At 47.1% G+C, this 144,179-nt stretch overlaps 1 long non-coding RNA gene across 1 annotated transcript; it reads right to left on the bottom strand.

Moving 5' to 3' along the window:
• Positions 1 to 38,371: 38,371 nt before the first annotated feature.
• Positions 38,372 to 110,613, bottom strand: LOC142589061 (uncharacterized). Its single transcript, XR_012829807.1, has 5 exons — positions 110,411 to 110,613; positions 85,321 to 85,475; positions 76,222 to 76,304; positions 41,922 to 41,999; positions 38,372 to 38,579 (listed from the first exon to the last, which is right to left on the bottom strand). It is a non-coding gene; the product is annotated as an uncharacterized LOC142589061 (long non-coding RNA).
• Positions 110,614 to 144,179: the final 33,566 nt, after the last annotated feature.

Here is a 144,179-nt window from a genome sequence, read left to right as displayed (position 1 = left end):
ATGGATCACATGCTTGTCATCAATGAGGAAATCGACAAATCTGCAAACTACCATCAACCTCTTTTCAAGGATTTCATAGATTATGAAAATGTATTTGATCCACTAGAGATACCTGCAATAATAGAGACGTTACGTAATCAAGGAGCACAGGATGCTTTTGTGAATATCTGGGAAAATATCTACCAAGATACTTTAACTACCTTGATTCTCCACAAGTAGAAGGAAAAGCATAACGAAAGAGGTCCTGCAAGGAGACAGTCTGTCCAGTGCCAATGACTGCATGCTTGGAAAAAGTATTCAAGCTATTAAACTGGAAGGCTTAGGAGTCAGGATAAATGGCGAATATATCACCAGCCTTCGGTTTGCAGAGGACATTGTCATATTCAGCAACACAGGGGACCTGTTACAACAAATGATTGAGGACCTTGACAGAGAAAATGTAGGAGTGGGCTTGAGTATTAATGTGCAGAAGACAAAGATAATGATCAGTAGCCTAGCAAGGGCACAGGAGTTCAGGATCGCCTGTGAGCCTTTAGAGTCTGTGAAGGGGTAAGTTTTCTTTAGTCAATTACTCACAGTAGACTCTGATCGCGAGAAAAATCTTACAGAACAATAAAACGCAGTTGGAGTGCATACGGCTGACATCAGATACTGACTGGAAGTTAAACACAATCAATGAAAAGATAGGTGTTCAATCAATGCATTCTACCGTTGCTAGCATATGGGGCGGAAACTTGGAGGTTGATAATGAAACTCGAAAGCAATCTAATGACCGCGGAAAGAGTGACGGAACAAAGAAGGTTAGGCGTAATGTTAAGAGACAGGAATAGATCAATGTGGATCAGAGACTGAACGGGGACAGCCGATGTTCTAGTAATGTGGAAAGTTGGGCTAGTTGGGGATTAATCATCATACCTTGCTCGTGGAGCAGCGCACTGACACGGAAACAGTGAAGACACACAAGAAAAGACGACACACGCTGCACTCGCAACTATTTATAGTTGCGAGTGCTGCGAGTGTGCTGCGAGTACTGTGGCGATGCTGAATTACCCGCAGTCTGTTGTCGCGCACGCTACACTCTATGTTTAATTGCTCTGAAAGGAAACAGGCTTCACAATGTGCTCAAAATTTGCAAGTTTGTAACTGTAATTTGTAATAGATTTCACCATCACGTGTACAATGAAACAGAAAACTAATATTACCGATAAACTGCAGAAAAAGTACATGTCGAAGCGGCTAAGCTCGTTCACGGAATCTGAATGCGCCACTTCTGATTATTGCGGCATTTGCAGAGATGAATACCGCAGGGAGCCTTGAAAGAGGCGAAGAGGTGGCAACACAGTTTTCGAATTGCATGGATGTCAAGTTTACGCAATCACCGTAGTAATACGAGCGAAGGCATTTCACTGAATTCTTCTCTTACGAGGGCCAACCAGTAGATACAAACTGCACTTGTAACCTGGACTAAGTGCCTTGTATTCTAAGACTATTAGGTTGGCTCTCCTAAACTGTGGTAAATTTGTAACGTTATTGACTGAGACCGAACTCAAGATTTCCCTAGCTGATTGAGCCTACAGGACAATCAATATCGTCAGCACCCCACTTACTGCTTATTCCTCGCCTGTACGGACAATACAGAAGCAGAACGGTTCGGTATGTGCGTTACATCATGATAGCTTATTCTATATTGCTCCCACATAGTGTAATGTCGGTCGCCAGTGTCAGTAACTATTTGAGTACCGTTGACGCTAAATTTAGCGAAGGTTAAGTCATTTTTCATTTCTACTTGGCCAGACTCTATAAAAGATGTTGCCAATACTTCCTCTAGCAGCCACCGTCATATTCGTGGCCGCCTTTAATATGTGGCGCGCTCGGGCACGTGCGCTTCATGCTTCGTACTACGAGCAACGAAGTTAGAATAAAAAGGGTGCAGTAAAAAAAAGCCTTGTGCTCCTGCCATCGGTCCGAACGGTTCTCAGGTCTCTCGCTTGGCGACTGACGGATTGTTGTCGTGGACTTAACTTCGATGCCTATGCTGCAGAATGAATGCCGATTTCATAAAAACCATTTCAACGCACAATACAACTACAGAGTTTTAAAATGCCATTATTGCGGTTCACTCACATTTAGGGAAACTAGAGCGCAAAAACTTGGTAAGAATAGAGCGCGGAATTTAGGATGCTTACATTCCTCAGGTCTTGAATAGTAGCAGCTTTACCTTGGGTAGCCATAGTGGTAATTAAGATGAGCTGAGCAAAACGCATTCCTCTCAATAAATATTGGCGAACTTGCGTTACAACGTGTACTCCTTCCCCAAGTATAACGTGCTGTACAATAGGAACAAGGGCTAAAATGTTGTTTCTAAAGGGTCAGCACTTGCCTCGAAATGCAAATTGGAAATCACGTCTCTGCGCGTATTCGCTAACAATGGTGAAAAGCACCGCGTCTTTCTTGCAGATAAAAAAATATTCTTTAGCGACGTGTCCAGGTGTTTTTCTTTCTTTTCACTTAAATTATTTCGCACTAGCTGCATTGTGATAGCATTGAGTATCTCATGCTCGCAAGTGTTTATAAAAATAGGTACAGCGCGATCAAGTTGATTAAAACATGTGTATTTAACTTCTGTGCAGCCATTGTCGCCTTGCGCAGGCTCGAGTGGTTTGTCGTGCCAATGTTCGTTTTCAAAGATGAAGACAAGAAGTGAAGAACAAAAGTCCACTTGTCGAAACGTTGGCTCCTGCATTCACCTTGTTCACGTTTTGCTTCATCGTCTTGAATTTCCATCTCCTGCATTCCCCGCGTTTTCAATGTTCGTTTTGTTACACAAGGAGCTCTTTTTCGCGAGTGTTTGGACGCTTCACCAAATGTTTTTCGGAACAAGATATGATATGTTCCCGCAATAAAAATAAGCCTTAAAACGAGAACTAAAGTGTCAGTCTCTGCCAAAAATCAATAAAAAACGAAAATGCACTACAAGGTCACGGGCCTACCCGTACCAGCGCGTACCCGAGCTGGGCCTATCAAAGCAATATATTGCGGGCATGGTAAAGGCCCGGTCCTGATTGTGTCGGGCCTGCGCTAGAAGCTTCTATAATTTGCCGGCACAGACCAGGCGCGGGCCAGTTCATCTAAATCACGCCTTCGAGTAAACACTGCCGCTCTGGAAAGGCACGACATATTCCTTGGGAAGCGCACCTGAAAAGATCCAAAACTGGCACCAGATTACCTTAGCAAAAAATAGAAATAAAAACATTCAATTTCTTTTCCTGCCTAATCCATTTGGTAAAAGTACTTCTTTCTTCTACAAAACTATGGAAGAACACATTTCCCGATTACGGTCAAGTGGAATGAGTTTATCATTAAATAAATACAACACAACGTAGTGCTACCCGTTGAAACAAGTTATATATTAAGCGTCCGTACTGCAGGCAAAACTTTTGCTTCATGCTTCACAATGAACAATCGTTAACACCTATTGGCGCCGCCGTCAAGCTTGCGCGTGGCCTCGGCAATGCCTCCCACCAGGCTGCATGCGAAAGCTGCGACATGAGTCAGGCGGGCTCCGCTCTGTGTAGCGCTAGGACGGATGGATGTTATGAGCGTTATGAGTGTGAAAAAGCGTGCTAGATTACGGACACAGTGCGCCATCTAGCGGCGCTGCCGAGAACACCGCCCGTGGCATTCGAGACGACGAGCGTAGCTCGCCGGTGTCTGCGAATGATGAGAATTCTCCCGTCGCTTGCCGAACACCCAGTGGAACATACTGGCGACAAGTGTATGGAAGACAGGTAGATCATGGCGCAGCTCGCTAAAGCGCTTCAGTGAAAGAATTTTATTCAAGAGAGGCGCATACCTGGTGAATTTGTGGCCTAGTGTGAAAAAGCGTGGAGTAGCTGTGGTTCCTGAACTCGTGTGAAATGGGTTTGGTTCTGCGCAGCAGGAACTCATGTGAAAGGTTTTCTAACGGTCATTTGGCTGGTCGGAATGCGACCTGGCTCCTCTGCCGCTGCAGTACTGGTACTGCACGCCTGCTCTTCAATGCACACGCTGCGTCGTCTACAGGCGTCGCCATTGAGACAGTCCACATCATCATTGCGAAGTTCACATTGCCGCATACTCAATGACCCAAGTTGGTGAACGGCAGATGACGACCGCGGCCTATTTGACATTTACAATTTGCGGATAAAGAAGCGGGTATGGCGATAGCGACACCAGGCAGATGGCATGATGGCGATGGTATGACAACGCCGGCATGATAGCGTGTTTGTGATGACGATAGCACGACGACGATGTCATGACAACGACGGAATGTTGTGATTTAATGACGACTACATGGATACAGTAAAATGATGGAGAAGGAATGACGTTGATAGTTCACAGTAATTGGTATGACAACAATGAGATGGTTATACTGAAGTATTGATGCTGCTGAATCGAAAGCGTGATGACGATGATATGAAGACGATGGTATGACAATGAAGGCAGGACCAGAGCCGGATGTTGAAGTTACAACGGCAACGATGTAATCACTACGACAGTATCACAATGACGGTATATGACAAAAAATCACAGCGACGACATTATGACGATGACGCAATGACAATGATGGCGTGAAAACGGCATGAGGACAATGAAATAATCACGAGTGCATGATTACAACGGCGTAGCGATGACTATATTGTGAAACTTGTATGACAACGCTCGCGTTATGATGGAGGCATGAGGAGAGTCGGATGGTGAGCCAGATGCGACGTTGATGGCACGACCGCAACGGAATATCGTAAATGGTCTCAACGGATATCTGATAGCGACTGTTCCACGATGATAGCACAAGGGCGACGACTGTAGGATTACCACACAATGAAAAAGAGATTGATGTCGAGAGAATGACGAAGGCGGTAGGGGGACTGTTGCGTGACAGGAAGTTATTTACGCTACTGAAGGAAGTAAAATATTGTAACCAACAGTTACGACGGCCGTTTCTATGAAAACTAATTTACACTGGGCGAACCTGTGCCCGTCAACACAAACGTCCCTTGAACTTCGCTTCTTCTAACGTCGTTCACTTCTTTTTCGCCTCCTGTCGCGTGCCAGTCCATTTCTCGCGCACGAGCCGACGGTCTGCCAGCACCGGCCCAGCGTTGCCTTGCGGTGCTTTTCTTGACGCTTGCGGCGTGGCGGCTCTTTGAAACGCAGTTGGGATGTGGCGGTCGTCTTGTGTTCTCGCAATGCTGGCGGCATTAGCCCCCTCCGAAGAAGCATCGTCCCGATACGTAGAAAAGGCCTATAGAGAAGCCAACTGCTTTAAAACGACAGTGGTCAGAGGATGGCTGGTGCTAGGCTTGATCGTACGTGCAAATTCTGGTTGTCAATGCCTTTCATGGTAAGGCTTCATTCGTGCTACGTGTAGGACCTTTGGGCGAGTCCTGCGTCGTGTGGAGCAGACTTGGCCTTCAGGAGTTACGTCGTAATTTAAGGGACAGCCGGCGAAGTACTCTGTAGAGGCCAAAGTAACGGCGCAGTAGCTTCTCCTAAAGACCGGGCGTACGTATAGGCGTCCATACCCACACTTTGTCTCCGGGGTTGTACTGTACCTCTCTTCGCCCTAGGTTGTAGCGGTTTGCGTCGACGTTTTGCTGTTGTACGATACGGTACCTTGCCAATTGCCGTGCTTCTTCTGCCCTTTCTGTGCACTCACTAACGTTAGGGTCTTCTTCACTGCTGTTGTTTACAGGTAACATCGCGTCTAGTGTCGTTGTTACTGTCCGACCGTAAACAAGTTCAAATGGCGTGAAATGTGTCGTCTCTTCTACGGCAGTATTATACGCAAAAGTAGCATATGGTAGAATACTGTCCCATGTCCGATGCTCGATGTCCACATACATTGTGATCATGTCAGCGAGCGTTCTATTGAGCCGTTCAGTCAGGCCGTTGGTTTGCGGATGGTACGCTGTGGTTTTTCTATGAGCAGTATGTGTTAGTTTCATAATAGACTGTATAAAACGCGCAAAAAAAGCTGTTCCTTTGTCTGTTATGAGTACTTTAGGTGCGCCATGTCGTAACACTATGTGTGTGACAAAAAACAGAGCCACTTCAATGGCGGTTCCTTTTGTAAGAGAAGATGTCTAAACATACCGAGTCAGATAATCGGTTGCTACCACAATCCACCGCTTTCCTGAGGTTGATACGGGAAATGGTCAAAGTAAATCCACTCCCATTTGTTCGAAGGGTGCTGCTGGTGGCTGTATCGGTTGCAGAAAACCTGCTGGTTTGAGTGCCGGTGTTTTGCGTCTTTGACAATCTAGGCATGATTTTACATAGTGCTGCACTGAATTCGTCAACTTCGGCCTGTAATATTTCTGGCGGATTCTCGCCAGAGTCCTACTAACGCCTAAGTGGCCAGCTGCAGGATCATCATGGCAAGCTTCTAAGATCTCAGCTCGTAGCGATTATGGTACGAGAAGCAGAAACGTCTCACCAGTGTGCTCGAAGTTTCGTTTGTAGGGGACGTTGTTCCGGATGACATACGAACACAATCCGCGGAAGAAAACTCGAGGCACTTTCACTTGTCGACCCTCCAGGTACTCGATGAGCAGGAGTAATTCCGGATCTGTACGCTGGTGATGAGCCATTTCCGTCACATTTACAGCCCAAGAAATGGGAAATCTTGCTCGTATTCAGGTGACGTAGATTCGATTGGTGCACGTGATAAGCAATCAGCATCATTGTGTTTGAAACCGTACTTGTAAACGACCGTCATGTCATACTCCTGCAGACGCAAACTCCATCTAGCGAGTCTTCCAGAAGGGTCCCTGAGGTTCGCCAGCCAGCACAATGAATGATGGTCGCTGATGGCTCGAAACGGTCTGCCATATCAGTATGGCCGGATCGTACTGATGGCCCATATAACCGCCAGGCATTCCTTTTCTGTAGCTGAGTAATTTGTCTCGGCTTTTGATAAGGTACGGCTCGCATAGGCAATAACTTTTTCTTCTCCATTCTGCCACTGAATAAGCATGGCGCCGAGACCAACGTTACTCGCGTCGGTGTGGTTGTCCGTTTCGGCATTTTCATCAAAATGAGCAAGTATAGGAGGACTCTGCAAGCGCCTTCGTAGCTCGGAGAAGGCGTCTTCTTATCTTTTCTCCCACACAAAAGGGACATCTTCTTTTGTCAGTCGCGTGAGTGGTACGGCAATTTTAGAAAAATTTTCTACGAAACGCCTGTAGTAGGTACACAGTCCCAGGAAACGTCTAACAGTTTTTTTTGTCTCTTGGCTTCGGAAACATTTCTACTGCAGTGATCTTCTCAGGATCGGCGCGGACGCCTTCAGCACTGACAATGTGCCCGAGAAAGCGGAGCTCGCGAAAGCCGAAGTGGCATTTTTCGGGTTTTATGATCAATCCCGCCGTGCGAATGGCATCCAGAACTGCTCTCAGTCACTGCATGTGCTGCTCGAATGTAGTGGAGAAGACCACCACATAATCCAGGTACACGAGGCACGACTGCCATTTAAGTCAGGAGAGAACAGTGTCCATCATCCGCTGGAAGGTGGGGGGCGCAGAACACAGACCAAATGGAAGCACCTTAAACTCGTATGGACCATCCGGTGTCACAAATGCCGTTTTTTCGCGATCTCGCTCGTCCACTTCTATCTGCCAGTATCCGCTTTTGAGATCCAGAGAAGAGAAGAAGTAAGCATTGCGTAATTTGTCCAAGGTGTCGTCGATGCGTGGTAGTGGATAAAATCTCGCTTCGTGACGAGGTTGAGTTTCCTGTAATCAACACAAAATCGTAGGGTGTTATCCTTATTTTTGACCAGGACTACCGGAGATGCCCACGGGCTATTGGATGGCTGTATCACATCGCCTCTGAGCATTTCCTGTACTTGACTTCTTATCGCTTCTCTTTCTTTTGGAGCCACTCGGTACGAGTGTTGGCGCACTGGTCTTGCAGGTTCTTCGACCACAATGCGGTGTTTTGCGACGGGAGTACGACGGACTTTCGATGAAGTCGAAAAGCATTCAGCAAACTCTGTGACCAAGCTCACAATCTTATCTCTTTGTGGTGATGACAGCTCTCGGTCAATGTCGATGGAGGTAAGGACACTGTCTAAAGTGACAGAAGCTGGTGATGCTGCATGGAGGGTTGACACATCCGCAAGTTCTACACAGTCATGAAGAGACGCTATGACTGTTCCCTTCTCCACGTGTTGTGCCTCATTGCCGAAGTTAGTCAGGAGGACGTCCGCGCACCCGTTACGCAGATGAACTAGGCCTCTTGCCACGTATATTTGCTTTTCCAGTAGCAGCCCGATATTTCCGCCTGGAAGTCCCTCATAGTCACGGAATACGTCGCTCCTTACAACGACAGTCACACTGCACCGTGCCGGCACCGTCACGTGTTCGTTCACAATACGTAGAGAGGAAATATGTGGCTGTTCTGTATCAGAAATGGTAACAGCATTTTCTGTGGAAAACAACATGCGTGATTCTTGCAAGTCGATAATTGCGCCATTCGTTTGCAAAAAGTGCATCCCCAGTATAAGCTCACGGGAACACTCAGGGAGAACAATAAAGCTGCTGACGTATGTAAAGCCTATAATGCCGATTCTTGCTGTGCACATTCCAACGGGGTGGACTAAGTTTCCCCCCGCGTACGTATTGGAGGTCCGGTTTAATGTGTCAATACCTTTTTCAATTTTCTGGTGAGCACACTGCTAATAACTGAATAGTGCGCACCACTGTCTATCAACGCAGTCACTTCGAAGTCGTCGATGATGACGCGCAACTCAGAAGTAACGGCGTCATCACTGCACTGGTTCCTCGTTTCGTCACTGCCGTCGTCTTGTCGGATTGGCGATGGAGGGCATTCGGTGTTCCGGGCGTCAGCGGCCTTGCCTCCAGAGGTCGCTGGCTCTCGTTTTCCCGTGGCGGGCTTTGTGAGCGACGCCTCGGTGAAATGGAAGAGGGACGCCGACTGGGCGACCTATAACGCATAGGCGCTGCCGATCGAGGTTCATGTTGCTGGGGGTTTCGAATAGTTTGGCGCGTGGACAAAAATGCTTCAATTTCATCAGGGTGCTCACCGTTTCGAGGGCAAGGTGCATTCACAGAGAAACCACGCAGTCCTACTCGGCGTTAGTGGCATTCTCTGTATAGGTGACCAGCGTCTCCACAGGGGTAGAAAAGGGGACGCCGGTCTGCAGTGCGCCATACATCGCTTTTACGTGGCCTTCCTTCTGCCATGGGCGGCACATTGCGAGGAAGTACCTGGGGTATTGTGGCCGTTCATCCAAAGTCGGTGCGTCCTAGGTCCTGGCGTAAAGCTTGGGCGTACGATATCCGCGGCTGACGCTCTGGCTGTGCGCGGGGCCGTACCTGAGGCTCTGGCTCACAAATTACTTGCCGGACTTCGCGTATGACATCGGCAAGTGAGGACACTGAAGGAGGGCTTTGAGCCAGCTGCAGTTTCTGCATCTCTTCCCTTACGACGGATCTCACCATTTCGCGTAGGATGTCCATGTTGTTGGAGAGGGCTCCTGACCCAACGTCAAATGATGCGAGGCTTACATCTCTGTTGTACTGCCTCGCACGCTGCTGCAGCGTCTTCTCCATTGTCGTCGCCTCTGATCGAAATTCGGCGACAATGCGGGGCGGATTACGAACCAGGCCGGCAAAAAGCTTCTGTTTCACACCGCGCATTAGGTGCCACAATTTCGTGTCCTCAGCCATGTTTGGATCGGCTCGGCGGAAGAGGTGGGTCATATCCTCAATGTACATGGTCACACTTTCGTTGTTCCACTGGTTCTTCGCCTGAAGAGCGGCTTCTGCCCTCTCTCTGCGGGCCGTGCTCGAATACGTTGCATGCAGCTCTCGTCGGAAGTCGTTCCACGATGATAACGACGCTTCATGGTTTTGAAACCACGTGCGCGCAGATTCCTCCAGCGCGAAGTACACATACCAGAGTTTCTTTGTTTCGTCCCAGCCGCTACATCTGGCGACACGCTCGAAGTTTTCGAGCCAATCCTCGGCATCCTCGAATGTGTCTCCGTGAAAGGATTCTGGCGTCCGGGGTAAATCAACGGCGACGTGAGGAGGCATTATTTGAGTAGCCATCGCACTGGTACCTAGGCTGACTGCTGGCGCTGCCCTTGGTGAATCGGCGAGAGGGCCAAACTAGGGGGCCTCACCTCGTATGCGGTGGCTCGTGCGCTGGTGGACAGGCGTTAATTCCGTTGGCTCCAAACTTCGGGGATCCGGGCTACCTTCCCTGGCGCGTGTGGGGCTTGAAGGCATACCCCGCACCTCCACCAGATATGTAACCAACAGTTACGACGGCCGTTTCTATGAAAACTAATTTATTCTGGGTGAACTTGTGCCCGTCAACAAAAACGTCCCTTGAGCTTCGCTTCTTCTAACGTCGTTCACTTCTTTTTCGCCTCCTGTCGCGGGCCAGACCGATTCTCGCGCACGAGTCGCCGGTCTGTCAGCACCGGCCAAGCGTTGCCTTGCGGTGCTTTTCTTGACGCTTGCGGTGTGGCGGCTCTTTGAAACGCAGTTGGGATGTGGCGGTCGTCTTGTGTTCTCGCAATGCTGGCGGCAATATAAAAGTACCGCCTGACAATGATGAAATGACGAGAGCCGGATGTGAATACTGGAATGACCATGTGTCAATAACCACGATACCATGACGACCACCTACACATACAAGGTGGCAAAAATTAATTACCATCTTGGATCCCTGGTTTGTTGTAGCTGAAACCATGATGCCATGACCAGAGTCATATTGCGAATCTGGAATGACGAAGAATGAACCACCTTGCTTTTGTCTGCTTAGCGGTGTGACTAGAAATGTATGCGGACTGTATGTCGAGGATGGCGGGATGGCCATGGCGTGGCGTTAATCGGAATACAAAGCTGAAAGGACGATGCAATGGCAGAAAGAAAGAGTGTCTTATAGAAAAGGGCCCACGAGCTTAGGTAGCTCTTTCCCTGTGTAGTGGGTGGTCCCTTCAGTCCAGGTGTCCGGCGGTCATAGCTGTCCCTCGCACTCGGTTGACCAGGCATAGCTGGTCCGTCGAGTCGGAGCTGGACAGCGCTGCCTCCCATCGCATTGTGTCGGGGTTTGTTATGGGTGTGAGCTGTGGTGTGCTTGCGCAAGGCCACATCATGTGGTAAAGTGTAGCGCATTGATCGCAGTGTCGGCATTTATAGGAATACAGTGTGGTGTGTATGGCGGGGTAAAGACCCAAATGTGGATATGAGGTGGTTTGTAGTTTTCGCCATATTTCGCATTCCTCTCACACCAGAGCATTATGAAGCTTCGGTAATGGTCTTAACAGGCGATAGTGCTGTAAAATATGCGTGTAGCCTAATGTTACGGGCTCGGGCGTAGGCGTGTGCCTGCTGATTGCCGGGCAAGGAGTCATGCCCCGGAGTCCACACGATCTGTACGTATGGCAGGATCTGGTGCCCTCCAATCACAATTTAATGTGAAACATTTGAAACATTGGCGCTGAAAATTTTCTGCATGCCGTCCGAGAGTTCGTCAGAAATATAACCCACTACCAGTGCGGTCTCGTCGCGGTAGGTAATGCTATCAGTAGTTCCTTTGTCTGTGCGCCGCTCGCCCTGGAAAGTGACGACGCATTTATTTTGGTCCCGTGTTTGTCAAATACGCTGGTGTCAAATGCGCTGCTTCTTGCGGTGTCCTCACGTCTAGATACAACACGTTGTGGTGGTTTTCATACTCCTTCGCGAGCACTTTCTCTCATTCATGCAACTTTCCGATGTGGACGTTCGGGTGCATGACAAGTGCATATTTTCCTGTTCTCGTGTTGGGATTTTGCCAAAGCACTGGTCATCCGGTTTCAATACCCAACACGGTTCAAGACCCCGTCAAGACGTCACGTTCTCGTGATGCCTGTGGCAGAAAGAATGTTGCACATGCGCTGCCAAGCTTTGTGAGTCGTGGCGCCGGCTAACACTCCCAGGGTTCTCCTAGGAAGTATAAATACTCAAGAAAATGGATGGAGAAACGGCGCCACGGTAGCTCAATTGGTAGAGCATCACACGCGAAATGCGCAGGTTGTGAGATCTTTCCCTTCCTGCGGCAATTGCTTTTTCATTCACTCTAACTTCCATACATTTATCGTTTCTTTATTTCATTTATTAAGCACAAGTAATTCCCACTATGTCGTCCTTGGTGTTGGTGTTGGCTTCTTATGATATGACTAATAAAAATGGGGTCCCTCGCTTAACCCCCTTTCCTATCGTTTGACCCACTCTTGTGCTCTGTAGCCTTTCCTTCTGGTTTGAGCAGCTTCAGCTTCGAGCTCTCTGCATTTTCTATTTTATTTTCTGTGATCTCTGCAATCAGTGACAAGAAAACTGGGGGACGTCGTCCTCTGCAATGGGGGACCCAAACCCCGCCCAGCAGTTTCGTCCTGAACGGCCAGTTCATTATGCCGGTGACGTGAGTGACCGCTTCGACCCCAGCATGGTCCCGATTGAGTCATCTGATGGCTCCTCTACTGATGAGATGGGCTCGGACAGCGATTTTACCGTGGTGTCAAGCCGACGTCTGAAGAGAAAGATACGAAGAACATCACCGACCAGTCGCCAGGCGACGAAAAAGGCAAGTGGCAAGCAATCATACACCATTGCATATGTACCAACAACGACAACAGACAACCTCAACTCACTGAACAGGCAGAACCTGTCGGAATATTTTGAACGAACTGCCCATAGTCAAGTAGAAGAAATACGTATAAACGCTCGAAAGAACATCCTCTCGGTGGAAGTCAATACGCCGACCATACTGGGGACACTGAAAAACATCACTCAGTTGGGAAGCATCCCTGTTCGCGCATTCCCCACATACGGCAAGGAAGCGACGACAGGCGTCATCTACGATGTGGACATTGACATTACAGACACTGACCTGGCCAAACTACTATCATCGTCAGCTCCTGTGCTCAGCTTTCACCGTTTTGGACGTTCCCGATGTGTGAAATTAGTGTTCCAATCGGAAACTTTGCCAACACACGTCAAGGTTGGATATGTGAGGCATCCGGTACGTCCTTACGTGCCGAGGCTTTTACAGTGTCACAGGTGCATGAAACTTGGGCATGTCAGTGCAGTTTGCAAGGGTGCAATAACATGCAAACGATGTGGTGGACCTCACGGAGACAGCAATTGCAACGTTGCTGCGAAATGTCCAAATTGTTCTGGTGCTCATGACGCAACGTCAAAAGAGTGCCCAAAGATCAGGAAGGAAATGGGTATTCTGAAGAAGATGGGTAGAGATCGTTCCACGCACAGGGAAGCGGCAAGGGCTATCCGCCACCGCAGACGTCGTTCACGAAACCGACATCAACGGGATCGCAGCCCTCCTCGCGTTGGAGGGACGACAGCTCAAGTGCAACATCCACCCCCTCTTCGTCTCAGGAATGAAGAAGCACGTGCCTCAAAGCCTTTGTATGCCGCGAAAGTACAAGGCGACCCATCATCGGCACTAGCCACATCGGAGACTCAGTGGCCCTCGTTACCATCAAGGCCTGTGGGAAATCCCTTATGCACCGCTCCTACACATACTGAAGAAAATGAAAAGATGGATGACATTGACGTCACGAGTATGGTGAAAAATTTGATGGGCTCCATGCGCAGGATTCTTTCCGGCCTAAATACCCCGGCTGCCAAGGCTGCCGTGCAGCTACTTGAAGTCTTGGAACCACTGCTAGTGGTTCTTCACTAAGCAAGTATGGCGATAATGTTTGAAGAACGGATGCGTCAATCGTTTGTTATGCAATGGAATGCTCGCGGTCTGCGTGGTCGTTTGTCGGATTTCCGACAGCGGGTATTTAAATACCAATTTCCAGTTATTGTTATCTGTGAACCTAATATGGATTCTTCTTTCCGTATTTCTGGTTATGTCCAGATGTGGTCTCGTAACGACCAACCCTCGAGCAAAGTATTAGTTTGTATACGTCACGACCTGGTGTATTTCAGACATGACGTCCCATCGCATACTACTAATGATTACGTATGCCTCACCATAAAATACAGATGTCGCACGGTTACAGTGATTGGAGGATATATCCACCCATGAGCGAGGATCGATTGCTCGCACCTGATGTCTCTGCTGCAAGCATCGCAAGGCCCTCATATTGTGATTGGTGACTTTAACGCGCACCATCCCCTGTGGGGTAGCACTTCGATGAATTCTCGTGGCAAATACTTGGCTGACTTTATGTGTAGTCGGGGACTAAATGTGCTCAATGACGGGTCTCCTACATTTATTCGTGGCACGTCCTACAGCAGTTGTCTTGACCTAACGTTTGTATCAAGGAGCCTTCTGTCTTCAGCATCCTGGTCGACGGATCTAGAGACTCATGGTAGCGACCACCTCCCCACTTACGTTCACTTTAGCTGGTTTCGCCGTTCAGCCTCACGTTGCATTCGTCAAACAGACTGGATTGCATTTAAGACCTCTGTCGACACCACCTGTCAGAGTATGACATCTCCATCCGAAATAGAGGACATCATTGCCTCTACCCTGCGGGACAAAACTAGAGAAGTCAGCATAACGAGGCACAGGTCATCGGTCGACATACAATATGAGGCCCTTCGTGCGATCCGTCGCCGCGCGGAACGGCGATACAGAAGAACAAAGTCACCGTCCGATCTTTCGAGCAGTCGCCGAGCTCAACGACATGTTCTTCGACATCTGGAGAAGCTTGACAGACAGCGTTGGAGGGCTTTCTGTGGATCCCTAGATCCAAGACAGCCTCTATCTAAGATATGGCGGGTCATACGAAGTCTCCAGGCAACTCCACAACAAAGACACCCATTCCATGCGGTGGCTCTACATCAACGCCGGACCGAATTGGAGGTAGCAGAGGACTACTGTAAACTGATTGTGGACGCATCTAATGCAGTGACTTCATCCCTTGTCACCATCGCACCCCCGTCACCTGATGAGCGGCTCGAAGTACCGTTTACGATGCAAGAGCTTGACGCTGCGCTTTCAGTTTCTCGACGCTCCTCGGCACCAGGACCAGACGGAATCACGTACGCTGCACTCTGCCATCTTGGCACCGAATCACGACGTCTTCTCCTATCTTTTTATAATGCGACGTGGGAGAAAGGAAATGTTCCAGATGGTTGGAAATGCAGTCGCGTTGTAGCGCTGCTTAAACCGGGTAAGTGCCCCAACGAGCTTTCCTCCTACAGACCGATCGCCTTAGCCAGTTGCGTCGGCAAAGTAATGGAAAGAATGGTTTTGTCAAGACTGGAATGGTATCTAGAGAGAAATAATTGCTTTCCTGATTTTATGCACGGATTTAGAAGAGGCCGTTCTTCGATTGACGGAGTTATCGACTTGGTCTCCACTGTTGAACAGGAAAGAAGTCGACGTCGGTTAGTTGGAGCTGTCTTTCTGGATATTAAGGGTGCATACGACAATGTACTCCATTATGCAATCCTTGATGCACTGGAAGATTTAGACATCGGTGGCCGACTATATACATGGGTTGTTAGCTACCTCAGTGGCCGCACGGTGTATATGTCGACAAGTGATGGCGACACCGGACAGTACCATATACATCGAGGTGTTCCACAAGGGGGAGTTCTCAGTCCAACTCTTTTCAATGTTGCATTGATTGGCCTTGCATCCGAACTTCCTAGCACGGTAAAGATTAGCACATATGCCGACGACATATGCATATGGGCATCTGGAGCCACCCGTCCCCAAATGCGTGCTAGGCTTCAACGTGCAGTGACAATCGCAGCTAAGTATCTTCGGCGTCAAGGCCTCCGACTCTCAACTGAAAAATGTTCTGTGATTACGTTCACGCGAAAACGAATGAGCATGTATCCGATCATTGTTGACGGCGTAGCGATACCTACGGTTACACACCACAGATTCCTTGGCTTAGTCATAGACCGGGGATTATCTTGGTCAAGACACGTCGCCGCACTGAAGTCAAAGCTGAAGAGTTTTGTTCACGTCCTTCGCGTCGTGGCAGCAACAAGATGGGGCCCCTCGGAGTCGTCATTACTCCAATTGTACCGAGCACTATTCGTAGGGTATATACGGTACAGCATGCCGGCGCTCTCAAGCATGGGACTTAGTTGTGTGCGCGCGCTGGAGAGCATTCAAGCTCAAACATTGCGCACATGTTTGGGCCTCCCACGATGCACGTCAACCAATGGAACAATAGCGGAAGCTCGTGCTTGTCCTATTCGGGTGTACTTGCTCTGCGAGCCTCTTCGAATGTACCTCCGCGTGTTGACCCGACACAGGCACCATCCTCTCTCATCGCTCCCTACCACACACCCAGATTCCAGCTTTTCAACGACTATAACGCGGCATCAGAGTGTTTTGCCGACAAGATTCTCTCCCGACTGTATTCCGAGAACACCCCCGTGGGTTCTGCCTAAACCTGTCGTTACATTGCAGATCCCTGGAATTACTAAAAAGTCTTTCGTTCCATCTATTGGCCTCAGGCAACTCACCCTGTTGCACATTTCTACAGAGTACGGAGATACTGTACATGTGTATACCGATGGCTCTGTCACACCATATGCCTCCACTGCGGCCTTCGTCATTCCACATATGATCATCGCTCGCCGGTTTAAACTAGACCATAGCTCAACATCAACTGCCGCAGAACTTGTTGCTATCCGGGAAGCACTTCGATTTCTCTCCGAGGAGCGTCCTCGCGCATGGACGATATTCTGCGATTGCAAGCCAGCTCTGCAAACGATTGACTGTGTCCTCAGACGGGGCCCGTATTATTCTATGGCTATAGAAATTACAGAGTATCTCGACCACGCAACAAGAAATGGCCACAATGTCACCTTTCAGTGGATACCATCACACTGTGGCCTGATAGGGAACGAACAGGCAGACGCTGAAGCAAAAACTGCTTTAGATAATGCTTGTGAAGTACGCATTCCGTTCTCACGAACAGACACAAACGCCCTACTTCGTCGCGTAAACCGCAACTCTACGTTGAAACACTGGGCCCAACCAGATCGACGACACAAGCGATTACACAAATGGGACCAAGAAATGAGATTTCGTATGCCTCACAAGTTCAATAGAAACCACACGAGCATGGTGCACCGGATTCGCCTTGGTGTCGCATTCACCAACCGTTATAGAAATATGATAGGTGCCAGTGATACTAGCCCAAACTGTGAATGCTGTGAGGTGCCAGAAACACTTGAACATATATTTTGCGTGTGTCCCGCGTACGCGCAAGAACGACAGCAACTTGTCTCTTCCATAGCAAACATCCATGAGAGACCGCTATCGGACGAGTTTCTTTTAGGTCCTTGGCCTAATGCAACCAGCGCAGCCCTGGTAACAAGAGCCGCTGTAGCTTTTCTCCAAGCCACCGGGCTGGACGCACGCCTTTAGAGATACCACAACTCTGTGAATTTGTATATACGCATCTCTTCCTTATACCATCATCATTCATCAGCCCTTTCCCTCCCCGTCCCTTTTCCCCAGAGTAGAGTAGCAGGCCAGAGCAAGTTATAGCTCAGGCCGACCTCTCTGCCTTTCTGTAAATAAATTTCTCTCTCTATATATATATATTTTCCGTGCGTTGTTGTACGCCCCTGCCTCATTCGAGGCGAAAAGTAGCCGTTCCAAGAAACAGTCCGATTGCTTGTTTACACGCCTTGGCATATCAGCCGGTCGAGTACCTCTACTTACCCACTACCCGATGCGGCTCACAATCAGAGCCTGCACTAGGTTTATCAGGTCCTCCTCCGTGAGTCCCCTCATCCTGCTTGTAATTCTTTGCATCATGCGCAAGATCTGCATGGCATCTTCTGTATGGCGTATCCTCCGTCCCCGTTTTTTTTTGTAAGTGTAAACCGAGGATACGAAGTCTGTCCTCTTGGGCATTTCTCTAGGACCTATTCAATGACAGATGGTTGGTGCCCCGGGTTGTTGATTGTCCTCCTCAACGCTTCCTGATTATGAGGATTTCCGACATCTCAGGTGCGCATTGCAGCCTGCAAGTCTCCGCGTATCTTGCTACCACGTCCACTGCCCACTACATCGGCTCTTCTTGTTCTCCTATGAACTCTTCTATCGTACTGTATTGTGATATCGTCTGCTTGCAAGGCATGTCTGATCCCCAGTATTTTGTCGAGTTGGGCTGGGAGTTTCATCATGGTCACGTTGAATACTGCCGGAATATTTCTCCTTGGGGCGTTTCTCTATTAGGTATGTCTACTCTCTGTAACGAAAATCACTCACGTAGTTGTATGTTTTGTCGGCTGCTAAGGGTGTCACTGAGATTTGCTAGTATGAGTTCGTGCCCCCCGTTGTCAAAGGCCGCCTTTAGTTCTAGAGCAAGAATTGCTTTTGGGCAGCACGGCGTTAATGCATTCAGCACTTCCTCTTTGCAGTGTGGAAGCCTGTCTTGCAATGACAAGCTGGGACAAAAACCAAATATCGTGTTCCGCATCATTTGATGTCCGTCCATATGCGTCTTTAGCCTATCTAAGACCACGCATTTCATCAGTTTACAGAGGCAAGACGTGACCAGAATGGTTCTTAGGTTCTCCAGGCAGGGCATTTTTCTCGGCTTTAGTATCAGCGCAATCTGCATACCGTAATAAATAGTTATAAAAATATTAAATTATGAATAATAACAATAACTCTTAAAATCTTGATCAAATTATCGAAGCGCCCAGGACGGCATCACGACCAGGAGTACATATCTAGTGGCCCAAACACGTAGGCAACTTGCTCCACTAGGTCGGCGTAAAATAACAGATAAATAGATAGATAGACAGACAGACAGACAGACAGACAGACAGAAAGACAGATGGACGGATGGACGGACGGACGGACGGACGGACCGACAGAAAGACAGATGGACGGATGGACGGACGGACGGACGGACGGACGGACGGACCGACAGACAGACAGACAGACAGACAGACAGACAGACAGACAGACAGACAGACAGACAGACAGACAGACAGACAGACAGACAGACAGACAGACAGACAGACAGACGGACAGACGGACAGACGGACAGACAGACAGACAGACAGACAGACAGACAGACAGACAGACAGACAGACAGACAGACAGACAGACAGACAGACAGACAGACAGACAGACAGACGGACGGACGGACGGACGGACGGACGGACGGACGGACGGACGGACGGACGGACGGACGGACGGATAGATAGATAGATAGATAGATAGATAGATAGATAGATAGATAGATAGATAGATAGATAGATAGATAGATAGATAGATAGATAGATCCCTAAATGTGCGTAATGTACTCAAAGAATACTGGCGCCTAAGAATTTCGGTAGAACCCATCTCGCGATGAGTGGCAATGGTAATGCCTTTAGCATTGAATCGATGGAGAGCTTTAGCTTTTCCGGTGTTCTGGTAAAGGAAACAGACTGGACGCATCACCGCATGAGCGAAGGCGCAAGTCTAAACGGTCAGTGGGGTGCAGCCACCCCGTCGCGTGGAGCATTACCAGACAAAGAGCTAATATTCAACTAACAAAATCTACTTCGCTGCTCGTGCAAATGTTTGGCTGCAATTTATTTTTGTTATATAGCGGAACATACCCAGTGTATTAAATGTCCGGCACGCTAATGCATTGGCGGGAAATGTGTTCAACGAAACGCAGAACATATTCATCGCCTTTGTGGCGTGGCCTGTTAATGTGTCTGGTTGCGGTCTTTGAGGAATCCTTGCAACGCGGGCTCGATTCCACGCAACATCGGAGATATTGAAGAGATATTTGTTGTCATTTCAGAGTGAAACCTTACCAGTGGAAAGAAGCTTTTTAAGCAAGTTGATATCAAAGAGGTTCTTTGAGGACCAGCAAAGGCCGTGCTGCACTTATCCAATGCCCCAAGTTAGTGTCAGAAACTCTCTTCGAGCAGCATACCTAACCCAGTCCATCTGCAGTGAATCATGTCGGCGTGAAAAAGGTTCTTGAAAAGCCGCACTTAAGCACACATTGCACCAAACGTTAATCCAAGTTGTTGATGCTTTATCCCTATAACGAAAAAATATTCCGATCTGTTTTATTCCAATCTCCTGAGATCCAATTTACGTGACCGCCGACTGACGCATCGGGCGGTGACCCACAGCGTTGTCTGAACAGCCCGCTCAAACGCTCTTGCCGTCTTATAGGTGGTCACTTTTGTTTGCTCTCAAAAGGAATAACATGCCTACATTGAGAGCGTTTTCTTACCTAATCGGCTCTCAGGAGGGGAGGACCACGCTCAAGTGTAGAAGGAATCGATGGGGACGAGCCAGCGCTGTGAGAATTAGAAAGCTGATAAATTAGGTATACGTATACAAATAAAACCATACTCTCCGGGAGGTGCCAGTAGTGAGTGCCTAAGCGATAGGCGGGCCGCCATATTCTGTTCCTTTCTGAACGGGGCAGTCTCAGGCAATGCAAAGAAAAATTCAGCCATTTTTCGGCACAATAATGATGGTTTAATTACTGCATGTGTTTTTTACGCGGTTAGTTTTCGCGGCCTTGGGACGTCACCTGACAGACAGGCGAAGTGGGTGCAGCCCAAACACGTTTAACCAATAGCAGAGCGCTAACGATGCAAAGGCATTAAGTCAGAACTAATTATTTTTCTTTTTTTCGGTTTATTCATGCGTAATTAGTGTCTGCACGTCATATCACATGGGGAGCTATCGCAGTTTTGGTGACTTTGTGTCACACACAGGCGAAGTGGGGGCGTCCCCACAATTTTTTGAATGAACGTGGAGGGCTAATTGCAGAGTGCGAATAGAAAAGTTTAACATCTTCAGGTTAGGGCGCCCTCAGCATAGCAGCCCGATGCGCTACCCCTTTAACCTCGTACTACACAGTGACCCAGGTACACGGGAGAACCGCTATATACAAACACACATGGATGCAAACATGCAACCATAGAACCCTGAAAGGGCGTAAAGTGCGGTAAGAACGCTAATGCCGCAAAAACTTGGAGAATCAACAGTTACAAATACATCTGTGGAAAGCACAGCGCTCAGGGAGAGAAACGATGTAAACACTCTGCATAGTGTCGGCGCTTTTTTGAGCGACCAGTAAGCGTTGGGTGAACGCTAAGGGGAAGTACAGTCACAGGACGTTCTCTTCATTGGCTACATTTACGTGAACACGACGCGAGTGGGTCGATCCAGAAGTCGGGGTAGCCAAGCCCGACGTAAAGAAGTTTACAGGAATCCGCTTCTGGATATTCTGGATGACCACAGCACACTGAGGCGAGCCATCATCCAATCAACCACATCATAGCATTAGAACAGCGCTTTCGGTTCCTGCAACCGTCTACAGCAGGGGCTGTATAACGTAAAATAATTGCAATCTCTTGACATCAAATTTATGTAACCACCGAACCAAGCATTGGCCGGTTGCCCGTAGCGTTGTTTGAAAAGCCCAATCAAAGGCGCTCTCGTTCTTAGCATGTCACTTTCTTTTGCTTTAAATGCGAATATGATTGCCTAGATTTAGCAGTGTTGCTTAACTAAACGGCAGAGAAGAGGCGAGCAGCACGCTCAAATGGAGGTAATTTTGTCAGGCAGAACCAGCCCAAAGAAAGTACATAACCGGATGAGGAGTTTGGTGCGAACAAATTGTATACCGCTGCAGAAGCAGTACCAGCCGGTATGCGCGGAGCCGAGCGCGATCAAGTTGTGTTGCAAGAAGCGCAGCAGCCCGCGCGAGCACGACCTAACTTCCCTACACCTGGCAACAACTTTCTGTAGCAGGTCGGAAAAGCCTTTGGAGCCGGAACATACTTGTTTTTCTACGCCCCAACATTCAGTCCCCCAATGAAAACATACGTAGACTATTCAGGGTAAATGAAAATTTACTAGTCACGCTTTGTTTCTTGATGCATTTTATTTGCTAATTAATCATTTTTATTGTTGTGATTCACAAGCAGCAGTAACTAATCAACAAGGCAGGACACTTTAATAGCAGGCAAACTAGAAAACTATTGTGCAGGGACCTCGTATTCTCACCTGTAATGCGCGAGATCTCCGTCTTTCTCTACTTGCCGAACATTGGATGTGGAAGTTGCGTCCCTCCAGAGAGAGAATCGTACCGATGCTCACCTACCGGCCGGAATACGTGTTAGACGAGGTGTGAGCACTTCATTCCGAACAGTTGCGCACAATGTGCACGACTTCTGGTGGACGCTGCCTCGCCCTGGAGGAAGCAGGACTGTCAGGAATAGCATCATAGTTCAGGTAGCTGAGGCGCCGTACAAACTTGTGCGGACCGAAGCACCGCCTGAGGAGCTTTTCTGAAAGCCCTCGCCGACGGATGGGACTCCAAACCCAGACTTTGCCCTCTGGCTGATATGTGATGTATCGTTGCCGTAGATTGTAGCCTCGAGGGCCGTAGTCCTGTTGTCGGGTGATCTTGACGCGGGCCTGTTGTCTCGCTTCTTCGGACTGCTGAGCGAAAGCTTGAGCGTCCGCGCCTGTATGACCTCAATCATCTGGCAACATTGCATCCAGCGTTGCCGTTACTTTACGGCCACGAAGAAGGCTGAATGGTGTCTTTCGCGTTGTTTCCTGTTGAGCAGCGTTGTAAGCGAATGTGACGTACCAGAATGTCATCCAAATTTTTTTGTTTCACATCTGCGTACATACTCACCATGTCGCCGTTTGTCTTATTCAAGCGTTTTGTTAGGGCATTCCTTTGCATGTGATGGGCTGTGGTCTTTCCGTGAGCCTTGCCGTTGAGGCTAAGCGCTGTCTTTAGAAGTGTAGCCGTAAAGACGTCCTTCTGTTCTTATCACCATTGGCGCTCCGTGCCTCAGAACCATGTCTTCAATTAAGAATCGCGCTGCTTCGTTTGCGGTGCCGCTTAGCAGGGCCTTCGTTTCTGCATACCATGTCAGGTAATTGATGAGAGCTATTGCGGACATATTGCCAGTATTTGAAGTCGGGAATGGTCTGAGAAGGTCCAGTCTGATTTGTTCGAATGGAGTCTTGGGCACTTGGATTGGTTGAAGTAGCCCAGCGGGTTTCATATGTGGTGCTTTGCGTCGTTCACAGTCGAGGAACGTGCGCACGTAACGTTTCACAAAGGTGGCACTCTACGGCCAGAAATATTTCTGTGGCTTGGGCCAGTATTCTAGCGTACCTGAGGTGGCGATATGTTTGTTGTTTCATCGTGGCAGGCTTGCAAGACCTCATGACGCAGAGACGTTGGGACGAAAAGTTTGCTTTAAAAACTGCGACGGTCGTGAGCTTGTCGGGGTCAAGGCGGACGCCTTGATTACTCAGAACATGACCTAAGAACTTCAGTCCCTCGAAACCAAACAGACACTTTTCTGCTTTCAGAGTAAAGCCGGCGGACCGTATCGTTTGCAGAACCACCAGCAGCCGTCTCAGGTGTTCCTCAAACGTTCTCGAAAAAGCAATGACGTCGTCGAGGTATACTACGCATATCTGCCACTTCAGGCCTCATAGTACCATATCCATGAATCGCTGAAAAGTTGCTGGAGCTGAGCATAAAGCGAAAGGCAGAACCTTTAATTTGTAAAGCGCATCAGGCGTTACGAAAGGAGTCTTTTCTCTGTCTCTCTCGTCAACCTCGATTTGCCAATAGCCACTTTGAGGTCCATTGACCAGACGTAGCGGGCATGCATTAGCCTGTCGAGAGAATCGTCGATACGCGGTAATGGATATTCATCTTTCTCACGGTAGTCGACACAACAACGTAGACTGCCTTCTTTCTCTTTCACAATCGCTACAGGCGATGCTTACAGGCGTTTTGACGGTTGCATAACGTCGTTGTCGAGCATGTTCTTCACATGCTCTTGAAACGCTTCGCGTTCTTTTGGGGCTACATGGTGCGGGTTTTGTCGGATTAGTCTCCCTGTCTGCTCTGTGATAATCCGGCGTTTCTTCAGTGGCGTCTGACCAACTCTGGATCTCGACGAGAATCAATCGCGAAACTGGTGAAGCAGGTCCATAAGGCGGTGCTTTTCAGCTGGTGAGAAGCTCACGCTCACGTCCAGAACAGCTAAGGGTGCCGAAGTGCCTTGAATGAATGAATCAGGTTTTTATTAATAATAGATAGAGATACAGTACAAGCGAATATTATACAGGAGGAGGTCCCGAGGTCAAAGACTGTAATTGGACTTCCTGTACAGCATATAAGTAAAACTATAAACACTTGCAATAGATAATGTAAAATATTAAAATATAGCAAAAGTAGTTTTGCTTTAGGTTTGGCATGTTTTCCATGTTTTCTGAGTTTGAAACCCATGTTTTCGAACTCCTGGCGGATACCTGCCTGGATCAGTGAGACCGTGACTGCAGATGTGTTGGTGGGACTGGAGTCGAAGGCAGCCGGATAGGCGGCCTCGATCTCACGCCGGACGATGCTGGTAACATCAGCAGTGTTGTTGGGACGAGGAGCGTCGGCACAGGAAGATGTCGCGGGGGTGTTGGGCAGACGGGCAAACTTCTGGTCAATACGTCGGCTTTTGGCGAGTTCCAGGCGGCGGCACTCTTTTATAACAGCATCCACCGTCGCTACGTTGTTGCACACGAGCAAGTTGAAGGCGTCATCGGCAATGCCTTTGAGGATGTGGGAAACCTTGTCTGACTCAGTCATGTGGGTGTCAACTTTGCGGCACAGAGCCAAGACGTCCTGAATGTACGTGACATAGGGCTCTGTTGACGTCTGCACACGGCCGGAAAGCGCCTTCTGCGCGGCAAGTTGGTGACCGCAGGGGTTGCCGAACAAGTCTCGAAGCTGTGTCTTAAGTGAATCCCAACTGGTGAGCTCATCTTCGTGCGTGCGATACCAAACTCTAGGTGTGCCACCGAGGTAAAAGACTACGTTGGCGAGCATAATACTAGGGTACCACCGGTTATTGCGGCTGACGTGTTCCTACAGGCTGATCCAGTCATGGACGTCTTCCCCATCTTTGCCTGAGAATACGCCAGGATCACGGGGAGCGGGGAGAGCGATGTAGGTCGTCGAAGGGGCAGCAGGTGTCGGAGCCGGCGGAGTCGGGTTGTCGTCGCCGGGAGCCATGAAGGAAGGCTCGACGTACCGTCCACTGCGAAGCTCCGTGACGAGGTACAGGGAACGTCCACCTCCACCAGATATGTTACGTAGGAAGACACCGACGAAAAGCTGTTTACAAGTATATTTACAAGGCAATACGCTGCGCTTGGCCAAGAGGCAACAGCCCGCGCTAGCTTCTAATCGTCGTCGTCGTCTTCACACTGCTCGCCTTTCGTGATCGCACATATTGTGCCGTAGCAATATGAAGAGACAGTTGGCATTTTCAAATATACTCATAGTCCAAAAGTTTATCCAGTAATGTCAATAGTGGTATGCTCCACGCTGCCTCCGCAGAGATTTCAGAAATTTGATTTTCTCTGTACATTTCCACTAGTGCGATAGGGACTTCTAGGCGCCTGTGAATACTGTTAGCTACTCCGTAAACTACTAGGCATTGTCGCTACAACGTTGCGGTTATCATTGACCTTGACAATGCTGTGTGGATATCTGAGTACCCTCATTTGCGGCTACGTGCCATGTTCGAGGCTTAGCGTCATCATCATCAAGTATAGCTCATTTGTGCCGACAACGCTGCTGTTGCCAATATGACCACGAATAATTGCACGCAAACACACCACGATCATGTCATAAACAATGTCTATGAGATTACTCGCATCTGCTTTTATCGAGTCCCACTTGTGAGCCAACAGCATGGGTCACTGCGGACTATTATTACATTTTCCGTGGTACCAGTACTCCATCATTAGTACTTAGTCCGAATGTTTTGCATTGGTCATTTTGCCGGTAGTTGTGCATGACTCTTCAGGACGCGTTATAAATTTTGTTACAATTTCTTGTGCTGATGGTCTGGCCTGATAGCAATAATATAGTTAAGTACCCTCCAGAAGAGCAGCCGGTAAACAAAATGAGGCAAATATTTTGCTCGGGCGCGTGCCGCAGTGACCGATTTACCATGGTATGAGACTGCCGTTAAGGGGCCCGTTCGGTCACATGAGAAGATACCTGGGACATGCATTATATTCTCGGATCTGCACCGCTATAAATTGTTTATATGAGTTGCTTTGTGTATTTTCTTAGAATATCAAGAAATTTGAATTTCTTTATTTCCATTCAACTTTTATTTAAAAAAATAAATATGAAACGTTTGCAGCAGCGGGATTCAAACCTCGGGCCCCCAACGAAGTCACGCGTTGCTCTAACCGCTATGCTACAACTCCGCGTACACTCTCCGCGTGCCTACACCACTAGCTCTATTCGATGATCGCAGCGTGTGGATTACGATTCCGAATTATGGCATATACCCACACAGGTGTATCGTCCCAGAAGCCGGTCCGCGTGCTATGATTCCCATGTTGTGGCACATACTCACAAAGGGTAATCGGCAAAGAAGCCGGTGAGCGTGTTGATGATGATGATTTCCCTACATTAGCACATGCCCACAACGCGGGGTTGGTAAGAAGTGGGCGGTACAATGGCACATGCACGCAAAGGGAGTATGGCTAAGAAGCGGCAGGTATATATCTTACCAACGCGAACTAGGCCTTTCATGTGATCGCCCCCTGTTGATGATGAATATGGTTTTCATACTATGACAGATACCAACAACGGGGATAAGAAGTGCCAGCTACATTAAATATAAGAATGAATAAATGATGAAAGACAAGCCTAAAAAAGATGTTTCACATTGTGCTGGACGTGCGCCCGAGATCACAGGCAAGCCAATATAGCAACTCTCGAGGGCCAAATTGACATGCAGCTCAGGAAAATTGCGCTCCTGGAATCGCAATCAAAACATCCTACCACCCCCCCCGCCTCCGCCTCCGCCCCCGCAACCGAGGCTATGGAGAGTCAGCCCGCGGCACCGAAGACAGCACTGAGCGTGGAAGCTGCACTTGAGGCCCGTCTAGAGGCCCCCACGAACGCCTAGAAATCCTGGGAAACAGGAAAACTTCGTAATCGATAGTAAGAAGTGACCATCATCTTAACACGTAAACCGGAGAAAGCAAGAAAATTTTGAATCCCACTCCAGTATCTCTAGCCTCCTGCTTAGGCAAACTTTTCGAAAGGTTCGTCATATCAGGCCTACAAAATACATCGAAGGGCTCGAACTTCTCTCGCACATGTATAGCTTCAGACATCTCTCTACACAAGACACATTCGTAATACTACGAGATCACGTGCTGCAAGATATCCCTGCAAGGGGAGCGAACATCATAGCAGCGCTTCACTTGAAAAAGTACTTTTGACATAATTCGTCATACCCTCATAATTAAAGAGCTCGAAAGAATGGGCTGTGAAATTAACTACAGAAACTAACCGGACATCCATCTAACAATGAGGGACCAGCCGTTACCTGAATGGTTTATATTCAGATTACTAGGTCTATGGCTACAATGCAACAATATAGGCACTCACACCATTGCGACTCTCAAGTCAAGCACAAGGAGCATCGCAAAACTAATAAGCAAAATTACAAAGAAAGGCAAATGGCTCCCCGAAGATGAAACAATAACACCAATCCAGGCTTTCTTTTATTAGCAAAATAACATACGCGCTTCCGTATAAAGAGCTAACCCCTTAGGAAAATAAAGAAATCGAGCTACTAATACGTGGCGCGTATAATGCAGCACTTGGGTTTCCTACGAGTGTGGTAAACGAGAGGGTGCAAGCTCTTGGCATGTGCAACACATTTGAAGAGTTAAGAGCAGCCGTTCCTATGACACAAAGAGAACGACTATGCCTCACAATCACAGATAGAAACGTTCTGTCGCGTTTAGGCTACCCATTGCGACCGCAATATACCCAGGAACAAACAACCACGATGCCGGAGCCAATACACGAGCGTATAATGGTCTCCCCAATTCTACACACGAACAAAAGTTATCACACAGCGAGAAGACAAGCCAGAGCTAAACAGCTTCAGAAAACATTCGGCAGTATTCAAGACGAAATATATACACATGCAGCTAGATTTAGCAATGTGCACGTAATCGTGGCAGTTCAAATCACGCTCCACACAACACTTTACACACCAGCCTCCATCGTACTAGGTGCACTGCTACAGTGGAAGCAGCGGCAATCGCACTCGCTATCGCATACAAGGAAAAGCAAAACATCTCAGCTTTATTAATGTCCGATTCACAAGTAGCACGCGGAATGTATGTACAAGGGAACATACTTGAAGTCGCCCTTAAAGTCATAGGCGACACATAGAAAAGATCATGCAGTTTTATGGTGTCCTGGCCACGAGCGTATCTCGGGTAGCGAACAGGCGCACACACCCTAACTCGAGGGCTTACTAACCGAGCTGGAGATACGAACAACGATGAAACAGACGATCCCCTACCGGTCTGCGATATACTGGAGCACCAGCAAAGAGACAAACAACAGTGCATCCCACCACGGAAACTACTCAATGTCGAGGAGGCGCAGAGATATAGAATACAAACACATACCTATCCACCTTTAGGTAGATACTATAAGCTAAACCCAGCCTTGGACAGCAACTCGTGTCCCTGGGGCGAGTCCTGGCCTTCGTTGCCTCGCTTAGCATGGGAGGGTGCTAAAAGACCTCATACTAATAATTCACCTTTGGTACTCACCTTACCAAGGGAGCCCTGGGATGACATTCGTGCTCTTGCTGACCTCCAGGCCCAGACGGGCCTCCTGGATCAAACTAGGCGGGTGGCGGTGGCCAATGAAGTCTTGGAATAGGAACCGACCCTGCACCGCTCTCTTCCCCCATTCCTTTTCCTCAACAATAAACGTTTATTCCTCCTCTTCGCGGTTCCTGTACAGAAACTCGGGATCCTCGACCCGGTGTCGCGTCTCCTCAGCCGCAGCTTCTGCATAGTATTGCGGTTCAGGTCGGCGGTGAAGCATCGCTTCTCGCTTGTCAGTACTGCACACTTCCGGTAAGCCGCTTCTGCTTCGGGCGCTCGGACTTTCTTCGGTCTTCCCATGGCAGCAGCACGTAGAGGTGTGTCGCCGCGCCGGCTATTCCAGGTTTTTACTCGCCTGTGACGTGGGGACTCTGCTATATGCTCCTGGAGTGTGAGGAGGTCACGTGGGCGGGCACTCTCGCAGGTGGTTGCAAGTCAACAGGAGGTGGAACACAGCTGGACTGAGTTTTCTGGTAACGCTCGAAGGTGGAACCAAGAGCTTAACCGGCTCAGCTGTTAACAGGGCTATCACAGTAAACTTTACCAGAATATATAAAAAATCGCCTTTTGCAATAAAAATACTTGCAAGGACGCTTAAGCTTCACCTTTCATAGTGCAACGCGATAACATTTGAATAATCTTGACTGCTTGTTACTCCCCTAGGCATGTGCAGCTTATGCAACCGCAATGTTTACCGAGAAACGCTAACGGCGAACTCTATGCATGAAGGCAAGTTTTCGGTGGAGACGCGGATTGTTGCGCGGGCCAATGCCGGAGGTGGTGCACAATCACGCCAAAACGATACATCATTTTCGAGTTTTTTATTATCTCACAGATTTAATATTTCAGTCAGAAGATTCACACAAAAGTCATGCACTCCCGCTGTTTTGTTTCTTGACCTCTGTTTGTGGGCTGTCACTCAAGATTGCGCGGAATAACTTTGTAGAAAATGTAACAATAGGTATCAGCAACTCTTGCGATAGAATTGTGTGGCGATATAACATGCATATTGCGCTTCTCATGTAGCAAGTCGGGGCATATACATGTACCCGAACATAGAGAGGAATTTTCGCTCATGGGGATGCCGACGCCGGATTTGCTGCGACACAGACTCCCTAACGCTATGGTGTTAGGGAGCATTAGGAGAGGCGGCTATTAGTTTTTAATAGAGGCGGACATTAGTGGCACGAGAAATCAAAACACATATTTAAGTAATTAATGAAAAATTGTGAATATATTCCTAACTGTTTAATTTGCTGCACATCTTAGGAACTCTAGCCGGTGAGTTTGCAAGAAGTATCCATTTTAAGTGAACCTTGAGGATGGCACAAGTTTCGGGACATCATATTGCAAAACGTGTCGCAAAATGCATGGGCGGTGAAGTTATCTTGCGGCTTATATGCCTAATAAAGCGTTTTGTAAAAATTTGGATTTTTACTTTGGGTTTGATGACGTATATCTTCGAACAGGAGTCATTCTGGAAAGTCATTACAAGTGGAGATGCCTTGCAAACTGTCCAGCTTCAATTCGTAATATACAATATGTAACGTAATGTAAATTAAAAGGGAATTATTGATATTTTATTGAATAAAAGTGTGTCCGTTTCCATTGCTAGTAGTGGGTGCTTTTCTGTATAATATAGCTCCAGGACTACAGTTATATTAACTGCAAAAGGCGATTATTTTTAAAGATTGGAATAACGAAAAGTGATCGCTCCTCAAATTACAACATGCCAACATTTGGGTGAGGAATGCAATGGATGCACCGATAGGTACCTCAAGGAAATGCTGTATTTAAGGACTAACTGCCATTCCTCAATTTAAACACATGAGAAAGGAGGACATCCTTTCATTAGATTACCGATGGACTGATTACAATGTACCCGGTGGCATTTACGAGAAAGCTTTAGTTCACTCCTAACGTACGCCGATGTCGCCTAATCAAATACATGTAAAATTCACAAATGCTTTTCTGAGATAACCCCTGGGCCAATTTCAATGAAATTTGGTGGCTTTGAGAAGAAACAACATCGGAGGCAATATTATGCTAATTTTGATTTAAGGCTCGAAAATAATTCAAAATTTCAAGAAATGGGTAAGACCGAATAGAAATTGGAAACACGGAGTATAGAAATTCATAACTCTGCACCAAGAATGAACATCAAAATTATGTTGCTTCCATTCCGCATTATATGCCAAGCGGACAAGTTTAGTATATATTGTATACGTTATCTAAATTGGTCATTATATTATGAAGAGTTTCGTGGTATTGCTTCTCGTGGTGCACTTAAACGTCATCTATAATAAATCAAATTTGCCCGCTTCATACACATCGTTAGGTGTAAGTTACAGAATCTTACTATCATATTTCATTCCTTAGTTATGGAGTTCTAAACTTTACAGTTGGGGTTTCTGAAAATCTGTGGTTTTTCGTAATTTTTAGAAACTCAGCAAATGCCAGGACCTAAACTTCGTTGAAGCGGTCACTAAGTTGTAACTTTATTTAATGCAACAAACATCCTCAAATTTGCTGAAGTGGTCGCCGCGATAAACAGTTTTTACTTTTCCACGTATTTAGATGTGAGCCCTCAAGCTAAGCTTGTAGAGATCAAATTCTTTATTTATAACCCCACAGTCTTAAAAACTTATCTAAACATGGAAAGGTTGAAATTCAAGAACAAAGTTTAGAAATTCATACCTGTGCACTAAATAAACGGAGATGCGTTTAAATGCCTCAAGCAGAATCACGGGATTTTACTATCCCGGTGTCCGTTTCTCGCAGGTCAGGCTAATCTCAAGCACATTGGGCAAGGCAGCTACATAGTGCAATACAGATGTTTTGTCAATCCCACTTAAGTGGAAACACTCACCGTATTATTGACCATCGACCCATAGAAAACATTCAATTGTGCCGTTTTATACTAAACTTATAGAAATGGCTAAAAAATAAAGTCTTTTGTTGACCAGTATTAGGAATGTGTGATGATGATATCTATTTCCAGCAATATGATGAGTAAACAGCGCAATGAAATTTGCTCTTATTTCTTAGATCTTAAAGTGTAACGTTGTTAGCTGCGACAGTCAGGCCTACTAATACAGTTAAGTGTAGAAGTTGCATGATCTCGATGAGTAATCTAGTGTATGGCTCCGAAAGCGCTACAATACTGGCATTAGACACGGAACGACGGTATCGGCTGTTCTTTTGCAGTGCAGCAGCTTCCTGGCTTATAATATCATGGCTTCCTGGCTTATAATAACGCCACATGGTAAGCTTTTGTCAACAAGTGCGTCGAAATGGAGGTTCCGAACAGCACAAATGAAAAATACAGCGCTGTTATGTAAAAAACGTTTCTCCTTTTCTGTTCGAATTCGTTTCCTGTGCTATAAATACTTATGTTTCCTTTGGCAGAGCTCCTTTGTTCAATTGGAGCAGAAGCAGGAAAAACGGTCAAGTTTATGTCCTTCAGCGGTAGCGGTCCCTACATTGTTACCTTTTCTTAAAGTGACCTGGTCGTGCTATTATAGTTCAGCATACAGCAGCCGGTGTCGTGTCCTGTAATACGTGTTTTCACATAAGCTGCTTGAGCTGCACTTGTTTTCTGTCGCGCCACATACCCATTCGATTGTGTGTCCGAGATGGCAAATGTGGCACGTATGTGCGAGTGGTAAAACCGGTGCGGGCGTATTGTAGCGAGTGGCGATTACCCAGTTATGTAGGACGTGAGAATGGCTGTTTTGCTTTCGAACCGTCCGTTCGTCAAAGCAGAGGTAATTCGTTTTTTAGACGAAAATGCTTACAACTGCAAAGAGAGGCCATTTATTCTCTGTCACTGTAATGTTTAGCGCCACGGACTTGAAGTCTTTTAGGTGCGAGAGCTTCAGTAACTACCATATATTCAAGAACTAAGGAGCATCTTAAATACTGTTGGTGATATGAGCAGAGTTCATTCTTTCACAATTAAAAATTTTTACTGTTCTTTTCTAAAGCGCTTTCTTTTTGTCTTACTGAATTCTACCTCAAGTAAAAGGATGAAAATGCACGTGAACTGTTTTACAATAAATAAGTATCACGCCTTTGTGGTTATTAAACGAAGAAAATGGTTGCTGTGTATACCTTCATGCGGAAGCAAATACGAAAGCAGTTGTTAAATTGAAAGTATAAGCTCTCATAGTATCAAATTGTTCAACATTATAAGAATATTGTGACTTCGAATGCCATTCAACAAGCATCAACCGTCCCCTAAATTATTGTTGTTAGTGAACTGTCTCCACGTTGGCATCGAAATACGCGGCAAACTGGTCCCCCGCTGAATGCCATCTTGCTTCAGGGTGCCGGAAATGTAGTGACAGCGCAGCTTGCGTCAAATTAGGCGACGATCTCTATCGTTCGCGAAGACCCAACAAATGGCTGGCTGCTTTCGGAGATTCCCAGCCGCCACCATGAATTGGTTCCGCTAAGTTCCCATTACAATATGACAGCCGTTCGTGCCCCCAGCTGATTCCCATTAGTTTCGCAAAGCAATCAACGAGCCACCATTGGAGGCTGCTTAGCTGTCACCTCTCCCGTCTAGAAATTGAGGTGTTCCCATTAAATGACGGGTCTCGTCACATTCGATACAGTAAGCTTCGGCGATGACGCTGTCACTGGGGGTGAACATTTGTGGACTGGATTTAAAATCGAACGAAGCACACTGCTAGTGGAAGCTCACAACGACGGTACCGAAGATGCGGTTTGAATAATGGTAGCGGCTCTAACGGTTCTGTGCCTAACTGCCATGCCGGTGCAGATTGTAGCGGCACGGGTGACTGTGCGCAGACATTTCACTGATGCTCATGTAGACATCAGAATGACACTCGTCGTTTAGCGGCATTCGATAACCGTGGTGATATAGTCTGCTCGACCTAGTGGCTCATCTCGCCATGGGTTTGGCACCAGGCACCATGGCCTCGTCCAAAATGTCGGTACATCAAGGCAGGGCGCCAGGTTCTGCTGAGTACCTATGTAGGGAGGCGTCAATCACATCGTCCAGATATGCAGGCCTTGGCCTATAGCATTTTTTGCTTTTCCAAAGCCACTGCTCATAACTTTCACTTGGTGTTCCTAAAACGTTTTTCCAGGCAGCACTTGCAACACAAGAACTATTATGAACATTTAAAGTCGAGTAGATTAGCCAGAAAGGGGGCTTTGTAGGTTAGCTTCTATACGTGTAGCGCACCCAGAACAACACCAATATAGAATGTACATGCAGTGCCTGAAAGACGAAGTGGTGCAGCTGTGGCTCGTGAAAGGTAGGGTGGTATGTCTCGTGTACAAGAAACAGCGAAGTAGCTGACGAGTTGTATACTGAATCGACCGCGTGCTCATGTGACGTTGACCAGCTAACACAGGCGCACTCGTGACAAAAAATGCTGGTATGTCATGACTGGCACCTTTTTAAGGAAGACACGATACTAGAGGCGCGCTGGCGCTAGAGGTGACGGCAGTATAACCAAAGCGGGTAACCATCCACGGAGATTTGACACGAGCGAGGTTTCTCGGTTTCCCGACAGCCAGTAAACTACGCATACAACCAGTCACCGCAAGCAGGAGCGAAGTGACTTGGTATTTGAGCAGTACCAGGTATCTGCTCGTTGTATGGAAGAAAACAGGATGAATGGCTGCTGAACGCCGGATTCAGACTGGTATGGATGCTTGGGCGACCTGCCATACAGCCGTTCCCTGTGGCTCAGTGCGTAGCATTAGCCGGTCTTTGTCACCCACGCCTCCTAACGCCCTCCCAGACTCCACAAGCCAACCGCAACAGCGCCGACTTCGCCTTGCTTGCGATCCGAAGCCGTCAGGGACAAATAGCAGCGCCTGACTCGACGTGTCAGCTCTGCAATAGGCCGACTCCACCGCCTCGAACCGTGTAAACAGACTCTTCCTCACGCGCCTTTCCCCAGGCTGAACCGCGGCACCTACAAGCCAGCAAGAGCGACTCAACTGCAGCAGCGATCTCCCTCCTTTCCCTACGCTGTTCGTCCCCTCCTTCAGCCGACTTGCCATGGAGCTATGGCGACAGCTCTGAAAAGTCAGATATTCGAGGCTGTGACGCAAATAATGAAGATGTTGGTGTCGTCTCGCCCCCTTGTCGCCATCTTGACACTTTCGAAATTAACCGTCGCAGTGGTGTTGCGCTACTCAAGTCATTATTTCTAGTGATGTCCTTAGGTTTTTTTTTTATTACTCGCGCACTGACCTCCTGACCGCCTGACCGGCTTCTGAAGCCAGAAAAGCAAGCCGCCAACGACACCCCAGGATGCTCCCCAACCTGTCGCTAACCCAAACCCCTCCCCCCCTGTCCCTTTTGTTGCCTTGTTCATTATTTCGCTGATGGTGTCTTTTTTTCCCCGTTTTCTTTCTCTTCTTTTCTCCCCGCCTTCCCACTCTTCCGCTCTTGTCCCCTCGACTTAGGAACCACGCTTACAGACGTCAGGCTGCAGCGCTCATTCTCTTTGAAGTCTCGCCCTTTACAACCAGCCGCCACCGACAACCACCGCACGTGACGTCACTCAAATAATCCTTTAAAACTATCATGCCGAACATGATGAGGCTGCCTTTGACGAATTCAGATACTCCTATCGAAACGTTGGCTAGCCTTTCTGAGGCACCTTATCCATGTTTATAACCTTTATACCTCAGTGTGCTATTCCATATGTCAGCCCCTTTTTTTATTCTGGATTTACACGTGCTTTGTTATTTGCTTAAGATTTGCGATTAAGTAAACGGAGGCATTTTCCAGTATGCAGCGTAAGCAGTCGCTCCTACAGCTATCCTGCGCAGTTGCTTTGTACAGACTCAGAGTTGGTGAGTCGCGCCTCAATTGTCCATGATGGCACATATCGGCCGGGTAACTCGAGATGTTTATTTTTTGATATGATTCACACTATATGCGCATGCTCGGTTTCCGCTAAAATTTTGAATACATCGTAATATTGATCCAAGGAAAGCGCTGTATGATTTGTACGTTTTTTCTGATAGTCCTAAATCCGCCACCAAGCCCAAACTCTAATTTTTGCGTACGCAGCTTTAGCTCACAAAGAATAACATCATTGTCACTAATGCCTGGGAGTACTACAGGACACTTCGCACCCATGGGAGCGTTCGCGAATTGCGAATAATAATTATTAGTTACGTGTGTAGGCTGTGGAACCAAACACGCGAGACCGTATGAGCAGCATTTTTTCAAAATTGCGCTGGTTAAGGCACTCTGCACGCGCGAAATAGGCCCCTGGTGTACCCAATAGACCTCTGGAAAACTAAAATCGCTACCTGTTCCCATATAGTTCGTTTGCACAGTCTCAGTGCAGCACTCAGCTCATGCAAAACGTTAGCTGGACTGCTCGACGCATAGTAAAACGAAGACAAAGAAAAATTTTGCCGTTTTGAAGCGTAATGGAAGCCCATACTGCTTCGCTGTGACGAACATCTATTTCAAGTACCCTGGAGTTAATCACCTAGTCGATTAATATAAGGACGCCTGCTCCACGACAGTTTCGGCCCTACCGGTAAGAAATATAGTTTTCGGGGAAAATTTTCGTATCCCTAACAGTTCCATCAAGCCAAGATTCCTATTCAAATCACAGAAGGCCAAATCATGTCAAGGATGGCAGCAAATTCATGTGTTTTATTCCAAATGGTAATGCAGTTAACAATCAAGACAGCACGGAGAGACTGATTCGTCGACTTCTGTCATCATCGCACTTTACCTGGCCAAGTTATTCATCAAAAATATACTTGACACCGTTTAGGTACCGGGAATCATATATCAGATGCGTATTGCTAGTTTTATTTTTATTTTTCACACGGTATTCTCACAAACTCTTCTATTTCATTTAAACAGTTGGCGAACAATCATCCGATATGCTTATTTCGGACTGTTCGCATTCCTTCGCATTTGACAAAACAGCTTGTGTATCTCTGAATGAAGCAAACTTGGCAATTATTGGTCGAGGTTGGTTTTCTGTTCACTTCCCCACATGGTGTGCCCCTTCCATCGCATTATCTTCGTACTTCAGAATAGAGCATCATAGTTTTAACACTTTCTTTTCTACTGCACCGTACGAATTTTTCATTAATCCTTATCACCAGTGCAAGAAAAAGAAGACTATTATTGCCCTGTCTCCTACGGTTCTCAATGCCATCCACTTTTTGTGCAATTGTAGCCTTGTGTCCTGAGTTTCACAATTTTTCTTCTACTGTAACACTCTGCTTTGAATTTCGTATATATTAACTATTCTCGATTCTAGTTTTGTTATGCGTGCAGTCAGGCTGGCCATACAAGATTTGTTTTGTTTGATATGGGTTAACGGCAGTTAGTTTGTTCTTTATCTACTGCTGACCCCTTTCAGTTCTCGTAGGACTGCCTAAACAGGGCCTACGTTTAGCTCAATGCGAATACGAAACGAGAAATTGATTTATTTCAGTCGCCGCCTATGATGGTGAAAGAAGTACACCGTCTTTGGGTAGCCTCAGTGGGGATGGCAAAAATGGCCTGGAGTATTTAACTTCCAGAACCTTCCGCCACTTTTATTAAGCGTTATTTTATTGTTAAAAGCGTTATCCTCAGTCACTTCGATTTCAGTTCTGCATGGATTAGATTGGTCTCAGTAGCGCTCCCAATTACCATCAAACGACGATCGCTTCGCCTTTGCGTAATGTTATTTCTTTATTGATGAAACGTTTGACATGCGAGTTACACCATGCGCTTTGGCTTAACGAATTTATTTCAATTCCATCGATATACTTTCAGTTCAGTGAGCTGTTGCTGTACAAGAGCCACTTTTTATTAGTGCTGCGAAACGAGAAGGTGTGCGAAAATTCCAACAAATGATATGACTGAATACTTAAAATAATACCAACATCAAGCACCGCTAAAGTGATGGTGATGCTGGCCGTCTTCGCAAGGCAGATGATTCGGACATTGCCATGAGCCATTAGCACGTGCGCACTGGTCACTCCGAAATCTAGTGGACGTGCCAGTGTCAACAGGACGCTGATCTTTCCTCAACGATGTTTGTTGCTAAAAAAATCAAACGCATTTCGCAACGATCAATTGCGCTCCCGCAAATCCGACTGTGTGGTAGTGAATGTGGCTCCTTATAGGTGCCTCGTTTAAAGGTACTGCAGTAGGCAATAGAAGCACCGCTGATGTCATGGCGATGAGCGGCGCTGACCGTCCACGTAGGAAAGGGGGCCGGAATCTAGCCCCGGGCCAGGAGCACATGTAGGCTCGTCACTCCATAGCCGTTTAGACGAGTCGTTATCAGTGTGCCGCTGATGCTTGCTGAAGGGTGTTGTTGCCCAAAAATAGTCAGCAGACTTCGTAGGCACCAAGCACGTGGTGGCAAATCGCCGCAAATTGCGCGGCTACAGGACACAGACGTAAAACTGCGTGTCCGCCACTTGAAAGACAGCTGTAAGTAGGACACGTTATTCGGAACGGCCGCACGCCAAGGAAGCCTACGTTGGCGATGATGATGATGACGTAGATCCGAGGAAGTTGAATAGTGAGTATAATACAGTAATAACGAGAGAAAACGCAACTAACGAACATTCTGTCACCATATTTATACCATATTGCAATTATTGCAAATCTTTATTCAATACACAAGTAACTCATATCGCCCTCAACACAAACCAAATGTTCCGAATAAATCAAGGATGTCCGCACTGGTCGGTGTAAATAGGCCATTGTTTATGACACATTCTTTTATATGCCATTTGGCACCTAGGGACGTGTGCTCGAGCGTGGTCACCCCACACGTGCATTTCGCAATCAGTGAAAGCTGAAAAAAAGAAATAAATGTCTCTCTTGCAATTTGCTTGTTTATTGTAACCCAGAATTTCTTTTATCATGGGGCTACAAGTAGCCTCAGGTGTGGTTTACACCTAATATTAGGGACTTTTCACACCTCATAATGACCTATATGCTACTATTTATTGACCCTAATAGTTAAATCGAAAGGTTATGAGCTAAAGTTATTACCTTGAGAGGCAAATTATATTTGACTTCCTTTGAATGTCACTTTCTAGCTAGTGGACAAGTGAGATTTCTTGAGATAATATTTCGTGGTACGTACTGATACGAACTGCAACTTTCTCTCAATGAAAAACAGTGGGAATCTATTATGAGTTAAAAAGGTCGTGTGAGAAAAAAAAGTATTTCGTCTGCTTCATAATTTGAGGATAAATATGTAAAAAAGTTATAAACATTGTTTGAGTTTACCTAAGACTGACAACATGAAAGCCTTAGGCGTCTACCTTTCCACTCCTCTGGCTGATTCAAACCGTAAGCTATTTGGAGCGCTGTGGGAGCGCTGTGCAACACGCTCCAGTGAAAACCTCGGCGTACATTATTAACTCACGAATCTTGCGATATTAAGCACCTCGTTATTTGTAACGTTTATATTGGCGATAGTATGACTTTAAATTTATTTTGAAGTAAATAGCCCCTTTATTGTCCTGACATAGTGTAAGATCGATGTACCGTTGTTCGTTTAAGAACAATATGTATGGTGCAATACTTAGCAAATGAACTGAAGTGGATCGCCTAACTACACCACAGTCCACATTACGTGGTTATGGTCTGATTATGCCCGCTGGCTCAGTTAATTATTATTAACATTTTTTAAACAGTCCAAGTCCCGCCACCAGCCGGGACGCTAGTTGAATTGTAACTTCGGCGGCAAATTGCTTTCAGAAGTGTAGGATATGTGGCATCTCTGGAAATTGGAGAGTATTCCACTTGTGGGCTTTGCGCTGATTACACATAACGAAGCCTGGGTCACTGAGTAGGTAGTACGTGCAACGTGGTGGAAGCGACGTGGGTGTTCCTGCTTGAGAGTGAATCAACCTGGGAGGCTTCGAAATGTAGGCATTTTTTTTTGTGGCGTTGTCGTGTTTATAAATACACTGGGATTTATAATACCACTTTCGGCTTTGTAATGTAGTGGCACGAACACCACCTCCAAAGCCGGTGAAGAAGAACATGGGTCAAGTACATGTGGCGCGTTAATAGAAAACGCTGAGGCGCTCAACCTGGGCGGCCGGAGAATCGGCCACTCCAGAAATCCCGCGGCACCATGGCTCTCTGGCCTTAATAAGCTGGGCACACCGCGACTTCGTCTTCAGGCTGCCTCTGACATAGTGATAACCGGGGCTGTCATCTTGCGTACGCTATCAAAAACCCAACGTTCGGTTTCGCCTCACGCGATTGTCCAACCCAGTTTAGGCCGATCGCCTGAGCCGAAACCCAAAATCGGCTTTTTGAACGTGTACATGCTCTCGGCCAAGGACAACCGAGCCCAGCCATGTCACCGTGCAGCGAATCTACCAAGGCGAGAATGACGTGACCTGCCGCGGTCCGGCAGGCGTCTCGCGGTTGTAGGGTGTTTGCGAATTCCACATCGACTTTCTGTCAATGTTGCTCATCCCGCTGGACAGCCACTTCCATATCAACAAGCTTCCAGGCTCCGGCTGCATGACAGGCCCCGGCTGCCGCCCCTCTCCCCGGGCCCCATCTTCTACTAAGACTTGCGGGTAGCTGTCCTTCTCATTGCGCCACTTCGAGCGCTAAGTCACAACAGCTATCGCCATTGGAACCGTCGCGTAATTACGCGACATGTCGTCTCACATCGCCAGCGTCCACCCGTATTCATGGCCAAGACGCGCCGGTCCCAGCGTCAAACCTCTGCTCGGTCCTTGAGCCTCCTCCCCATTTTGAAGGCAGCGACGCCACCACTCTCTGCAAGGAATTCACAACGCCAAAAAGCAAGCACTTTCAGCTAGCCTATGGCCTGCCACTCTCCTTTCTTTGACGTTCCCGCAAGCGATCTGCTTTCCGTTCAGGAGCACCTGACTCATCACTGATTCAGAGACTCTTCCACAGGATCCACTAGGCAAAAATTTCTCCCATCGAAGCCACGGCGACGCCACAAGCACAACCTTCACGATGCCTTCAGCAACAACCACAACCCTGATGTTATTTCATGTAGATTTCGCCGGGAGCAGCAGCAGCTGAGTGTTCCAGTCTTCAATGCTTGCACCTTTCAAAGATGTATGGCCTACCAAAATTTTGCAGAAGAGGCAGTGCCTTCCGATTTCTTCAGCCCGAGATTCGCTTCTACGACAACAACGGGAGTGACCAACACTTGCGCAGTCTCCATGCACGTCGCCAGCTGCTAGATGGTCTTCTTTCTGAGCTCCCTCCGTCTTCCATCAGACCCATGAATCTAGGAGAACATCAACGGCCTGAAATCTTGGCACGCGTCAAGAACCGGTCAATACGCCTCAAGTCTGCCTACCGGGTTGCACCGCAACGGGCGAGCTGACGTCTACAATGCAAGACGAGGTCCTCAACCCACAAAAATGTTAGCGGTGTTCCTGCGGCACTGTCTGCACACAGGCGCACACTTGATGCGCGCACGTGTGCGCTATTTCGGCATCCACTGTAAAATCGCGCTACATCCCTCTGTCGTGCAACATTACAAATCTAACCTGTGTTAGAGGCGGATGTGTCCTTTCCAAACGTATTGAAACTTTCTCATACAACATCTTCCCCTGCGACAACCTTAGCCACGATCACGAGAGAGCTTTCCGTACGCTTCACCGCAGCATGGACTTTACGTGAACTTCTTAATGGACGCTACGAACTGCCAATCATGTATATAGGCTAGCAGTCTCTCTTATTTCTATACGCGCTCCTTTTGCGCAAAGTTCAAACGCCCTCCGCACTAGGACTCCGCCATTGAAGCCAGCAGTCAAAGAAACGGAGAAATGTGACTGGTGAGTGCTAGCAGTGGTTCTGGGTTCGGCTGGGCGCTCTTGGGTGTGGCCTTCCAGTACTGGGGCCTGCTGGCGAGGACGTAGGTACCGCAACGTTCCAACAACCTACAGAGGCCGGGAAGAAGAAGTCGGGTCACATGCATGTAGCGCGAGTGTAAAGCACGCTGATGCAAGGGACATTGGTTACGGCGGTATCGGCTGCTCCCGAGATACCGCGGTACCTTGGATGGCCGGCCTAAGTGTTTGCCATAGCGGCTACCTCCTTATGCCGCCTCCCAATATCAAATAGTCCCCCTGACATTGTTTCTACCCGGTAATATATATATACATTTCAAATTTCTTACCATTCTGTGGCAGCAAAAATACGGCGCAATGCTCTTCCGCATCCCAAAAATATAGGGTATAGTCTGTTCCGTGTTTTCCTAAAGCAAAACAGAAAACATCACGGTGTAGTCAGGAATGCTATCATTCACGTGTAACAGGGGCCCTATAACTTAATACTATACAAATATGTTTTTATTACAATCTTCTGACCTCAAACTTATGTACCCGCTGACGAGAGCATCGGGCGGTGACCTGCAGGGTTGTCTGAACAGACCAATAAAACGGTCTCCTCGTTCATAGCAGGTGACTTTTGTTTGCTTGAAAAACGAACAACATTGCCTGCACTGAGCGGCTTGTGTTATCTAATTGGCTGACAAGAGGCGAGAAGCACGCTCAAGTGGAGAAGGATTCGATGAGGCCGAGCCAGTGCACCGAAAATTGATAACCGGATGAAGAGGGTAAAACTAGCGTCTGTGACTCATCCTGCGGTGGCTTGTCGAAAATCGCGGCGGAATGTAACGGAAGCTTAAGAATGACGCTAAAACGGATCCTCAGCAAAGAGGAGTTGGCAGAACAAGGTTGTAAACCTGCCGAATGTTCTCGAAAACGTTACAAGGCCACGCAAAAAGCTTTATTACATGCAAATAAGCCGATGCTCTCCGGCAGAGGCGAGTAGCCAGTGCCGAGAGCCATCTTTTATTCCTTTCGAAAGGGGGCAGCCTGCCGCTATTCAGAAGAAAGTTCAGTTTTGTTGGGCATAATAATGCATCTTTAACCCGTACGCGTCAATTTGACGCGGTTAGTCTTTGCGGTTTAGTGACGTCGCGTGAGAGGCAGGTGAAGTGGGTGCAGGCCGAAAACTTGACCAATGGCCGAGGGCTAATAGCAGAAAGGCGTCGAATCAGAAATAACTATTTTTCTTCTATTCGGTACAGTGATCTATAATCAGAGTGTACACGTCATATCAGATGGGGAAGCTATCGCTGTTTCGATGACGTCACGTAATGGACAAGGGAAGCGTGGATATCCAAAAAGAAATGTTTTTGACCAATCGCGCAGGGCTCATTGGAGAATTGGAATAGAAAACACTGGAATAGTTATAAGTTAGAGCCCCCCATAACTACATATTCCTGCAGATTATAACAGTGCCCTGAGCGGCGCCTTCCAATCAGTGAGCTAGAAAAGATGGCGCAGATCTTCGAGAGCGCCCGTCCCAGTGAATAATAAATTGACATTTGCAGGTATCTCCAAATATCTTGTATTGTGCAGTAGTAGCACTGTGTCATCCGCACATATCCGCTTCTACACAGTTTTGCCTTGTTTGCTGATTGGGGATGTAACAAAAAACAAACCTCCTTGACAATTTTTCAACCTTCCTTCTATTCGCTTGACATAAACAGTTAACAACAGTGCAGGCAGTGGGTATCCTTGCTTCAGTCCTCAGTGAATCTGATCAGCATCATCACATTTCGTGCCTTCCCATACGCCTTCTACTCAGTTGTTACTATATCTCTCACACAGCAGCTCCACGAAATCATCATGTATGCCCTCGTGCTTAAGAATGCCACATAACACTCCCTCGTCTAGGTTGTCGCAAGTTCCCTTTATATGTATAAATGGTATATATAAAGGTTATATGCTAAGCTGTCGGACTTTTTGTGTACTTAGGGCAAAAAATACATTCCTGTAAGCGTCTTTCTGGTATGGACTCAATTTGTAGGTTCCTCGGCGTAGCATACTTTTTATTTGTTCTGAAAGCATTTGTATGGACGAGTCAACAAATTTTCGGTGTGAGCAGCGACACGCAATGTGCCGCGTACATATATATGCATATGTGTTCTGTATGTTTGCCTATACTGCACGTGCAATATAGGTGACACTATTCAGCCAACAAATTTGCTCAGACCAGGTTTGATTTTCTTGACTAAGTTCTTCAGAATTTAAACAAATGATTGCGCGAACAGAAACCATGAAGAGCTTCCTGAACTGGGCGACCCTTCTCGTTAGGCTAAGTGGTCTTAGACAATCTGACCGCGATGTAATTTCATCAGTGCAGCACTTTACAAGTAGCACACTGACGCCAGTGCATAATCACTACATGCCTTCGATTGCTTCTTATCACCTTTAAAAGTGCCAGAGATTTGGGCGCACCGGCGTATAGTTGTGCATTCCGTTGACTGAACGGGAACACTCAAAGCGTCCCAAAAGTTCCCTTTCAAGGGTAACTGCGTTACAATGGGGGAACAGGAGCAGGAGCGCTGCGATGCAATAGCAGAACAGGAACATTGTAGAAACGTCCAGAGCGTTCGACGGTAAAGCCGAATTACAAAGAAGTGACTTAAGCCATATCCTTTCAGTTACGTTGCGTTCCCACCGTTTTGTTTGAGTGTGTAGGAGTAATGGGCGGCTGAGAAGCGAAGGCTGCGCGACAATCACCGCAGGAACGTACACAAGCTTGTCACGTGGCACACATTTGCCCCCTCGCCTGCTCTCTGTGAGCATTGAGCTTTTGAATGGGGTAGCAAGGAGTTGCACCCTCTCTGCGCTACTGACCTGCTCCTCTCTGGCTGTCGCCTCCGCTCGCGTTCTGCCTATGGAATGCGCAATATGAATACCGTCCGAAGTGTTAAAAGGAAGCTTTAGCTCTGGCCCAACACCGGCGCGGCCGATTCAAATACATGTAAAACGCAAAAACGTTTTTCTGAGATAACCCCTGGACCAATTTTAATGCAATCTGTTGCATGTAAGAGAGAAAGTTGACTTGTAGTGATTGTTGGAAGCGGAATTTTGATTTACGTCCTGAATTTTGTTACAAGAATTTTCAAATATTCGAAAGTTGGAAAAAGCATGAAGTTTACAAATTCCTAGCTCTGCATCAAAAACAGATATCGTGGTTCGGTAAACGACATCCATTAGACCATTGAAAGCGGACAAATTCGGTATGCAATTTGATATCTTACATGAATATGCTACGTTGTTTACAAGGGTTCTGCAAAAGATGCATTTATATATTACTAAATATTTCTAGGTTCATGTGTAAAATACCAATTTTGTCCGCTGAGCTAAAGCTTCCTCTTAAGAGGAAGCTTTAACTCAGGTGTTCCTATCTAAATACATGTAAACGAGAATTCCTTTTTCTCGGCAACCACTGCACCAAATTTGATGCAGTTTGTTGAATTTAAAAGAAAGCTTAAAATGTAGTGACTGCTGGTTTCGAGCGTTTGAGTTAGGTCGCCAATATTTTAATAAAGTGGCACAAATAGAAAATTTGCAGTAAACGACGCTATCAAGTTTACAACTCCGTAACTCAGCAACGAAAAAGGATAATACCATTGTGTGAATTGCATCTAATAACACATCTAAAGCGAACAAAATTGATATGGTACACATGAATCACAAACAATTTAATAACACGGAAATACAGCTTTTGCAGAACCCTTGTAAACAACGTAACAAATTCACGAAGGATGTAAAATTACAAATCGAATTGGTCCGCTTTCAAATATCTAATCGATGCCGTTCATAGAACCACGATATCTGTTCTTGATTCAGAACTATGAATTTATGAACTTTGTGCTTATATTTTTTTCAAACTATGGGATTTTTAAAAATCTTTAAGAACATCTCAGGCCTTAAATCGAAATTTCGCTTCCAACAGTCACTACAATTTCACTTGCTCTCTCAAGTTCAACACATTCCACTAAGATAAGTCTGGGATTATTTCAGAAAAATGTTTTTGCGTTTTACATATATGTGAATAGGCCGCGTAAGAATTGGGCCCGAGCTAAAGCTTCCTATTAAGGCGTAACGCTAAGCCATGATGGCGGTGGTGGTGGTAGTCAAGTTGCAACTCATTGGAATAGCCAGAAATTGTTCCGCCTGAGCTTCCTATGAATTGAGATCAGTGGTGTGTCACCCCTTATCTCAACTAATAGGGCCGCTCTGGCTATCATTATCAGTATCTCGCCCTTAGAGTAACCGTACATTTTGTTCCATCCACATTGAGAACGCTGATTTTCTTACTTGCAAAGAAATTCTTATAACACTGATGCAACTGTTGTTTGTGTGCTTGAGCTAACCTTATCCTTATCACATTTGCGTTTGAAGATCAAGTCCATCTTGCGTTCACGCAATCGAATAGGGAATTCATTGATTTAAATCGCTTGCTCTATGGCGACAGTTAGCTGTCCTTGTTCTGTAGACTTAGCTGTTTTTATCTGTTCTAGGATATCATGTGTTCCGGCTGCAATGTTATTAAGGACAATTTATCCGGCCCCTTTTTTCGTAAAATATTTCTACGTGTTTTTTGATCTCTCGGCCTTGTTGCTGGATCGGGCTGAATCTCGACTAAGCTTTTTTTGCTGTCAAATCTTTCCCTAACACCTTCTCCAGGGTACTGCAGCACATCCTCTTTGTCAAAGATATTGCGGTGGAAGCCCTTTCTTGCCGTTTGCAAACATTTAGTCGGAGTGGCTATTGCTTTTATGTGGTTTTATTATATTTTTTGTGTACCTTTGCTTCTTTTGCGAGTGTCATGTACTCCCCATTAATTTCCACACTTATTTTTCTAACACACTTCTAATAATAATAATAATAATATTTCGGGTTTTACGTGCCAAAACCACTTTCTGATTATGAGGCACGCCGTAGTGGAGGACTCCGGAAATTTTGACCACCTGGGGTTCTTTAACGTGCACCTAAATCTAAGCACACGGATGTTTTCGCATTTCGCCCCCATCGAAATGCGGCCGCCGTGGCCGGGATTCGATCCCGCGACCTCGTGCTAACACACTTCTACTGCACTATTTTCAATCCTTGGTACTTGTTTTGTCGGGTAATTCTTCTTCATGTGAATGCAAGCTTCTCTATTCTACCTAGATGCCTGCTTACGCTCTTTTATAGCTTGCATATTTTCTCTTTCTACCAATCACGCGCTGTAACCATTACACTCCTATAAATGTTAGCTTCTCTGTTCTCCCTAAATGGCTGCCTACGCTCTTTTATAGCTTGCTTATTTTTTATTTGTACCATTCACGCGCTGTAACCTTTACACTCCTGTAAATGTTTGCTGTGTTTGTCTCATCCCCACTGCGTTAGTTCTACAGTTCCATATACGCACAGAGATTGACAGTAGAAAGCTCCTATATTTTCTTTTAGTGCTTTTTGAGATGTCTGCTATTTCCTTTTTATATATATTTAAACATCCTGTTACGACTGGCTGCAGTATCGGTTTGCTACTACTCTGCTGCTATTGATAATATAATCTCAGGTACTTCTACGCTTATCATCTCTACTAAGGCTATCTCTTTAATGTTGAAGGTTGTAATTTGGTCTGGTTGTTTCTGCATCGTTTCTAATGCTATAGCAAAGTCGATGCATTCCATCATTGCTACAGTATCTCCATATGAATCTTATGCGACCTGTAAACTACGATAATTTTCAGTTCATCACAGAGATCCAGTATTAGGCACAATTGAGATCCCCATGTTTGTGTAAATCCTACATGCGGGCATTCATGTCTCCAGCTAATACCACCTGGCTATATTTCCTTAACTCGTCACTCAACTAACGCAATCAATACATTCTCTATATTTATCTCTGCTATCACTGCCTGGTCATTAGTAAGCTATTCCCAGCCACGTCTTCTATTGCGATAGCAATTATATGGCCACTCCAAGCGTACTTCTTCCGTTGACGATACCGTGAGCTTCCGTATAAAGCCAAGGGCGATAACACCGTCGCTGCGCGCCCTACGCTGCCCGTGAGAGTGAAAGCGTGCGAGGGAAGCTGATGATCGCGGCTCAATTTCGCCCGCGCTGAAGAGACGAAAGTGGGCAGAAAGCCGCCGTCTTCCGTTGCGCGTGAGGCACCCATTGGTTCGAGGCGCCGGCCGGAGGAGAGGGAGCAGGGAGGCGTTCTAATCCGGCTGCAACTGTGCATGCGACGGCTATTCGCCATCACATGGGGCTGGCTAGGTGCGTCGGTGGCTCGTAACTATGTGCAGGCTCTGTTTGGCTGAAGCCATATACAGCACGAAGGTCACTTCGTTCGCTGCTGCTGCCGCGTTTCCTCACGCGAGCGTGTTGACAGCAAGTGTTCTTGGTAAGCGAGTGTGATGCGTTCGTGTTTGCTTGTGCGCGCGTGACACTATACTTGTTAATTTAGTTGATATATCCATGTTTACAAGATTATATTGCCGATAAAAATACTATCCTTGATTTTCTTCCTAATGGCCGCAAATTCTTAAAAGATCCTTACATGTCTCTTTTACCCTTTGATACTTCATGTGTTGCCTAAGAACATGGGTATGACTCCCCGTTTCCAGGACCCACTCGTTCTTTTACACTTTTCCCATACCAAAAAGTGCACAACACGTGGCTGCTCGAGCACTCATAGAGGCGTTTGCGTAAAGGCTTATACTAATAGCTTGATCATTCAGCTCGTTTTGTATTTCTAGCCATTTATGCAGTTTGCGATGACAACGCAGCATGTTTTTATAAAAAATCTTAGGCTCTTTAATAAAGCGAAGCTTTCCTTTCAGAATACGTCTACTTTCCGACTGCTGCTGCTGCTACTGCTGTATGGCACCCCTCGTCGGGGTGTGTGTCGGAGCGTTTGTATACATGTCAGGAGCGCGGCGGAGAGTAAAGCTCCGCGAGAAACTCGTTTGTACTCTTGCGCCGCGTTGAATGTGCACAGTGCCCTCTGGAGCTCCTGGGCATTGCCAATTAGCTTCTTCACAGCTGTAATTAACCATGACCCCGCAAAAGCATGCCTGAAATTTCAGCGCTTACCTTTCAGTTAACGTGCAAGTCACGAGCGAAGGTAAATAGAATGGCAGAGAGGACGCTGGAGAGGAGGCACAGAACTGATAAAACATATGAAGTCGCGAAACGAGTAAGAGCCATGGGACTCTTCGTAGCTGTTCCTATGCAAGGGGGCGCGGAGATGGGAGATTAGTATAAGGTGACGTGAGAACGTAAGGAAAGGCGGCTACTATTGACATGACAGGGTTTACGGGTAAACGGTATAAGTTTAAGCTTAAGGTACCGTATGGTACGTTTCTGCTATTTATGAGAATTAAATACTATGCCAATACGTCAAGTGGACAACGTAAGAAAAGCGTGCGGAAGCAGACCCACATTAAAGCGTCCCGTAAGGCCACGGCGACAGTACGGAGTTAGTCCCAAGTGAAATCAACACTTTTTTGCCCTTTCTGCGGTAGCTTTGCGGCTATGCCATTGTTGTAGGTTGTGAGTTGGATCCTCACCGCGCCAGCTGAATTTCGACATGGGTGAAATAAAAGAAACGCTCGTACACTTAGTATTAGAGGATACGTTAGAGAGCACTACGGTGCCAGAATTAATCAGAAGTCCGCCACCACTGCATCGCTCATAATCCGATGGTGGATTTCGCACGTACAGCCCCATAATGCAGTAGAGTTTATTACATCTGCCTGAATTCAATTGAAGTATAATACTTATGCCCCGATGCGATCTTCCCTGTGAGGCAATGACAATACCAAACAGCCTGAGAGGTTATGAAGTATGGCGCACAGCAATGCCTGAAGCAGACACATCTCTCTTTGTGTTCTGTGTACTATGCAAATAGCACTGGTACATGCAAGGTTGGGGTTAACAGCAACTCAGTACTTTCGTGTTGGAACAAAAGCTGCAGAAGGTAAATAAGCGCGGTCAACATCACCACTAATTATCGACCATTAACGCGAAGAGCACTGAAAGCTTGGCTGATATCGAGTCGCACAGTGTGTGGGATCCGAATATTGTGATTTCTCTTTTCTAGACTTCTGGTGTTTTCATTTCGCTCTCTGCCTGTGTGCTGCAGCACTGAAAGCATATTCTTGCTTACTTATTGTCCGAGGCACACCTGACTGTCTGTGCAGCACACTTATGTTCTACCGGTGTTGCTAGACACTCGCTGAAATGGATCCCGTTATATACGAAGCGCCGTCGTGACCTGTATAATGCACTTTCAGATTATTGTCAGTGACTATAATTATGATTCCCTCACCTAAATTCCAAATTTATCTGTTTCTTGCAGGCACAGACCTTTCAATTTTCTATCCTTCCCTTTCTACAGGATGTCATCACGAGCACTGCAATTTGCGCTGCCTCCAATTTACAACCACTTAAGCAGCTTCATTCTCGGTTTACTCCTCGCATTTTAACCACGAGGGTTCGTTCCATTTAGATGTTCTACAAGTATTGCTTGTCCTTCGCTATCATTCTCCAAACCTCTTTCCCAAAAAACTCACTTGTCTAGAGTTGCTCGTGTTCACATGCTCCCTCTTACCGGAGGTTCTACATTATGCATGTTGGCGCTCCCAAAAAATAAAAATTTACGCGGCTTTTCCTCGTCTCTGGAAGCTCTACCTGAAGCCGTGATTGCCTCCTCCATATTCTAAGCTCATCTTTCGCATTGTTTTCGACTTCTGCTGCCGATGCTTCAGGGGTAGTCTCTTCATGACCATCACGGACGTGTCTGCTGCTGCTTAACGGCATGCCAGTTTCAGCTTCTTAGTGTTGTCCTGTGGGAGCAAGCCATCTTCGTGGTGTTCGCTTCGTGGCGTCCTTCATTGCTCAGCGCAATGACGCCCCTTGCCTTCATTCCTTCTTTAGCTAGCTTATCTACCACCGTCATCTGTGTCTGCTCGCTCCAGAGTTCACGTTGTAGTTTCCCAACCAGCTTCACTAGCTTATCGTTCTCCTGCTCTAAATGGTGTCGTCCTAGACATCTTACAGACACACATCCTACATCAAAATCAACCCTATCAGCCTCACCTACCGACTTAAACCGAGTTTCTTTAGCGCGACGCTCGCTTTCCGTACAAGGGAAGTTTGAGTTTCTCTTACCTGCCATTATTGTGTACAACAAAGCATTCGTATAAAAATAATCCTACTTTCGAAAACCGAAAAAAAATGTTTTACCGTTTTCTTTCTCGGCGTAACCTTGTCTAACCTAGTAGAAATAATTATCCGCCCCCCAAAAAAGTGATGGATGATTACAGTACGCCTTATGCGAAATTTCAGCACAGCTCGACCAGTGCTTTCATTTCGCCATATGTTGAGGCAAGCAACTTTAGAGTGAAGTCACCACAGCGACTGGCAGTGAGCCAGTGCCGTCGGCGCCTCCGCCGAGGGAAGGCAGGATGGGAATGCTGTCATGATAGTGGCACTGAAGCCAGCGGCCAAAGAACAAATTGTCGAATGCGCCTGCAGTCACACAAGTGCATTCACGCGGTTATGCCTAGGGAAGATGACGAGCAGGCGGCGGTAGAAGACGATGGCGTGATGACGTTCGCGTGGTTGAGTCGAGGGATGCTGACACTGAAGACCACAAAGGGGCGCCTAAAACCTGCGCTTCAAGAATTGCGGCCGACCTTATCTCACAATTAGTGTCAATGATAATGAGATTAGTGTTCGAGCAATCTAGCGAAATGCCGTATTTCTAAAGCCGCGTTTTAGAGGGTGAACTCCACCAAATTTTAGGACATTTAATCAACACCAAAGGCTGTAATGCAGAAGCTCTAAACAAGATAGGTGCAAAGGCGAAAAATATACTAAGAGCCACCACTATAATCACAAGCAAACGGGGAGGACTCAAGGAGGACAACCTACTCAGGGTCTTCCAAGCTTTGTTATCGGTCATATTGCTTCCACGGCACCGTTCCTCAAATGGGGAAAATTGAAAAGAACAAACTCGACATCAGGTCCAGCGTCAAAAGAATACTCGGTATTTCAGAGTCCGCTAGCACGGTAAAACTACGCGAACTCGGAATCCACAACATCACAGCCGAATTAATCGAAGCACAACTTATTGCACAGATCTCCAGGTTTTCCTCAACTAAGCCGGGCATTAAGATTCTTGATGAAGATGGTATATTCCCTATACATGGACGGCTCAACAGATACCTCCTGTCTAAATTAGCCCAAGAAGGTATAAAGGTAGAGTCCGTACCGAGGAACATCCACTCGATATATAACGAAAGTCGCAGAAAAGCGCGGGCTGTAACCACGCTTCGACGAATCGATCTTTATGGGGCAGATACATTCTTCATCGACGCCGCGAAATATGGCAGTGAAGACACCTTTGCAATCTTGGTCGCTGAGGCACTTATCTCCGCCGCGTCAATCTACACCATACACGCGGCTGAGGCGGAGGAAACCACGAAAGTTTTGACTCTTCAAGGTGCAAAAGGCCCGACGACCATTTTCTCCGACTCGCGCACGGCGGTCAGGGCTTTCTCGTTCACTCTAGTTTCAAAAAACGCAGCCAGCATCGTCAACAGGTCTTTTCGTAATACTACAGGCGAAGAAAGTGGAGGTCATAGCGTAGCGTGGTTCCCGGCCCACGTGAACGATATAGAAAACCAAGCGGGTTGCAACTCTAACAAATGGGCCAACTGCCTGGTGCGTGAAGTCACTAACCGCGCCCGAACTAAGGCTCCCACAGGATTGCCCCTTCAAAGGTCATCGTATGACCTATCACGAAATTTAATCGCATTGCAGACACAGCAGAAGGAAATTCCGTCCCCCCAGCCAGAAACAGAACAGGGCTCCGGCCGTTATTTTCAGACTCTTGCAGACGAGATGCTACCTCACTCCCAGAGCGCATAGTTGGATAGGACCCAACTTCCCGCAGTCGCGCTCCAAATGCCGTCACGGATGCTGCTTCTTCGACCACCTGCTCTGGCTGTGCCCGTACAACGCGGGCTCCGACCTTCAATACAAGACCAAGTGTGGCGCCTTGCTGAAGAGCTCGGAATGCGCGCATCAAGTACAGGCCGTCCAGGGGGCCCGAAACGTCGCAGATTCACCACCTCCCTGTCCCGTCATGGGCGGAGCCACCAACTTCATTGAGGAGCCTTCGGGTTCCCCTAATCAAGTTGCTCAGGACACTCCACCAAAATTCTTGTCACTGTCACTGTCACATTGCCGCACATAACCTCCGACGCATGCGCATCTTCAACTCCACCCAAGACATTTGCATCGATAACACCTCGAAAATACATTGCCGCATGAAAACAACGGACGCTTGCGCAGCTTGTACTCCTCCTAAGACCCGTGCATCAATGTCAGCTTTATTAATCACCTTTTACCTACCTGATAGGCAAGCACGTTCCTTGTTGGTTATACACAAGTACGTATCAGTCATACAATTTTTTTCCTGATTTACAATGTGGAAGGCTTTTAAGATTTTGTCTTACCCCTCCCGAGTATTGTCACATGATCAAACAGTGGCTCACATTTTGCACTTCTTGCAGCGGCGGTAATGAACTGCCGAATTGATTCCCTGGACCACGCTTAAGAATGTGTCATATTGTTTCAGGCGCTTATTAACACACCTACCTGTATGGGCTATATATACTTTACCACAAGCCAACGGAATGCGATAAACAACCCCAGACTTACCCTCAATAAAGGGTGTCATGTGTTTCATTTTACAGGCCCCTCTCTTTCTCCCCTCGTTTCCACTCCTCGCGCCCAAGCTAGCCAGTTTTCAGGGTGCGTAAATTCAACGCTTACACCTTGCCTTTCCACCACCTTCTTAAAGCTGCGGGAGATTTTATGAATGTATTGCATTACTTCTATTTGCTTTCTTCGCTCTGATGTCGGCGACTTCTGGCCTGCGAGCCCCTTCACTTTTCGTAACCCAGCTTCAGCAATAGCACTAGTGACCGAAAGAGGGAAACCTGTTGCCAACAACCTCTGAACCTTCCGTTTCAGCCGACATGCCATGGGCTGGCAGCTGCTCTTCTGCACTCAGCCCAGAAAGCGTGCAACCGCTACACCCCTCTTGAACAGTTTAGACGGATTATAATGATCCGGCATTACTGCTTTTTTAGTCCGGGCTGAAAACATCCTGCAGATACGGCCATTGTTGTGGACGGTTTGTTCTAAGTCTAGGAAACTAATGCGTTTGTTATCCGGCAGTTCATAGGTGAAAATTTAACCGCAAGAGCATTCCTTAAAAGCAGGTGAAACACCCTGTGCTATACTATCTGCAAGGTTCCCTGGTGAAAGCCTTAAAAAGATAAAAGATATCGTTAACATTTCTAAACACACGGACCACATGATCCTTGTTCAAGGACGTGACAATCAGGTTGTCACTTTTTGCCAGGAAAATACTGCATAGCACTGGGGCCACGCTAGACCCAATACAAATATCGCACGCCTAATGCAAAGCTGTGGGATCGTTTCCAACCTGCGGCAAGTTGTTTTTTCAACCACTTTCATTGCCATTAATTTGTTAATTCCTTTATTTCATTTTTTAACTAAAAGTAATTTTCCTTCGTTGTCCTTCGTGTCTTTCTTAGTTCGCTTCTCATGGCATTTTACGGAGGGGTAAAACTAGATGCCAACGGGAAACGTTAGAAGCTTTTCACATTGGAAATGAGAAATAAAATCGTATGCGTGATACGCCTTTGTGCTTAATAAATGAGCAACGTGATTTCGTATAAGGTAGGTAACAGGTGATTAAATAATTCACATTGATGAGCGGCTCTTGGGAGGAATACAAGCTGCACAAGCGTTGGCTGTTTTCTTGCGGCACTGTTTTCTCCATATGTTAATGATGGACATCTCCTGAGAGGAGCTGTATACGCGCATGCGTTGGAGGCTATGTGCGGCAATGTGAAATACAATGGAGTACAGTTGAAAATCCAGGGTCCGTCCGTGTCTAACCCATTTTCTTTGCATTCGCGTCCCTTGTGTTTCGCTGTTACCCCCTTTTTGAACTTCATCATGCACCAACTGGCCCAAAAGCTTGCGCTAATGCACGTTACTGAAGTAATCATAGTGGTAAAATAACAGCGTGACCATGGTGTAGTGTAGTGGCCACAGTGCGCCAGGCGCAAACGGGTGACGAACGAGGTGTGGACGGAGGCAACACGGATGGTCACGCAGCGCGTGCAGCTGAGGGTCTTTCATCTAGGCCCGACCTAGATGTTTCTAGTCCACAGTTGATGTAGAAGTTCCGAGGGAGGTCATGCGGAATAGTAAATCAGCTGCCTCGTTTTCAGTGCCTTTGATGTGCCGTATATCTGTAGAAAATTGGAATATATAGGCCAGTTGACTAATTCACGTGTGACGTACTTGGAAGAGTTTGTACGGAAGACATCTGACAGCTGGTCGCCCTCAAGTTGAATCACCCGGAGGAGGAGTCGGTTACGTCTCAAAATAGCGATGAGCACTTCATAGACGTTTTCCTCGAGGCAGTCCTCTCACCAGCGCGGCCAGACGGCGACGGGCCCAAATAGACTGCGAAGCACACGGGAGCTCAGTTGAGGCGACAAGAGCCGCCACCCTCCATGCACTCTGTAACTACCACGAAGTCCGCTCTACCTCACCCTGATAAGCTGATCATCACAGATAGCCCACTAATTGGTTAAAGGAGTCAACTTCGAAGGCTTCTGTGTAAACTGCGTGGACTAGAGAATAGGTTGCGACCTATTAGGGGGCGATGGTACAACATTTGAGGCGGAGTCGTGTGAAATCATTGGTTCGACGATTGTGATTGCCCGAGACACAGGCATCATATTTCCTAGTCTAACGACTTAGGGAATTGAACAGCTTTAAATGCGGACACCTTTGGCAGAGCAACGTGTCCTGACGTCTGCTGACATGTGTGTCCTGACGTGTCCTTATATGTGCTCACACATGTATTAAACTCCGACGTTTATAGTTCTCTTGCATGGAGTGCGCTTCCATATCTGGAGCCAGTGTAAATAATTGAAATAAACCCTTTTTCCATAGCTCATACTCCCGAACGTACTCACCACTGTGCCTGAAGGATTTCTGGCCTTTATGCTACCCCCCAGTTCTTTAAGCGGACCTGTAAAACAGAGCTTCCCATTTCATGCTCTCGCTGTATCTCGGTTCACGTGCGAGATAATAGTCGCAGAATAATTTTGTGAGGTTATTTCCAGACCTGCTTTTTCATCGCAATGTGCAGAATTTGATATTTCAGTAGCGTTAGCTAGGCAAAAAATTACTGCTTGCTACTGGGCCCAACATCCCCAATTAGATCGTACTTTCACATTAAGCGAGCTTCAATGTGCAATTGCATCATGTCGCCAAACGTCTGCTGCTGGGCTGGACGGCATTACGTCAAATATGCTAAGAAACCTCGGACCAACAGGTACAAATGCTTTCTTAGACATATATAATATTCTTTGGATAGAGGAAACTGTATCCGACTCTTTGAAAGTGGCTCTGATCATACCAAATTTAAAACCGGGTAAGACGCCCTTGTGCCTTCAGTCCTTCCGCCCAGTTAGCTTGACAAGTTGTTTATGCAAAGTAATGGAGAAAATGATTGACGCGCGACTTCAATGGTGGTGTAATGAAATGGATTTGTTGTCCAACTATTTAGTAGGTTTTAGGAAACATGGATGCACAATGGATAAAAATATTAGATATTGTAACCTGTGTTGAACACGGGCGTGCACGTGGAAACATGACGATAGCGGTATTCCTAGACATCAAGAGGGCATTTGACACTGTTAGTCAAGTTCATGTTCTCCTAAGTATGTTGGAACTTGGACTGTCTGGCAGTTCCTTGCGATGGATTTCTGAATTTTTATCAGGTCGCAAAATATTTCTTCAAACGGGTGAAGGAAAGAGTGCTGAATATGTTGTCAAACAGGGAGTACCACAGGGAAACGTACTCAGCCCCTTTCTTTTTAACTGCATCATAGCTGATTTAGCAAGTAGACTGCCATCACAGTTAAAATTTTCTTTGTATGCAGATGATGTGTGTATTTGGACATCTGCTTCTAATGCTCAACTACTTCAGATGGCATTGCAAGACGGCACAAATATCATTAACGAATTTTTGAGACAGAGAATAATGGTTCTATCACGCGCAAAAATAGCTGTATTGCCCTTCAATCGTAGGCAGTTAAAAAATTCACCCTTAATCTGGAAGGACGCTCTCTAATGATTGTCACACAGCATCAATTTCTTGGCATTATACTTGATAGGCAGCTATCCTGGACATTCCACAAAAGAAATCTCGAAAACGAGGCCAATGCCATAATGACTGTACTTTGTAGACTCGCAGGCACATCATGGGGTGGATCAGTACCGTCCATGCTGAGTGGTTACAATGCCTTAAAACGAAAAAAAAATTGTGTATTCCACGCCAATCTTACACGGACATTCCCACAAGTCAGAAGAGCCACTTCAAATACTTTTAGCTAGAAAACTACGCATATGTCTAGGAGTTCCACGGGCGATTTCAGCTCTCTTGTAATAGCTGAGGCTCGCCAATTACCATTTCCAGTTATGCGAACTACAGAAACATGCCGACATCATTTTTGGCTTCAAACACAGCATGAAAGTCATCCATTGGCTCTAGACATAATGCAGCGAACGAGATCAAAGTTATGTTGATTAGAAATTCGAGGAAATCTTCACAGATTGCCAAGAAGTGAATTTTGGAACTCAGACATCGAATATCCTACATGGCTGCTTACACTTCCAATAATCGAATTGTCAGTAGACGGCATATTCCGAAAAAGAGACATGTTCATTCAAGCTGCTCAACAGCTAGCACTTTACCAGATATATATGCGGTATTCAGGATACACAAACGTCTACACAGTGGCTCCAGTACCTCAACGTCTTCAACTTCATCAGTCATTATACCGCACCTCAACAAACAAGAATATTTTAAGTTATCTAGTGCGACTTCGTCCACAACGGCTGAACTGTTCGCAATCCTACGTGCCATAAAATTTATATTGTGAGTAAGAGATGCGCAAGAATGGGTAATTTTCAGCGATTCACAGGCGGCTCTAACATCACTCTGCAGCACAAAAGGGAAAACATTCAGTGATAGTATAATATACAAGGCACTTAAAAACCTCACAAAGGCAAGCGCAGCGGAACAAGCACTAGGATTTCAGTGGATACCAAAGCATTGTGTCATTCCTGGCAACACAGCAGCCGATGAAGCAGCGCGACAAGCACACCTCAAAGATGAAGTGGTTCCGCTCCCAATATCAGAGAATGAGTTACGCTGCATTATAAAGACAATGTCTTTCAAAATGTTTACAAACACATGGTTTGACCAGAATTGCAAGAGTACGGAATTATACCATATTCATCCGTTCATTGAATTCAAATTTTCATGATCATTAGACAGAACTATAGAAACCCTTATTCATCGATTAAGGCTAGGCACTGCCTACACAAACCATTTCTTACACAGAATTGGCCGTGCGCAAACCCCCGAATGTGATTGTGGATTTGTAGACGAAGATTTATATCCCCTCTTTCTAGATTGCCCACGTCACGACACACCAAGATGCCGACCTAAATCAACCCTAATTAAATAAGACCGCAGACCTTTCAGTTTAAAGAAACTATTGGGTCCTTGGCCAACAACGTCATTGCTGAAGAGCGCTTTAAGAGCACAAAATACTCTTCTTGAAGACAGCGGCATTGTTGGACGTTATTAACGCTTTCATTGTTCCTTTCATTTCATTGTGGCTGTATATATGCATGTATCTGTAAATTATGTTATGTTGGCTGTTTTGCTGTGACTATAAGTGATAATGCATTTACACGATGAATGTACCGTCCGCTGACTAGAGTCTGTGTCGTCAGGCGACAGTATCATTTGTATTTTTGAGACTTTTATCTACATAACCATGGAGCTTGCATATTATATGTAGCATCTGTTTATTACGTCATAGTCTTTCTGTCAAAACGTTGCGTGATAAGTCCTGGGGCTTCTGTGAAAAGATTATTTCATATGTATCCTTGAACGCTGTATGTTGTATGATGGAACCATTCAAGAGATAAGGAGTAGCCGGTGCCTTAAATTGTGCGTCAACATCTCCTTATATCATATCAATAAAAAAAACAAGCCGGCAAGTGTGCATCGACGTTTTGAAACTACCTCCATGCGCTAACTTAAAGACCAAAGTGCACGTTGGAAAGCTTCTGGTCGGGACGCAAATGACTGATCTGAGCCGTGCGTTCGTGCTGGTCCAGCTAGTCTTCTGTGTCTTCAACGTGTTAACGTGAAAGCTGGTGGACTATACTCCGTTCCATACACGGAAGAAACGTTGTGGAAGCTAGAGATACTTCGTACAGTTGCTTCCATCGAACGTGGATATAGGTAGATGTTTTTTGGCTGCAATTCTTCACAACTGTTCTTTATATAGGCTCAGTATCGAATGAACCAAATTTCAGTCCTTAGAAAGAAACAAACTGTGATATTTGGTGGACAATGAGTTGTTTGAGATCATTATTATCCTTGTTTTTTTTCGGGTTTTTCTTTGCAAACCGTCGCGAGGCGCTTCGCATGTATGCTCGAACGAGGGAGTGCTGCAGCGAAGCGTGGAAGAAAGCCCAGCGAAGCATAGAGGCAGCGCACGGAGTGATAATTTTTCTTCACCGAACTTCTTGCGTAGCTTCCACACCGTTGAATACAGTATATTTAACGAAGTATAGAGTGAGTTGAAGTGTCACCTGTGTTGAACGTGTAAGCGCTGTTTCCTTATTTGGCGAGCCCGATGAAAAAGTTCCATGAAATCGACAGATTTCAGGACGCAGTTTTTGCAGGCGGCTGCTGCGGTGTACAGGTGCCTCGACAGGTGAATGATGTCTTCGATGGCTGGATTAATGGCTGCCGCTCGCAGGACGTTCCAATTATTTCTTGCTGATGCAACACCCAACACCGCCACAAATACCGCGGCTTAGTGTAGACAAGAGCACAAATGTGTATTTCGTGGTGATAATTAGGAAAGCGGTAAGTACAACCTTCACTTTCTCTGGCACCTCACTCGCACAATCGAGGTCATCGCCTTCGTCATCAGCGTGGTTCGGCGCAGATAAGGACGCTGCTGTATTATGTCGCCCGTAATATTGCATCTGTCATTGCAACTCTTATTTCTGACCTTATTGTTCCTTAATTAAAGAATAGACAGGCTCACAACAACCTTGTAGGATACTGCAAAATCAAATTCTATTGAACCCCATGACAGTTTGTTCATTATAACGAAACAGTTGCAATACGGATAGGTTATCGCACTGGCTAATATTTTAGCACGAACGTTTTTTATGTCCGGTCCACCGTGGACTCCCTGGAACTGATGTGACGTCGCCGTGAACGCGTAAAATATGCTCTCTGTTGACAGGGATGGAGCTGTCATTAAGAAGCTGTGAAGGGAAGTACTGCATCAAGATACTTACGAGCGCCAACAGTGAGCGCTTTGGCAACCTCAGGGTAGCGGAGGTTCCAACGCTTTGTAGCCTGCTGTAGGCAGTGTAGGCCACGTGTTGAGGTGACGACGCAATTCCCGCACGTGGTTTGTCCTTCGCGTCCGACTAGCCTGTGCTTCCTCGTCTCCTACAGAGCGCAGCTTCAACATGCATCAGCAGAGCTTGGACGCCGCCCAATGCCTCGCTTGCGATGGCACCAACTAAGAAAACTGCTGCGCTATGCGGCGCTGAACGGTAACGACGTTGACGCGTTAATTTAGCTGTGATGCAGCGATAGATAGTCCAGCGTGAAGCAGAACCGCAGAACGCCTACGCACTTTCGCGGCACACACTCCGAACCCTGCCACTCGCATTCTGAAAGTGAGCGCGTCGCAACTCATCCGGCGCCCCAGAAACTACGGAGCCCAACCAACATTATCGTACCTCCACCGATGCGACTCGGCAGCAGGAGGGCGCTCGCCAGCAGGAAACCGAACACCAAGCAAATCTGCAGCACGGTCGCCTGCCCGCAAACGTGCACCGTTGGCTGCAGTAGACTGTGAGTTCAAGAAGGACACATGCAACAGCTTCTGTGAAGCCCGGTTTCACTTTCCTGTTATACCGATTCATATGAAAAAGGAATCAACCATATCTTTTAACAACTCGTTTTCGTCTACATTTCTAAACATTAAGGATATGTCCTTACCCGCCGCAGTTGCTATGCGGCTATGGTATTGTGCTACTAACCGCTAGATCGCGGGGATCAATCTCGGTCACGACGGCCGCACATAGATGGCGCCAAAATGCAAAAAAAAAACAGCCGTGTCCAGCGCAATTAGTGCCATGGTAAAAGATCTCCTGATCGTGGAAATTAACGCGGAGTGCCCCGCCTTAAATTGAAATCGTGGTTTTGGCTCGTAAAACCTCATAACTCAAGGATATTTCCATACGTTTTTTTCGGCCATGACGTCTGCAATAAAAGTCATAACATGCACAGAGGGCACTTTACCCATATTTAGGTGTACCTAAGTGCCATTTGTGGCTGAGATTGAACACTTTTCCAGAATACAAGGAAATTTTACGCTGTTCGTAGCTGTCATATGTTAAGGCATTTCCTCTAGGTCACTTGCCACATGACCAGAAGTTGTAAAATGTACTTCCCCGCTACAAATCAGCAAAGTAGAATTTTGCATGAAATGGCAGTTTCGCCTGAAAGCCCTTGCACTGATTGCGATAGCAAATTAGTGGATGCTGTACGACGTAATGATAGTAGCTTTATCGGCCGTATAAACTTGTAAACATTCGCTTACTAACTAAATTAACAATGATAGAATGTGTAAGCATGACCGAAGGAGGACGTTGGAAGAAACAGACACACTCGGACAGCGTTGTCTTTGTGTGTCTGCTTCTATTAATACTCGCGACCACCTTTCTGTGGCAAAGAAGGGAAAGCTGCGGAGGCAAGGCGCGCAGCATTGAAAAAGCTTCAGAAAAGAGCCCCGCGTTTTAATCCTCGTTTCTTTAGGCTAGGGAAGACAAAACAAACACCTTACTAGCAACAGGTAAATAAGATAGAACACACAACTGAGTGCGAAGGTTTACTTGTTTTGCGGCTTTTCCCTTCCGCGTCTAGGGAAACGCAAAACCGTCGCAGGTGGAAGCTGCGTCCATTCAGCGTCTCTTCCGAGGGGCAGAACTAACGGTCAAACGCTGCCGGACTACTTCGCGCAGTAACACATGTGCAGCGGGCGCGCGCCCGTAGCTTTCCTTTCATTGGTACAGAAAGCATTCAAACCAGCTTGCCCGCCAACGTGTTTGGAGTAAATTAACAAGCACGGTGTCATGCGCACACAGGTAAACTTGAACTCATCTCTCTCGACGAGCGCGGAAGCTCGCTATAAATATGCTGGAGTGAGGAATCGTTGTAGCAGCAAGCGGGTTCCCTTTGTGCATCTCTCGCTTATATGCGAACGAAACGTCGAAAGCACATCGAACACGAAGCTACCGGCACTACTCACACTCTGCAAACAGAACAGAGGTGGCTTGCACGAACATTTAGTAACGGAAATTATAACTAATTTAGGAACGCGGTCTTAAAAGTTTCGTAGACAACGCCTAGTCTGCGGAAGAACACGTGCTTAAATTCGTTAATATGTTCGTTATTAAATGTTCGTGCAAGCCGCCCCACATCGCTTTGAAGGTGAGGCCCGCGCGGGCGCGCACTTTGACTTCGTCGCCAATCGCTTTGAAGATACACAAGCGCCGGCAACGCGGCCTTACAGCGTCTACCAAAGGGGTCTACTACGGCGTCCGCCATTCGCGAGGTCAGCGCCGTAGTAGACGCCACGGTAGTCTCCATTCCGTACGGAGGGGCGGATGAGGAGGACATTGAGACAGCCGCCGCCGGAGGCAGCCGCCGGAGAAGAACGCCCCTCCTCCTTCAGCTCCTTCACCTCGTTAAGTGAAAGGTTGGCTACGCCCCTGCCTCACGAGCTACAGGAGAGGGCACGCTTCCGGCCCGCGTTCCTCGCTCGCGCACGCGAGATCTAACCGCGTTCGCCGGCTCACCCTCCCACGCCTTCCGTCGCACATACAATATAAGGCGCGCGGAGACGGTTTTATCTCCCTTGCACTTATTGCGGAACCTCACTGGGACGTCGAGTAGAGAGCACAAATGCTCCTGGAGTGTCCACATCATTGCTATCGCAATATTAGTCGCCCTATGTCCAAGCAGACTTATTTCACGCAACACAAGGCATAAAATTATAAAACATGCTAAAGAAAACTATTTTTTGTTAGTCTTGTGCCTTTCGCAGGGGATTATCTCTCGTCACGTATTTGCAGTGAGTGAGTAAAGACTTTATTTGAAAACAAGGTATTGGCGGATGACCTTATTGTTAGGCAGCCACGAGCCCGTGGACCCGGGCGGCTTCTTCAGCTCTCATGATGACCTTGGCCTGCAGGTCATGGTCGGAGCTGAGCAACACGGCCTCTCACTGCTCAGTATTACTTATTCCGTGATTTGTGTGATTTTCAGCGAGGCATATTTGCAAACACTAATTTGTACATACGCTTTTAAAAAAGATTGCACATAATGGGACGTGTCTAGTCCTACAGCAATAATCGACATCTACCTTGCTTTCCCACTGTGAGCCCGGTGCTTCGAGGTCAGGAACGGTATTCGCTTTATCAGCCGGGCATAGCGTTGTCGATAGGAAAGCAGCAAGCACGCAGTTTTAAAAAAAAGGCACGTAAACAAAGCAGCTGACGACTATCGTTTTGGTACAAGATATAAGCTCCAAAGGATGCAAACCTTTTTGAAAGTGTACACATACTGTAAGGGCATTCTCTCACGACAAATACTTATAGATTTGGAACGGTTCGTTCCTAATCTGCAGGCGAATTTCCAACATCATGCTCAGAGTAAAGCTGTGTTCTTAGATATGTGCGGCATGTAATGCTCAACGAATTGCATATGCTAGGGCGTTTTCATAGCGCAGTATTACTATTACGGTAAGTGAGAGTAAACGTATAGCCTATAGCCTATAGCCTATACGTATAAACGTATAGTAGAGTAAAAGTATAGTAGGGCATTTTACTGCGCTCAGTACTTAAAACTCGGTATTGGGATATCACGTAACACTAGAGCCTCCTTTAATATCGCGCTTAATGTCTCAGGAAAGAAGTTGAACAGTTATCAAAGGTATTTGTGAATGAAATGAACAAGTTAAATACACTAGCACCAATAAATCAAGGAGCACTCTGTTTTTTTTCACTCCTTCTGGTGTAGATGTTATAAAAAGGAATAAGGTGCCTCAGAAAGGCCTGCCAACGTTTCGAAAGGATTAGCTATCTTGCTCAAAGGCATTCCGTCGTCCTTGGCATGTTTGTTTTTACAGATTGGTAGAGGGACGTCACATGTGGTTTTTGTCGGTGGCAGCTGGCTGTAAAGGGAGAGACTGCGAAGAAAATGAGCGCTGTCGCCTGACGTCTCTAAGCGTGGTTTCTCAGGCGAGGGGAGAACCTTGGGAGAGGGGGAGTGTAGGGAGAAAGAAAAAATACCAAAAGGGGAGAAAAGAAAAAAAAAAGAATAGCAATAATAGGCCATAAGAGGGTGTTGGAGGAGCGAGAGCCCAGGGAACCTTCAGGAGTGTCGTTGGCGGCATGCTTTTATGCCTTTAAAAGAGCCGGTCAGTGGTCGAGTAACAAAAACACCCAAAAAGAAATCAGTTGAAAGAGTGACTTGAGTAGCGTAGCACCAATGCGCGGAGTAATTTTGAAGCAGTTACGACGGCAACAAGGAGTCTGGTGTGCAATGCAGAGGGTCGCTAGAAGTCAGCGGCTTGGTCTCTCAAAGGACAGTAGCTTCAGTAGCTCAAAGTAGGCGTCGTTACGTCGGTATAGAAAAGTGGCGACACCGCTGAGGCTGAGACGAGAAAGGGAGCGCAGGACTAAAACCGGAATAACCATAAGCAAAGTGACATGAATAAAAGCAGGAAGGGGCAGGTCTCATCCAATAAGCGGTTGTACAGTTGACATACGCGTAAAAACGTGGAAGAGTATGTTAAATTGAGTGGCAGGGCAGAGGCAAGAAAAATTTGTAAATTAACGAATATGTGAAATTATGAATTGTGGTTAGTTGCTGGCATAATCTGTTTTGTGACTGGGTTAATGACATGAGAATCCCAGGTTTGAATTACAGCTTTTAGCGATTCTCCGTACGGTGTACGCATTTAAACTTGTGTATGAGGTATGATTCCGTATACTTCCTCTCGCGACGTGAACGTAAACTTGTTTGTAATATATGGAGGCTTGTTTTGTCGAATATGTGAACATGTTCATTGAAGTGGCTGTCTACTACTTTATGTAAAATGTGTTCTGTATCTGCGCGATAACTGTCAAGTCTTGCATGAATTTGCGGTCCAATCTCACCTAAGTATTGTTTGCTACGAGTGGCACATTCAAGACAGTACACTACGTTGCATGATGTGGAGGTGAAACCCTAAGTTACCTTGTGTGAGTAATTCGCCGCTGTAATTAGGAAAATCTGTAGTAGTAGATTCAATGTGTTTCCTCTTAGGAAACGTGGGGCCGCCACAAGGACCATATGCTAATTTCGCCGTCATCCTTAGTTTCCCATGCAAACGCTATGCTTAAAATTAATGATGCGCCTCTAGGCTACTTGGGCGGGTAGGGAAAAAATGTTGTTTCCGTTTCCTCGTGAGTGTTGGGTAGTATTTACTGAGGATGTTGTTCGCATTAGAAACTGTGTTTGAGAATTTAGTAGTAAGAAGAGGCGTTGTTCATCTTCTGATACTAAAGCGGGGCTTGAGGACCTCGGCTAGGTCAGGTTTGGTTGCATCGGTGTAGGGTTCTTGAAGGGCACTGTTTTGGTGGTTCCTGCCTGTTTGATAGTGTTTCTTTAAGGTTATCGAGTCTATCTAAGTAGTCTTGGTTTTCAACGCAAATGCTACGTCGTGGTATGGCTTGGACTTTAAAGATGCCTTGTTTGTAATGTCTAGGATGGTGGCTCGTATATTCTAGGTACTCTTGTTTCTCAAAAGGTTTGCTATACAAAGTTGACTTTAGTGTCCTATTCTCCATATATATTGGTGTGTCCGGAAAATTTCTTGTTGCCGTTGAAGATTCTTATGTGAATTTTAATGTTGGTAAAAAAAGTTAGAAATGGTACACATTTATCTAGACTGTCTTGACCATGTCACCATATTTTGAATATGTCGTCTGTGTACCATACGTATGTGTAGGACTTGTCTGCACAGCGCAATAGGAAATCTGTTTCTAGAATACCCATACATATGTTCGCGTACGTTGGGGCAAAAGGCGTACCTATACCTGTCAAATGTATTTGTATGTAGGAACTCTCCTGAAATTCGTAGTATTTATTTCTTAGGAATAATTCACGGAGAAACAAATAGACTTCAACACACTGTTGTGCGTTGCGTTTAGACAGCGTTTCTGTTATTGAAGATAAACCTTCGGGTTTATCTTCAATAATAATATTAATAATAAAATGTTGGTGTACAGGACCGTGACGTAGACTGTTGGAAGAATTATGTTTTGGGGTAGTGTACCTTTAGTATTGATGTCCTCCGTAATTCTCAGTAGGTCTGGGTATCTTGTATTAATTAAGGAATTGTTTGGAGAATTTCACCAAGGAAGTGGTTAAGAAATATGCACATGGTTTCCTTTAGGTTGTTGCTGTTTGATACTATTGGGCACCCTGCCATGTTCGCGTTGTATGGTACAGTGGATGAAATTTTATAAATGTTTAAAAGGAGATAGAAGCGCCGGCAGTTTTGTTCCTTGCTTTAAGAAAGTTGTGTTATGACGGTGTTATCAATTCATCATCCAAAAGTGATTTCAGCTTGTTGGTAATTGTTGGTCTGTAGGATAACGTCGGATCATTATCTAGCTTACGGTAATGTTCTGCGTTGTATGTCTGCGTGCAAGCCTCGTGCTTGTACTTTTCTGCAAGCCAAATAACTATACTTCTACCCTTAACTGCTTTCTTAAGAACAAGGTCATTCCTGCAACTAAGATTGGAAAGGATACGACTCTGTGACACAGTTATGTTTAACGTCCCATAGACGTCTTGCATTGGCTTATCATTTCTTTACTGAACGGTGAAAGATATAGGTCGAGCTCTACAGCTTATTCCGGTTCGGCCGTCGAAGTTGATCGTGCTCTAAGTGCTGTCGTCCCGGTGTCCGGTGCGTTGTTCTCTACAAAAAAAATTTCTTATACGCATTCGCCGGAAATATTCTGAAAGGTGCTTGTGAAGCTTGACATCATTTATTGTGTTGTTCATGGAGAAAAGTTTAGGCCCCCTTACAGAGCACATCTATTTCTTCTTTAATTGTTGTTTTGGAATGTCTACAACATTATTCTCGTTTGATTTTGTGGAGGCTTCCGCCAGGTCTTATATTGATAGAATCGACGTCCCATTTGTTGGTCTGAGGTGCGTGTGTGCTTGGAAGGTTGTTTTTGGTTGAAAATGATTTTTCTTTTGTTTTTGACAATTTTTCTAAAGAGTTATTCTTGGTAATGTTCTAAGTCTTTCTTTTCGTCCGGTGTCAGAGTTTCATTCTGAAGCCTGTGGCTAGAACTTTGCAGTTCTTCGCAGTGTTCTTTGGGGATATTCAAAAGTTAGAGTGAGGCACTTTTTAGTGTTTTTTGACAGTTTGCACGATGATGTGGTGGGAGAGTTCCTACAGGTGGAAGAGCGTTCAGTGTTAGTCCTTTAGGATCATCTTGTTCTCTGTGCAAACTGCGTTCATTGTCCGATGGGAGGTGTAGCTCACCCGTTTTGGTAAGTTTTCTGGCCTGTAGGAATTCGGTGCTTCGTGACAGGGAACAGTTAATAACTTGCGATGGCTGTCATTCATTTCCGTTTTTGCTGGTAGATCTGCGTGGGGTGTGTTCTTTTTGCCATGTTTCTTCCATCATGGATCGCTTGATTACAGCTCGGTTTCTGTTTCACTCTGTGCATGCGCAGGCGTGAGTGTTGGTATCTGTGTGAACAGTTCGGTAGTGGGTTTTTGTTGTCTTGTACATTTTTGTCTGTTTACACTGTCGTGGATATTGTTTTTGGAGTGGTGTGTGTTCCGCGGCTTCCGCTGTCACACATTCTTTTGTCTGTGTTGTGAGTGTTCCGAGGTGACTGTCACAGTTGTGTTGTTCGGGGTGGCACGGTTGGCAGAGTCAGTGGGGGTGGTCTCTGAGGTAAATTTGACGACAGTTTTCTGTACTAGCTGTATTCCTCCGCGGTTTAGGTGCAAGTGTTCCCATGCTGGTGTTTGTACGGTGCTTCGTGTATTTCTCCGCGGTGCATTATGTCTGCGTTTTCGTTGAATTAATTTAAGTGGAACATTAACGAGTTGAGTTTGTTGGCCTTCTCATTGTGGTTGATGAGTGTGTTTGGTGGATTAGTGGGTGTTATTTCTTTTGTATGTGGAGAGCAACAGTTGTTACGGTGATGTGTGCGTTTGGGCGAGCGACTTGAAATGTTTGTATTACGTCTCTCATAGCCTCGGTCGTTTCCGTGGCGCTGTCTGTGTTGAGATTGTTTCTTTCTACATTGATAATGAAGTGTGGTGTCGACTGGTGTATCGCAAACTAGTGGGAGAATATCTGATGCTTAGGTATTCAGGTACCCATTCAGGCATTTTACGTAGGGCGCGTGTGGGCCTGGTGGAAAGTGTTCCTTCAGGTATCTATACTGACTGTCTCGAAGGACTGCTAAATGGGCCTAGGGCAACAAGGGCCACTCACCCTGTTCCACCATCGCCAGCTGGCATGAAATTCCAAAATCAAGAATGGGGCTGACATATGTAGTAGCACACTGTTGCATACAGGTTTTAAACATGTATAAGGCGCCTCAGAATAGCGGGCCAATGTTTTGATAGGAGGACATACTGGCGTCAAAGGTAGCCTCGTCATCGTCGGCATGCAAGTTTTAACAGATTATTAGAGTGACATCACGTACAGTTGCGTCGTTGGAGGCTGGCTGTAAAGGGAGAGACTGCGACAAAGAAAATGAGCGCTGTCGCCTGACGTCTCTAAGTGTGGTTTCTAAGACGAGGGGAGGAGAACGGGCAAGTGGGTAGGTTGGAGAGAAAAATAATAACACCAAGAGGGTAAAGAATAAAAAAAACCAGAAATTAAAAAGGGCATAGGAGGGTGTTGGAGGAGCGAGAGGTCAGGGAGCCTTCAGGTGTGTGGTTGGCGGCATGCTTTTATGGCTTTAGAAGAGCCGGTGAATCAGTGAGTGTGCGAGTAACAAAAGACCCAAAAAGACATCAGTTGAAAGAATGACTTGAGTAGTCTAGCAGCAACGGCGTGGGTGATATTGAAGGAGTCGAGACTGCGACATAAAGTCTAATTTGCTATGCATGGGGTAGCTGAAAGGGAGTGGCTTCGTCTTTCAAGGAATATTAGGCTTAGTAGGTCCACGTAGGCGTCGTCACGGTGGTATACAGAAGTAACGACAATGAGGGGTGGCTGAGATCCCGAAAAAAGTATTATGGCGTCGGGTACTTGGGAATGTGTTGATGAGCGTGTTTAGAAAAAGTGAAAGAAGGCGAAAACGGGGGGGGGGGGTAGGGAGACTAAGATCGCAATAACAAATGGGAAGGTGGCATGAGTAAACGCGGGACGGGGCAGGTGTATATCGTAGACGCAACCGTACAGCATATATATGCGTAATAACGCGGAAGAGTATGATTATTTGAGTGGTAGGGGAGAGGCACGGAAAATTTGCAAATGGAGTAACAGATTAACTAAAGAATTAAGTTTAGCTGGCGGCGGTATGTTTTTTGTGCCTTAGTTGATGATACGAGAATTCCATGTTTAAGTTACAGGTCTTAGCGATTCTACGTTGCAACGTAGCAATGTAACTCCCGTCGGGTGTAGGCATTTACACTTGTCCATGATGTAGATTCCGTATGTTCCTCTAGAGAGGTGAACGGAAATTTGTTTCTAGTGCACAGAGCCTCGCGTTGTCGAACATATGGTTACGTAGTAAGACGCAGTCGAAAAGCTATATACAAGTATATTTACAAGGAAACACGCCGTACTTGGTCAAGAGGCCAAAGCCCGCGCTAGCCTTTACTCGTTGTCATCTTCACACTGCTCGCCTCTTCGTCATCGCAAATACTCTTCCGTAGCACTACCCCCGGCGGCAAAAGCGCCGTCCCGGACCGAATAAGGCCGGGCTCGGAAGCAGTGTAGTAGGCCTTGAGCCTAGTGACGTGCACGATATCACTAGATGCCAGAGTAGAGGACGAGGTTAAACTCACAGGAGCAATTTCGTACGTCACAGGCGTCACCTCGCGCAGCACGCGGTAGGGCCCTGTGTAGAGCGAAAGGCGCTTCTCTGAAAGTCCGACGTGTCGAGAGGGCGACCACAGGAGCACTAGCGCACCAGGCAAAAACTGTACGTCACGGTGGCGGGCGTTGTATTGACGCTTCTGAGTGGTTTGCGAGGCCATCAGTCGAGTACGGGCAAGCTAGCATGCATGGTCTGCGAGGGCGATAGCGTCGCGCGCATACTCGCTTGTTGAGATCGCAGCAGGAGGAAGTGCCGTGTCAAGGCGCAAAGTTGGTTCGTGACTGTACACTAAATAGAATGGAGAAAATCTGTCGGTGTCGTGCCGCGAAGAATTATACGCAGATGTCACGTAAGGAAGGGCAATGCCCCAGTCGTGACGCTCCTTGGAAACGTACTTGGACAGCATATAGGTAAGAGTACAGCTTAACCACTCCGTCAGGTCATTGGTTTGAGTATGGTATGAAGTAGTCAGCTTGTGTTGAATGGAGCAGGTGCGCACGATGTCGGCGATAACTTTCGAGAGGAAGTTACGACCACGGTAAGTAAGCAGCTGTTGCGGGGCGCCATGAAGCAAGATAATGTCACGCAAGAGAAAGTACACGACGTCAGTAGCGCAACTGGTAGGGAGAGCCCGCGTGATAGCGCATCGGTTGGCGTAATCAGTTGCGACGGCTACCCATTTGTTCCCAGAGGATGACGGAGGAAACGGACCAAACAGGTCTAATGCAACACGAAAGAACGGTTCCACAGGGACGGCGATCGGCTGGAGACGACCGTCAGGTAGCACCTGAGGTGTTTTCCGACGCTGCCAGCGATCACAGGCAGCAACATAGCGTCGGACGGAGTGAGCGAGACCAGGCCAATAGAAGCGGCGGCGGACGCGGTCGTACGTGCGGGTTACCCCAATATGTACTGCAGTGGGTGCGCCATGCGTCTCAGAGAGAATAGTCTGTCTTATGTGTTTTGGCACGACAACAAGAAGATCAGATCCATCAGGGAGGAAGTTCCTTCGGTAGAAATTGCCGCCCTGGAGGACATATCGGCGAACGGATGCGTCGGTAGGTGTAGAGCACAGATGCTCGATGAGTGCTCGCAGCGGTAGGTTTCGATACTGCTCATCGGCGATGTTAGCGAAGGTAGACACAGAGGAAATGCCGTTGGTGGTAATGCGGTCGGCGTCTTCAGGTTCGTCGACCGGGAAGCTAGACAGGCAGTCAGCGTCCTTGTGTAGTTGGCCAGTTTTGTAAATCACAGATTACGAATATTCTTGGAGGCGTAAGGTCCGGCGACTAAGTCTTTCTGTAGGAGCTTTCAGTGAGCATAACCAGCAAAACGCGTGATGGTCTGTGACAACGGAAAAGGGTAGGCCATATAAATATGGGCGGAATTTCGCAACTGCCCAAACTAGGGCCACACAGTCACGCTCAGTGATGGAATAGTTGCGCTCCGCAGATTAGAGGAGCCTGCTGGCGTAACCTATAACACGGTAGTGGCCGCGCTAGCGTTGTGCCAGTACTGCGCCAATTCCGTGACCGATCGCAACTTCGGCCTCTTCGGCCACGATTCTTCTGGCGCAGAAGGATCGAAATGGGCCACAAGGGGAGGCGTTGGGAGAAGGTCGATTAGATGCAAGAATGCAGACGCCTCGTTATCGACCCACTGGAAAGGAGCGTCTTTTTCAGGAGCTCGGTTAGTGGTCGTGCTATGGCCGCGAAATTTTTCACGAAACGGCGAAAGCACGAACAAAGGCCGATGAAGCAGCGCACATCCTTGACACACTCCGGAACAAGGAAGTGCGTAACAGCATGGATCTTGCCTGTGTCCGGTTGCACTGCGTTCGCGTCAACGAGATGTCCAAAGACGGTAATCTCGCGACGGCCAAAATGGCACTTGGATGCGTTGAGTTGCAGACCGGCTCGACGAAAAAGGTCCAGGACTGCTGAGAGGCGCTCGAGGTGCGTAGCGAATGTTGCGGAGAATACTATAACGCCGTCCAAGTAGCACAGGCACGTGGACCATTTGAAACCGTGAAGAAGGTAGTCCTTCATGCGTTCAAAAATGGCAGGAGCGTTACATAGACCGAACGGCATCACGTTGAATTGATAAAGACCGTCGGGTCTTACAAAAACAGTCTTGTCGCTGTCGAGATTGTCCACATCAGTCTGCCAGTAGCCGGAGCGAAGGTCAATAGCGGAGAAATAGCGAGCACCGTGGAGGCAGTCAAGGGTGTCATCCGAAGTATGGGACACACGTCCTTTTTGTTTACCCTGTTATTGTGCCGATAATCCACGCAAAAGTGCCATGAGCCATCCTTCTTTTTTTACCAGTACAACAGGTGACGCCCATGGGCTACATGACGGTTCAATAATGTTCTTGGCATGCACTTTGCGAACTTCGGCATGAATAGCTTGACGCTCAACCGGTGACACTCGATATGAGCGGCGAAGAATAGGAGGGACATCACTGGTATTATTGCGATGTTTAAGAGCTGTATTTTGGGCCAAAGGATGATGGTTAAAGTCAAAAATATAGTAGTAGGAAAACAGGACCCGGTAGAGCTCACAAGCGTGCTCGGGCGCAATCAATGTCGGGCGCAATCATTTTCTGTAAGTTGGCGATGGTACAAGTTGCCGACTGCGATGGTAGAGGAGGACCGGCTGAATTGTAGTCTACTGCAATAGATGCTACTGAGTGATCCTCGAATGAGCAAAGCTGGGCCAGAGACATCCCGCGTGGCAGCACTTGTGTCGTCAAGCCAAAATTGGCCACTGGCAGGCAGACGCAATTCACCGTAATAGATAAAACTGAATGAAGTGCTGTGATCCCCTGTATAAGGAGTATGTATTGCATAGGAGCCGCGATGTAGTGACCGTCGGGAACTGGTGGGGATGACACTAAGTAAACGTAAGCCAGTTCCGAAGGTGGCAAGCGAGCGAAGTCGACGGAACTGAGGCGACTGGGGTGTGGTTTAGCGGGATACAGAACAGGCAGATCAAGGCGGAGAGTACTGGCGGAGCAATTGATGAGAGCAGAATGTGCGGAGAGGAACTCTGAGCCGAGGATGATGTCGTGGGGACAGTGGGCGGTGACTGTGAATAACACGACAGTGGAACGATCGGCGAAGGAGACGTGGGCGGGCGGCATGCAAACAAATGCCGGGGGCTGTTCTGCCATCGGCGACACGGGCAACAGGCGCGGTGGCGGCCGTGATTATTTGCTTCAGCTGGTTACGAAGGTCAGCGCTCATTACCAACAAATGCGGCCCAGTGTCTATAGGAGCAGACACAAAAACACTGTCGACTTGCCCGTCAAGAAGGTTCAGATGAGTGGGCAACGTCAGCAGAGGATTTGGTGGCGTAGGGAGCATTGCAGCTTCACCTGAAGGCGCTGCGTCGTCTAGTTTTCTGGCTTGGAACGGCGTCTGAAGGGAGTCGGCGAATAGGAGCGACGGGCGCTGGGGAGAGCGAGATTGTCGTCGTTGGGGTGAAGTCGAATGAGAATAGGGGTGGTTGGGCGCAGGAGAATCAGTGGCGGCATTATCGGAGTGTGCGGGATAGGGACAAGAAGGGCCACCTGGGGGCGAGAACAGGTAATATAATTAGACCGAGTCGGGGAACTCCAGTGACTGCGACAGTGCCGAGAACTGTGCCCGGTTCGATGGCAGTGAAAACAAATAGGCTTGTCGTCAGCAGTGACCATTCACAAATATGTTACGCTCCTTTTTACAGTAAAACACATCAGCTTAAATTGATAAAGCACGCGTCACGCGACTTTCGGCGCGTATATTGCTGCCTTCATACCGGGAAGTCGTTGCTCAAATCCGTCGCTCTCGTGTAGTTCGGCTTGTAGGTGACGAGTGAACGCGACAGCGCTCGCTTCGCTTGTCGCTGTCGCGTGCAAGATCACTTGTATAGGGTTTATACTTTACTCCCTACATGCACGAGCCCATTGTGAAGGGTCGGGCTCTCCAAGCAGCAAAAAATTCTGGTGCAAGCAATGCTTTCCACGCGAACGAAGGCGAAGTGCTAGTCTCCTTGTGTTGGAAATGTTCTTTGGCGACTATGTTTTTTGCTAAGCTGCACTCAGCGATCCAGTGAGTGCGTTTGCGGGCAAAAAACTGCAGTGTTATGTTCCTGCAGGCCTCCTCGTAGAAAGTAAGCGGTGATGCGATCTTCTGCATTTGTGCATTGCCCCAAAGCTGTCGGCAATCTACGCAGACAGTTTAAATGCGGTAAAAGTTTACCGGCTGTTGTAGCACGTGTAATATAGAAACTTCATCAGCACGCCTTACGCACGCCACTTGAAAACGGCGAATTCCGTCGGCTATGTGAGATGGTCGGTTTCTCAATGTGCGCGAGAGAAGGGGGAGTGCATCGTCCTGGCGTGAGCGGGCTTTCGAACACATGCAAACTTTACACTTGCACTGCGTTATGGTAGCCGCTTGCAGGCTGCTTCGCAACACACGTGCGAACCGAAAGTTCGCGGCGCTTAGCGAAGAAACCTGCGTCAAGGATGGGACATAAACGTGCACCAGCGTGCACGTTCAGCGTGCTAACACGAAGGAGAGCGCAAAGCATGCAATATTGATAAACTTTGGTAGTAATCGTCGTCGCGGAAGTGGTTAGAGCACAGCACTGTTGTTCTTGAGTGCTTGAAGTTCTTTCGCTTCACAGCAGCCTCCCACTTAGCTGAAAGCTTCTTTTCTTGCGGGAACTAATGGAACATCGGAACATCGCCACGGCCGCTGGTGTTCGTGCAACCGTAGGCTCCACAGAATGCCGGCATGAGCGGCCTACAAGTTCAATTGATGCTGCACTCGTCATCTGCTACTCTACATACACACAAACAAATGAATGTAGAGTCGAGTGTAGCAGATTAGGACGGCACGAACGCAGAAATAAGCACGGTCAGGCACGGTCGCGGAGACTGCGAAGGAACGGAACACCAGTGCTGACGTCACTATGCCGCGGTTTCCGGTCTCCGCTCGCATCGTCAGCGTCAGCCGCAGCGCGCGGGACTCGACGGGGGGCGGAGCTACACCGCAATTTAACCCGACGATTACGTCGCTCCTAAGCGAAAAATCCCCCCAAAATTTTATCTGCATGGTTTATAAAGTTCCCGCATCCGTATATGAGCGTCTTATTGAATTCGACAGACTCTTCAGCTTCGCTTTAGGCGAATCCCAACGCGGGGCTCATCTTCGTGCGTCCGAAACCAAACTAGACGTGTGCAGCCGAGGTAAAACACTACGTTGGCGTGCATTATAATAGGGTGCCACCGGTTATTGTGGCTGACGTGTTTGTACAGGCTGATCCAGTCCTCGATGTCTTCCCCATCTTGGCCAGAGAACACGCCTGTATCACGGAGAGCGGGGAGAGTGATATAGGTCGTCGAAGTGGCAGCAGCTGTCGGAGCCGGCGGAGTCGAGCTGTCGTCGCCGGGAGCCATGAACGAAGGCTCGACGTACCGTCCACTGCGAAGGTCCGTGACGAGGTACAGGGAACGTTCACCTCCACCAGATATGTTACGTAGGAAGACGCAGACGAAAAGCTATTAACAAGTATAGTTACAAGGAAAAACACCGCACTTTGTCAAGAGGCAACAGCCCGCGCTAGCCTCTAATCGTCGTCGTCGTCTGCCCTCTGCTCGCGTCTTTTCATCTCAAACACTGTTCCGTAGCAATATGACCAGGTTCATTCAAGTGGTTGGCTAGTGTTTTAGGTAAAGTCTGCTTTGTATCTTCTTTGAATAGGTGTAATCCTCTAATTGCCTAGATTAGCAGAGAATATTATATTGGTGGCATAGAAGGACTGATGACTAAATGTGCAGGTCCTCTACTCGTACAATGAAGCAGTTTCTCAACAGGTTGGTTAATGTTAGGTGAGACACCATCTATTGCCGTTCGCTGAGGAATAAAGTTAAGCGAGATTGGTGCTACCAGCAAAACGTCGTTAACATAGATTTTCCAATTAGAACATGTTCTGAATGATCTGCCAATTGTTAACCATTGCCTATCTCGCTGGTAGCGAAAGAAGCGTTCACACAACCACATATATGTCAAAGCTGGCAATTTGTGACTTTGACGCTAGCATTTATCTTTGTCTTCAAATAATACAAAGGTGCCAGTAATGGTTTTTAGAAATTCAAGAGCTGCAAAATTTGTGCATACAAATACCCTTCATATATTTATGCTCTTTATGTATGAATGTTTCAGCATAAGGAAACGGAGCTTACCTCGCTGTGTGCTGACTCGCATTACTGGCCCTGGCCCTTGTCTTCGTCCTTCTAACACTTTTGCATAATACCTATAGCTGTGCCTGAAAGATAAAATGATATTACAGTAACGTGCGCAAATTGTAGTTGTCTACAAATGAACATTTTTTTTGTGACAGCAGGTAGCAACCTTCTGTAAAATAATTGTCCAGAAGCTATCTCGCAGTGACTGTTAACAGCGATTGGATTCGCATATGGGCAATGTAGATTTAAACCATATTTCTTCAAGTACAATTTATTTCTTGCTTCGGGTGCATGCGGTATACAGTCTCCCCGCAATCATCGCACTTTTCTATAGAACTCGTCTGCCAGAGTCGCCAATGAGTATGACTACGTGACGACAGTATACGACGACGCAGTGACAATAGAATGACCAAGGAATGACGTTGATGGAACGAAAGAGATCGTATGACGCCGACATCACAAAGACGATTATATGACACTTCAGAAAACACTACCACGGTTTAACTACAGCCGGAGGACGGCAGACAGATCACAAAGCTCAAACGATGCTATGACCACGACAGCCGGACGACGAGGTTGCGACAACGAAGGCATAAAAGAGATGGTTTGACCAGGACGCAATGGCGACGATGGCGTTATCGCGGCGGCATACTCACGAATGAAAGAAAGTTTAGTTAAAATAGAATGATGAAGACGCAAATGAGGTCGATGGAATGGCGAATTTGCTATACGACTACGGCATGACAACAATAGATTGACGATGCCGGGTTGAGTAACGGCGATCTCGGCAAGGTGCAACGATAGCCAGATGACTAGGCTCGAAATACGATTATAGTATTAAAACAGACGCAGAACAGCGACTTCTGACGAAGAGACAGAGAGGATGGCATGGCAACGGTGGCCTAATCTCGTTTGAATGACGGCTATATAAGTACAACAGAATGACGAAGAAAGAATGACGCAGATGGTACGATGAACGCGCTATGAGGACGACCGTGGGATGGCAGTGGTATGGCGATAGCGTGAAGACGACACCTTAATCGCAGTCAGCTGACTAAGTTAGAATGACACGGATGAGATGACCACGACGGAATCCGAATGGTGGTTTTGCAACAGAGGAGCCAATACTTGACGCAAACATATGACGCTGATGCAATAATGACGATGCCATGACAACGGTAGTAGGATGACTTTGGCATGATGGCAAGTGATCGCAACGATAGTATGACAAGGACGGGATGACGAGAGTCTGATGGCGAAACTGGAGTGATGCTAATAAAGCGACAACGAAGGCTTCACGACGAAAGTACAAGTAGTGCATAATGACAGTTCGACGACGATAGCGTGAAGTCGACGGCATGACTCCCATCGTAACACAAAGTTTGAATGAAAACAGTGCTGTCACCACAACGATATCCCCACCACGACGGCATAACTAACGGAACAATTTACTAGAAAAGTTGGGTCACATTGTGCCCGAGGAAACATGACGATCACGGCACGACAAGAATGACACGACCAAGCTGTAATGACGGTGCTGCAAAGACCAGGGTAGTATCATTCCCGAGAGCACACACATTGTGGCCCGAGCTGAAAGACAACTTGAACCACTTTGGTAGCGATAATGACGAGATAGATAGATAGATAGATAGATAGATAGATAGATAGATAGATAGATAGATAGATAGATAGATAGATAGATAGATAGATAGATAGATAGATAGATAGATAGATAGATAGATAGATAGATAGATAGCAGGGGCGTAGCCAGAGGGGGCTTATGGGGCTTCAGCCCCCCCCCCCCAAAATTTTTTCGGGCTGTCCACGCACCGCCGACCAAAGCAACGCCCGGCGCCGGGAATCAATCATGATTTTGTCTAGAATACCTTTTTCACGCTCGAAAAGAGATTTTATCCCGAACATTGCGAACTCGGGCTGGGTTTTACGGCAACGCCCATGCACCTGGAGTCGCATAACGCAAAGAGCGCCATCCGAGCACAAAGTTTCAAGGGTGTTTTGATGGCGAGCGGGCTCGTCGCAGCATATCGCGGAGGCCGCGGAATCTAGGGAGTGCATGGATGTCAATTCTGGAACTTCATGGGTATAAAGTTCTGATAAACAATTGATGTGAAAGGTGCAGTGACATTTCCAAAGTTGGGCTTCAGATTTCGAATGGCGGATCATGTGGGTTTAATGTTGTCATACCTTGTCTTACCATGTGTCTTGCCAGTACTCACCTACGGGGCAGAAACCTGGAGGCTTACGAAAAGGGTTCTACTCAAATTGAGGACGACGCAACGAGCTATGGAAAGAAGAATGATAGGTGTAACGTTAAGGGATAAGAAAAGAGCAGATTGGGTGAGGGAACAAACGCGAGTTAATGACATCTTAGTTGAAATCAAGAAAAAGAAGTGGACATGGGCAGGACATGTAATGAGGAGGGAAGATAACCGATGGTCATTAAGGGTTACGGACTGGATCCCAAGGGAAGGGAAGCGCAGCAGGGGGCGGCAGAAAGTTAGGTGGGCGGATGAGATTAAGAAGTTTGCAGGGACGGCATGGCCACAATTAGTACATGACCAGGGTTGTTGGAGAAGTATGGGAGAGGCCTTTGCCCTGCAGTGGGCGTAACCAGGCTGATGATGAATGTTGTCATAAAGATTTGACACCAAAGGTTCACTGTCTTTTCTAAAATCTTACATCGGAATATACAACGAGACAAGCCAAATCAACACATTATCAGACAAGTTGAGAAAGCACGCAGCGGGGTCCGATGAGTCGAAACTTTGTGGTGGTTTATTTGTGCAGTCATGCCACATAAAAAAAATCAACATTCTTTTTCACCAACGCCAAAGCATCCATGTCAAGGCACTAAAGCCAGCCAAGGTGACTATGTTCTTATTTATTTTTCTACTTTGACTTTTATTTGCGAGGACACATTGAGCCTCTTAATTTTCTTTTTTTTTCTTTTTGGTCGCTACCGTACCCGCGGGCTGCAAGGACCAGCCAGAGCGCATGCGTTTTTCTGGTGTTGCCCCGACCACCGCGCGGCGCCCTTCGGTGCACGTTCAGTTTTCTCTGGCGGAGTGGATCGTCGCCTTTCAGAATTTTGGACGCTTTCTGAATAGCAGACTAGAAAAAGAAACAATCGTCGCTCGCCGCCATCATTGTGGCGACTCGAGGGATCGCATCGCGTCCGCTTGAGCGCAACCTCTCCGGAAAGTCTTGTCTCGCCGGTGCAGGATACCGAGAAGTATGCGTATGCCTCTCGGTGGACTTCGATATTCCTAAGGTAGCCACATTAGGTGCCTAAAGTAGGCGTTCGATTGTGGCCAACATACTTTCTTTTCCTTTTCGTTTGTTCATTTCGGTGGCCCCGCCCCTCAAAAGGAAAAAAAATACATTGTTATGTTGCAGCGAATTGTCGCATGATGAAAGTTCCATTTTGTTACTTCTTTTTTGCACAAAGTAATGGGCCACGGGACGCTTCAGTTGCCGGATACTCATATTGTATTATTGCGACAGCAACTATATGGACACTCCAGGCGCATTCCTACCGTCGCCATCGTGTTTCGTATAAAGTCCAAGGGTGATAACATCATGACCGCGCGCTGCATGCTGTATGTGCGAGGGAAAGCGTAGGGGAAGCGGGTGGAATGGGTGAGCCGACGTTGCTGGCTCGGCCTTGTGTGCGCAAAGGAAAAAAAGCGGGGAGCAAGTGCGCCGCCTTCCGTCGCGCGCTATAAAGTTCAAGGAGGGTGGGCAGCCCTTAGGATTCTGTGATCTGTAAATCTGTGATTGCGCAACATGTTCATTTGTCTTGTCTGACACAGAATAACAGTGGCTTTTTGTTAGATACGTAGATTTATTGGAGAGTTATACGTATATTTAACTATCTTGTTGCGAGGTTTTGTGTAACATGCAGTGAACTTTGTTTCCAGTGACATTTTTTTGCCCTTAATCAAGCTGTATCTTCGCATTTGCATATTCCATTGTATCTTAGCATTTCTAGTGTACGCGGTTGAGTCAAATGAAATTGAGGAAGCAACTGCTGGTAGCGCTTCGGGGGGGGGGGGGAGCCCCCCCCCCCTGAACGAAATTTCTGGCTACGCCACTGATAGATAGATAGATAGATAGATAGATAGATAGACAGACAGACAGACAGACAGACAGACAGACAGACAGACAGACAGAGAGACAGACAGACAGACAGACAGACAGACAGACAGACAGACAGACAGACAGATAGATAGATAGATAGATAGATAGATAGATAGATAGATAGATAGATAGATAGATAGATAGATAGATAGATAGATAGATAGATAGATAGATAGATAGATAAACTTAAAATTGCCGAAGTAGGCAATGAATGTTAATCTGCTTAAAATAGGAAGTCGTTTAGGAGAGGGGGAAGCTGGAACAGAAGCATCTGATTCTTTACGTTTCATGGCAAATTTGTGTACTCCAGCGCTTAAAGTCATAATTTTTTATAAACTCGTCAAGTTCATGTTGTGGCATGTGAAAAAAAAATAGTGTTTTCTTGTTCCTAATCTACAAAGGCGGCTCGACCTGAAATTGCACAGTGAAGCCAGACTGAGAATACGGAGTTCCTGAAAGAGTGTCTGTGTGTGAGAAAAATAGTTGGTATTTTTGTATAGCATCGAACACAAACTATTTAGAATATTTGCGGCTGTGGTGCCCAAAAGTACTGTTAGCATAAAGAAAAGACGCACCCCCATTTCACCCTTCGATAGTGCATTACGACGAAGCTGGTTCCGAGGTTAGACAAGTACCATGACAGCAACTTATGTTAGACAACGTTACTCAAGCACCAGCGCCAGAAGCGACGGACGTCACGCCGGCATGCACGTGTACGAATGAATGTACAGCATACATCCTCATTCTCCTGCGCCGTCCACCAACCGTAAGTGCCTTACAGAGCTAGATAAATGTTTAAAGTAAATTGCGTCGGAAAATGCGTTAAATATGACTTACACAAAAGCTGTAGGCATTATGGTTTCGGGCTGTAATACGCATATTCAAAACAATTGTGTTACGCGGTCAATGAAAGACAAAGCCCTTTTCCATCTGCCGTTTCCTGCGCAGCCTCATTCATCTTCACTCTTTTAGGTCCTCTGCCTGGCGCAAGAGAATTGTTGAAAAAGTTGACTATGTCAAAATAAACTGTGTATAAAATTTGTAAAGTACGAGTTCCACACCACCCAGAGACAAGATAGCATCGTCGTTTAATTGGAATCTAAGAGAAAGCATAATTCTGTCACACGTAATCTCAAACAAAACCGCTTTCCGAGCTGCCGTGGCGGTACTGTTGTTGGATAGCGTTTACCGTAACGTCTATTAAGGATGCAGCACACAGTGCGACAGATGCAACTCGCACAGCGCCCACACATCCAGGAGAAATATGTAGCGTACACGTGTTCGCCACGCACGCACGCGCACGTAGGTGCAGTATGCATCCTCAATCTTCTCGGCCCTCCGTTTGGCGCAAGAAAACATCAACATCTAAGTAGAAAGGACAGCTAATATGAAGAATGTTTGCGGTTACGGGACTTTCTTGTTCCCGTCTTAGGTTTTCTTAGGTTTGCACTTGGCATCGAACTTTCAGGAGATATGCCTTCGTGTGTACGTTACACTCTTCAAGTTTCGATAAGAGTTTTTGGCGAGATGACGTCTCAAGATCCATGATAACATTGCTTCTCTGCAGCCAATTTGTTCAGCTTTATTTAGGGTTAGTGTTTTCACAGTGCATTGAAGATTCTCAAAGGAGACAGTCCTTGTCTCGAGGAAGACTGCAGAACAGCTGCTGTTGGTAGAGTGGAGCGCAAGATTCTTTTCTCCTCAACTACTCCAGCGCACTTCTCTTCTTTCGAATAATGAAATTAATTTTTTCTTAGCTTTCAATTTCCATGCCAAGGTGAGTCAAAAATTCTTGCGGCTCCTCATCGGCGGTCGTTGTCGTTGTTCTCTTACGGTTGACCTGAGCCTGTACTGTCGGTAGTAGATGGTTGACTTTGACCTTGCTTCTTTTCGGTAATAGCCAATGATAATTTTTACTGGAAATTCCTTCGACAAAATGTGCGTCCCCACAGTTGCGTAACTGGCAGCACTGACGTTTTTTCCTTTGAGACCTCTAATATGGCACTGCGCATAACCCATAGCCTTCGAAAATTGAAAACCTTTTCTGAGGAAGCAACTGCTGGTAGCGCGCAGAGAATGCATAGATGCTCTCGCACAATGTGACGCTTATCGCCCGAAGGACTGTTTAGAATTTTGGTGGCGCCGTCGCAGCGCACCCCTGTGGCTTGGAGACCAGAAATTCCAAGCTGCTGCTTCACCACCCAGAAGAGTCTTCAGACGCTGAATTCATTCTCTTTGCCGCAGCTTTTAATTTGCATGCTAAGCAATCTTGAATCTCTCCCAAAAAGCGTGCCAGTGACGAAGCTGTCCGTCGAATGTTTGCAACTTGACAATCGGAAGCTTGATTGCTCTGTATTGCGCGCTATCAGCTAGTGGCAGTGCTGAACGTACAGCTGTTGATGGGGCAATCGTAGAACACTGATTTTGACCAGTAGTCTAGCAACCTTTAGCTTCAACAACATTTTTTCCACAGGGTCTTAATAAGTCAATATAGCTTCAAATTCTGTGGCGGTACCATTTATAGGTACCACTGTTCGAAAAGCTTTTCGACGCCGACTTTGATTGCTTGCTATGTGCCACTCGGAATGAATGGTGCTCATATTACCTCATTGAAGCGAACTGACGTCTTCAGGTATGGGCCGGTAGCTGTGCACCGCACTTAGATAAACGTCTTTGACGCCACACCATCATTGGTTACTTGGTATGTGCCACTGGGAATGTTCCGCCTTACAATGACAAAAAAGATCCCCTAACTTTCTGTGATGGCCAGCGAAATCGAGCGTATGTCTCAGAAGGTTTCCTCATTAAGAGTAGCCCGGCGGATTAGCAGGCGGCACCAGGAATACACCAGGTTTACGCCGATTTCAAGGAACATCTTTCACTCCAATGCGCTAGCAAGCATTTCACTGAATGCACTGGGCATGCGCCGCTCTTCAGTGAACCTCTCGCCATCTTGTGTCCCGGAGGTTGGCGTACGTAGTATACGGCAAACGAGGAAGCCGGTCCGCGCCCGCAGGCACCGTCGCCCGAGTTTTTTTCTTTTCCTTTCGCGCGGGCTTCTGGAGAGTGCCACTAGATTGCGCAGCATGGGCAGAAAGGGCGGGATAAAGGAGCCCGGTTGTCGCACGACGTGGTTCTCAGCGTTCTCGTGTGCGGGCGAGCCATTCATTTTCGGCGCCATGCGTAGGCTTCGCGGCGGTGGCGCTAGATGGCACAAAGTTCTTAAGAAAGCGTTAAAAAGGAAGCCCGTTGTAGCGAACAACTCATTGGTAGCTCATTTTGATGGTGACAATTGTTTGAGCTGCAACATAGATTCAATGATAAACGCTTCACCGCCGACAATGAGCGTGTCGTTGGTTCGGCGAATTTTGTTGAACTAATTGGCTGACAAGAGGAGCAGAGCGCACAGGACTGGAGAAGGTTTCGGTGGGATTGAGATATCCCAATTAATATGCTTAAAAGAGAGGAGGAACTAGTGCCGCTGTCTGCGATTGGCCCATTTCCCCCTGCTGAGTGGCGATGTTTGGTCGAATAATGGTACGGCATGCAGCGGGGGGTAAAAATGCCACTTACAACCAGTCCTTAGCGAGGAAGACTGGTAGAAGAAAATGCAAAATCTTGTTCTTACCGAAAAGGCTCCACAACAATTTAGTGCTACAAGGCCTTTTATTATATAAAAATAAATATATTCTCGCACGTAGCTCCCACTACCCAGTGCAAGAGCAAACGGCGCACAGTTATCTTATATTGATTTCCGAACTAGCTGACTCCGGTCAGGTACGAAAAGAATATTTTTAGGGTACAATGATGCATGTTTACCTAATGCGTTTCACTGATGTCGTGAGCTTGCACGGAACGGGGAGCTCGTGAGACATAAAACTGAAGTGGGCAGCAGTCTGAATGAGTTCTTTTTTCAATAATGGAGTGCTCATGTCATAAAGATTTACAATGGGAAATATCCTCTTTATTGGCCTAATCATGCGTCATCAATGTGTGCGCATCATATTTGACACAAACTTCCCGTAGTGTTCGTGACATCGCGTTAGAGACAACTCAAATGAATGCGGCCCGACAATTTTTTTCCTATTGGTGGATTGTTATTGGCAGAAATTGAAACAAAAGAGATTAGAATAACTTTGCGCTGTGTCACCCTATATCTAGGACAATTTATAGAACTATTACCATATGCAGGATAAAATGCAAAACAAACATGCCAATTGTAAAAGAATCATACAGTGCCAGGAAAACAGCGTCTACGGAGGATCATCAAAATGAAATACCACTGCACAGTATCAACGAAAAAAGACGCGACAAACAAATAAAACTTACAATACATTTCCATGCTTAGGTGCATTAGATACAGTACTCTTGAATAGTGTACTCTTAGATACTGGACTTTAAGATACAGGACTCAGAATTCTTTCAGAAAGAAACTTCAACTGAGAAAGCGGGTGCGGAAAAGAGTGTAATTCGAGGGGCTCTACTGAGTACTGGGATAAACTAGCTAGGCGTATTACAGTATATTGCTAACACACGTAAAATCCAGAGTACATCTGCACATGGTAATTCAGCACTTGTTTAGCTTTTTTCGAAACAAGTTGAGCAGTCCTCAGAAGTACCCACACTACCAAGAAAAGAAAGCAATCGTGGATCATGGGCTACTTCTATATTTAGGTACAGCATCCAAGTTACAGCTATCTCGTAACGCTTTAAATATATGCATTCATAATTTCTCACGTGCATATTCCCATAATTATCCAATACCAGTGAAATTAAGAGTACATCCCTACATTAAGACAGGCTCTAGCTATTCACCTGACATTACAACACTCAATAAGTTTTTTTTTTTTTTACAAAATCAACACTTGCTAGAGATCCACTAACACTACCAAACAAAGAAAAAGCTCGCGCAACATGCGCCATTTCTATACTCACCAAGTTCTGCCTATCTCGTAATGTCGTACATATACGTACTCATCATTCCCTATGCTTCGCACTTCAGAATATATGCATTTGTACTCCTGTCCCTTAGTGCTGGCTTGAAATGAACGATAACGAGTCCATATTTTCTGACCACGTGTATTTAATTCCTGAAAAATAACAAAAACACGTCTGTGCTTATCAGCCGTAACCGCAGTCTAGAACGGAAATATTGTAAAACGTATCTGGATTTGAATTTTCTTCACAACGGAATCCGACCCCGTACAGCGCACATTAGAACATTACTTACCTGAAGAAAAACGTTAACCAAAAAAAAATAACGGCTGCGGTATTGGAATGAAGCGGTTCTAGCATTAGTCCGGAACAGAAAATAAATCGCATTACATTTTCACGTGGTAGTGACGGTCAAGAATATAGCAGCAAAACTGGGAATGGCGAAACACTCATTGGACGAACCTGTGCCCAAAAAAACAGGCTACTCTCAAAGCGCAACGATAGCGGCGATCAGAGTCGGCGATTGTCGAAATCTCAAAAGCGGGTCAAGCGCGTCGGCTTTCATACATCACTAATCGAAGCTTCCAGAGTAATCGCTCGTGCCAGCGTGTCTTCCAGAAAGTTCTATGCTACTCGCGTCGTGATGCATGAAATCAGATTTAGATGATAGTACTATCGATAATATTTGAGAAATATCCAATACAGGCAGGCGCGTCCAGAGCTGTGCGACAACATTTGTTAGGTGGTGAAACTTGCTTATCCGATAAAGATAATCAACTGCACTTGTCTATACCGCACTCTTAAAAAGCATGATCCAACTGCTGCAAACAAACGAAACTGATAAACAGAAAGACCCACAGTAAAGAAAAATATAGCGAAGTTCATCAGCGTGCGTAAAATGACTTAAGACGCACCGCGTGGGCCACTTCAGGCCATGCACGGCGCCATTGCGATTGCGAAAGGTTGTTTGGCACGACTTCGCAGTCCAGTGCGACAATGCGTCGGATGATCTCATAGGGTCCGAAATAGGATCACAATGGTTTCTCTCTGAGTCATAGTCGGCGTATCGGGGTCCAAACACAAACATTGTCGCCGAGCTAGTATTGCACGTAACATCGTCGAAGATTTTAGTGTCCGTTGTCGGTATTCTGCTGGTTCTTGATGCGCAGGTGGTTGAGCTGACGGGCATCTTCGACGGGATGCAGATAAGCGGCAATGTCATTTTCTTCGTAGCTTTTGTGCGGCAGCATAGCATCGACAGTTGTCGTGTTCCTTCCGTAATACAGATGAACGGCTTGATCTGTGTCAAATATTGCACTGCCATGTTGTAAGCGAAGGTTATGTACGGCACGATGGCATTCCTCGTCTTGTGTTCGACGCCGACATCCATAGGCAGCATGACGGTGAGAGTCTTGTTCAGCCACTCCGCAAGACCATTTTTCAGCGGGCGGTAGCGGCTGGTAGGCAGTTGTCCTGTGGCTTATCTCGCTCTATTGCAGAACGGTTTGGGCGACCTTTGTTGTACAAGCCGATCTTTCGTCGGTGATGAGGACTTCTGCGGCACCATGTCGCAGCACGATGTTCTCAATGAAGAACATAGCCACTTCTGCTGTCTTACCTTTCGGCAGAGCTTTCGCTTCAGCGAAGCGGGTGAGGGGGACCGTGGCCATGAGAATCCACTTATTTCAATTTGTTGAAATCGGAAAAGCTCCCAACAAATCCATACCGATCTGCGCAAAAGGTTGGCAAGGTGTCTCGATAGGGTTTAGTAATCCCGCTGGCCTCATTGGTGCTGTCTTCCGTCGTTGGCAGTCACGGTTTGCCTTGACGTAACTGGCGACATCGGCGGTCTGGCACGGCCAGCAATACTTCCCGTGTATTCTTGCAAGTGTGGAACCCGATGTACCGGCTGCGTGATCGTCGTGGAGGTCGTGCAGGACTTCGTAGCGCAGTGTTGCAGGCATAACGACGAGGTTGTTTAGACGGGATGCGGAAAAGTTTTTCACCAGCACGTCCTTTCCCAAGAAAAGTGAAGACAGTCCGGCGTAATATTTATCGGCACAAATTCGGTATTTCCTCCTAAGTAATCAGCAAGGTTTCTAAGCGCATGGTCCGCTCGCTTGTGCTTGCAAAGTCGCCTGTACTTACTGTTGCTAAGAAAGCGTCGTCGTGTTCGTCCCCTTTGGGTGGAGGTTGCAGGCGAGCACGAAACAGTCTGTCGACATCGCAGTGCTTTCGTCCGGACTTGTAAATTACAGGGATGTCCTATTCTTGCGGCCTGAGGCTTCACCATGCCAGGCGTCCTGAAGTGTCCTTTAAGGTCGCTAACGAACACAAGGCCTGACGGTCACTTACCACTTTGAACAATGTCCCATATAGATCAGAGTCAAATTCGCTGTAGTCCATATGATGGCAAGGCATTCCTTTCCGGTTGTCTTCCGCTTTAGGCAGGGACTGGTTAGGGTAACCTATCACCCGATCAAGTCAATTTTCCTCTGGACTAGGAAGGAACCGAGGCGTAGGCGACTGGCATCAGTGTAGATTTCCGCATCAGCGTTTTCGTCGAAGTGCGTAAGTACCGGTGGCAACTGCATGTGTCGTTTGAGTACTTGAAATCTGTTGGCCTGCGCCGTTTTACTCTTGAACTTGGTATCACATTTAGTACGATTTGTCCGCGGCGCAACGACGCGTGAAAAGTCCTTGACAAAGTGCCTCTTGTTAGTGCACATGCCAAGAAATCTACGCTCTTCCTTCTGGTCGAAGGGCTGCTAGAACTTTGCGATGACAACAAACTTCTGTTGCTCGGGGCGTACTCCAGACTTCAAGAATACAGTAGCAAAGCTGTGAATGGCAAAATACGATTTGCTGGGTGAACCTATGGCCGTAAAAACAGGCTACTCTCAAAGCACAACGATAGCGGCGAACACACGGCGATCGTCGAAATCTGATCCGCGGATCAAGCGTGTCGGCTTTTATCGATCAGTCATCGAGGGTTCCATTGTAATCGCTACTGCTCGCGTGTATTCCAGAAAGTTCTACACCGTTCACGTCACCCATAAATGAAATCTGATTACACAAGGTTCGGTGAGAACAGGCAGAGGATGGAACCATCGTGAACATTCGAGAAATTTCGGATACACGCAGGCGCGTTCTGCGTTCTGTGATAACATTTGTTAGGTAGCAAAACGTGGCCACTCGAGAAAGCTAAGCAAGTAGACGTGCCAATATCTTATCGGTTTGCGGACAAATTTCATTTTTTTAGACTGCCACGAGGCTTCCTCTCCGAAAATGCAGAACGGCATGGTATATATCGATTGCTCTGATTACTTCAACAAGATTCCTGCAGTCTAAACTGAGCACTGGCGGAAAATTTCCATGGCCGTAACACTGCCCATGAAATCCAATGCGAGGGCAGGTAGCATTGAACCGCACCATTTACCGTTCTAGTTAGATGATTTATTACATTAGTTGAAATGAAAGAACACATTATCGACGACTCTGATAAAAAAAAGTTGTAAAACGTGCACTAAAACACACATACAAAAGTATTACATACGTGTACCCAGGAGGGAAAAGGAGAAGTTATCGAGAAATATTCGGCAGAAACCCTTCACACGATGACTGTCGACGGTAATGCGTCAGCATTGAGTCAATATAGTGGGGCAAAGCATTACCACTGTCTGAAAGAGTTATTCATCAGGCGTGTAATACAGCGGGACGGCTGTTTCATGTTTCGCTAAGTAACCTGGGTGCCGTCTAGTCGGGCTGCCGTGATTCCTAGGATGGCAGTCGAAAGGCATGGCACACTGGTGCATGCGAACTGTGAGGAGCGTGTCTTGCGGCAACTGGGCTCCTCTCTAGAATTTTTTATGTCCACCCTGCACCGCCTAGTAGCACTGTCGAAATGTTCGCGCGTGGCCTGCAACAGAAGTGTGGCGCGCCGATGCACTCGTAATGCTGAAGCTGTACAGAGCCAGACAAAAGTGTCTGGAAGATATACGCAAGTGGGTTGGTCGTCATTGCCAGCAAAATTTTGCTACCATTGGTCTTCACTTATAAACGGGTGAGCTGACAGCATTTATTCTTGTACTGGGAAGCTTCCGAGAACGGGGTACACTCATATGCGTCAGGTCATCAAGGAAGAATCCATTCGAGTGTAATGGCTGACGGCCATATATGAGGAAGATAGGAGAAACGCCCGTCGCAGTCGATGAGGCGGTGACGTAGGCGTAGGTCAGAAATTACAAAAAGAGGTTCTAATTGATTTCGTTGGCCGCAATGAACATAGATAGCACGGCGGAGGGCACAGGAATGGCGAGTTGCCGGGTAGTCAGAAAGGCAATCAAAAAGAGCTGAAATCCATGGATCTTAGTGGGGCTCCACAACCATATTGACGAGCTGAAGAAAACACCGCATCGATGGTGCAATGGCAAGTCGCACCACTTAATGTTAGTAAGCGAGAGAGAGCGTGCGCGTCAGCGTCAATTCCGTCAGACTCTATGGACAAGGCGAATGTGGAGGTCCTGTAACCAGACGGCCCAGTGAGCATGGGGGCCTGATGCGCTCTTCAATGTCGATTGCCACTGTAGCGCGTGATGGTCTCAGTAACGAAATCTAACGAATTGGCTCAGAAATATGTTTGATATATTTCCAATCCCAAATAATTCTCAAGCACGTCATTTCTGCCATGGTGCAATTCCAGTCGGCCTCGATTAGTGCCCGGCTAGCGCAGGCTACTTCGTATATGACTTATCCACTTTTGCACTGAGCGAGCACAAGCTCAAGTCCCACATCATACGTGTGGTGATCCGTGGGAGTAAGCGGGTCGAAATTGCAGTGTGTGGGCAGCGATGTCAGCAGACGGCGCAACGTTGTCAACGTGTAGTCGCAAGCTAAGGATCAGGTGGAAAGGTCATGCTCGTCTTGCAGAAATTGGGTCAACTAAAATTTGATAGAACGAGCCCCCTGATAAATATGTGGAGAACCCTTGAGCTTCGCCTTTCATGATGGAACGCAATAGAATTCAGAGATATCTGACTGCTTCTCACGCTTCCCGGCAACTGCAGCTAATGTAACCGTAGGGTTTACCGACAAGCCTTGGCGCCGAACCCTATGCACGAAGGCGAGCTTTCTGGTAGAAACACGGCCTCTTGCATGAACAGTCGTCCGGCGGAAGCGAGCGCCATCTGGAGGTGTTGCAAGAAAGAGGGCGCGCCGTTCCAAGGCCTGCAATATTTGCACGCGCTGGCGCGCGAATCGCGGACGCTCTTGACGGTTTTAAATGCTACAACGTAGAAGAAAGGTCTGTTTGAGTTTGCGCATAACATAAATATGTTCCCGTATGTTCAAATTAGAATCCGATAAGATCATGTATGCAGGTTGCATGTAAGTCGTACTTTAGTGTTGTTCTGACACAGGACAGGCTAGGAATAACTTTTTTTTTAAATGCCGGCAACAGATCGTTCAACGCGTCTTGACGTTGGCCTTACTGTGCACTACACCAGTTCGGCCCGTTTGTGGTGGGTCTTGAGGCTCATACTTTTCGAGCGCACCCCGGGCCTGCTGCACAGCCCACAGTTGTGTGTCATTGTCTGTCCCCACCCGGCACTGTCTCTTGTCCCTTGTTCTTGCCCCTTGTCCCCACCCAGCACTGAGTGCCAGGTGGGGAGGCGGCATTGTCCGTCCAGCTAACCGGTAACACCTGGTAACTGCGCCATAGCTCCTCTCTCGGTCCTTGGTTTCGAACCACCACACGGAACGGTCACTCTCGGGCGTACGGCGTTCCTGGAGTCGCTGAGCACGCTGCCGCATTCGGCCTCGGAGATCGCCTGAGCTATGGCAACCTACTCGGCGTCTGTGGCGTCCGTGCACCGCATGATCGCAGCCGTTGTGACGGTGCCAGTAGCGGCCGCAACAACCCCTGCCGCAAAGCCTTCCCGCTTTCATACCGCTGCGCCCAGGTACCGAGCGTGCGAGTCTTGGGCGTGTTGTTCGGTGAGGGCGTTGACCCGCGCCTGCCGCCATTATTGCTGTACTCAGGGTGCATGTTCTTCGGGATGGCCTCCACGTGCATGTGGGCCCGCGCCTCCTTGTGGATCTCGCACGGTTGCGGAGTAGGAGCTTGAGGGTTGTAACTCAGGGACGGCAGTATACAGCGGCCTGTCTTGGTGGTATATAGGCGCTCCATTTGCGCGGTGAGCTGCGCCTCGGTTATTTCTTCTAGGGTGTTATAGACGACGAGGTGCAGTAGCCGAGCCGTACTCGTGGTCTCCATTAAGCCTAGCGCCGTCGTGTGCGCCGGTCTGATCAGCGTGCTGATCATGGTCCTGTCAGTGACCTGCCAGTTGAGGTAGGCTGCAACGTAGGCGATGTGGCTGATCACGAACTGGACAAGGCGCAAGAGACTGTCTTCGTGCATGCCCGCCCGTCGTGTCGAGACTCAGTGAATGAGCCAGATGGCGTTCATTGCCTTGGTGGTTAGCTTGTTGATGGTCTCGTCGTTGTGGCCGCTCTTGTTTAGCAGCAGGCCGAGGACCCTGGTCTTGGGATATTGAGGGATGCGTTGCTCCGATGCAGTCATGATCTTGATGTGATCGCACTCCCGAAGAGGAGCGCGTTTCCGTCCCGGTCGTAGCGGTGTGAGCACTAACAGCTCGTCTTTGGCGGTCAAGAATGTCTTGCTCAGAAAGCAACACTGTGGAACGCCGTTCCCCTGTGTAAATATGCATGAAAATATTGCGCCAAGACGCACCTGATATGTTCTATTTGCCACAAAATCAGATAGACACTTTAGTCTTCTGCCACGATCTCCAAAGTCCAGCCAGGTCTCTTAAGATTCCATGCCGCCACGCTGTGACGTACGCTTTTTCTAAAACAAAGAAAACACGTTACGTGTTTCATGTTCTAGTCATACGGAGGTGGTCATACGGAGGCACTGGTGCATATCTATTAGGCTTCTTAATTCAAGGATGAATGTGAGTCCTATGTTTATCATACTATCGTGTGATTTGTCTCGACAACTTCTTAATGCAATGTGTCTATAGCTGCTTGGGGATGTTGCGGGCTCACCTGATTTCAAAAAATCACTACTACCGCATTTTCCCAATCTGTAGACATTACTCCAGATTCCCGTATCTTGCTGAAAATTTTAAGAAGTGTTTCTACTGATACTTGCGATAGGTGTATCAGCATTGAGTAATTGACCCGGTGAAGACCTCTTGCCGTTTTTTTACCGTCAGAAGGAACATTCTTCAATTCCTGAATTGTGAGGTGGTTATTCTCAAGTTCATTTGGAGCCTCAGCGGTAGGCAGTGGCTGTCTCTCCGCCGACGCTATATTTTAGGAATGTATGTGAGTAGTTCGCTGAGCTGGAGACACTGTAAAAGTGCTCGCCTAATAATTTGGCCTGGTCTTGCAGTGTTGTTTGTGTGCCTTGACATGTAAGTAATGGTATTCTGTATGATGAGTACTCTCCTTTATATTTCCTCTCCTGGTCACACATTTATTTTGATGTGACTACTATTTATACAAGATATGTGTGTGTGCCATGACGTTTTTGCTGCATTTCATCGAATAAATCGTGCTTTGGCTTTGGCTTGTTTTAAATTTAGAAGGTTTGTATAGGTGGGGAGCTCCGAAGGGTTCCCCAGGCATTATTGTGTTCTTTTTCCCTTAAGTACACTTGTTTGTCCACGAGGGATTTAGCTTCTTGTGCACAGTACCGCATGACTTGGGTATTGCCTTTCCTACCTCTCAGATTGTAATCTCAGTGATTTTTTGTTAGGTTCGCCAACGCTTAGTTCTGGCGAAAATACAACTTCCAGTTACGCATTTTCCATAAAAACCGGCCAGTCAGCGAGCTGTAATTTCCACCGGTGTTGCCTAGTTACTACCGTTTGTGGTGATGACAGGAATTTGATGACTGCGAGTAAGTGATTGTTACCATATGACGTGTCGAGAGTTCCCATTTAAGATCACTAAAAAGAGATGGTGAGCAATATGCTAAATTTAAACAACTCAAAGTAGGGGAACTCGGTGAAAAGTAGGTTGGCGCACCTGAGTTTAAAAGACAGAAGTCATTTGATAGAATAAAATCTTCAACGAGTTGCCCTCGCTCGTCAGTTTTGACAGTGCCCCAAAGAGTACAATGAGCATTAAAATCTCCCACTAAAACAAAGGGCTCCGGTAACGGATATGTTATATTTTCTTAGCGCTTAGTAGTAAGATGGGTGCAGGGTGGTATATACATTGAACCAATGGTGATGGTTTTGTGAGACAGAATAGTGGCGCCTATGGCCTCGAAATATGTATTCAATCGGACATTTCGTGTAGGAGTGCCGCCCTGCACGAGTATAGCGACTCCGGCTCACACGCGGCTGGAACACTCGCGGTGCCTTCGGACAATGGTGAAGCCTTTAAGGAATTGACTGTGTATAGGGCCTAAGTTTGTTTCCTGTAGGCAAAATGTGACTGGCGTAAACTCTTTCATTATGTATTTATTGTCACCTAAATTCTGACTCAGTCCTCTACAATTATAGTGTATGATAAAGGCCTTATTGTCGGAATTGAGAATATTTATTTTTGTGTATATACGTAAAGATTGTTGGTGACATGTGTTAAAGGTGTTGTACTGCCGGGAGAACGGTAACAGTTCAGGTTACCCGTCCCTTTATTGGCGCAGTTACTAAGAACATATCTTTCTTATTGCGCTCCAGAGAGCGCTGATCTTTTAGCGTCGATGATGATCTTTTGGTGTCGATGGAGTTTTTGCGTTAATCTCCACAGCCTTGTCCGAGGCGCTAGGTGGTCGAAACACAGGAGCTGAGACTCGCGTCTCAGGCCTTGGAGTTTGTTTTAGCCTAGGGCCCTGCAAAATCGGGGTTTGCAGGCCCGTCTTTTCTCTGCGTGATTATGACGCATGTGCGTACCACTGGCACTTGAAGCGCCGCCTCGGGTTCGGTATGTATGGTCGGATGTTCTTTTCCAGGTAACCTGCATCGAGTGAACTGGGAACAGTACTAGAACCAAATGTGAGTATTACGTGTTTTTTGGGGATCTGTTGGTCGTTTCGTCGGGGTGTGCTTCTTTGGACCTTGATTACCTTTTGTTCCTGGAATCCCTCAAGGAGCTATTCGACACTGCGGTTCAAGAAATCCTTTTCTGATATTACTCCTTTGGTTGTGTTGAGCTTGCGATGTGAAGAGATTGTGATATCGATGTCACCGATGCTTGTGACTTCAGTGATTTTTTCAACATGGTCTTTTTTGTCAGTTCGCGGAGGAAGTCTCCGCTTGCCACCTTTGATGCTTTCTAGCCTGAACCGATCGTGTTTGATAGGCATTTTGATGCTGAAAAAGATGATAGTTTTCTGATGGCTGTATTGCCTTCACTATGAAGGGCATGGACCTTGGGACGGTGTCATGGTTGGGTTTGCATAGGAACCGGAATCTTGCTTCGGTGCGCCCTCGTTTATCTAGGCTATCTTAGAGGGGTGAAATACGTTTGCCATGTAAACACTAGAAAATTAGGTGGCGATTGTAGCCACCCACCACCTAGCCCAACAAGGAGACGCTATTAGGTTGGGTATAATGCATTGCCACTATAACCTAGTTTATATATCTACAAGACTGGATATATTACACAAGGTTAAGCCTTGCCGCAGGGAAATTCGGAATAAGAAGGACAGAGAACACAGGAAAAATAAAAAGAGGTAAGAAAAGATCAAGATTGGAGAGGAGGACAGGAAAAGGCGACTGCTGATTTCCCCCAATTGGGCCAGTCCGGAGGTGCCGTCTATGTGAAGCAGAGGCTGAAGAGGTGTGTTGCCTCCGCCAGGGGGTCTTAAATGTCCAAACACGTAAAATCGGTTCAACCTCCAGGATCCCCCTTTCCCCAGAGAAGGCTAAGCCAAGCACGGCTACACGCGGCAGGGTCCAACCCTCGTGCGCTCGGGAACGTGCTGTCGCAATACACCAACCACCTGGTTACGCAGGCGCTCCTGCGGGGTTACCTGGCTTAGGTATGAGTACTGTGCAGACTGCTTTCCAGCTCTTAAGAATATGGCCGCTGCATGAGGTTTCGTTCATCTTGTCTATAAAAAACTGCAATGAGTCGTCGTCGATATGCTTGAGCATTTTGTTGGTGACTCCGTCGTGCCCAGGAGCAGATCTGCCGTTGAGGGATGCCACGGTAAAATCCTCGTTAGCCACAGTGAAATCCTCGTCCATCGATTGCGCGTCGCGCCCATAGGGCGGCACCGAACTAGGGGGGCACCGGATTATCCGTGGCCCTCGGGGTACTTCTCTATCAGCTGCTTCGTGACCGCCTCATCTAGAGTGGAGTCGGTGGTCAAAGGGACAGCTTCCGCCAAAGCTCTCTTATGATAGGACTTGGTGTTGCCATCGTGCAGTAGGTGCCTGAGGAGTATCCAGCTTTGGCCAGCCTTGAGCTGGCCCTCCACCAAGTCGCAGAGCTCGTCCCACTGCTGCTCTCATGGCACCTTGCAATGAGCCTCTATCGCCTTGTTCATTTAGAAAATCTTTTGCGTAGTCTTCTGTTATCACACTTAGTCTTCCATCGCGCGAGCAGTGCCTGCTTGGCTTCATACAGATGCGCGAGCCTGCTGTCTATCGTGTCCACCTCCAGAACGGCTGTCGCCGCCTTGGTGGGTCTAGCCGCATCCACTTTTATCTCGTGGCCCCAAGAGCCTTGGTCCATATGCTGGGTGAGGACGCGCTCGGAGCGGTGGGCTCAGAACAAGTCCCAGTCAGTGAACTTGAAGGTCCTGTCTTGTTGTGGGCAGCCTTGATGACCGCTTCGATGATGCAATGACCGCTACTGAAGTCTATGGCTGTGTTGGTCCACTTGATGCTTTCCAGGTTCTTGACAAAGGTAAGATCCGGAGTCGTATCTCGGCACACCGAGTTCCCTCTCTTGATCGGAAAGTCTTTATCGGTTACAAGCGTAAGATCTACCTCCATTGCCGTGTGACAGATGTCTCTACCACTCTTCGTATTGGTGCGATAGCCCCACGCCTGATGCTGGACATTGAAATCCCCCATGACGACTAGAGGTTGACAGCGGGCAAAATGCACGGCCTTCTTGAAATACCACCAGCTCTGGCTCTGCGAACGCTGGGTCTGCAGTAAACATTGAGTATGAAAATAGTGGTTCTTCTTAAGGGCCGCATAGGGGGGTCGACAAGCAGTTCGGCAATGACCCACTGGACCCCATTGAACGCGGGACCGAGGGCTCGCTGAATGCACGTGAATACTTTACTGACCAGGGCCGCAACCCTCCTTCCCCCTCCAGTGGGAGCCACCCTTTGGAAACAGCAGAGCTTGATAGGTGACGATGTGATCGTTTCTTGCAAGGCGATTACTTCGGGTTGGTTCTTTACACTTTTAGGTGTTGTCGCGGGTTCGCCCGCTTGCTGACGAACCCTGCGCAATGCCACTGCCACTTTGTTATGACGTTAGTTCAGGTATTCATGTTGACGCTTGGGGATGAATTACGAAAGTGCTGCATTCAGAATGGCACACACTGTCAGTGAGGCGATGACGCTGTGCAAGTTTGGGACTTGTGCTGTAGATGTGCTCGGCAAAAATCCGTGGCTGCTCACCTCCACCCTTAGTATTCTCGCGCTGATGGCAATCAGACACAGCTGAGGGTGCGTAATCATTTCTTGTAAGTGAGAGAGACCTGTTAGTATGTTGGAGATGAGCTCAGACAAGAGTTGTACCGACACGTCTCCCCTCGAGTCATCCAGGGCGCGGCGCTTCACTGCAACTGTCTTGGGGAGGGGGAGGGGTCACTCCACCGTGCCCATGGCCGAATAGCGTGCGGCAGGATCAGGAGCCGGCGGTGTGAGCGTCAATCTGCTTTCTTGAATTTCCTGTTTGAACTTAGCATTTTCTTTCCTAAGACTGTCGTTGTCAAGCCTAAGTTTTTAGAGCTCGTTAATGATACGTGGGTCGTGCGAGTTTTGGGAGTTACACGCTGGCGTTTGGTTGCCACGGGCACTATAGGACCACCTTAAAAGTGTCAAATAGTTTATTCAGACAACCTATGGTAGAGTTGCCTAAGACGTAGACCAAAAGGCAAGTGGATGCCGTTAGAGAGGACTTGCCTTTACCGCCGATGGGATCTTGAATCGTGGCCTGTTGGACAAGTCACTCCAGGTGCTAAACTTGGAGAGGCCTCTGGAGCTGGAACGAGTTGGAAGATGCAATTTAAGTCGCGATCTTGAGGGAGATCGACTTCTGGAGCCTCGTCGGCTTGCAGAACGGCCTCTCGAGTGCAAGCTTCTTCTGCCCCTAAGGCTGGGGCTGGAAGAGGTTTGCGGATCGCTGGATTGAACGATGGACAGCGTGGCGACCTGCTTTTGCTGCCTGGCATGCTCTAAGCGTCGTCGGTGAAGGAGAGCGAGAGCACAAACCTTTGGAAACATTGGTCAAGGAAACCAGCCAAAGTAGGTGAGCCCCCGTAACTGCGGCCGCGGCGGCGACTCCCCGAGCCCCGACGCAACAATTCGCGCCGAAGAAAACCTGTTTTGGGTCTCTTCTAGGGAGCTCTGTTCTAGGGCAGGAAGAGGCGAAAGGGAATATGTCCGGGTGACGCGCCACCGCGCTGGCGCCTGTTGGCGGCTAGAGAAGCCCAACGACTCATTCAGTAGCTGCGTCATCCCATGAATGCAAGACACTGCTTCTAAGCATCCACATCGGCTTTCTGTGCCTCCACTTCCACCCTCCTTTCCAGCCTACTATTGCAAATAAACAAGCGCTTCAATACCACATTGCCACACTGGCTTCTGCGCCCAGGGGCTTACGCACGCAGTAAGCCCACCACCATGGCAGATTGGAATTTTCTTTTTGAACGTACCCGCATGAAAACAAACAAGCTGCACGCTGCAAGTCTCGCTCCGACACTATACCTACTGTAGTCGGAGTTTCATCTAGTTTGATTCGGCGTGAAAAAAGCATCAACGTGAGTGCACGCAACAAGAGAAAGGGCTGGCAAGCCAGGAGAAGATAACGTTAACCTTCACCGCTCGGTCGGGCTCTGTGCCTGTTCATCTAAATGCTGCTTTCGAGTACGCCATAATCAACATGATTTGCACTGACATAGAAGCCTTTCGTGTTGTCGAGAGTGAGGAAATCAAGCAGTTCGTAACGGTAAGTTTGATAATCATATCCAGCTTTTCTGGACACGTACCAACCAGCGCCACAAGCGGGCCCGGCACGAAGCTTGCGCGTTTTCAATGGAACGAGCGGGTTTTTCGCGAATAAGAAAAGCTGCAGGTCCATTATTGGAAGAGGTAGGTGGCAGACGTGTTCTGGAAGACAATCCACAAGACCAAAATGCAGTGATCACGATATGGCACGTAAGAATTTTGTTCCCACAGCAGTTAACGATTTAGCAATGGAAGCCTATGGAAACAACGAAAATTTGCACTCGATTTTCGAGGCAAGGACAATTCCTGTCCGAAAGCTACGGCGTCTATCGTAATACCCAGTGCAGCGTATGTAGTCAGGAGACTCCGCTTTCGATTGATGCCTATTTCGGCTCTCCACACATGGCGTAAGACTCTTCCCAAAAGCGATTTTTGTGACACTGTCGTGAAAATCGGCGTGGTATCTATAAAAGCATGAGCGTACCGCTCGGCGAAGCCTCGGAAGCCGTGGCCGAGGGGCAGAATTGCGCGCACCTATAGTCCCGCGCCGCGGTTGAATTCCCGCTTCGCACGTTTTTGTTAAGCCGCATAGGACCTAGTTTTGTAGTCCCTCACTAGATAGCAGAAACGCAATGCTCAAGATTTGCTTTTTGTTCTGGTTTTCAAATGGTGCTCTTGAAATATTTATTTTCTATTTCTCCTTCCTAAAACGTATCAGTGTCTTGTTCATTTGTTAAGTCACCGCTTTTATGAAGATTTTATCCATTACACAACATAACTAGAAGCTTGCGCATGGCTTTTTGTTATGCAAAAAAAAAAACTTTCGTGCTTTGCAGCGTGGAACCTGGGAGAACAAACTGACTATTTTTATTGCGTTCTTCTGGAAGGTCTGTTTTCTTCGACTTTTGGATGTCCTTAATGGCACACACTCCGAGCGAATCAGGTCCACCTGGGCCACAATGCCAACCGGTGGCCAGTGCCATTCCTATGCAACATTGGTGTGGACAAAGGGTCTGCTAGGCTGAGTCGCTGCCCTAACGTTAATTGTTTCTAAAGATTCGTCCACATAAGAAATGCGCCTACTAGGAAAAGATGTGCAGCGTCTGGATTAATATCTACTGGTAATGGGTACCCTACAGCCAAGAGGTATGAATCCGTAGGTGTGGCCGTAAAAAAAAAACATTTGAATAAGTGTCCCGTGCTGTGTCTGCCCCGGTCACTTTACAGAGAAGCTACCTTGGCTAGCCGTCAGCATTTAGGATCAATATTTGGCGTCGCTCGTTCGGTGCACTTGATTTTTATGCCCAGCATTCTTTGGCGAGTACCCCAGCAATTTGGTAGCAAAATCGTGTCTGTAAGCCAAAAAACTTGATGCGTTTCCCATATAGATACAAAGGTCTCCATAAAAAGGGTTGGGGTGGCCAACTTGAAGTTGGAAGTGGCATCAGCATAAATTTGGGCGTGATACAGGGATGGGCCAAGCTGAATTTGGTAGTGATATGGGAGTCGCCCCACCTAAATTTCGTTTGAAATGGAAGTGAGCCAAGCTGAATTTGAGGCTGATATGGCGGTGGCCCAACCTAAATTTGAGATGATATAGGGGTGGTTAAGCCTGTTTCGAGGAATATGTGGGGTGGGCCTGCCTCGATTTGGGGATGTTATGGGGGTGGGAGAACCTAAATTTGGGGCCTGTTTACGAGCAGTAAGACAACACCAGTGGTGTTTCTGCATTCTTTTCATCATCGCAAAGTACGTATATTAATAATTGTTAGCCATTACTCCTCAAAGTGAGGTACCACTCGAGCCTTCCCAGCCCACTGGGCTAATAATGTCACAGGAGTGCTCTCAACGTGACGACTGCGACGTTCAATGTGGAGATCCACAAGAACTTATAGCAGACCGAGCTGGCCATTTTCACACCAATGTCATCGCTAACACTACTCTCTCGAGCTAGACGCAACAAAAGCTCACAACCATCATAAGTCAACTTTCAATCGCATGCTAGTCGACAGGCTCTCAGGGCACAATTTCGCCAATCACCTGGATAGGAACCTTGCTGGATCTTTTATTGTTATGTTGAGTCGTTTTTCACGAAGGCCTTCTCCCGCAAAGAGAATACATTTTTGAGATTGACGAGGCAAGCTAGTATATAACTCATACGAAGCAAATGCATAAACGGGTATAGTGAATCTTCAAAAAAATATATAAGTAAATAAGATTTCAGATGGTATTGTTTCGACCGGGCAGGACAATGATTTCTTCCTGCCTGTGACAGTGCACTGACCGACAACGTAATCATTTTGTTCAAATGTGTTACCCCAATACTACATGGGCTAAATGTACAAAACTGCGGTGTGTGGTCACAGCATGAAAGCCAGTCTCTTTTGTGTACTGCTGCTGATATTGTAGTAATGTGCAGATTTCCTCTTCATAAGAGCAAAGAAAGGAAACTATTACAGTTGGTAGCTAAGAGCATAGTACATTGGAAGATCTGAAACCCGCGATTTTTTTAATTTGCGGGTTGGCCTTCTCGGAGGGTAGATCGCTGTCTGATCACTTCAACGAATTTCGGTTGTGTGCAACTCCAGCAGAAACGTCGATACTACCGTTTCATCGCCAAGATATTTATGCCCTCCACGCAAACAAGAAAGACACCAGATAATTGGCACACGCACTTTTATATACTGATATTGTTTTGTTAATTTCAGTGTAGCGAGGTGTCTGCGAACGGAGCATTTTCTTAGTATCAGTCCAGTGTCAGCAGTGAGAAGCAGTTCGGTCGAGCATATACATGACGGCATATTAGCCATTGTAGGGCTTTACTGTAGGACAAGTGAAGTGCTAAAAACTTGGTGTACTTTGCCCTTTCCGCAAGTCGTCCATCCATTATGTTACGGTGACGATCAACGTTGTGTCCGTTAGGCCTTCTCCTCAATTGAAGCTTCACCATGGCGAGAGCGGACAGAAAAAGGAAGCTTTCTTCACAATCAGCCTCCGCGGGATTCCACCACTCGTAAGTGCTGCAATTTCCATTCAGTGGCTGGGCACGCTAACCACAAAGGAAAGGTTTGGCCGCTATCACTACCACGAACCCCTGGCAATGCAGATATAAGGACGTGCCGGGGCTGGGCATGCTAACTTCTGCGCTAGCACCTGCCTCCGCCACCTTAGATTTTCCATGCATACCTGCTTCTTGTTTTCATTGCAGACGCATGCAGGACAAACGGGAATAAGAAAAAGAATCTCAGTGTCTTTCCACTCTTTGAAGAAAGATGACCAGCAAAGCTGTGTATGTGGGCCCCTTAATGCCGAACTACACCTCCGCCGCGGGTCGGCCCGCCTTTACACTATCTTTGGGATCGGCCCACGTATGGAGAGTGCTTAACGCCTGCTTAACCGCCCCCACGGGTCGGGTCGGTTTTGCACTATCTTCGCGTTCGGCTCACGTATGGCGAGTGCCTATTGCCTGCTTCACCGCCGCCGCGCGTCGGGTCTGTATTGCACTATCTTCGGGATCTGGTCCACGTATTGGGAGTCCTTAACACCTGCTTCATCGCCGCCGCAGGTCGGCTCGGTGTTGCACCATCTTCGGCATCGGTCCACGTATGGGGTGTGCTTAACGCCCGATTCACCTCCGCGGTCGGTCGGGTCGGTGTTGCACCATCTTCGAGATCGGTCCACGTATTGGCGTATGGGGTGTGCTTAACGCCTGCTTCACCGCCGCCGGAGATGGGTCTGGCATTGTACTGTCTCCGGGATTTTGTACTACACGCGGACACGATAGTGGAGAATGTAGCCCTTAAGAGGAAGCTTTTGAGAATTTGAGAAGGTTTGTTGACGTTGAAGAAAAACGTAAAATGTAGTCACTGTTTGTTTCGAATTTTTGATTTAAGTCATCATTTGTTTATTGAAAGTTGGCAGAATCGCAAATTCTCGGGAAACAAAACCATTAAGTTTACAACTCTGCCTTTCGGCAATGAAAAATTATATCACAATTGCATAGCATCTTACAGCACATCTAAAGCAGACAAAATTAATATATTTCACATGAATCTCAAAAGAAAATTAGTAATATGAAAATACAGCTTTTGCAGAACCCTTGTGCACAACGTAACGAATTCACGTAAGATATAAATCGACATATCAAATTTGTCCGCTTTGAACGATCTAATAGATGCCGTTTACAGAACCGTAACATCTATTTTTGATGCGGAGCTATTAATTTGTAAACTTCGCGCTTCTTTTTCGCACTTTCAAATCCCTAAAATTTTTCTAACAACATTCAGGCCCAAAGTGGAAAGTCCTCTTCAAAAAGTCACTAGAATTTACCCTTCTCTCTAGAATCCAGCAAATTTCAGTAAAATCGTGCCAGGGGTATCTGAGAAAAGCATTTCGGCGATTTATATCTATTGGAACAGGCCGCGGCGGAGCAGGCCCGAGTTAGAACTTCCTCTTAACGGCTTCGCTATATATATATAAAGAAATAAGGAAAATAAACGCTTCAGCCGTGAATGTCGCTGCCCCAGATTTCGTCAGGATGGCACCGTCACCATCGGCACGGCTCGGTGAGCAGCTACCACGCTATTCACTTTTGTTATCTTCCTTTCCTCGGCGGCAGCGCATTGTCTTGATGCCAGCGACGCGCTATATCTGCACGATCATTGCGTCTTGCATCGCTTCTGCGACCAGGCATGCTTTCGGTGGCACATGTTCGTTGCTATTTGCACAATGAGAACTTAAATTGCTTGCCTTCGAAAAAAGAGCGTGCCTTACAATGGAAAGCGGACTGGCCACAAGGAACATGATCACGGTGTCATATTACTGATGACAGCACCACAAAAGGCTAGGTGCGGTCAGGTTGACTTTACAGGTTTGCAAGTCATGACTGACGGGCTAGTTGCTTCATTATCACAAAAAGAACACCGCTTGAATTTGTTAGCGCCGTTTGTTTGTGGTTCCTCCTTTGTGTCCCGTCTTGAAGTGCTGTTCTGTAACTTCACATATATTCTTTTTCTGCGTCAGTTACGCCTTCCAAGAGCGTGCACTTAGACAGTTTTTGTTCGCATGCCTCTTACAGAAGCACGTTTAATCGAAATTTCTTCGCTTGGCTGCATAATCTCGAGGACGGGCTCCAAGCTGCTCATTTTCTTTAGCCATGTAAGGTCAATTACTGAAAAGTTAATTAACTTAGCTTTGTTAATCATGGACACAATTTCTCAACTTACTCCGCATCCAAAGGCTACAAATCTGAACAACTGCTTGATAAAATATCACGATTGCTTGTATTGGTTTAGTAGTTTTGTTTGGTGCTGCTAGAAGAAGCCTGTACATAGGTGGTGCGGTAGGCTTCTTATAAAATAAGTATGAAAGTATGGACAGGTTATCTTGGCACAAAGCTTCATGGGCTTAAGAGGAAGCTTTAGCTCGGACCCAACTTCGACGCGGCGTATTCATATACATGTAAAACGCAAAAAACTTTTTCTGAGGTTACGCCTGGACAAATTATAATAAAATTTGTTGCATTTGAGAGAGTAAGTTCAATTCTAGCGATGGTTGGAAGCGGAATATTGATTTAGGGTCTGAATTTTGTGAAAAGAATTAAAAAAATGATCGTAATTTCGCAATTAATAGACGCACGAAATTTATAAATGAATAGCTCTGCATCAAGAACAGATATCGCGGTTCTGTAAACAGCACCCATTAGATCATTAAAAGCGGACAAGTTCTCTATGTCAATTTATATCTTACGCGAATTTGTTACGTTGTGTATGAGGGTTCTGCAAGATCTGTATTTCCATATTACTCAATTTTTTGAGATTCATGTGTAGCATGGCAATTTTGTCCGCCTTAGCTCTACTATTAGATGCAATTCACAGAATTGGGATATCATGTTCTATTGCTGAGTTACGGAGTTGTAAATTGATAGACTCGTTTTCTGAATATTCTAAATTTTTGCCAATTTTTAATAAAAAATAGGCGACATCAATAAAAAATTTGAAACCACCAGTAACTAGACATTAAGCCTTTCTCTTAAATGCAACAGAACTCGTCAAATTTGGCGCAGTGATTGCCGACAAAAACAAATTCTGCTTTTACATGTATTTAGATAGGAGCATCCTAACTAAAGCTTCCTGTTAAGCATATGTGCCCAACCATGCAATTCTGCATTTGCAGTGGACTATTCTCAGCGCTACGGTACATCACACAGGGTGTGCGAGAACATTTTCCACGCTCCTGTTTAGATGTCTGAGCGCTGGTGGCATCAGGCTCGGTTTCGTGCCATCATCAGGAATAAAAATAGCAGCCTGCGGGAAAGCATTCGAAACATTTTCAGTACTTTGTAACATATGGATCAGTGCGGACATGTACGTTAGAACGAAAAGTACTGAAGTGTGAGGATGACAGTAAGCATATCGCTAAGCCATCTTTCACGCAACTACAGCATGCCTGTACTTGAAGCCGTTCGTCAAGCATTGTGGTTATCTCTAATAAGAAGCTGAATACATCGAGAGAATTGATCGAAATTATTGCCCTAAAAACAGAACGCATTCCTTTGTAAAACATCAAGGTAAATTTACTACGCCTTTATGACAAGTGACGGATCTAACACCCATGACGACAGGTGTGGTAACAGTGGCCAGACCCATGTCCAGCCTTCCAAGACTGGACATGGTTTTTTTCAAAGGTTTTCACTTAGGTGGATATGGGATAGAATGAATTCTCCACATTACATTTGCCCAGTCGAATTTGTAAAACGACATCAGCTGGCCCATCTCAGATTGTGTCTCACCAAGAGGCTGCCAACTGATTGATAACGCTGACGTTAAGAAAATATCCACTGTAGAAGGCAACCCGCCCTTTTTTATGTTAAGGCCGCATATAAAGATTGAAGACGCCAATGTTCCCCGAAAATGAGTTCTCGAAAAACACTGCCCGGTGGAGTGGGCAAAGGAACCACCGCAGTCGTGCGAAGGCCTGTTCCTGACTCAGATGCGCAGCACCACCACAGGAAGTCGCTGGTAACATCTCGCGCAATGTGGTCCCTGAGCCACGCTCGTCACGTTCTTTTTTTTTTGTTCTCGCTACAGGTTTGACAAGCTAAAATTCACCGTATGCTCTCTCTACTCCGCAGAACACCATGCTAAAATTCAACTGGAGGACACCGCTCCTGCACAAGAGGCCAGCAGTTACACATCTTGATCAACAGACACCGTATCGTCCCAACAAATATTCTGTTTCAACAACTTCATGTGCGCACGACAGAGGAGAAAGTACTCCACAGTGTTTAAATCTAATGAAATTACTTCTGCCTCTTTAGATTGGTACTTTACATTTCAGGCGTGCCCACTCACAATACTCTCTTTTGCTTCCATCATACCCACGCACAAGAACTGATCTCCGTCGGAATACATCTTTCAGGGTTCGCGTTGCGCTTCTTAAAAATGGATACAGAAGCTCCACTGTCTATAAGTGCTCTTGTACGGTGTCCTTTAACCTCAATTTCTCTATGTAATAAACTCGCAGAAATGAAAGAAAGCCTTGTTTTTTGTCATAGGGTCAGACTGAGAACCCTCATTTATTATTTTTTAAAATCTAAGCAGACAGCGTTCCTCAGGCAACGACTCTCTTTCCACGGCATGCAACGACCTAGCGTGACTTCCCTCTAGGAAACCCTTCTGTGGCAACCGCTCATGAATTTCTCGGCTTCTGGATGCTTCTGCCCTTTGGACATCCCAACGCGGCTTTGTCGGTCTCTTCCATCCGATGACAGGCTATCTCTTGAAGTGACTCCAGCAAAGCCTCCATAGTTTTTGGTGCTGCAGCTTGAATTTGTCGTTGCGATTCCCGAGGTAGGTCATGCATTATGAGCGTTATAACGGATTTCAGTGGAAGTTCCGGCTCTGCAAGTTGAAGCAGTCGACGCTTTTCGAAGAAATACTGGAGCACTGCTCCAGACCTATAGCGATAAGACATAGCTTGTTCCCATCGCGTAAGCGGGCTGCCACGGAATGACGAGATCAAGCTCTTCTTCTACGTGCTCCATGCACCAAATTGGTGTCCCGTGGCTGTAGAGGGTGTCTTTCGCTTGCTGAACGAAGAAGGTTACCCACATCATGGATCGTACAAAGCCGACTGCGCCAAAATATGTAATAAAACTGTACTTAGTAGCCTCACAACACCGACTCCATTTGGTTTATGATACTTCTTCTTTATTCTCCTTTCTCCCCCTACCCCTTGTCTTGTTTGCACTTGTTCTATTTGCAGGTCGTCATACGATCGCTTCAATGCATAGGTTAGGTAACTGCTAAACAATTAGGGTTGGGTGCCAAGAGAACGAAAGCGCAGTGGAGGACGGCAGAAGATTAGGTTTGGCGATAACATTACGAAATTCGCAGGCGCAAGAAGCAATTGGTTCGCGCAGGAGAGGGGCAACTGCAGATCGCAAGGAGAGCCCTTCGTCCTGCAGCGGACATAAAATATGCTGATGATGATAATGATTGACGCATGCGCAGCCAATTTTCTGTGCAGAATAGCGAAACGCTGTTTCCTCTTTCCGCGGTCGCGCCCGCTCGAGTGCAGCGCAATAACGTGCACGAAACGAACAGGACACGAAAACCGTCAATTTCTGTGCAATATTGTGTATTTATGGTAATGCAAGAATCGTTCCGCATGGTACGAAGACGGCATACGCAATAGAGCACTTTTTACTTATATTTCTTTTCAGAAAAGCTGTTCTGGGTAAAAGCTAACTTCCACTGGCTTGCCGTTCGGAAGGTTCAACGAGCAGACCCATAACAAGGACGCCCAATGGTCTTAAAAAGCACTGTTAAGCTATTATACCAGGTCGACTGTGCGGCAACGCAAGATGCACAGTCTCGCGTAGTTCTCGGCAACAAAACGAACAGGAAACCGAGCCAGATTGCCGGGCAAGAACTCTTTTTCTATGTAAAGTCACTATGCTGTCTAATCGTTTCCATGCTCCGCAAATACGTCGCGTGCACAGCGAATGCACGTCACACAAACATGATCATTTTATGTTTCCGTAAACGCCAATCGCACGGCTTTTGCATGAGCAGCTTTCTCGTTCGCTTCTTGGTGGTGCAGGCAATGACGGCGCAATGCCGTTAGGACAAATAGCCTTTGTACGGCCCTCTCGGCAGATGCGTTAAGACCATGCCCAAGGGATACATGTCAACAGATGCACCAAAAACATGTTTAAAACACAAAGAATATACGAACGCAACGCAATACAGCCATTTATCCAATCTCCTGCAGCCATCCTGAAGTGCTCCCCACAAAGCAGCACTTGGAGTCGAGGTTAGTGGCGCGGCTGGCAATCTCGCTACGAGGATTTATAACACCTGGTCTCTAGCTATCGTGTGCATGGTTGCGTGTGTTAAAGAGAGACAAACGGACGGAGAGATTTCCGAGGGATGTAGTCCTAGAATACCTACGCAATGAAATTCGCTATTTTGCCCGAACGGCCAAGCATCAAATGCGATAGCAAGATTTAGCTGTGCTCAAACTCCTTCGACCATGTCTTACGCCACGGTTGCTGGAATACATCACATGAGGCAACTACTGCTTCAAAAAAAGAAAAACACCACCGCGCCAGCTACCGTGCATCTCGCAAAGCTGGCGCGATCAGGAGCGGCACCGGCTGCGTTACAGGCATCGAAGTTCGATCGTGCTCGACTTGAGGCGGAAACAAAACCCCCCATCGCGCCACGCTTGAAGTTTCCCCTCGGCAGTCACTAAAAAGACGCTTCGGTGGTCCAACAGTTCCTCAATAAGAACACCTGTTGTTGTGTGCGCACTGCAGTACTTATTAGGCGGAGCACAGCCGCACATCCATTTGTCAGACTCGGTTTTGCAGCTAAACGCTGTGCGCATATTGCGGTATTTTGCATGAAAATAACCATGCAGCGTGTAGAACAAAAGGAAGAGCGCTAGCTAGAATCGAGAAGTTATAGGACTTGAAAGCTCAAGAAATTTTTGAGTAAACATAGAATGCGGCTACTTCACAATCGGCTAATATGAAATGTCCGTAATGGGCCTGATTCCTGCAGTGCACAAAACTACATCGATTATAGTACTGCTAGGTTACAGTAAACTTGCGAAATGCAGAAGTATAATAAGGTGTTTATACTACTGAAACTTATATAATTGATGAAATTGTTGAGCACGAACATATACGACTCGAAAATAAGTTAGCCTGGTATCCCCTGCGAACCATCGTATTGTTATAGTATGCTCAAATTGAGCTACTAATTCGCCTGAACCTTCTGATTCACAAAATTATAGCGGCCATGATGCTTTTATCCTACACAAATTTTTTCAATGGCCCCCACACAATAACGAGTTAAATCACTTAAGTTCGTGGAATAGTGTTATTCTATTGAGCAAAAGCTTGTAGGATTCAGATAAAAATTACGCTGCTTTCATATAACCTTCAGCGTACAGCCGTAGTATCATAATAAATGGTATCCTCAATGCCACTTACACTCGAATGCGTCAGGTTATATTGAATGCTACCTTGGTAAAACACTTCTGTCATTTCATGTCATTTGAACACTTTTGTTAGTAAGGTTTATTTACTTTCTTTTCTGTGTATTCAGCAGCAAATCTTACAACTTAGCGAGAAGCAACTTCTTAGCGACAGACAAGAATTTGGAGACAATTAACCGACTTCCTAGCTAAGAGAGTGGTTGAGGGAACTAGATTGTCCTTTGTTACCGAAAAACTAGAATTACACGGTTGAAACATGGTGTAGGCTCTGTGGTGATGCTGATGCAACCGCACTTTGTTCTCGTGCACGCCCCCCACTCTACGTTTAATTTCTCCGAAAACACACAGGCTTCACAATGTGCTCATAATTGCAAGGTTGTAACTGCCATTTCTAATAGATTTCAACATCATGTGTACAATGAAACAGAAGACTAATACTACAGATAAACTGCAGAAAAGCTACATGACGAACCGGCTAAGCTCGTTCACGAGAATCTAAACGCGCCACTTCTGGTTATTGCGGCATCTGCAGAGATCAATACCGCAGGGAGCCTCGAAAGAGACGAAGAGGTGGCAACATAGTTTTGAACTTGCATGATTGTCTAGTTTGTGTAATTGCCGTGATAATACGAGCAAAGGGATGCCACCCGATTCTTCTGTTACGAGAGCCAACGAGTACATAAAATTGGCAGTTGTAACCTGGACTGTGTGCATCGTAATCTAGGAGTATTACGTTAATTCGCCTGAACTGTGCTAAATTTCTAACGTTATTGGGTGAGAGTGAACTCAATATTTCCCTAGCTTACTCAGCCTACAGGACAATCAATATCCTCTGCACCCTACTTGCTGTTTATAGAGAAACGTGAGATGGTTCGGTATGTGCGTTATTTCATGTTAGCTTATTTTCTATTGTTCCCACATAGTGTAATGCCGCTCGCCAGCATCAGTAACTATATGAGTACCATTGAGGTTAAATTTAGCTAAGGTTAAGTCACTTTTCACTTCTGTATGGCCAGACGCTAGAAAAAAATGTTGACAATACTTCCTCTAGAAGCCATCGTCATCTTCGTGACCGTATTTATTATGTGGCGTGCTCCGGCACGTGTGATGCATGCTTGGTACCACGAGCAACGAGGTTAGAATAAAAAGGGTGCAGTAAAGAAAGGCCTTGTGCTCCTGCCATCGGTCCGAACGGTTCTCAGGTCTCTCACCGCCAACCGACACACTGTTGTCGTGGATTTAACCTTGACCTCTATGCGGGTGAATGATTGCCGATTTTTATGAAAACCATTTCAACGCACAATATAATAAGACAGTTTTAAAATGTTATTATTGCAGTTCACTCGCATTTTGGGAAACTTGAGAGCAACAAGTTGCTAAAGAATAGGACGCAGAATTTAGGATGCTTACATTCCTTAGGTCTTGAATAGTAGCAGCTTTAACTTGGGTTGCCAGAGTGGTAATTAGGATGAGCTGTAAAAAATGCATTCCTCTCAATAAATATTGGCGAACTTGCGTTAAAACGTACTCCTGCCTCAAGTATAGCGCGCTGCACACTAGCAAGTGGGGCTCAAATGTTGTCGCTAAACCGTCAGCACTTGCCTCGAAATGCAAATTTGAAGTCATGTCTCTGCGCGTATTCCCTAACAATGGTGAAAAACTACGCGTCTCTACTGCAGATAAAAATAATATTCTTTGGCGACGTGTCCAGGTGTCTTTGTTTTCTTTTCACTTAAATTATTTCACAATACCTGCAGTGTAAAAGGATTGGATATCTCCCACTCGCAAGTGTTTATAAAAATAGGTACTGCGTGACGAATTTCATAAATACATGTGTATTTCTTTTCTACGCAGCCATCGTTGCCTTGCGCAGGCTCGTGTGGTTTCTCCCACCAATGTTCGTTTTGTTACACAAGGAGCTCTCTTTCGCGAGTGTTTGGACGATTCACCAAACGTTTTTTTTTAACAAAATATTATATGTTTCCGCAGTATGCCATAAAAAGAAGCCTGAAAACATGAACTACAGTGTGAGGCTCTGCCAGAAATCAATAAAGAACGAAAATGCACTGCAAGGTGCCGGGCCTGCCCTTACAGGGCCCACTCGAGCTGGGCCTAACAAAGCAACGCATGGAGCGCACGGTACAGGCCCGGTCTTTGATTGTCTCGGGCCTGGGCTAGAAACTTCTAGAATTTGCCGGCACGGGCCAGTCACGGGCCAGTTCATCTAAATCACGCCTTCGAGTAAACAATGCCGATCTGCATAGACACGAAATATTCCTTGGGAAGCTCACCCGAAAAGATCCGAAACACGCGCCGAATTACCTTTGCCAAAAGTAGAAATAAAAACATTGACCTTCTTTTCTTGCCTAATTCATTTGGCAAATGTAGTTCTTTCTTCTGCAAAACTACGGAAGAAAACATCTCACGATTACGGTCAAGCGGAATGCGTTTATCAATAATACATAGAACACAACCTAGTGCTACCGTCGAAACAATTTATACGTAAGGCGTCCACTGCAGGCCAAACGTTTGTTTTGTGCTTGACAAAGAACAATCGGTACCCTCTGAAGCTTGCGCTTTGCCTCGGAAATGCGTCGCACGAGGCTGCATAGAAGAGCTGCGACATGAGTCACGCAGCAGGGGGGCTCCGCTCTCTCTAGCGCTAGGATGGCTGGATGTTATGAGCGCTATGATTGTGAAAAAGCGAGCTAGGTTACGGACACAGCGCGCCATCTAGTGGCTCTGCCGAGAACTCCGCGCATGGCCTCCGAGACGACGAGCATGGCTCGCCGGTGCCTGCGAATGGCGAAAATTTTTCCGTCGTTTCACGCACACCCAGTGGAACATACTGGCGAGAAGTGTATGGAAGACGGATACATCATGGCGCAGCTCGCTAAAGCGTTTCGCTGAGTGAGTGAGTGAGTGAAAAACTTTATCAGCTCTAGATTCACTGGTCTTCTGCGGTCTTCAGATGGAATCGTCCATCTTCTAGCACAACGGTCGGTTGCCCTTAGTCCAGGGCTCCGCTGGATGCTGCTGCCAGTTGTGCTCGCCGAATCAGACCTTCTTGGTCGACCTGGCGATCGCTGGAGAGCACTCCCTCCCATTGCTCCGCACTCGGGTTTGGTATAACGGGTACCACGTCTATCTTCTGGCATGCCCACGTTATGTGATACAGCGTGGGTGTTTCGTGGCACCAGGGGCATTTGTCATTGTATTGTGTGGGATAAATTTTGCTGAGTACGTTTAGGTTCGGGTACGAGCCCGTTTGCAGCTGCCTCCACGCGACAGAGTCCTCTCTGCTAAGGGAGTTGTGCGGTGGTGGATACCGCTTTCTGCAGCCCTTGTAGTAATTTAGTATCGCCGAATAGTCTTGGGGTACAGGTTCGGTCTCCTCGAGGTCGCCTATGTTGGATGCTCGGTAATAAGTGTACCCTCGAGCTATCCTGTCCGCCTCTTGGTTCCCTGCCACTCCCGTGTGTCCCGGCGTCCATACTATCGTATGCCTAATTGGTTCTTCTTTTGTTTGTCGTTCTGTTATGGGGTCTCCGGAGCGGAGTATGCGGAGCGCTCCGTGCCCTATTCTGCCGCGTAGGTAGTTGCGGCACGCTGTTTGCGAGTCTGTAAGGATTGTTAGAGACCGTTTAGACCGATATCCCTCCGCTGCCGCTAGAGCGACGGCCGCTTCTTCAGCCTCGACTATCGTGCAGCCTTGTAGTGATGCGCTGGTGATCTCGCGTAGGGTCGAATCAATCACCGTTGCTACCGCGTTGCTGTTGCTCTGCCCCGCTGCTCTGGCGTACGTGGATGCGTCCACGTATACTGTCGTTTCTTGGGGTGCCAGTGTCTTTTGTAGGTATTCAGCCCTCGCTTCTCTGCGTGCTTTGTGTAGGTTGGGATCCATGTTCCGGGGTATGGGTGCTACTTTCAGTGTGTTGCGATACTCGTCTGGAATTGTTTCGGTCCTCTGTATCTCTTGAAGTTGATCGGCGCAGCCTAGTTTCTTCAGGAGCTCCCTGCCAGATGGGGTCTGCTGTAGTCTGCGTTGTTGGGAGACTAGTTGCGCCTCTTTCAATTCGTCGAAGGTGTTATGTAGTCCTAAGGCTAGGAGCTTTTCGGTTGAGGTGTTGTGGGGAAGGTGGAGTGCGGTTTTGTAGGCTTTGCGTAGAATCGCGTCCGCCTGTTGTACCTCACTCTTGATGGGATTGTAGTATGGAAGGGTGTATGCCACTCGGCTGACGACCAAGCTTCTGACCAGCTTGAGTGTGTCCTCCTCTCGCATGCCGTGGCGTCTGTGTGAGATGCGCGTGATCATGCGGGCCACTTGTAGGGTGGATGCCTTGAGTAGGGCGAGGGTGTGGGTGCAGCGTTGGTTTGACTGTATCCACATCCCCAGGATTCTGATGAGCGTCTTTTCCGGTATCGGCTTCCCCTCGAGGTAGACGTGGAGCTTTGACTCGTCGCTGGTGGGGACTGTGCGGTTTTGCTTTCCTCTCCAAACTCTCAGCAGCTCGGACTTCTCAGTGGAGCAGGCTAGCCCTCTTGCTCTGACGTAGTCCTCTACGCAGGTGGCTGCCTCTTGTAACTTCTCTTCTTTCTGTCTGAGCGAGCCTGTGTTAACCCAGATGGTGATGTCGTCGGCATACATGGCATGGTGTATGCCGTCGATTTCATTTAACTGTTTTGCCAAGCCAATCATTGCTATGTTGAAAAGCGTGGGGGAGATGACCGACCCTTGAGGCGTCCCTTTGTTTGGAGTAAGGAACTTCTCTGATCGGAGCCCTCCGAGGCCAATCGTTGCCGTTCTGTTTGAAAGGAAGGCTTTGACGTAGCCGTAGACTCTCCTCCCGCAGTTCAGGTCGTTCATGCCCGTGAGGATAGCTTCGTGGCTTACATTGTCAAAAGCCCCCTTGATATCCAATGCCATTATTATATTCTCCCCACTCCTGGGGACGTTCCCGAGTACTTCTTCTTTGATTTGAAGCAGTACGTCTTGGGTCGATAATTTTGCTCTGAATCCAAACATGCTGTGGGGATACAGTTCGTTGTCCTCCATGTACTGTTGTAGTCTCAGCGTCACCACTCGTTCGTACAGTTTTCCCAGGCACGATGTGAGCGAGATCGGTCTGAGGTTCTCAATTTGCAGTTTCTTGCCCGGTTTAGGAATCATCACTACCTCCGCATGCTTCCACTCCTCGGGAACGGTCTCAGCTTCCCAGTGTTTGTTGAGAAAGTCGGTTAATTCTGCGACTAACTCTTCACTGAGGTTGCGGATGAGTGCGTTATTTATCTTGTCTGCACCCGTGGCTGTGTTTCTGGTTGTGTTTCGAATCGCTGCGTAGACCTCTTCTCGCGTGATGGGTCTGTCCAGGTTAACGTTTTCTCTTCCGCGGTAGCGCTCTGCGTAAGCTGCTGGGTTTGTGTCCCCGAAGCATTTAACGCGTACCTTCTCCAGGAGTTCCGAGTCTGGTCCCTCGAACTGGTGGATGAACCGGTAGATGGTTTTGTTGTTTTCTGCCTTGGTCTTGGTCGGATCTATGAGAGCCTTGAGGATATGCCACGTCCTCGCTGTGTTCAATGTTCCGTTGAGGGAGTCGCTGAATTGCTGCCAATTTTGCCTTGCCAATTGCGCCGCGTACTCCTCTGCTTTCGCTGTGACTTCTGCGATCTTTATCTTTAGCTTCCTGTTGTATTTTTGTTTCTTCCACCTCTTGGTGAGCCCGCGTCTAGCTTCCCACAGCTTGAGTAGTCTGGCGTCTACCTCGGGCGTCTGCGTCGTTCGCGCGATTTCTTTGGTGTACTTGCGCTGTTTTTCAATGAGCATTTTCCCCCACTCTTCTATCGATTGGATCCCGTTTTCGGCGAGATTCCTATCGCATGCGTCTCGAAAAGCGCTCCAGTCCGTAATTTTTGCCGATCCCAGCTGACGCCTTAGCCTGTCCGAAGTTACTTGCGTCTTGAGTATGTAGTGGTCACTACCCAGGTTCTCTAACAGGTTCTCCCACACTGCTTGTTCCGCTCCTCGTATGAACGTGAGGTCGGGGCAGGTGTCGGTACTAACGCTGTTTCCGATTCTGGTTGGAGTGTCTGGGTCTGTGAGGAGGTTGCAGTCGGTGTTCTCTGCTGCCTCCGCTAGCGTTTTGCCTTTTGGGTTTGCTGTTTGGTATCCCCAGCTTTTGTCCATGGCGTTAAAGTCTCCTAGGATGATTAGCGTGCTGTCTTTCGCTAGTTTGCGTGCGCCATAGAAAAGCTCGTAGAATTTTGCCTTCCTCTGTTTCGGGGGGCTGTATGCATTTACAATAAATATACTGCCCCTCTTTCTTTTCTTCTTTGGTATAATTTCTACAATCACGTGCTCTACGTCGGTGTCGGCTATCCTGTCGTGGCTTATGGCGATGAGTGCCTTGCTGACTAGGGTTGCCGTTCTTCCTTTCTCTTGAGTCTCGTAACACGTGTATCCTGCGAGTGTTGGTGTCGTGCCCGTCTCTTGAAGCGATATAATGTCGGGCGGTGTTTGTTGTGTGTGAATGTATTGTTGGAGGAGGCCCTGCTTCTTACGGTAGCCTCTGCAGTTCCATTGCCATATATCTAAGGTTTCTTGCTTGCTTAAAGTTGTACTGGCCATGTTTAAGCCTCGGTGTTGTTTGCGGATGTGTCGGCGAGGGATGCCAGCGCGGGGCGGTGGTAGGCCTTCTCTCTAATGTTCTCGGTAAACTTCTGCTTGTGGATGCTGCTCCGGAGCTCTGTGACTTGTAATTGCACTTGCTGCATTTGTTGCTGCTGTTGCTGCATCATCTGCTGCATCATTTGCTGAATCTCTGCTTTAAACGTGGCGAAATCCTCGTTGCCTGCTTGCCATGGGGCTTGGGTTTGTACGGTCTGTGGCTGCGGAGAGCTGTTCGACCTAAGGTCTCGCACTGCCTTCGTTAGCTCTGCTATTTGGCGTTCTAGCTCTTTCTGCCTAGAGCGTGATAGCTCTAATTCGCGTCTCAGCGCTATTTTCTCTGCGTCCTCCTGTCTAGGCTGTTCGCGGTTGCTGTTTGTGTTGTTCTTTTCATTAGCTACCCCACCCGAGTGCGGAGCAAACCAAGGGTTTTCGGCTCCCCAGCTCACCTTGACGCCGCCGCTCTTTCGGGTAGGCTCGTTCTTCGTCTTCTTCTTCTGCTGCTGCTGCTGCAGCTGGCTCCCTCCCTTAATGGCCAGGGGCGGCAGGGGCGGGAAGGACCGTGACCGGCTCCGTGAACGGCTCCGCGACGCCCGGGATCTCGAACGGCTCCGCGAACTCTCCCTCTCCGAGCTGAACCATCTCGGCTTCTTGCCGCGATCATCCCGGCTGCGACGTCTGCTCTCGCGTCCACCGCCGTTGTTGCCACCGTTGGTCTTGCCTCGCAGGTCCCTGGCTTTCTTTAGTCGGTCTTGGCACTCCCGCGATCCGGTAGCGTGGTTGCCTCCGCAGAGCAGGCATCTCGGGGTACACTGGTGATCCTTTGGCGGGTTCTGCATCCCGCACTGTTTGCAAGCCTGGGCGTCCGGTGTGGGGCACACGTCGGAGCGGTGACCTTGTTGGCAGCAAACGTAGCAGATTTGTCTTGTGGGCCGGTACGGGTAGCACTTGTACTCGGCTCCGCAGTAGATGACGTGTTTCGGTGTGATGGGTCCATCAAAGGTGATGACGGCCGTCTTGGTCTTGCCTAGTCTTCGGGCGCTGTGGATGGTGACACCCTGTGTGCGCGTCCACAAGTCGGTTTTCAGTTCCTCCGGTGTCGCTCCGGGGTCCACTCCGTGTATCACGCCACGCCGGGTGTTTTCCGGTGCGGCCACGTAAGCGTTCACGTCATATGAGCGTCCCTCGATAGTGAGGCTAGTGATGCGCCTCGCGAGCTGGGCGGCCTCCTCGTTCGGCGTGCTCACGATTATTATGTTGGACCCTGTGCGGAGTCTCGTGATCAGGTCTCTTCCCTCGAACTTGTTGCTGCATGCCGCGGCTACGGCCCGGGCCACTTGAAATTGCTGGAGCGACTTGACTACGAGTCCCTTCGGTCGCAAAATAATCTTGAAGTCGTCTCTGGGGAGCGGGGGCAGCCTCTGCCTAGGCTGCCGCTGCGCTCCTTTCCCGTCTTTTTTCAGTGCGCCGGAAGCTGGCGCGCCAGTTGTCGGCGGTGGGGCCGGGGAAGTCCCGGCGCTGGCGGCGTTCCGTCCGTTCTTCCTCTGTCGATTCTTTTGGCGTTTGGTCATAACCAATTCCCAATTTGCTTCGTCTTCTTTGTGAGTGTCTTGCTGCTCCTGCATGGCGGAGTCCTCGATCTCCCCGTCCGCCGAATTCTCGGAGTCGGAGGCACTGAGGTGGTCGTCATCCATCTGTTGTGCTTCTCGCAAATTCTGGGCTAGTCTACTCGTCGATGGCTCAAAATTCGGATATTTCGTGGAGCGGGAGTCGGGTCCAGGCTGCATCGCCATCGCTGAGCGGGCCTGGCTGCCCGCAAACGCCCGTAGTCGTGCTAAACCTCAGTAGGCTTAGCGGCGAGCGTTTCCCGTCAAAGTCTGGTAATTTGCCAAAAAATGGTCCTACCGTCTTGAAATCGGTGTCCGGGTGATCCAGCTTGTGAACTCTCTCAGATCCAACCCAAAAGTTGGCGGCCCGGTGGGTCGAGATAGTCGGTGAGGGTCGGAATCTACGGAGCTCATGCGACGAACGTCCGCACTGCTCCGCTTCTTCTTCTTCTCCCTCGCTGAAAGAATTTTATTGAAGAGAAGCGCATACCTGGTGCATTTGTGGCTTAGTTTGAAAAAGCGTGGAGTATCTGTGGTTCATCAACCCATGTGAAATGGGTTCGGTTCTTCCCAGGAGGAACCAATGTAAAAGGTTTTCTAAAGGTCATTCGGCTGGTCGGAATGCGACCTGGCTCATGCGCCGCTACACTACTGGTACTGCACCCATGCTCCCCACTGCACACGCTGCGTCGTCTACAGGCGTCATCATTACGACAGTCCAATTTCCCGCATACTCAGTGACCCAAGTTGGTGAACGGCAGAAGAGAAGCGCAGCATATTTGACCATGACAACTGGCGGATGAAGAAGCGGGAATGGCGATAGGGGCACCACGAAGATGGCATGATGGCGACGGTATGACTAGGACTGCATGATAGCGTGTTTGTGATGACGATAAGATGACGACGATGACTTGACAACGACGAAATGTTATGATTGAGTGACGACAACATGGATATAGTAGAATAATGGACAATGAATGACGTTGATAGTTCAAAGTAGTTGGTATGATGACAGTGCGACGGTTATACTGAAGTAATGATGCTGCCGAATCGAAAGCACGATGACGATGATATGATGACGATGGTATGACAATGACGCCAGGACCAGAGTCGGATGTCGAAGCTACAATGGCGAAGATGTAATGACCACAACAATTTCACATTGACGGTATATGACAACGAATTACAACGGCGGCATTATAACGATGACGGAAAGAAGATGATGGTGTGAAAGCTGCATGAGGATAATGGAATAATCACGAGTGTATGATTACAACGGCGTAATAATGGCTATATCATGAAACTTGTATGACAACGTTCGCCTTATCATGGCGGCATGACGAGAGTCGAATGGTCAGCCAGATACGACGTTGATGGCACGACCGCAACGGCATAACGTAGACGGTCTCAACGCATCTCTGATAGCGATTGTTTCACGATGATTGCACAAGGGCGATGGCTGTAGGATTACCACAGAATGACAAAGAAAGACTGATGTCGAGAGAATGACGAAGGCGTTATGGCGACGGTGGCATGAGGGGAAGGTATTTACGTTGCTGAAGGAATTAAAATATATATGTATCGCGTGACGATGATGACATGACGAGGGTCGGATGAGAATACTAGAATGACGATATGGCGATCACCAGGACACCATGACGACAACAAACACCCAGAAGGTGGCCACAATAAATTAACATCTTGTATCCCTGGTGTGCTGTAGCAGAAACCATGACACTGTGACCAGAGTCATATTGCGAATCTGAAATGACGAAGAATGAACCACCTTGCTTGTGTCCGGTTAGCGGTGTCACAAGAAATGTATGCGGACTGTATGCCGACGATGGCGTGATGGCGATGGCGCGGCGTTAATCGAATTACAAGGCATTAAGGACGGTGCAGCGCCCGAAAGAGAGAGTTCGGCTGGGAGTTTCATCATTGCCACGTTGAATACTGTGGGAATCCTTCTCCTTAGGGCGTTTCTCTACTGGGTACGTCCACTATGTGTGGTCATATATTTCCGACTTATTGCGGCTGTACAATCTGTGAGGGAAAACGCTCACGTAGTTGTATGTTTTGTCGGCTGCCAATGGTGTCACTGAGATGTGCTAGTATGGGTTCGTGCCCCACGTTGTTAAAGGCCGCCTTTAGGTCTAGAGCAAGAATTGCTTTCGTACAGCACGGCGTTGCTGCATTCAGCACTTCCTCTTTGCGGTGTGGAAGCAATGTCTTGCATTTACAAACTGGGACAAAAACCAAACATCGTGTTCCGCATCATTTGGTGTTCTTCTATATGCGTCTGCATCCTGACTAATCTCACAGATTACATCCGTTTACAGAGGCAAGACTTGAGCTGAGTGGTTGTTAGGTTCTCCAGGCAGGGCGTTTTTCCCGGATTAGGTATTAGCGCAATCTGCATACCGTAATAAATAATTAAAAAATAAATGAATAAATAATAACAAAGACTATTAAAATCATAATCAAATCATCGAAACTACCAGGGCGGCATCACGACCACGAGTACATATCTAGTAGCCCAAGCACGTAGAAAACTTGCCCCACTAGGTCAGCGTAAGAGAACAGGTAGATAGATAGATAGATAGATAGATAGATAGATAGATAGATAGATAGATAGATAGATAGATAGATAGATAGATAGATAGATAGATAGATAGATAGATAGATAGATAGATAGATAGATAGATAGATAGATAGATAGATAGATAGATAGATAGATAGATAGATAGATAGATAGATAGATAGATAGATAGATAGATAGATAGATAGATAGATAGATAGATAGATAGATAGATAGATAGATAGATGCCGAAACGTGCGTAAAGTACTCAAAGAATACTAACGCCTTAGGATTTCGGTAGAACCCATGTCACGATGACTGGCAATCGTAATGCCTTTAGCGCTGAATCGATAGAGAGCTTTACCTTTTGCGGTGTGCTGGTAAACGAAAGCAGACTGGACGCTTCACCGCATGAGCGAAGGCGCAAGCCTGAACGGTCTGGAGGTGCAGCCACCTCGTCGCGTGGAGCCTTACGAGACGAACAAAGAGCTAATATTCAACTAACAACATCTGCTTCGCTGCTCGTGTAAATGTTTGGCTGCGATTTATTTTTGTTAGATAGCGAAATACACCCAGTGCATTCAATGTCCGATACCCTAACGCGTTGGCGGGAAAGGTGTTCAACGAAAAGCAGCACATATCCATCGCCTTTGTGGGGTGCCCTGATAATGTATGGGGTTGCGGTCTTTGAGGAATACTTGCAACGCGGGCTCGATTCCACGTAACAACGGAGATATTGAAGGAATACTTGTTGTCATTTCAGAGTGGAACCTTACCAGTGGAAAGTAGCTTTTTAAGCAAGTTGATATCAAAGAGGTTCCTTCAGGACTAGCACAGGCTGAGCGGCACATATACAATGCCTCAAGTCGGCGTCAGAAACTTTCTGCGAGCAGCATACCTGATTCAGAACATCTGCAGTGAATCATGCCGGCGGGAAAGAGGTTCGTTGAAAAGCCGCACTTAAGCACGCATTGCCAAAACATTAATCCAAGTTGGTGGATGCTGTGTCCCTATAACGTAAAAATATTCCCATCTGTTTTTATTCTAATTGCTTGAGATCCAATTTACCTAACCGCCGACTGAAGCATCGGGAGGTGACCCACAGCATTATCAGAAGAGCCCGATTAAACGCTCCTGTCGTTTTATAGGACGTCACTTTTGCTTGCTTTCAAAAGGAATAACATCGCCTACATTGAGAGCTTTTTCTTAGCTAATCGGCTCACAAGAGGGGAGGACCACGCTCAAGTGTAGATGAATTCGATGGGGCCGAGCCAGTGCTGTGAGAATTATAAACCTGATGAGAAAGATATACGTACGCAAATAAAACCATGCTCTCCGGCAGGTGCGAGTAGTGAGTGCCTAAGCGATCGGCGAGCAGCCATATTCTGTTCCTTTCTGAACGGGGCAGTCTCAGGCTATGCAAAGAAAAATTCAGCCATTTTTCGGCACATTAATGACTCTTTAATTACTTCATGTCATTTTGACGCGGTTAGTTTTCGCGGCCTTGGGTCGTCGCGTGACAGACAGGCGAAGTGGGCGCAGCCCAAATACTTTTATCTAATAGCAGAGGGCTAACGATGAAAAGGCATTGAGTCAGAACTAATTATTTTTTCATTTGTTCGGTTTATTCATGTATAATTAGTGTCGGCAAATCATATTAGATAGGGACCTATCACGGTTTTGGTGACTTTGCGTCACACACAGGCGAAGTGGGGGCGGCCCGACACCCGACAACATGGTCGGCAGAATGTGAATGAATGAACGAATATATGTTGTTTAGTGGCGCAAGGGCCAGATACGACCAAAGAGCGCTAAGACAGTTCGCAGAATGTGAATAGAAAATTTAGTATCTTTAGGTTAGAGCGCCTTCAACCTCGCAGCCCTATGCGCTATCGCTTTAACCTCGTACCACCCAGCGACCGAGGTACACGGGAGAACCGTTATATACAAACACACATGTATACAAACATCCAAGCATGGAACCCTGAAAGCGCATGAAGTGCGGTAAGAACGCTAATGCCGCAAACACTTAGAGAAGCAACAGTTACAATTACATCTGTGAAAAGTACAGCGCTAAAGGAACGAAACGGTATAAACACTCTGCGTGGTGTCGACGCTTTTTTGAGCGACCAGTAAGCGTTGGGTGAAAGCTAAGGGGGAATACAGTCACAGGACGCGCTCATTACTGGCTACATTTACGTGAACCCGACGCGAGTGGGTTGAGTCAGAAATCGGGGTAACCGAGCCCGACGTAAAGGAGTTTACGTGAATGCGCTTCTGGATATTTTGGAAAACCACGGTACACAGCGCCGAGCCATCAACCACATCATAGCGTTAGAGCGGCGCTTTCGGTTCCTGCAACCGTCTACAACTGGGGCAACATAACGTCAAACTATTCCAACCTCCTGACGTCAAATTTGTGTAACAACCGAACCAAGCATCGACCGGTTGCCCGTAGCGTTGTTTGAAAAGCCCAATCATAGGCGCTTCTCGTTTGTAGCATGTCACATTCTTTTGCTTTCAATGCCAATGCGACTGCCAAAATTCAGCAGTGTTTATTAACTAATTGGTTGAGAAGAGGCGAGTAGCACTCTCAAATAGAGAGAGTTTTGATGGGGCAGAACCAGCACAAAGAAAGTACATAACCGCATGAGGAGTTTGGTGCGAACAAACTGTATACCGCTGCTGAAGCTGTACCAACCGGTAAGCGCGGAGGCGAGCGCCATCAAGTTGTGTTGCAAGGAGCGCGGCAGCGCGCGTGAGCACGAATTAAGGTCCCTACATTTGGCGACAACTTTCTGTAGCAGGTCGGCCAAGCCTCTAGAGCCGGAACATACTTGCTTTTCTGCGACCCCAACGTTTAGTCCCCTAATGAATACATACGTAGACTGAAAATGACAATTTGCTCGCCATGCTTTGCTTCTTTATGCATTTTACTTGCTAATGAATCATTAATATTGTCAGGATTCACAAGCAGCAGGAACTAATCGAACATGGCAGGAAGCATTAATAGCAGGCAAACTGAAAAAGAATTGTGCAGGGACCTCGTTTTTTCTTCTGCAATGCGCGAGATTTCCGTCTCTCTCTACTTGCTGCATATTGGAGGTGGCATTTCCCTCCCTCCAACGAGAGCATCGTCCCGATGCTCCCCTACAGGCCGGAATACGTGCCGGACGAGGTGTGAGCACTTTATTCCGAACAGTTGCGCGCAATGTGCACGACTTCTGGTGGACGCTGCCTCTCCCTGGAGGAAGCAGGACTGTCAGGAATAACATCATATCTCAGATAGCTGAGGCGCCGTACAAACTTGTGTGGACCAAAGTATCGCCTGAGGAGCTTTTCTGAAAGCCCTCGGCGACGGATGAGACTCCAAACCCAGACTTTGTCGTCTGACTGATATGTGATGTATCGTTGCCGTAGATTGTAGCGTCGAGCGTCGTAGTCCTGTTGTCGGCTGATTTTGACGCGGGCGTGTTGTCTCTCTTCTTCAGCCCGTTGAGCGAAAGCTTCAGCGTCCGCGCCTGTATGAATGCATTCATGTGTCAACATCGCGTCCTGCATCGTCGTCAATATACGGCCATGAAGAAGGCTTAATGGGGTCTTTCGTGTTGTTTCCTGTTGAGCAGCGTTGTAAACGAATGTGGTGTAGGGTGGAACGTCATTCCAATTTTTGCGTTCCACGTCTACGTACATACTCAGCATGTCGGCGTTTGTCTCACTCAAGCATTCTATTAGGGCCTTCGTTTGCGGGTGATAGGCTGTGGTGTTTCCGTGAGCCGTGCCGCTGAGGCTAAGCACTGTCTTTAGGAGTGTAGCCGTAAAGGCATCCCTCGGTCTGTTATTATCACCATTGGCGCTCCGTGCCTCAGAACCACGTTTTCAATAAAGAATCGCGCTGCTTCGACTGCGGTGCCGCTTGGAAGGGCCTTCGTTTCTGCATAGCGTGTCAGGTAATCGGTGACATTACCGACCTATTACCAGTATTGGAAGTCGGGAATGGTCTGACACGGTCCATCCCGATTTGGGCAAATGGAGTCTTGGGCGCTTGGACTGGTGGAAGTAGCCCAGCGGGTTTCATATGTGGTGCTTTGAGTCGCTGACAATCGAGACACGTGCGCACGTATTGTTTCACAAAACTGGCACTCCTTGGCCAGCAATATTTCTCTTTGACTCGAGCCAGTATTCGCGCGTAGCCGTGGTGGCGATATGTCGGTTCATCGTGGCACGCTTGCAAGACCTCATGCGGCGTTGGGACACGGCGACGTTCAGACAAGTTTGCATTCGAAACTGCGATGGTTGCGACATTATCGGGGTCAAGGCGGACGCCTTGATGGCGCACAACATCACCTAAGAATTGGAGTTCCTCGAAACAAAAGTGTCATTTTTCTTTTTTTCAGTGTAAAGCCGGCGGACCGTATCGTTTCCAGAACCGCCAGCAGCCGTCTCATGTGTTCGTCAAACGTTTCCGAAAAAACAATGACGCCGTCGAGGTATACTAGGCATGTCTGCCACTTCAGGCCTCACAGTACGATATCCAAGAGTCGCTGAAAAGTTGCTTGAGCTGAGCATAAACCGAAAGGCAGAAGCTTGAATTTGTGGAGCCCATAAAGCGTTACGAAAGCAGTCTTGTCTCTCTCGTCAACCTCGGTTTGCCAATAGCCACTTTTGAAGTCCATCGACGGGAAGTAGCGGGCATGCTTCAGCCTGTCGAGAGAATCGTGGATACGCAGCAATGGGTATACATCTTAATTTGTCATCCTGCTCAGCTTACGGTTGTCGACACAACGACATAGACTGCCGTCTTTCTTTTTCACCATCACTACAGACGATGCCCATCGGCTTTTTGATGGTTGGATAACGTCGTCGTCGAGCATGTTCTTCACTTGTTCCTGGAACGCTTCGCGTTCTTTTAGGGCTACATGGTACGGCATATGTCGGATTGGTCTCGCTGTCTCCTGTCTGATAATCCGGTGTTTCGTCAGTGGCGTCTCACCAAGTCTGGATGTCGACGAGAATCAATCGCGAAACTGGTGAAGCAGGTCCATGAGGCGCTGCCTTTCCGCTGGTGATAAGCTCACGCTCACGTCAAGAACAGCTAAGGGTGCCGAAGCGTCTTGAATGAATGAATGAGGTTTTTATTCATAATAGACAAGATACAGTACAAGGGAATATTACACAGGAGGAGGTCCTGCGGTCAAAGACTGTAATTGGACCACCTGTACAGCTTATAAGTAAAATATAAACAGTTGCAACGAATAACTTAAATCAATAAAGAATAGCAAAAGTTGGTTTTGTTTAGGTTTGGCAGTACTTATACAAATCAGCTGCAGACATTCTGGTAAAAAATATAAAAATTATTATTACATTCGACTAATCACAGACTTATAACGCCATTATGAAAGTATATGAATAATGAGACATAACCAAATGAACTTTTATTTGTGTAGCGTAACCAAATGCACATTTGGAAGGGAGAAAAAGAAAACACGACTTAACTAAGTGGTTGCAGCTGATAAAATATGGTCTTTTGGTTTTCGTTTAAATTGAAATCATTTACGTGACTTAATAGTAGGATGTAGTGTCTTCCAGAAGGAAACGGAAGAAAAATGGATGCTCTGCTTACCATAATTTGTGCTTACTTTGGGAAGAATAAAATTATTGTTTAGTACGAATCGTGTAAGATTTGTATTCATTAGACAAGATTGAGGTATCAGACTGTTGCGGTGTGCGTTATCTAGTTGTAGGTATAAAAACGTACCAAGATAAAAGTTAACAGGTTCGTCCACTGTAAGAATGTTATAGTTATGTAATAACTGTTTGGAAGTTAAATAATTAGGGCTAAGTGTATAATTCTAACAGCCTGGTTGCGTAATAGTTGTAATGATTGCGAGTGGGTATGATACGTATTGCCATAGCAAGCAGTGCAAGCTTATATCTGAATGGATAAATGAGTAGTATAAAGAGAGTAGTGATTTCCAGTTAACACATACCGAGCTTTTAAAAGTGTCCTTATTCGGTATATTGTCCGCTGCCTAACGTTGGCTATGTGTTGATGAAATTTAATGTTAGAAACAAGTTCTACACCCAAGTAGGTACAGGAACTACTACACGCGATATGATTATTACCAAGGTGGAGCGAAGGAATGAATGCGGGTGAGCGTTGGTGGGATGTGAATAAAACAAATTTAGTTTTACACGAGCTTATATTGAGCTCGTTAATGTTGGACCAATTTACCACATTAAGTCGGTGTTAAGTTTCGAAACTATGCTACCTACACAAATCTCAGGGTTCAAGATAGTTGTTTCATGTGCATAAAGAATGTAGTGAGAAGAAAGCAGGCAATTAGGCAGGTCGTTGACATATAATAAATACAATAATGGGCCAAATATGGATCCCTGAGGTACACCAATGTTGGTTATCATTGATTTAAAAACAACACCATTATTCTAACTTGTATAGCGAAACATTCGCCGAATTCCGCTATTTCGTCGAGTAAGCAATTGCTTTGCCTTTTGCAATGTGTTGTCGTTGCCTGCTGAAGTTTGTCAGCAGTAGTTCCGTTTGCCCATGAATTACTTCGACGAGACTTCTGGGTGTGGCCGCACCTTGAGTGAGCAAAAGCGTAATTATCTGCTCGGCAATACCTTGCCCATCGTACTCTGTGTCGCGGCTGACGGAAACAAGACGGCAAGATAACGGTGACACGGTCGCGTCGTCTATGACGCGCAATGACTTGCGTTGTAGTTCTGCACTTTCGTCCCCAGAAAGTGTTAGTACACCTTGTGGTTTGCTGATGACGGCGCCGTTCTCGCTTAAGAAGTCCATAACTAAGATTACATCTTTGCAGCAGTCGGGGATAATAAGAACGTGTGCGATGAATGACGAATCACCTATGTTGACCCCGGCAGTACATTTGCCAATCGGTGTCAGTAGCTGACTTCCAGCACATGGAATGCGCCGCTGTGACCATTCCATTTTCACTTTGCGAAGTCTGTCCGCCAGTTTTTCAGGTCCCATTGAAAAGCCCGCGCAAGTGTCTACTAGAACCGTCACGTCTTGGCCGTCAATTGATGCAGTAACATCGGCGCTAACAATCTCGTCTGTCGTCAAATCATCCGGCTGTATCGGCTTCTCGTTCGAAGGCAATGAGGCATTTTCTTAATTTCGATGTGTAGGAGATTTTCCCCTTAGGTATTCAGTTTCCCCCGCGTGGGCTGGGAGATTGCCCTCGAGCCACGTCGGTGGAACTGCGTCTTGCAGCTGGAAAACGATGTCCCGGGGAAGGGGACCGCCACCAGTAATTGGGAGAATCAGCTTGCCAGGTCGTCGAATTCGCGTCGATGTTCACTCCGCTGCCGTCAAAATCACGACGAGAAGCAGCGGATAAAAATGCTTGGTACCCTTCGACGCGACAAGGGCAATGACGGCAGATGTGGCCTGCTACACCGCAGTAGAAGCACAAGGGCCTGTAGTCAGCCGTGCGCGAAATGTCGGTTCTGCAAAGCGGTGCTCACGTCGGTTGTTCCCTATGGTACCAAGGCGATGCCGGTGCAGACTGCTAGTGATACTGCTGCGTTGGCATTGGATGTGGTGGCCGACGGTTAACATCTGCGTAGCTGGGCTGCCACGTCTGCGAATTTTGCTCGGGAGCCTCAAACGCTTGCTTTACATTCCTTTGCGCACATCTAGAGCCACCGACGCAGCTGTGCATTCATTTGGCTAGGCATTGAGCTTCCTAATTTCTTCCTGAACAATTTCGCTTACCAGCCGGCGCAAGGAATCGTTTTCTCTAATTGTCACTGCTGCGGCGTTTGCCGGTCCAGTGCTGGTTAGGTGATCATACTGGCGGCTACGAAGGTGTAACGCGTGCTCTATGGCCATCGATCTTTAATAAATTTATCCACGGTCATCGGCGGGTTCCGCACAAGACCATCAACCATGCAGGTCCTCCATCTGGCGCAGGGAAATTACTGAACTTGAATGAATTACTGAAGTGAATTTTCAATCAAAATGCACAAAAAAATTGTGAAGTACGACTCACACACAACCAACAGACATGATAGGGTAGGATCGTAATTTGAATATACTATAAAACACAAGTTAGTTACACGGAAACTTAAACACAAAACCCTTTTAACGCGACAACGTTTTCCAGTGTCCCTTTGACGTCTTTCTTAGTAGGAGCGGCGCGGCCCCCTCGGTTCCTTGCACACCATCCATAAAAGCAGCACAAGGTTCGCCTTCTTGCATAGTGTCCGGTGCAGCGCTTCCGAGTGAACATTACGGTTACGGAAGCCACAGTTGCCAGGAAGCGTGAGAACCACTCAAGGATATTTGAGTGCTATCACCTTCCACTATTAAAGGCGATACTTAGGCGTCCACCAATTTTTTTTTTTGCTTCTCAGCTCTGTGCATGCATTATTTCAGCGGAAGTTACAAACGCAGCTGTTTCTTGCAGCCTCACGTCGTGCATAATCGCATTTTGATGGCAGCAATTCCCTTCACGGCACTCACCTGCTCAGCATTTTATGGCGCAATAAACGAAACACCTTGGTTGTTGGGTAGCACAAGGAAGCGGCTCCCCGCCCCATATTAGCTGAACAGAGCCGATTGTCTCACTCCTTCTCCTTTATTGCGAAAATGGTGTATTTGTAGCTGACGGCATGCTTCAATGAATAATTATGTTTTGTTTGTTCTTGCCGACCGATATACTACGTTGACCAACGTTAGGTCAAGGCTGACCACAAAAAGGAGAACGTTCATGAACGTCACCGCACGGAAAGATACCTTTCGGCAAGGTTTGGCAACAGGGCTGCGCACAGCAAGCGGCAAAGGAGGCACGCTAATCCTGCTGCACGCCGGTAGCGAGGATGAATTCTTAAATGCTGCGCCCCTCATTTGCTGCGCAATGCAAGAAATTCCTGAATAGCACAAGCAAATGGATGAGCCGCGGTTTCCAGAAGTGGTTTTCTGAATAGTTTTGCCTAACATCAAACCGCGTAGTGCCATAGTAATTGAAAATGCCCCTTACCATAGCGTTTGCCTCGAGAAATTTCCAACGTCGTCAACACGAAAGAGTGACATTTATTGTTGCCTCACGGAGAAAAACTTCGCTTTGTCCCTGGGCCAATTAAACGCAGGGTTTTTGTAACTGGTAAACCACTACAAAAAGATGTTTTGTAGTGAACCACTTCAAAAAGATGCCGGTCAAGACTTCCTGAGGCTTTGTCCATATCATTGCGAGTTTGGTCCTATCGAACTGATGTGGAGCCAGGTAAATGATTACCTGGCTGCGTCCTTGCTAACAAGAACGCATTCACCCTTGCCAGCGTCGAAAAATTTAGGCATCAAAACATCAATCTTGTGAAGGCCGACAAGTCGCTTGGGGCGTGTGCTTATGTTCCGAAAATCGGGGAAGTGTTCCGGCAAGGTGACGGCCTCATTGACGGAAGCCTCAACCAGCTTTTAATTTCCCTTGTATTTGAATTGAGAAGCAAGAGCGGTGCAAGTTACCCTGAGATCAGGGGAGTGCAAGAGTTCACGTGAAAGCGAATGCAGTCGCAGAAGGCATCGCAACATTGTGTTGTGTAATTGGGAATATATCACGCGTTCTCAGTGATCCCGTGACATTAGAATCGTTTTACGTTTTACAATTTCGTGATAGAGACGTAATATGGCGAGGCACGCTGTACTTCCGAATTGACTGTTGTACACCGGCTCGTGTTATTAAATCTGCGCTTATATATATATATATATATATATATATATATATATATATATATATATATATATATATATATATATATATGTGTGTGTGTGTGTGTGCGTGTGTGTGTGTGTGTGTTTGGGCCGACAGCCGATCGTAATTCGTGACTGAAAGGATAGGTGGGACAAGAAGCGCTTCACCTAGCCCCAGAAGATTCTGATCATCTAAACTCCATACTGTCACCTCACCCTTCCATACATTCTCCCCACAACTTCTGCATCCCTTTCACGTACATACATACATACATACATACATACATACATACATACATACATACATACATACATACATACATACATACATACATACATACATACATACATACATACATACATACATACATACATACATACATACATACATACATACATAACCAGCCGTGGTTGCTCAGTTGCTATGGTGTTGGGCTGCTGAGCACGAGGTCGCGGGATGGAATCCCGGCCACGGCGGCCGCATTTAGATGGGGGCGAAATGCGAAAACACCCGTGCACTTAGATTTAGCTGTACGTTAAATAACCCCAGGCGGTTTAAATTTCCGGAGTCCCCCACTACGGCGTGCCTCATAATCAGAAAGTGGTTTTGGCACGTAAAGCCCCATAATTAATTTTTTTATATTATACATACATACATACATACATACATACATACATACATACATACATACATACATACATACATACATACATACATACATACATACATACATACATACATACATACATACATACATACATACATACATACATACATACATACATACATAGCCACCAGAGAGTGCGTGAAGTGCACCAGCGTAACTGAATAGGCAAAGACTTCAATAAAATATATTTTGGAAGGCTGCCCGAGTTTAAACCACTTTCAGTTAAAATCAAGAGGATTTGCCCTCTTATTAACATGTACATTCACGCCACTAGACCGTAACCTTGTCGTTGCATTATAGCACAGTTTTTTTCCGTATTAAAATACTGATATAACAGAGCAGAAAAGTTATGAATAAGTGCCATAATTAGGCACAATATTAAAAGGGCGTGCGCTTTCATTGTTACTATCTGAACATTGTTGAAATTCAGGCGGTCTTCTGAATTGTAATTTTTAAACATGCTGCCGATTGAGTTACAGAAATGCATTGCGGTGAAATTTGATAGATAGCCGCAAAAGCAATTCAACATTTCAATTTCAACCACAGCTAGTTAGCCCTATGCTTTTCTTGGCTTCATTACCTGCTAGCATTAAATGGTCGTGATTAACAAAAAATCAAGCCCCTGTTTTCCTTCTACTCATTCATTCATGCGAGGGTCTCAAACTTAATAGCCTTGATGCCTTTAGGTAGCCCACGTGGGTTTATCAGCCACATGCCTGCTCTCTTCAGTCCATGTGTTACGCGACACCGTCGTGCAAAAAAATTATGTTCCACATCTGCCTACCATGTCTTCAAGTGGCGCTGGCTAACTCTACCAATGCTACGTGTACCATACATAAATACCCAAGTTAACACAATTGGCAGTGCATCGCGTGTGTGCTGCAAAGGTTGTGGGTTTAGTCACAACCAAAGACAAGGTCTTTTTGTCTGCTTTCAATAATTTTTTGAATATTTTCCACATTTCAATTTCAGCCACAGCTGATTCCGCCATTATTTATTTCGCTTAATTGCCTGCGACCTTTATATAGTCAGCAAAAATAAGGTAACAAGAAAATGAAAAGAAATATGTGCAGGACAGGGTCATCGGTGTTCAAGGAAACACTTTCCTTTTTGTATCTTTAACCAGTATGTGCACCCACAAGGTAACTTCTCTGTCTAAACATCAAATGACAACTTAACAGATGCAGCTGGAACCCACAGTCAAATATACAAACAGCATTGCAAAGCATCTCCTTCGAAGGTAGTGGAGAGCACAAGTCCTCTTGCCAACCAATGGAAAGGAGCATAACTGCTGATGTAGAGATTGCCACTTCAAGCAGTGTTAAGGTAGCCATTACCCGCCGCGGTTGCTCAGTGGCTATGGTGTTGGGCTGCTGAGCACGAGGTCGCGGGATCGAATCCCGGCCACGGCGGCCGCATTTCGATGGGGGCGAAATGCGAAAACACCCGTGTGCTTAGATTTAGGTGCACGTTAAAGACCCCAGGTGGTCAAAATTTCCGGAGTCCTCCACTACGGCGTGCCTCATAATCAGAAAGTGGTTTTGGCACGTAAAACCCCAAATATTATTATATAAGGTAGCCATTCGTAATCCAGCATATAGCATCCAATGTATTGTAGATATCAAGGCAGCTTCAGTCCTGCAACAAGTAAAGTGATCAGTTCTAACCAAAATGTTGAGATGTAGGCACTTTGGCAGATGGATGTTAACATGTTTGAAGTTTCTGGGATGTCAGAGGTACTTTCGTTAAACATTACATAGGGCACTCATACAGGCATGGAAGCAGTCAAATAAGTTTTGGAGCAGCTCTGGGAGCAGGAAATTTGACATATTGCAGCATGAATTGTCCGTTTTGGAGCAGTAGATACCACTATTGAAGCAGCGTGGTAAAAGTCAATGAGTGAAATACAGGCATATGAAGAAAAAGTATTCCTCATTTTACTTTGCAGAGCACTATTTGATTATGGCAGATCAGTTTTGCGGAAGCTTGCAAGGCAATTAAAATTCATTACAGGAAAAATTGTCACCCACCTGACTTTAGCATAAAGCTACGAAGAAAACCTGTACAGGTTTCTAGGAAACCACTATTAATTTACCTACCGGATGTGACAAATAACTGCGGCCAAGAAAAAACAATAAATGAGTGCTTTCCGTGAACACCCGCCCCTCTTTGTTTATAGGCTTATGTTAGCGCTACTCAAGTCTTTTTTCATTGTGAACTAGCAAGTAAAATGTAATTGTAATCAATGTTGATTACCTTACTTATTCAATAAGGTGCCAATGTAAAGGTTGTGGAATACACCGAGAAATGACCGATAAATGCATATACAACGACCTAGGTCAAGCATGGTCTTTTTTCCCACAAATATAGAATACGAAACATACAAAATTTTCTTTAAAAATTCACGTGAGAATGTGCCCCCGCATCGGTAATATAAGTGGTCTCAGTGGGCAGCACTGTCATCCGTGCACTGCGTATATTACAAATGTGCAAACCTGGGGCACGGTCTTGTAAATGTTCGCAAAGCGAACTCTTACCAAGATCGCGCTACTTGGCCTTTGGTAGGTACTGTACATGCACGACAAAAACTGCGGACATATCGAGAAAAAGCCGCAGCCACTCATTCCCAGTACCCCCATTTGACAAAATTTGCGTAACGACTGATGCAATAATTGGGGGGCAGAAGCATTGTCACGGTCAGGGCAGTTTATTTTCAATTGTTATTTATTTCACGGGATTTCTTTATTCTTAAAGAAAGTCTTCACAAATCCTAGGCTCTTTTAAATGCTGTTATCGGTCATTTATAGCCGCCGTAATAAACTCTTTCACTGACATCTCATTGATTAGGTAAATTTAAAAACCTAGCTAATGAAACATATTCGTGCACAATGAATGAGAAATATTCGCGGTGGCTACCATGAGCAACACTCATCAAGGTACAGTGAACACCATTCGAGTAGTGCCCTCTGGTAATTTTAATTCTTGACAACCTGCAGTTGCGATAGCAGAATATGGCAGAATAAATATGAAGTGACGTACTGGTCATTGCATTTTTGCCAGTATTTTACATTTTTTTTGACACACTGGTGGGAAAAAGGACGAGTGGTCACGTTCATTGCACTTGAGCTGTGGTATACAAGTTTGCCTTGTCGTGCAACGGGTATCTACATTAGACAGACGGGAGGGGGTATCAATGATTGCTTGCGATCAACGATTACCAATGCGACAGGGGCGCCCCGACTGACAAGAAAGACGAGAAAAATTGGACATGCGTAAAAGCTACCAAATCGCCCCCCTACTTTAAAATATGCATCCTATCTACAACAAAGAGAGGAGAGGTCACATGGCTAAGGCTATTTAAATAAACTTACAAACACACTGGCGCATAATGTAGCGTACGTGGACACCGCATACGGCAGAGACGAGGCTGCGGTATCCACGGTGGTTCATGGCGACGGGTGGGTTAAGATAGTGTGCTCCACATGCACGAGGGACGCCTGTACACCCGAGGAGGTTGCAGTAGCGCTCGCTTGTGCGCATACAAAAGCGGGAGTAATATTGTGCGATAACAAATTACCTATCCGAAATTTTAACCAAGGGAGATTCTCGGAAGAAGCCCTCCACATTCTACTCAAAAATCCTCCCAGGAGGGACTTTTATTTGGGTATCGGCCCATGAAGAAGTCCCAGGTAACGAAGCCGCTCACGAGATCGCCCGAGCACTCTACCACCGGGCAACTCTAGAGCAGCCAGTTCCAGGGAACAAAGAAAGCATCATCACGTACAGGGAAATTGACAATCACTACAAAGCCGAAAGAAGAATCTTTCCGCCTCCGCACCGGTCTCTCTCTCTGGAGGACAATCGCATTTGGCGACGCCTCCAGGGAAAGAATTCTACATCACCACATTGGGTCTACTTAACACAGAAGAGGGACTATAACGACGCCCTCCGCAAAATTTTTAAGCAAAAAGGTGCGCTAGACCATAAAATATGGGAGTGTGCTGGCTCCGGGCCAAGAAAAAATTTGATAGTAGAGAGCCTGGGAGGCCTTGCTCCAGAGCGAGGCTGAAGACGACCAGCGTCGAGCAATCCGCCTGGCCGTTGAGGCCGTGAAGACTGACCGTCCTCAACGCCTACCTACGTGTAGGTTAAGAGGCGGGCTCCCCAGCTCGGTGGAATAATAAATTTTTCAATAAATAAATCAATCAATCAGTCTCAGGAAAAGTGTGGTGGGCCATTGGTACACCGATAGTGATGTCGTTTCTCTCTCGCAGCAGAGCTCCAGTCTCTCCGACTTTCCAATAGGCTCAAGAATGCGTCCCTGTATTTAAATAAATGAAATGTGCAGCCTTGGTGTATCAATTGGTAACTACAGTGCATAACCGAGTCATAAGTATTATGATTAACGCATTGCAAAACAGATATGCGTAACCTAGTTCAGAAACACACACATAACCAATTATATAGAAAGACTTGAATAAGCCGTCGTAATTAACCCAGTGATAAACACTGGGGCCGCACATTTCAGCTTCACTGGTTTACCATCTGTACTCGGTGCATGGGGAGTAATTTTTTTTGTTATTGTTTGTTAAGTATTGCATAATGTTGTGCTAGTAAAACACGTTGGGCTAGTTGGTGCATTGTATTGGTGCAACATTTCTTAATGGTGTACCCTTCTTCCTTTCGTAACTACTTTTTTATTCCCCCTCAACTAATACTCCAACCTTGCAGCCTGCGAGGTATATAAATAAATAAGTACATAAGCACATGCCATTCATTCATTTGCACACACCTCGCCTCATTGCTTGCTCAACCAATATCACTGTGTTGACGTCGCGCCGTCTGCATCTACATTACCTGCCGTTTGCATTACGGGATGGTAAGTAAACAGTGTAGTGCATAAACATTACATTAGATTAAGGTTGTGACCTATGCGGTGCATAACCAAAGCTTGTAAAAGATGACATGTTCTATTGTTGAAAATATGACAAATTGTATATATCGCAGTTACTTCAACATCACTTAATTGATCCCTTGACAAAAACTTCACTTCGCATAGATTACAACACGTGCACTGAATCTGCAGCTTTTTTTCCCTTATTAATGCGGTCGTTACTGCATGGCCACATTGTATACTTGAAAACAAAGTTCAATCAGTTCGTTTGTTGCAATATAAATATATGCGTAGATCACTGCGATTGCAACACCACAACTTGATACAAACATGCACACTATAGGATGCAGACACATGGTCAGGACAAACTCCAGAATGTTTGCATCTTGATACTCATGAAAGTGAAAAGTCTCATTCTATGGATGTCAATGAGAGGGAGAAAGAAAACTTAATTGTGTTAATGGAGCAAAAACGCTTTGATAACCTTAGAGATATAGTCATTGCTTAAAATTTTCGAAATGAATAATTACAGCTAGCTATCGACATTGAATCAGCCTTTCGACAGCAAGAAAGGGAATCAGTTTCTCCAGCTCTGAAAATTGAATTGGAGGAAATGCAAGCAGGCATAAAATTCTGCCAATATATTCTGTTTAGGAATAGCAAATTGGAATAAACATTCAGACTTTCATTTGTACTTTCTCTGGCTGGAGCAATGTAGTTTGAAATGACTCCCATATGCATGTCGCAACAATGTTGATCTAATACAGGGTAAATGCATGACTAGCTAAAGAAATCTGAATGATTTACATAAAAAACAGTGAATAAACTACAATATTTAATAGCATGCATAATATAATGGTAATATTAATTTCCTCAAAACAGGCTAACCTTGAGCGGCGTGCGAGGCTGAGCAGAAAGCTTAAAAACTACGGCAAGTGCACCTGCAGTGGGCCTACGACCCTGCATTATGGATAGCGCGTATTGATATGCTCTTCTTTTTAGACTTTCCGAATATACTACCAGTACCAGACACAGGACAACAAAGTGAACGAGAAGCGTGTCTTTTAGAATGCTATGTTGCAACGTACAGGTTTCCACAAAAGTGACGGCAACTGCTCAAAACATTTGATGCGTCGGCTTTTGCGCCTCTAGAGATATTTAGACAGGGCTCCCATATATATTGTTACGTGTGGAAATACACAGACGAAAGATGCTACTTACACGCTATTTACACTGGAGCCAGGGAGCGAGGCTGACACTCGCTCGTGCCAAGGGCACCGACCAACTTCTTCTTTGTTCTCGCGGCGGCTCGTCTCTTGAGCATCGCTCGATGATATCTTAATATTACCCCCCGGCGGCAAAAGCACAGTCACGGTTCTGTTAAATATCCAAGGTGCATGGATAGTTGTAGGGCTTGAGTCGGGCAACGTGGACAACGTCACTGGTTGTCACTGCGGAGGACGTAGTGGGCGTGTCTAGAACGATTTCATAGGCGACATCGGTCACTTTGCGTATCACGCGATATGGCCCTGTGTAACAGGAAAGCAGTTTTTCACAAAGGCGGACTTTACGCGATGGTGACCAAAGCAACACGAGGGCGCCGGGCACAATATGGACATCCACGGTGGCGGAGGTTGTAGCGTTGTTTCTGCTTGTCTTGAGACACTTGTAGACGCGCGCGCGCAAATTGGCGAGCATGGTTAGCATGGGCGATTGCATCACGGGCATAATCGCCAGTTGAAGGTGTGGCGGACGGAAGCACAGTGTCAAGTGGTAGCGTCGGTTGGCGGCCATACAAGAGGTAAAACGGGCAAAAGCCAGCAGATTCGAGACGGCAAGAGTTGTATGCAAAGGTAATGTAAGGTAGAGCCAGGTCCCAGTCACGGTGGTCGTCTGAAACGTATTTGGATAGCATGTTTGTAAGGGGGCGGTTCAAACGCTCAGTGAGGCCGTTCGTTTGGGGGTGGTAGGAGGTGGTAAATTTATCCTGTATTGAGCAGGCACGCATGATGTCGTCAATGACTTGGAGCCTTGGAAACCTTGGAGCAGGGAGTCCATCATACGCTCGAAGGTGGCAGGGGCGTTGCCTAATCCAAACGGCATTACTTTAAATTGGTACAGGCCATCAGGTGTGATGAACGCGGTTTTTTCTCTGTCCATATCGTCAACAGCAATCTGCCAATATCCCGAACGAAGATCAATGGACGAGAAATAGCTGGAACCGGGCAGGTGGTCAAGGGCGTCGTCTATACGTGGGAAGGGGTAGACGTCCTTCTTTGTAATGTTGTTGAGATGACGGTAGTCTACACTGAAGCGCCACGTGCCGTCCTTCTTAACCAACAGTACAGGTGACGCCCAGGGACTCGATGAAGGCTGAATGATGTTTTTGTCGAGCATTTTGTTCACTTCATCTTGGATTACTCGGCGTTCCGACGCAGAAACTCGATACGGCCGTCGGTGAATAGGCGCAGTATTGCCAGTAAGAATTCGATGCTTGACCGCGAGCGTCTGGCCTAAAGGGCGATCGTCGAAGTCGAAAATATCGCGGTAGGACGATAAGACTTGGCAAAGGTCTTCGGCCTGCGCAGAAGACAGGTCCGTCGCAACCATTTTCTTTATATTGGGATCGGCACCCGAGGCTGGCCCGAGGGGCCTGCTAAGCTCGCGAGAACCATTGGTCGAAAACGTTGCCACGTATTAGTCGCCGAGACAATAAACGGTGGCAAGGCAAATGCCTTGCGGTAGAATTTGCTTTGCCAATCCAAAGTTACAGACAGGCATGCGAGTGCGGTTCCCAGTAATATTAAGTATACTTTGAGGCACTGTAACGTTATACCTTATTGGGATGTCGGGCAGAGGATTGACGAGGTACTCGCCATCAGGAACTGCTGGGAAAGACAACAGTTCAGTGTAGGCTATGGACTTTGGCGGCAGGCGAAGAAAGCCGGTGGAGCGCAAAAGGCAGTGGGGTGCGTCAGAAGGTTCTGCGAGCATCGGCAGCTCAAGGCGAAGGGTAGTGCAAGAGCACTTAATAAGAGCAGAATGGGCGGACAGAAAATAGAGGCCGAGAAGGAGGTCGTGGGGGCAATGAGCAATCACGGTGAAGAGGACAGGAGTGTGGCGGCCGGCGGTGCTAACACGTGCCGTACACATGCCGATGATAGGTACAGGTGCCCCCAGAATAATTCGGAACGCCGGACACGCAGCTGCTAGTCGGCGGAGCGCGCCGGCGGATAAATACAGGCAAGGTCTGCGCATGCGCAGTCTCCCTAGCGAGCAAGTTTCGCTCCCTAGTGTTTCTAGATTGGCGTTGTCTTGCTCCAAAAAGGTAGCGCTGGGTGCCCTTTAGCATTGTACAGGGGGGGTTGGGCGAATGAATGTCTGTAGCGCAGCATGCACCATAAGCTATACATAAAGGCTTGTGGACGCCGTGCAGCGTATTCTCGCCATGGTCTGCATCCCTTGTGGGAGATAATAGCAATGCTTTGCGTGATTACGTGCTAGTCAGGCGGCTTGGCTACAACGACCTCGCTGCCCTATTTTTTCAACCGTGTTAGCCTGTCCTGCGAAGTACTAGTTCTTATTAAATTATCTTCCACTCCGTGGTACTAATGGCTTCGTAAAACGAGGACAGTTTCCACTTATACATGACCCCTCTTAAAGGGTGTGTCTGCGATAGTGGCAATAAAAGAGTTTACAAAATGAAATAACGCGGCACGTCCCTCAAGGCCAGTTTCATGCACAGGAGGCCACCTCATTCCTTTTCCTCGTGGGAAGCCGCTCTTCGGGCCACTTGCTCGCATGACCAGCTCTGGCTGGTGGACCGTGCTTGCCTAGAGATGTCCGCCATGGGGCTCCCGGACGTCTAAGGGCCCAACCACATTTAAATGGATCCAGTAAAGTTTTATCCATCCATCCATTCGAAGGGCACTTTAATGAACTCTTCACGACTCCAGTCATTTATTGGCGCACCACATTACGTGGTTCGCATATATCGTGCGCCAATCAATCACGGTAACTGGATCATTGGAAGCGAGTGTTCTTATGTATTGATCGCGTGTCGGCGTTTGTTGGTGTAGATATTCATTTTCATACTCATTTTCTTTTGCTCAGAGGGGATATACAATGATAATCAAGGGTAGGCTGTGAGAGCTGAATGAAAAAAATATAGTAAGGAGAACATAGTAAATATAAATAACAGGAAGAACACTGGGTTCATTTTTTCCACAGAAAACAAAAAGAATCGAAACGTAACTTTGTTTCGTCTAAAGCGCTTGTCATTTTCTGCTATCAACATCTCGCGATGTCCACGCGAAGCGCAGCTTGTAGGCAGCGTGGAATTGACTCGCAGAACACATCTACGAAGTCCCTCCTCTCACCAAAGCCCTTCCACTCGCGCGTTATGGCGAGCCAGAGCTCGTCGGCACTTGCCCCTCCAAGATTCAGCTTGGATAAACTTTCCTTCATCGTGCCCCACACGTTCATAACATTGAAGTCTGCACCTTTCGGAGGCAAGTAAAGAACGCGAACACCACATTTTTAAGAAGTTTTTCCAGAGCTCTGGCCATGTGCACCGGCTCAGGTCTTGTTGGAACAAGTAGCAGCCATCTTTAGGTGGCCCGTCAAGAGCGTATGGCAATAGGTGGAAGTCCTGAATTTCGCTGTAAACTTCAACTGTGAACAATGGGGACAGCCGGATTATCGGACCGAGGCCCTCTTTTCTAATTGCTCCCCAAACGTTGAGGGCAGAGTGGCCGCTGTTGTAGGTCTCGGAAAGATACTCAGGCTCATATCTACACGAAAAGGAGGCAATGGATAATGGTCTTTTCAGATGAAAGACCTCTTGCGCGTCCAAAGAATTTGTGCTTAAAAGGTCAGAATGAAAAGGAAAATACCTGCAGTTGTATGGTCTCCATACCCGGCGCTCTTAATCCCATCTAGATGAAAATGTCGATTTATCTGAGAATATGACTTCCTTCCATTCTTCACAGTCGTCCAGCGCTCATATGCCCTGCCAAACTCAAGGCGCCGGCGTTTTTGGCACTCCGTAATGTGTGGCTTTTGTGCCGCGACAAATCCACGAAGATTAGCCTCTCGCATGGGCCTTCTAATTGTTTCCTCACTGGCTTGCAGGTTGAGGGCTGTCTTGATCTGGCGGGTGCTCTAAAAAGGATCGGCAACGGCTGCAGCAACAATCAGAAGGTCGGACTCTTGCAACATGCATCGGTGTCGTCCCGATCCTGCTGCATCTTTGAGTCGGCCATCTTCATCCCTGTATGCTTGCATTATTCGGTTGACCGCACTTATACGCTTTCCTGTGAGGCAGCATATCTCACGTTGAATTATATCTTGTGAACAGAGCTTAATTATATTTCTCCGCACATTCATCGACACTTATTTCGGCATGTTGCCTCGATTGTAATAGGGCGGAATTCGCGTAACTGTCATTGTTTAAATATGTTCGTATCTCTTTATCAATCGAGCCGCCGATATCATCACGGTTGCATCAGACGCAAACGCCGCCCTTTGCCAGCGCTAGTCACGGTCACCTACCATAAATATTTTGAGCAAATGATCAATACGGCCCACATGAAAAATGAAAAACAAAGGCGCTCAAGCACCCGACCACGCAGACACGAGCGCTTATGCTCCAACGCGAGTGCATGCGCAGACACAGCTTGTCACGGACACCATCGGCCCAGCCCCCTTGACAAAACGTTAAGGGGCACCTAGGGCTACCGTTTTGGATCAACGCAACCCAAACTAGATGCACTAGGGAGCCAACCCTGCTCGCTAGGGAGACCGCGCACGCGCAGACCATGGTACTACTTTTTCCACGGGCGCGCTCCGTCGGCGAGCGGCCGCGTGAGTTGCGTTCCGAATTATTCTGAGAGCGCCTGTACAGTACCGCCATCCGCAACGCGGGCGACGCGTGCTGACGCTGGGGTGAGGAGCTTGTTCAGTTGTCGTCGGAAGGCAGCACTCATAATAGAATGATGTGCACCTGTATCGAAGAGTGCCGTGACAGGATAGCCATTAACATCAACGTCAAGAAGGTTTTGGTTCGTGTGTAACGTGAGCAGAGGATTTGAGGGCAGGGTGGACAACGCAGCTTCACCTCCAGAAGCTGCAGTGCCTAGTTTTCCGGCTGGATCCGGGAGGCGATAGGCGACGTAGAGAAGCGACGGGCCTGGGGCGAACGAGACTGATGACGTCGAGGTGAGGGAGAGCGGTTGTAGCGAAGGGTCAAGGCAGGAGCATCAGTGGGGATGGGTTCATGGCGGGTGGCATAGGGCACAGAAGCTCCAAAGGGGCGGGAATGAGCGGCAGTGTATGTCCGAGGAGGTGGTGGCCGTCGGTTGCTGTAATGACGAGCGACGTGGCCGATGCGACAGCAGTGGAAGCAGATCGGCCTGTCATCAGGGGTACGCCATTCGGATGGGTTGCCGCGAGATGTAGCAGAAAAAGACTTTCGGGGACGAGGAGGGCTGCTAGAGAACTGGGTAATCGTGGGTGGTAACGATGAACACACTGAGTTGAGACCCGTGTTCTCAAATTCCTGTCTGACGACGGCGTGAATCAGCGCAATCGTGGTTGCTGGTGGATCGGGAGGCGTCGCGGAGAAAGCTGGCAAACAGGCGACCTCCAGCTCGCGGGGAACAATACGGGTTACGTCGTTACAGAGGGTGGTCTAACGCGGTCGAGCCTCACATGTCGACGTAGCAGCAGTGTTGGGTAGCCGCGTGATGTGATGCGCGATACGGCGGCTCTTAGCTTGTTCAAGGCAGCGGCACTCTTTGATGATGGCGTCGATAGCCGAGACGTGGCCGAAAACAAGCAAATTGAAAGCATCGTCGGCGATGCCTTTTAGCACATGCGACACTTTATCTGCTTCAGATATCGTATCGTCAGCTTTGCGACAGAGAGCGAAGACGTCGAGGATGTATGAAACGTACGGCTCTGTAGATGTCTGAACCCGAGACGCAAGTGCCTTTCTCGCGGCAGCCTTGCGCCCAACTGGATCGCCGAACAGTTCCCTGAGTTTTTCTTTGACACTGTCCCTACTGGTTATTTCGTCATCAAGCGTTTGGTGCCACAGGGATGGGGTGCCGCCGAGATAAAAGATGACATTGGCGAGCATAATCGTTGGGTCCCACTTGGTATTTGCAGCGGCGTGTTCATAGAGCTTGATCCAGTCGTCGACATCCTGTCCCTTCAGGCCAGAGAACACACCTGGGTCACGATGTGGGGCAACCATGACGATTGGAGCAGTTGGACAAGCCGAAGCCGTTGCAGAGGCGGGCTCGTCACCGGGAGGCATGGTGACAAGCTGGGTGTGCCGACCACTTCGGAGTTCCTTGGTGAGGACGGGGATCGCTGACCTCCACCAGAGATGTTACGTGTGGAAATACACAGACGAAAGATGCTATTTACATGGTATTTACACTGGAGCCACGCAGCCAGGCTGACTACTCGCTCGTGCCAAGGGCACCGACCAACTTCTTTGTCGTTCTCGCGGCGGCTCGTGTCTTGAGCATCGCTCGATGATATCGTAATAATATATTCACAGCGCAAGCACGGCGATGGACGAACCAGGCTAGTGCTGATGCTGAACTTCACAACACAAGTTTCATTCCACGTCCAGTAATCACACAGATGATTTGCGGCTTCGTTCAGGGCCACACCCAGGCTTTCGAATTGGTGCTTGTTGCGTTTGGCGCAAGAATATGGCTAGGAGCAGGCACCGCATATGCGCTATCACGAGCACTGAACACACATCATTTCTCCAGAAGCTTACACCGAGTACGGCTAGCGGGAGGATCTTGTTGGGCTGACACGACGACTTCGTGGCAGCCGAATTCCGAATACTGTATATGGTGTGAGGCTAGGTATACGAACTTCTCGATAGCTCATCTTGTAGATTGTTGTAGTGCAGGCAAAACGAAACTGTCATAGAAGGCAGATAAAACAACACACGCCGCTAAACCATCTGCGAACCGCTGTTTACGTGCGCCATGCCACACTGAACTGCCGAAATCGCTGTTGGGCACTCCAAAACAACTCTTAACTAACACCTTAAATTACTAAACGTGCATGTTGTTTGCTCCTAATCGAGAAAAGTCAATAATATTATATTGTAAATGTTTTAATCATTACAATAAAACAATTACGCAGCGTGTCCCACGAAACCTGGCAGTAAGCAACCCTGTGCGTCGCACCAGTCCCATTGTTGAAATGGCAAACATGTGAAATGGACCCTCGAAAGATGGCTTTGCGACGGCTGAGACTGCACCGATCTTCGTTGTTCCAGTTGCAGCATGTGAAACAGCCTTGAGCGCACAGAACCATAACAAATCCGCCATTGTGGCCCGAAAGGCGTGGCCGCTACATCAAAGAAATAAAAAAAAGACACCACAAAAGAGGAGAACCTACTACGTCATTTCCTCTACACCTTTCTCCTACTGCGCAGAGGGAGTAGGGCCTCTTCCCAGTTTCCTTCCTCCATGTGGTGGCTGCTAGGGCAGCCATATTGCGACTAGTTCGTATTCCCCCACCAGGCGACGCCCCTCAGTCGTGACTGAAGAAATGCTCTTTGCCGGCGCAGCACCGCTTTATCGCTCGGAGCAGGAGACGCCCGAATGTACCGCAAGTTTCTCGAACGTTATCGACGCTTCCATCCGTTGTCTGTTGTCATCGACGCGTATGGAATCTGATTGTATGAGCGACGCAAGTTGTCTAGTACTTTCTGGAAGACACGCGGGAAGCAGAGATTACTCTGGAACCTTCGATCACTCATGTATAAAAGCCGACGTGGTTTGCGGCTATTTTGACGATCGCCGACTGTAATCGCCGCTATCGTTGTGCTTCGAGTGCAACTTGTTAATGTGGACGCAGGTTCGCCCAATAAAGTCCGTTTCGTCATTCACACTTTTGCGACTGTTTTCGTCACCGCCACAACTACACTCTTAAACAAAATTACACTTTTCGCCAAACAACAATATTCGTCATCTGTCTTTTCCGCATTTCTT

Source organism: Dermacentor variabilis, chromosome 7 (assembly GCF_050947875.1).
Source record: "Dermacentor variabilis isolate Ectoservices chromosome 7, ASM5094787v1, whole genome shotgun sequence".
In the NCBI taxonomy this organism is placed as follows: domain Eukaryota; kingdom Metazoa; phylum Arthropoda; class Arachnida; order Ixodida; family Ixodidae; genus Dermacentor; species Dermacentor variabilis.
Note: the sequence above shows the minus strand (reverse complement) of the source record. Positions and strands in the feature narration are given on the sequence as shown.